At 40.2% G+C, this 123,398-nt stretch overlaps 13 protein-coding genes across 21 annotated transcripts; 6 read left to right on the top strand and 7 right to left on the bottom strand.

Annotated features, from left to right (window-relative positions):
• Positions 1–808: 808 nt before the first annotated feature.
• RB195_000752 (uncharacterized protein) lies at positions 809–1,099 on the top strand (the record flags this gene model as incomplete). The annotated part of the gene is made up of 1 exon (XM_064197253.1): positions 809–1,099. One exon carries the CDS (start codon positions 809–811, stop codon positions 1,097–1,099), a length of 291 nt encoding a protein of 96 aa, XP_064053134.1.
• Positions 1,100–4,041: 2,942 nt separating this feature from the next.
• On the top strand, positions 4,042–4,263 carry RB195_000751 (uncharacterized protein; the record flags this gene model as incomplete). Its single annotated transcript, XM_064197252.1, has 1 exon — positions 4,042–4,263. The coding sequence occupies one exon, from the start codon at positions 4,042–4,044 to the stop codon at positions 4,261–4,263; it is 222 nt and encodes a 73-aa protein (XP_064053133.1).
• A 6,679-nt stretch (positions 4,264–10,942) lies between these two features.
• On the top strand, positions 10,943–17,030 carry RB195_000750 (uncharacterized protein; the record flags this gene model as incomplete). 3 transcript variants are annotated; one of them, XM_064197251.1, is made up of 11 exons in its annotated part: positions 10,943–11,059; positions 11,123–11,219; positions 11,602–11,681; positions 12,376–12,537; positions 14,789–14,916; positions 14,997–15,091; positions 16,226–16,344; positions 16,398–16,495; positions 16,646–16,745; positions 16,846–16,943; positions 17,009–17,030. In XM_064197251.1, the coding sequence occupies 11 exons, from the start codon at positions 10,943–10,945 to the stop codon at positions 17,028–17,030; spliced, it is 1,116 nt and encodes a 371-aa protein (XP_064053131.1). The 3 variants fall into 3 exon arrangements, with proteins under 3 accessions (XP_064053131.1, XP_064053132.1, XP_013296751.2); XM_064197250.1 differs by having other exon boundaries at positions 14,991–15,091; XM_013441297.2 differs by lacking the exon at positions 17,009–17,030 and having other exon boundaries at positions 16,846–16,947.
• Positions 17,031–17,819: 789 nt separating this feature from the next.
• On the top strand, positions 17,820–25,043 carry RB195_000749 (uncharacterized protein; the record flags this gene model as incomplete). Of its 3 annotated transcripts, XM_064197249.1 has the most annotated exons (10): positions 17,820–17,936; positions 20,237–20,401; positions 20,887–21,000; positions 21,067–21,161; positions 21,216–21,339; positions 21,722–21,806; positions 21,904–21,946; positions 23,045–23,192; positions 24,755–24,847; positions 24,906–25,043. In XM_064197249.1, the coding sequence occupies 10 exons, from the start codon at positions 17,820–17,822 to the stop codon at positions 25,041–25,043; spliced, it is 1,122 nt and encodes a 373-aa protein (XP_064053128.1). The 3 variants fall into 3 exon arrangements, with proteins under 3 accessions (XP_064053128.1, XP_064053130.1, XP_064053129.1); XM_064197248.1 differs by lacking the exons at positions 21,904–21,946; positions 23,045–23,192; positions 24,755–24,847; positions 24,906–25,043 and having other exon boundaries at positions 21,722–21,826; XM_064197247.1 differs by lacking the exons at positions 17,820–17,936; positions 20,237–20,401; positions 20,887–21,000; ... (1 more) ...; positions 21,216–21,339; positions 21,722–21,806 and having other exon boundaries at positions 21,858–21,946; positions 24,755–24,955.
• A 108-nt stretch (positions 25,044–25,151) lies between these two features.
• RB195_000748 (uncharacterized protein) lies at positions 25,152–31,409 on the bottom strand (the record flags this gene model as incomplete). The annotated part of the gene is made up of 12 exons (XM_064197246.1): positions 25,152–25,319; positions 25,378–25,475; positions 25,536–25,654; positions 26,500–26,588; positions 26,644–26,769; positions 26,835–26,946; positions 27,586–27,674; positions 27,806–28,045; positions 30,688–30,843; positions 30,903–31,040; positions 31,134–31,274; positions 31,338–31,409. 12 exons carry the CDS (start codon positions 31,407–31,409, stop codon positions 25,152–25,154), a joined length of 1,548 nt encoding a protein of 515 aa, XP_064053127.1.
• Positions 31,410–42,072: 10,663 nt separating this feature from the next.
• On the bottom strand, positions 42,073–47,715 carry RB195_000747 (uncharacterized protein; the record flags this gene model as incomplete). Its single annotated transcript, XM_064197245.1, has 2 exons — positions 42,073–42,297; positions 47,578–47,715. 2 exons carry the CDS (start codon positions 47,713–47,715, stop codon positions 42,073–42,075), a joined length of 363 nt encoding a protein of 120 aa, XP_064053126.1.
• A 1,905-nt stretch (positions 47,716–49,620) lies between these two features.
• Positions 49,621–58,505, bottom strand: RB195_000746 (uncharacterized protein; the record flags this gene model as incomplete). The annotated part of the gene is made up of 13 exons (XM_013441299.2): positions 49,621–49,788; positions 49,844–49,941; positions 50,003–50,121; positions 51,131–51,219; positions 51,277–51,402; positions 51,466–51,577; positions 52,990–53,078; positions 53,164–53,403; positions 57,198–57,353; positions 57,415–57,552; positions 57,652–57,792; positions 57,860–58,003; positions 58,428–58,505. 13 exons carry the CDS (start codon positions 58,503–58,505, stop codon positions 49,621–49,623), a joined length of 1,698 nt encoding a protein of 565 aa, XP_013296753.2.
• A 1,486-nt stretch (positions 58,506–59,991) lies between these two features.
• RB195_000745 (uncharacterized protein) lies at positions 59,992–68,116 on the bottom strand (the record flags this gene model as incomplete). Its single annotated transcript, XM_064197244.1, has 8 exons — positions 59,992–60,223; positions 60,466–60,548; positions 63,853–63,947; positions 65,049–65,125; positions 66,994–67,164; positions 67,225–67,341; positions 67,419–67,525; positions 68,039–68,116. The coding sequence occupies 8 exons, from the start codon at positions 68,114–68,116 to the stop codon at positions 59,992–59,994; spliced, it is 960 nt and encodes a 319-aa protein (XP_064053125.1).
• Positions 68,117–70,543: 2,427 nt separating this feature from the next.
• Positions 70,544–78,617, bottom strand: RB195_000744 (uncharacterized protein; the record flags this gene model as incomplete). 3 transcript variants are annotated; one of them, XM_064197243.1, is made up of 6 exons in its annotated part: positions 70,544–70,667; positions 70,723–70,830; positions 71,315–71,395; positions 77,930–78,113; positions 78,175–78,270; positions 78,584–78,617. In XM_064197243.1, the coding sequence occupies 6 exons, from the start codon at positions 78,615–78,617 to the stop codon at positions 70,544–70,546; spliced, it is 627 nt and encodes a 208-aa protein (XP_064053122.1). The 3 variants fall into 3 exon arrangements, with proteins under 3 accessions (XP_064053122.1, XP_064053123.1, XP_064053124.1); XM_064197242.1 differs by lacking the exon at positions 71,315–71,395; XM_064197241.1 differs by lacking the exon at positions 78,175–78,270.
• Positions 78,618–89,207: 10,590 nt separating this feature from the next.
• Positions 89,208–91,707, bottom strand: RB195_000743 (uncharacterized protein; the record flags this gene model as incomplete). 3 transcript variants are annotated; one of them, XM_064197240.1, is made up of 11 exons in its annotated part: positions 89,208–89,252; positions 89,393–89,575; positions 89,629–89,816; positions 89,932–90,013; positions 90,072–90,146; positions 90,204–90,296; positions 90,370–90,519; positions 90,700–90,783; positions 90,864–91,029; positions 91,386–91,542; positions 91,671–91,707. In XM_064197240.1, 11 exons carry the CDS (start codon positions 91,705–91,707, stop codon positions 89,208–89,210), a joined length of 1,260 nt encoding a protein of 419 aa, XP_064053119.1. The 3 variants fall into 3 exon arrangements, with proteins under 3 accessions (XP_064053119.1, XP_064053120.1, XP_064053121.1); XM_064197239.1 differs by lacking the exon at positions 90,700–90,783; XM_064197238.1 differs by lacking the exon at positions 90,700–90,783 and having other exon boundaries at positions 90,204–90,293.
• A 4,531-nt stretch (positions 91,708–96,238) lies between these two features.
• Positions 96,239–112,320, bottom strand: RB195_000742 (uncharacterized protein; the record flags this gene model as incomplete). The annotated part of the gene is made up of 10 exons (XM_013441302.2): positions 96,239–96,406; positions 96,499–96,575; positions 99,584–99,686; positions 99,835–99,960; positions 100,022–100,154; positions 103,128–103,243; positions 105,129–105,300; positions 105,475–105,554; positions 105,623–105,721; positions 112,267–112,320. The coding sequence occupies 10 exons, from the start codon at positions 112,318–112,320 to the stop codon at positions 96,239–96,241; spliced, it is 1,128 nt and encodes a 375-aa protein (XP_013296756.2).
• A 7,845-nt stretch (positions 112,321–120,165) lies between these two features.
• RB195_000741 (uncharacterized protein) lies at positions 120,166–121,116 on the top strand (the record flags this gene model as incomplete). The annotated part of the gene is made up of 1 exon (XM_064197237.1): positions 120,166–121,116. The coding sequence occupies one exon, from the start codon at positions 120,166–120,168 to the stop codon at positions 121,114–121,116; it is 951 nt and encodes a 316-aa protein (XP_064053118.1).
• A 1,336-nt stretch (positions 121,117–122,452) lies between these two features.
• Positions 122,453–122,803, top strand: RB195_000740 (uncharacterized protein; the record flags this gene model as incomplete). The annotated part of the gene is made up of 1 exon (XM_064197236.1): positions 122,453–122,803. The coding sequence occupies one exon, from the start codon at positions 122,453–122,455 to the stop codon at positions 122,801–122,803; it is 351 nt and encodes a 116-aa protein (XP_064053117.1).
• Between the last annotated feature and the right edge of the window lie 595 nt (positions 122,804–123,398).

Below are 123,398 nucleotides of genomic sequence, written 5' to 3'. Positions count from 1 at the left end.
TTCACGATAATTAGGATTTTGCGATCTGTTACTGCTAGAATCACATCCATATGTGCAAAAAACAGGAGTAAGAGAGCGAAGCTTGTGTCTCACCATTGTTCTTAAAGTCTTAGCTAATGCTTGCCATTAGCGAAAAATGAGTTTTCACCTAATGTTATGTCGGACGAAAACAGCTTAGCCCACCACCGCCAAACGCAGACTTTTTTGGATTTAATATGAACTCCGCTATTGTGGTTCATTCATCCCCTAAACCCATTAGTCGTTCCCCCATTTCCACTAAAACTTAGAGGACTGCGTTTATTTTGGAAAAAAAGTAAAAGCAATTCAGGTCATTCCTTGCTTCCATCGCCAAATTGTTAAGTGTTCTCATGGTGGACCTCTGACTCTGTTGCTGGAATGTATTTTTTGAAGATGTTAGGGGCCGCGTATAGAAGTTAGATTGGTACCTGCTCGTGGTGGCACTGCTTTAACTAAATGTAATCAGGCGTTCAGTGTGCGCATTGGGAAAGTGCCAACCATATAACCTGCACTGTTAATGGATAAAGATTCCCATGGATTACAGGTGTTGTCGTCCAGCGCATCGCCAAAGCCCATACCCTAAAAGGTCGAATACCTGGGGGAAACATGGAATCTTTGGCAACAAACATCCGTCTCGTAACACTGAACACCCGGTCGTTGTCAAGTTAACTCCACCAACCCGACCGCTCGACTTCTCTCACAGCTGCGTGCACCTTTTGCTGCACTGCAGGAAACAGCATGAGAGATCGGCCCGTCATCAGCATCGAAAATTACAACATATGCTGTGGCGATGGCTGATGAGAAGAAAGTAGGTGGCTGCATGTTAGCTGTGAGGAGTTATTACAACAACCTGGTGGAGGAATTTTGCTCAACATCGTCTAGATGCCCCTTTGTACGACTGCGGGATCGCACAGCACGTAAACTCTGGATCGAAATTACCCACGCACCTACGGAAACCGCTGAGTACAACAGTAAAGACGCCTTCTATGAACTCAATGCGTTGATGTCTAAAATACCCAGTCAGCTGGTATCCATTGTCGGAATCGACACAGATGCGAAGATGAACAACAATCCGAAGTGATAGGAAAATTTCCACGTCCCCAGGCGGCGGATAGAAGCTAATCGCGACCAAAAGCGACCTTGTACCTGCCCTGAAACTCCCTCAGGTGGATTCAGGGCATGGACTCCCTGTTTCTGCTCTCCCAGAATCGGCTCATAATACTACTTTATCCCGTACGTCGGTCCGGCCAGAAGCCTGCGATGAAGCGACTGGGAGGTGCAAGGGAGGCGGTTTTGAGTCGTCTCCAACAAATAAGCTCCATCTGTCCATTCCGGAGAACGCAACGTTTTCCCAAAAACTTATGGGACTAGAGGCTTGAAATGCAAAACACAGAAATGGAAAAGAGTCTCCTGATTCCGGAGGAAAGCTTGGTATAGTAGCGCCAGGAAAGATGGGGCTGCAGGAGTCATGTAGGCTATCGAAATGGAAAAAGACTAGAATTATAACGATGATCTGTAATTATAACGTCCATACGCTTGCATAGGCCATTAAAGATCTGATGATCCAATTCAGGAAGTTTAAAGGCATCACCCCACGAATCTGAGGTGGTGCAGATTTCAAGTGGAGTATTCGTATACGGGATGGGAGACTACGGAGAGGGGGGTGATTCCTTCCATTTCTTCCTAATTGCCGTAAAAAACGGCCCCGAAGATGCGGCGCCGCACAAGCCTGGCGCGCTCCAGTCGAACTCCCTGTACAAAATAGTGCGCCAAAACGCCTGAAGCCGTATCTTCCGAGCCGTTTTTTACGGCAATTAGGAAGAAATGGACGGAATCACCATCCTCTCCATAGTCTCCCATACCGTATACGAATACTACACCTGAAATCCCTACCACCTCAGATTCGTAGGCTGATGCCTTTACGTACAACGTCATCGAACGGACCGCGACGAAGCAGCGCCGCCCACTGAACGCAGTGTACAACACTTGAGAAGAACTGTTCTTAGGAACACGTGACAGTAGAGGAGTTGGTGGAGTTGGTGTCCTCGTCAACACGAATATGGCAGTAAACATCGACTCTTTCGAACAACCCAAATTGGACGTTTACGGATGCCTCAACATTAAGCTACGAAGAAGCAGTCGAAGCTTTCTATATGGAACTGAGGAAGTTCTAAAGAGATGATAGTACCTTCTACAAAGTTATAATTGAAGGCTAAAATTGACCCCAGAGGAACGCCTGAAGAACTTCGCATCGAGACCCACGGCCTACGATGGAATTAACAAGGCGAGAGGGTTTTCGAGTTCATCATGACGACTAAGACCATGCATGGAAACTCGCAATCCCAGAAACTATCTCTCTACTCTGGAAGTCGGAGTCTCAGGATGGAGGGTATCATAATGATATGGACCACATAATCGCCAGTAAAAGGTTTTGCCTGACGGATGTTGCCGTTATACCAAAGTTTTATACGAGACCGGACTATCGCCTTCTGCAAGGAAGACTTTCTTTCACACGGAAAGAAGAAATACCCACGAAGTTCACAAAGGGAACTCCTAAGACCATCATCGATTGGGGCCTCTTCGCTTCGTATGTCGGCTTTTGAGAAGATACCGTCATGGACAACATCGACGACGAATATGAACGGCACGACTATACGAAGAAAACGAAGTGTTTCAAAACCACTAAGAGATGCCTGCCTCCGTAAACCCACTAAGAGATGCCTGCCTCCGTAAAGAGTGAATACGTCAGGGTGGAGCTGCACGAGCTGCAGGCAATCAAGAACTCGCGTCCGAGCTCGCAAGGCTTTGCAGAGAGGCGACGAAAGAAGACCTCAAAGAGAGAAGAGCAGAAGTGTTGGCTGAGCCTGCAGAGATGAGACAGAGCATTCGCTACGCCCGCCAGAACTTCGCTAATTTTAAAGCAATAATGACTGCTCTCCAGATCCCAGATGGAACAACTACAGGATCGAGAAGGGGGATGGAAAAGGTCATCCACGACTTCTACTCAGATCTCTTCGACAGCCGCGTCCACGTGTCTCCTCACTATTTGAGGGAAGATGGACATGTCATTCCATAAGTCCCCCTTCGGAAGTCCGACATGCCATCATGTCGGTGAAGAATCGTGCTTCACACAGTCCCAACAGAACCAAGCCTGAACAACTAAAGTACCTACCGCCAGTCCTCTTTAACACACTGGCGAAGCTCTTCACTCGTTATCTTTCGGGATGCAAAGTTCCTAAGCAGTGGAAAACTAGCAAAAATGTGTTGTTATATAAGAAGGACGGCCCAAAAGACCGCCAACTATCGCCCAATCTGCTTACTGTCTGTCATCTACAAGCTCTTCACAAGAGTAGTCGTAAACAGGATAGAAAGATTATTAGGTGAAGGACAGCCATGCGAGTAAACAGGGTTAAGGGTTCAAAACACGATTGAGACGTACACACGGTTTCAAAACTCATAGAAGTATCGAGAGAGTACAAGGTGTCGCTGTGTTTCACTTTCATCATTTGAATAAAGCCTTCGATACAGTTGACACCGAAGCGGTCATGGAGGCCTTAGATGACATGCCCCATACATAAAGATTCTTCATGAGTTGTATAGCAAATTCACGACCAAAATTTCCTCATTCTACAATCATAGACGATGATTCTACAATAATAATAACATGTCATAATCCACATGAAGAGAGGGATTTGTCAGGGTGACACATTTTCGCCTAAAATATTCGGTGACACTCTCGAGAACGCGATGCGAGGATTGAAGTGGGATTGGGACTGAACGTTGACGGGGGACATTTACATCATCTTTGTGTCGCTGATGACACCGTTCTTATAACATCAAGCATTAATCAATAGGAACGGATGCCTGCCGAATTTGATGAAACGTAAAAAGATTAGTCTTCAGCTGAACCTGGACAAGAAAATGTTTACGAGGAACGGATGGGTTACTGATGCCTCATTCACGCTCAACGGAACAAATATATCCGAATGCTCCAGCTATGTAAATCTAGGTTGAGAAATCAACATGAACGACCTGACCTTCGAGCTGGGCAGAAGGAAACAAGCGGCTTGGGAAGCATTCAAGAGCATCGAGGATGTAGTGAAGAGGACCAACTACATCCCGCTCCGTGCTCACCTGATTAACACCACCGTTCTTCCTGCTTTGACCTACGCTTCAGAAGCGTGGGCGTTTTGCAAGCAGGAGGAAAATGCGATCAGCGTCATCAACGCGGAATTGAAAGCGTGATGCTAAGAGCCACCCGCTTTACGCAAGTGAACGAAGGGATTCGAAGTTGATTCCTACGTCACCGATCGAAGATCATAGAAGCTGCCGCATATGCCAAGGAAAACAAAAATTAGGTGGGACTCACACAGGACACGTGATGCTTTTCAACGACAATTGTTGGACCGGAGCCGCCGACTTTATGGTCAGACCTTTTTACGAAGTTCTCCAAAGAAAAATACGATGCTCTTCGAGTACCTCGCGAGAGGGGATGCCACTAGGCAACACTTGGGCGTGACCGAGACAAATGGGAGTACTGCTTTTGCCCGTTCGAGCAAATCGATGAACAAAGGGAGCACAAGTGATACAGGTGATTATCCAGGGGAGCGCACATCGGATAACAATGACCGTCTGGTCGACTTATATGAACAAACGGGCTTTATCATCGCTTCATCGTTTAAGAGGAATCATCGACGCCATCAGCTCACGTAACAGGGGTCAACCTTTTTAGCACCTGAAGAGCAGCAAAAGCGGAAGATGGGACAATTAAACTTCAACTCGACCACGTTCTGACAAGAATCATTCTTCAATCGGATATCCGAGAACCCAGAGCTGTTTAGGACGTTCAACTCTGGTGACACAGACCATTGCCCAGTTTTTCTCAGCCTTAAGATACGGTTCTCTATGAGGAACCGATGAGCTCCTCCCCAGCCAAAAAAAAATCGACAGGTCTGAAAGACGAAAAATGCGAACAAATGGGTTTGTTCATTTTGAATTACGGACTAGGAAGAAACTTTGACGATGAGGATTCCTTCACAAAGTGCATCCACGACGCTGCAAGAGAAACACTTCCAGTTCAAATGCCGCGTAAGAAGTTTGCCTTTGCACCCGTAGAGACAAGATCCACGCACAATTCTGTCTGTCGAACGTATCACTGGCGATTTCAACCAGGAAAAGCGTCTGAGATGGAAGTTGCGTTGTCAACTGCAACAAGACCGCGATAATGAGTGGACGTCAAAAGCGAAGGAGTTTGAACAGTACCCTTTGCTCTATTCTGTTGTACCTGGTATTTCTAGTCTACAAACAGTTAAATGCTTCATTGGCTTAAATCGTGTTTTTCTGCGGATTAGTTCAAAAACCTTATTTGAGACACTGAATGTATGTGGAGGAATCACTGAATCGTTCGCGTCTACAATCAAGCAAAGACGTTTTTCCCAAAATACTAAAAGATGATCATCTACACCTGTCCAGTGACATCGTATTATGATTAATTTTCTAGGAGAGATTTTGCATTCTCTCGCATAGCTTCACGCGAAAGAGGGGCTTTCCTGTGTTGAACATGTATCTTACAGAGTTTCAGACGTTTCAAAAGGAGAAAAGGAGAATCGAAAATCAAACTGGTTTAGCTACCTGACTACGCTTCTTTTTGTTAACTTAGCTTAGGAAAATATGTTCAACAGTAAGACGTTACAAGTTGGTGAAGTTAAAGGCATCACCCCACGAATCTGAGGTGGTGCGGATTTCAGGTGGAGTATTCGTATACGGGATGGGAGACTATGGAGAGGGGGTGATTGCGTCCATTTCTTCCTAATTGCCGTAAAAAAACGGCCCGGAAGATACGGCTTCAGGCGTTCTGGCGCACTATTTCCTACAAGGAGTTCGACTGGAGCGCGCCAGCCTTGTGCGGCGCCGCATCTTCCGTGCCGTTTTTTTACGGCAAATAGGAAGAAATGGATGGAATCCCCCCCTCTCCATAGTCTTCCATCCCGTGTACGAATACTCCACCTGAAATTCGTGGGGCGATGCCTTTAAGGCAGTGTGTCACGAAATTGAAGATGTTGAGATCCATAATGGACAATATAGGGTTCGAAGCGTAAATTTCAATCTTTCATATACAACGCTTACATTGCTTGTTGTTTCTACGTGAGAGAGGATACTTTTTTTCCATAAATTCTCGTGATTTCAGAAGGTAGTTTTGAATCAGCCGAGTTTAGATCACACAGTCTTTTCAAAAGTGAGCGATCTTCGTGACTCGATGACTCACTCGTATGTGACGAGCACTAGTCATAGCACTAGTCACTAGTGACATTCTCGCCACCGCGCTAGAGGCTAAGGACTATCTGCACCGTAAACCTGCAAACGAGTGGAAATGTCGCCGCTTCGGAAGCAACCGCTTATGTAGCATTAACTGTAAGTATATAAGCAATTGCACGGCCAGCGCAATTTCGAAATCGTCAATAAGGCTTATATCGACAAATTGCTACCAGACTTGTTTAGAAGGATAAAAACACTGAATCGATGAATCGGCTGCCCTCCGCAAAGTCTCTGTGCAGCACGCATACGCGTTTGTAGACCTCATACAGTTCTGAATTAAGGTGGAAAGTATTGGAGCATTAACGTCAAACACTTTATCATTCTTTTATCCTTCGAATGAATGACACTTCTGAGAAATCTAGGGAATCTGCATAAATCTGAATGCATCAATAAGTCGAATTTTTTGAGCGCAGATTTGATGTTTTTGGTTTTCTGATACCAATGGAACGATAGAAAGCTGATTTGATCAGTAATGCAGGTCCAGCCCTTACAAATTAAAAAAAAACATAATTGTTCTTTTTTCTCGCAAACAAATGCACTTGTTTTGCAGACAGATTATTGTTCGATGGTGCAATCCTATAAAGTACAAATAAACATACGGGATAAGCGAGGCGAGTACTTTCTGCAGTACGACAATCGTGTTCTCTGGCTCTATACTGTATACATTGCATTCAAGATGTTTTCATATGTTCTTCACATGTCTTCACGGCAGTCCGAAATAAAATCAAGCTTGCGTGCACATTTGAACCATTGCTGACGCAGAGGGAAACACTTTCCGTTGTTTGGGATATTGTTCTTATTATTAATGAGTTACCAACACATTTCTGGAAAATGTAGATGTCAGCTACTGAACCGGCCAGTTAACACTATGTACTCATCCATTCGTTTTAATTCCCAGTGCTGCACCGCTTGAGCGATTTCATAGAAACCGCAGCCTCGCTGGCACATCATCGTAGCGCAGTGCAAATATAGTCGGGTCAAAACGAAAAACTCGGTGCACTTACGTAAGTGGCTGTCTTCGAAGCGGATTGGTGGAGCTAGCGGTTCGGATCTTAATCTCTGCGCTCGACTGCACCGCTTCGAGCTCAGCCGCTCATACAACTGCACTTAGCTTCAGGTCATTTTGACCCGAATATGTAGCGGATTTTTGACTCCTTACTTTTACTTGTCCCATTACTGTCAAAACACTTCGGAGTAGATCATCTCTGTCTCAGAGTTCGAAAAATGGCTGAATGAGTTCGGTCGAAGTGAAAGCACGGCCTACGTCAAATCGTCGACGGCATGATAGAGGGTGGCGCAGGTACAAAAAAGGAGTTTGTTGCGACTATCAAAACTATGCAATAGTCCTAATTAAGCGCGGTGACACAAAAACACAAAAATGTTAGGAAAAAAGCTCCGAGGAGCCTATCGACCCCGTCGTGTAATGTTGACCGCTGAAGCTGTCGGCTAGTGGCCGCCTCCACAGGATGCGACGCTCCTCCACAGCGGCAAACGCACCATACTTACGAAAGGGGCTGCATATGGCGCATGTTACCTCTTCAATCCCAAATAAATCCCATCAATTATCTAATACTCGAGCCAACTCCTGAAGCAAACCTTCCGCTTGTAGATGTTTCTGGCAGAGCCACAGGAAAAGCCAGTGACCAACAAAAAAACACGTTCACTTTCCTCCTCGTTTGGTGGTATTTCGCTACAATGGAAGTCTTAGAGGTGTTGTTCTAGTTACAGTATGTTCCAGCACGATATTTCACACAGGTTTTCTTACTTTTGGAAAAGGCATTTCGTAAAACGAGAACAGAGATACTAATCACAGTTTACGCCAAGTTTCTGTAGTGATAGTTTTTGTCGCAAAGTTCAATTTTACAAGAAATTTGGAGAATTATGCTACCCGTTTTTTACAGTTTTTTCTTGTTTTTCTTTTTTTCTGCGGATTTTTTTACAGATATATACAGAGAGCAGTACAATAATAATAAAAGAGCAACAGAGCAGGTACTGACCTTCTATGACCTAGTGACAGTTCGAAGAAATCAAGATTCTTCGTAGATTTTGATACCTTCGAATTACCAAAATGTCAGAAATCCGCTGTCTTTCTTTTTATAAGTCAGTTAAAGACTATGGTATATATCTCACTTGATCTTGTTGACGGGCAATAATCGCCAGAAAGTGGCTGTTTGCCATGCCACTCAGAACAAGGATCACTGAGTAAAAGCGAAGAAAAGCGAGAGGAATCAGAGTGCAGCTGCACCTCGAGATCATTTGTAGTGAGTTGGTGCACGGTTCCTTCCATGTTTTTGTCTTCTGGAACGAAGTACTTCGTTCCAGAAGACAAAAACATGGAAGGAGCCGTGCACTTACTCTGTGTCAACAAGACATATCAGTTCAAAACGACGTGGGGTTCGGTGCAATTGCGTAAGCGGCTGCGCTCGAAACAATGCAGTGGATCGTAGCGGTTAAGATTGAGGGGACCCTTGCTGGCACCATTCTTCGCTGCAGTTTGAGATGGTCCTCCTTCGATTCTAACTTCTTTCTCCACCGCGCCGTGTCGAGCGCAGCCGCTTACGCAACTAAATTCTGTTACATGTCGTTTTGACCTTACTATACCTTATTTCTGCAGATTTTTCATGTTTCACTATGATGCAAACTAAGGATGTATACATACCATCCTCTTTCTACGAATAATCAAGACGTTTATTTTTCTCAAAAACTTAGCAGATTTAATGGTCGTACTTTCGTGAAGTATTCGAATGTGTTTTTAGTTTGTTTAGCGATCCTTTTAGGGTCGGATCAACGGTTTTCAGGACGTTCTGCAACGTGTTCTTTTTTTTTGGAGCGAGCTCTTCCTCAAAACTTACGTCTTCACTGCCGAGCACCAACTGAGTGTACGCATTTCCTGCGTTTGTTGATGGATAAATGCACATCGAGTGATTATAATCTCTTTTTAATAAAAGTTGGATGCTAAAAAAAACCGTTCCTTCTGCTGCAAATAACCTTCGTCAGGAACATTAACACATTATTCCCGAGTTATTCCCTAGCAAAACTGTCCGCTGTTCATTTTCTTAGGCCAGCGGGATGAGCAATTCAAGTTCCACCTTTTTTCCCCGCAACACGTGTGAATTATGGGCAGAGATTCTTGTCCTAGATACGCGAATGCCTATGTTGACCATCTTTTTCTCAGAGTATGTTCTGAGAAGCACGACGAGTTGAACATATGACGTCCTCATAAGGCGCTGTTCGTCTCGTGACCTACGACTGAGCTGCCAGTTTTTAGCCGTTTGCCTGAGATAGGCTCGTCGGGCTAATCAATTCTAGTGCCGCTCGTATGCACCTCGTTCTGCTACCGTTTACATTGATGCCACAAATATAAGCTCTTGTCTAAAGAATGAAGTTTACCTATTCTTTTCTGGACAAGCAATCCGATTGGATACTTGTCAAGGTCCGGAAATATAGAATACGGTCAAATTTTGGGCAGACCTGCCACTATTATTCGAAGCTAATGAACACTACCACCACTGCAGGTCCATACGTTCGATGGCCATATCGCCTCGGGACCATCAATGATAACCTGATTGAGCCTCAAAACGTAGTAGTTAAGCGCAGAGGACAGGGGACAGTATTTGCTCGTCTCATCATGATCCCATGAATCACATAAGTACAAGAAACGTATCTCATCCATAATGCCGACACCAATGAGTAAACACAAAACTTTTCTCTCACATGAGTGTACATCTCTCAACTCTGTCCCATAGAACGATCATCGGCGGAGGCAACGAACAGGAAAAGCGCCAGCAAGGACTAGCATCGCTGACGCATTTCGAGCGTTGGCACCTGACTTCCTCGCAGCTGTGCCTCTCGCTCGTTCCGCACTTTTCTTGTCCGTCGAAGCACCCGTGCAGTCGATTTCAGGCTCGTGACAGAGCGATGCGCTGTCCAGTTGAGTGTTCCGATCATCTGCTTGGATTGATGTGCTTCATTGGATTCATTCCGCTTTTCCTGTTGGTGGAGGTTCTTATCCGAGATTTTCTAATCTAATTTTTCTAATCTGTTCAGATGGTTTTCTTCTTGAAGTTCGTCAGAGATCGATGTTTTTCTGTGACATGTGCGTAATAGAATAGAATCACCTGAGCAATCATCCGTCACATCCCACTGATCGTCTTCGATCTGACGTCATGTGGTTGTGTACTCGTGATTTTGTTCTGTTCTTTATAACATCTTGAATTCATTTCGAAATTGTTTAAAACTCAAAAATTTCTTTGTCGTGAGATCCAGTCTACTAACCCTTCGACGATGAGCGGCTCAACGGTGAGCCGCGCACTTTTCAAACGGTTATTATTCACGATCTCCTTCTTTTGTACTTAATGGGTTTATTATTTTCAAATGGTATTACACTTAACATGAAGCGCACAGGATACAAACAAGAAGCGCGTTGTCGTCAATGGGTTAAGAATTGTTAGATGAAGTTTTTCTAGAAATAGGGTTGAACCTATTCTCCATCTATCTGTTGTCGTCTTTGTTGAGGGTCTTTTATTGAACTGGTCTGTTTCGTGATCACCCTATTTCTTTTTTATCAACGCATTCACGTCATGTTGCGAATCATGTTTTGATGAACAGAATGTCGGTTACAAGAAACAGACGTATTTCCCTTGGTTCGCCGAAGGACCTGAAGGAAGTCAAGTTTTTCGACGAGGAGCCGATTCCTGATGTCCCTCCAAAGGGTGCTAGAGTAAAGGTAACACATTTTTTAGTAGCAATGTCATAAACTTATTTTGTGTCTTCATTTTTCTTTTTTTAGGTGTGTTATGCTGGGGTGTGTCTCACCGACCGTGAAGTTACCAACACAAAACAAGCACGTGTCACAAACGGAATTAAAGACACCAGTCTCTTCCCAGGTCAGCTGCTTTTTCTCTATTTTCTAATTTCTTGTGGAGTGAAAGTAACGTGTGTCCCAATTCTTTGTTACATTCATAGGTGCGATAGGGAGAAGCCGGAACCTCCTTAGGTGAAGGGGGTTCAGCTTACGGGGTGCAGCTCAAGTGAAGGGGGCTCTTTCGATAGTCGTCCAAAAGTGAAGGGGGTAAGTTCGCCAACCGTTTAAAAGTGAAGGAAGCCCGTTCCCCAACCGTTCAAAGGTGAAGGTGGACTGAGCACCGGATCCGACTATCGCATTTATGGCTACGTTTTATTGTGTTCTGGTGGACCAAGTCATCGCCTTCTTGCAGGACCGCTCAGCTAAGAACTTCATTCATTTTTTCAATGAGTTTTTTTTTTAAGGATATGAAGTTTCTGGAGTTGTTGAATCATTTGGAACTGAATGCACACCGGAAGAGTATGACCTCAAAGTTGGCGATAAGGTTAGTTACATTTGGAACATAGATTGCTCTCAGGTTTGGCCTAATGAAATCCTGAAAAATGGGAAATTCTCGCCAGCAGTTTTCTATGCCTAACTGTAGAAGATCATTTATGAAATATGTTTTTCGGGGTTTACTTACCACTCAGCCATTTTAGTGTTCCACGTTACTATTATTTAACCTTGAGACTAACCATCAAAATAAAAGAAGCACTCTAAAAACTCTTCGGTGTCCACTCTTATTTTATTTGCCAGTACTCCTCAAAGTATATGTAGTGTGCTATCAAATATTGGCATCCATCATTAATTATATACGAGTTAACTTTAGTGGTTCTCATAATAGTCATATCTGAACCGAATTATTGCAACTCATCATCCGGCCCAAATAATCTTCATTCAAACATATTGGATCCGTTCTCATTTTATCGATGTATAGCGAGTATTTTTCACATCCAGTACATGTTGCGATAGTGAAGACAGGTGCTATATCATACATAGACAGATTATATATAGCTCTTGGCCTGTTCATAGTGTAGAGAGGCCACAGTAGGAGACATTATTCATGGTAAATTGCCTGTGTAAATTTCCTTGTGGGAGAGGACAACGACAACTGATTTATTTGTACTCGTTAAATCGACTAGCATTTAGATTCAGCGGTAATGTGTTTGAACTACATACCATGACTTTGTTCATTTTAGGTAATCGTTTGGCCAACAGATGAAATGTGTAGCCACGGATACGCCGACTATGTTGCTGTTCCTACACTTCACTTTCTTGTGAAAATTCCAGACTCACTTTCGATGCACGTAGCCTCTATCCTGCCTGCCGGTGCCACTTGGGCGCTAAGTGCCGTTCTTCAGGTTGTTTTCAATCGTTAATTAATTACATGCAAATTTTAATTTTCTTCATTTGGCTTCTCATGCTTGGCAAGAATAATCTAGGTAATATACCCATAGTGCATAACGTTGGCATATTTCCTTCAAACTATTGAAGATGAGTTTTGTTATAGTGTGCCTGCGAGGTTTTTAGCCTTTAACCTTTATTTGCCTGACGTTTCGACTTTTTCGCCGTCTTCAGAGGCCTAAATAGAGGATGACTGGAACAATGCTACGTTTATCCCGTCAAGTGCCACATTACCCTGGGTCAGTGTTTCGATAATCGTTCAGGGTAGTGAAAACAGAAACCCATTTACAATGAAAATGGTCTTACGTGTTGCTCCATCGGATGTGGCGCGGCTGGTTGCACGCACTTCTCGCTCACTGTACCAGCGAATGAGTATTGCTGCGTGTAGATCACCAGCGACGATATAGATGATTTGATCTACACACAGAATACCAAGCGGTTATAGGTCACAGAGCGGTACAAATGGCAAGAACTCATTCGTTACCGACAAGCATTCATTCGTATTATTCATTGAAGGGTTTCTTTTAAGAATCCAAAACGCCTCCAACGTCTTCCTTACTGATATTTCTGTTTCGTGAGCCAGTATAACGCATTTCACATCGTAATCGTTTCCATTGTGGGCCTCATGTCTGTGCCTTCTTAGTGGTGTTATCAAACCTTTTCGTCGTTTTCCTACCATATGTTCATTAATCCTCACTCCAACATTCCTACCGGTTTTCACTCCAACATTCCTCTGTTTTCACTACCCTGAACGATTATCGAAACACTGACCCAGGGTAATGTGGCATTTGACGGGATAAACGTAGCATTGCTCCAGTCATCCTCTATTTAGGCCTCTGAAGACGGCGAAAAAGGCGAAACGTCAGGCAAATAAAGGTTCCATCTAAAAACCTCGCAGGCACACTATAACAAAACACAGAAAGAATATGCCGAGGTTTCAAAACGAGAGAACATTTGAACTGTTGAAGATGAATCTCTGATTCCGTCTGATTTCGCCTAATGGAGTCTTTATGGTTTTTATCCAAACGCAGCGCAAGAAATCACGTGCAGCGTGCCAATTTGACGCGATTGATTTTTGCGACAACAGATGGAGGTTAGAACCCTATGGTGGGCGAGCTGGAAAAACGACAAGAGATGCTCTTTCACGATAATGAGGGTGCAAATACATATTTCAAGTCATTTGAGCCTAGTATTAACACTTATTGCTACCCTATCACATGGGGTGATGCGCCAGAGCTATGAGAACACCTAGTCCGACTTCTTTCGTGTAGTGGCGCTGGTGTCCTCACGAACCTATCCTAATTCTCTATGCCATTCAGAACTATTCGACAAAGAATCTGACCATCTGATAATCATTTCAAGTACATCTAAACAGCCTGAGGATGATTGCATCTTATTCACAGTAACCTTTAAACTTTTTGAAATCAAGATTGGGTTACGGCGAGAATGTATTTTAGTGTTTCATTCTTCGTAGCCTTTAATATTTGGTTGAAATCAACGTCACCTTTGTTTTCTTCCAAACGTAAACATCTGTACCAGAACTTCCTTCATATCTGTGTCTTTTTTTTTTATTTTGTTTCTCTGCATCAACATATAGTACATAGATATTTGCGCTTCGCGCAAGTTCAGTCATATACTTTAGTGGGTACTTTAGTATACTCAAAAGGATCTTTTGGATTGCCTATTGCACGGTGAAAAAAGTTGTACGACGGTTAGCACATGTTTGGAATGTTAATGCATCGTTGCCTCTTTTGTGTGAGCGATAATGGACGTTTTTTGGGCATCCTTATGCAAATTTCTACTGCATCTGCTAGAAAAAAAAAACAATGAAGAGTACCAACTGCTTCAAAGCATCAATGCCTTTTTCGCAGGACGATTGTCACATCTGTAATCAGCGGGAGCGGAAATCTCAGCAACTCTTGACAGCGCCTAGGGAAAAGTAAGACTGAATCAGTGGAATAAATAAATGCAATTATGTTCATCAATGCAGTCGGGAAAGGGTAGTCTTTGTGGTTCACGTAGCTCGATTTCGTGGAGAATTCTATTCATATCTGTGTGTCCGGTGGTACGTAGCTTCGATGCGGGCCAGTTTGTGTATTTCAATTGATTCTGAGAACAATGGCTACCTTCAACATAAACGATATCAGGGAGAATCTTGGTGAAATATAGATGGTGTGAAATCATTTACATTACTTTTCGTATGCTTAGGCTCGTCCCATTGTTGAAGCCTTCTCACAGTCGAAAGGATTTTGTAACATATTAATAGTTGGAGCTGGTGGTCTAGGACTCTGGTTGCTTAAACTCGCAAAGCACTTCCTTGCAGCACACAACGATAGGTATTACCAGTGATCACTAGTTTCATTTTTCCAACATTCTTACCTGGATTCAATGCCACCTGTTTCACGTGTAGTTCCAGAAAGATTCGTTTGATGGTTGCGGATGCAAAAGAAGAGAGACTCTGTCTTGCCGAGAGAAATGGAGCTGATTTCGTGGTCCACTGGGATGACTCAGGTTGGTTTTAATCCTATCTCTTCCCATGGTACCGTAAGTGTTTACTTGGATATTTTGTTCTGTTTTGGTCATTCTGAGGTTGCGAATTTCTAAATCGTGGGTCCACCATAGGTTACATCCAAAGATTCAAAATTTCGCAGGTCATTTCGGAAGATACAAGCATTGTGACTTCAATCTTTGAACAAAAAAAAAAGGCGTTTGTGCGATTAATTGCGGTGTCTCACAGATTTCTTTCTGTTGAGTGAAGATATACAGAACTCCGAAAATCCGATTCTTGTTGACGAAAAGGGAGTTGGGGGAGAGTACGCGTAAAAAGTGGTCGTAATGGGTACCTAAGCAAGTTCCTTGAGGTCTGAGCCAATAAATAGGGTTGGTTGAACTGTTCAAATTCTTCCGTGGATTTCGATTTAAGTTCCGGCTACATGGTAATCAGAGTGAGATCAGGAAGAGTCAGCAGGTTAACAGTAGCCGTTTTTGTAATTTTTATGGAATTAATGATGGATTCCCGTTGAATCGCCTATATCTGCGGTGATTTTCGAAAATATTCCACAATCAACCTCCAATCATTGGGAAGGTACAACGAATTTTGAACTTTTCTGAGTTGTTAGACTTTCAGACAGAGGTTAGGAAGCAACCCATTACGACGAATTTTGACTACGCTGTGTTGGACGTTGATAAATTGGTGTTTATGACAAGGGGAAGTAAAGTTTGATGCTCAGAAGTAGGCTTCCACTCCTCGTCTGGTGTTTCTGGGCTACTGCACGCTGTAGTGAAAGACACTTTTTCCTTCGTCACCTCCAATAAATCGCCTGTGCTTACGTAATTTTGAGATATTGAATTTCATTTCCCGCCGTCTCATCATTAGGAGCTTACCGGATCAGATGTGGACAGTGATGCACTCTGACCTGGAACAAGTAGTTCCTTTTCATCATTCTTTTTTCTGAAAATTCATTTTTTTGTACTAGGGATGTTTCAAATGGGTTTGATGTTTTATGCATTGAAATTGAAGGGTTTATTTGTTATATTTCTCTTTCTTCACCTAGGTTGGATTTCCGTTTCTTCTAAATAGAATGTAACAGCAAAAATACAACGCTTTCCCTTGATCTTCCTTTGATAAAAGCTTATCCATTCCAGAATTCGAAGAGTATCTTATAATGCGTACAAAGGATGTGGCTCGTACAGGAGTAAATGTTGTCTTCGACTTCGTGACTTCGCCCAGAACAGTAACTCGTTCTCTGAAATGTCTTGCTGAGGTGTGTTGGTTCCTGGTGGATATCTAAATGTTTCTGAAGTTTCTACTTTAAAGGGAGGTGTTCTGTTCGTTGGCGGTCTATCGGGACTGGATGTACAGCTTCCAATTAAACTTGTAGCGAAGAACCGACTTGCTATTATGGGTGTTACTAGGTATATGTCTCGTTTTTTTTTATCTGATTAAGATCATTAAGAATTATGTGATGAATTTTGCCTCATTCTTTCCATTGTCCTTGTAATTTCTTTGCGGTATATTCTAGTCATAAAAGATATTTTATTTCGACCACACTGCTTTTTTTTCAGGGGAAGCATTGAACAACTGAAAAATTTGGTCCACTTGATCGCGGGTGGTCAGATCGAAGCTCCTGATTATCGAGTGTATCCTGTCAATCAAGCCTCCCAGGTACATCGGGGTTTATTTCGTTGAAATATTTTCTACTATGCTGTTTGTGACTTTCCTTTCGATTTCTAGTAGCTGATTTTTGTATTTACTATCTTCGTAGGTGCTGAAGCAATTGTCAATGTCGGAAGTAGAGGGACGAGCAATTTTGGAGGTGTGTGATCCAGAGGCAGCTCTGGATCCTTCAAAAGCGGAAGCTGAGTAAATCTTAAGATTTCCAATCGAAGCGAACAAATGGTATAAATGGATATGAGTTGATAACTTAGGCTTCTCAGATGGCAGTTTTAATGGGTTGCGTATCTTCTCTGAATTAGATTCCCACAGTCGATCGAAATTCTGATGCCAATTTGTTCTCAATGGTTCTTGCTAGATTTTATTTTTGAACGTCTCGGGAAATGTATGCATTTTATTTAAAAGTCATGTAGGTTGAGTCTTGTGTGTTGTATAAATTAAGATGTACAATCTTAGTCAAGTCATATATTTTCTTACGTTATGGCATGCTGTACCTGGTACATTAGTTTGTGTGGAGTTTTGTTCATAAAAGTTTATGTTATTTTGTGTATTTTCACACTTACGGTCCGTTTGCGCGGTCTATGCTGTATGAAGATTAAGCGCAAATGCAGAAATAAGTGCTGGCGACTACTCTTCTGAACATTTAATATGTTTGGGTAGTTTCCGTTTAGAAAGCTTGGTCGTGTTAGTTGTAATGAAAATTAGTTAGTAAAAAGTAGAAGTTAGTAATTAGTAAAAATTAAATTAAAATAAAATGTTAGTTGTTAGTTAAAATTTTTTCTTGTAGTTCTAAGGATAAGTTAGGATTTGAAGCGCGCTGTTGAGGCACGGCAGGTGTCCTTTGTCAATAAGTGTTGGCGGTGGAGCATTCGTCAGCTAAGGAAAGGTTCATATTATTACCACTTTTTAGGCTGTTGTGCTGGGGTGTTATGAAAGGAATGAAGTGAACTGGGTATCCACTGTTAAATCCAATTCCATGCTCTCTTAACTGATCTTTTAACTTCAGGAACCTAAAATCTAGGATTTATTTTTACAATTCTTGTAGGAAGAGTAGAGATTGTCGTTATGAAGTTCGAGGTGCTGCATCAAACAGGTCGAGCTCGACATGGTTTACTGACCTTGCCACACTCAGCAGTCAAAACACCAGTGTTCATGCCTGTTGGAACACAAGGAACGATGAAGGTAATATGGTTTTTTTTTAAAGTAGTGAAGAAACGAAATCACTGGATTGTGTATTTCTTTAGGGAATCAGACCGGGATTAAGGATTTAGGGATTCTTTAGGGAAATTAGACCTTTTATGTTACGTTAATTGAGGAAATAGAGGATTGGACATTTTTAGTGTCATGGTTGAGTTAAGATTACATGAAGTTCGGTGCAGTTGGGAAAGCGACTGCGCTCGAAGCGGTGCGATGGAGTGTTGCAGTTAGGATCAAGGGGATCCTTGTTAGCACCACTCATCGATGCTGCTTACGTCGATCCCACTTAGATCACAGCCGTTAGCTCCACTACACCGCTCCGAGCCTTGCAGTCTATCATAAGAAATTGTTGTAATGTAACAGAAGAATTCATTAGGGTGGGTTGAAGTTATGCACAACTTATGCAGAATCGTAAACCGTTACTCGTATAAGGTGGGGTCGAGAATACTAGGTTGTTTTTTTTGCTACAGTCTTTTTAGCAGCCTACATCACCTGCTAAAATACTCGGCACATTCGATGAGGTGAGCTAAAGAGTTCTTCCTCAAAGTGCAATTCAGTCAGTAGTACTAACACCTGAAGTTATGCTTGTAACTAGGTTGAAAACGACACTTTTTGAGTACCTCTTCACTGATTAAGAAAGGATAAGAACAATGAATACTCTACTCTCAGGATTTTGGCAATGATATTTCTCTAGAGAATCTTATCACAGTTCTTTACTCCAGCGCAACTCTTTCAATGCGGAAGCACACTTATGCATAGTTTCGGCAAATCGTGTTTGAAGTGCTGAATGTTTGGCTCTGCATTCTATTTCGAATAATTTACTATCGAAATTTGTCTTTGCTTCTAATTCTAAAGTTGGTGAATTGAAGCAAGAATAATTGTAATCAAGTTGTTTTATTTAGTAGGACAAAAATGCTCTTATCCCGCGATAGCACAGCGTCAGAAGGCGCAATTGTAATTCTAAAATTTCTTTCCAGAAAAACTAGTAAGGAAATGGAAAATAAGGAAATTATGACTAGAACACTACCTATTGCTAGTAGTAAACCTCATTACGAGTATCTTTTAAAAGGGCAAAAGCGCAAATTATTGCTTCTTCATCTTGTTTTGACATCATTTTTTGAGTGGACGGTCTTAATTCCAAGGAAGTATAGTGTGTGTCGTGATTCCCTTCAAAACCGGTTACTCCTAACTTCTTAATGTGCTACTCAAAGATGTGGTGTATTTGCTTCCGCCTTTATTGCGCATTGCACTTGAAGTGCAGGGAAACATCTTGAGTTTCTTTCTGATCAATAATTTAATCCCCATACTCTGAGCTTCTGGACTTTTGAATGCCGCTGTCATCGATCCTGTTTTTGTGCATATGCATCTTCGACGATGCGATGAACACAGTGGAAAAGGGGAGGGAAATGTTGGGATTGTGAACAATCAGTTTTCAGGAATTTTCATCTTCGGCGTAGTTTAGATCCCCGAGGTTGACGGGTTGAGTTTTAGCTGCTAATAGTGGCCACTCTTCTGCGATTCGCTTAAGCGCGGTATATTTCGTGAAGCACACTATACGAATCACGGTTGAGGTTTGCAAGATGCTACTGGGCGAAACACAGTTTCGTGCTTTTGGTCTAAACCACGCTTTAGTTTCGAAATCCACAACTTTTATCTTAATTAGAAGTGTTGTGAATATGACAAATTTTTCATAAATGGCTTTAATCTTATCGAACTGCAGTACAGACAGTTAATACCGTGTTTTCTTTGTCCATCCTTGTTTGATACTTGTTAGGATCGGTCCTTGCTCAATACTTGTTGGAATACATGAGTTTGAAAAAGCAAAATAATCTAAACTTAGTTTGCAATAAATGCAATAGATATTGTTTTTATTTGGCGTCGTTGCACGTCTCTCACAGTTCTAGCTACATTTTATTTTGATTTTAAGGATTGCTTTCGTTTTGGTAGGCCCACTCGCAGATCTTAGTACAAACTTGAGAGCTAACGATTCACGTCGAGGGTTACTTGCACTACAGAAATGTTGATGTTTTCTTATATGATTGTTATAATTTTTATGCACTCTTTTTAAACGCAACTGCTTTTTTCTTTTGACATACAGATGTCTATGTTATATAGATATTTGTAAGTAGTTGCTGTATTATCGTAATCTTTGCAGTGGCACTGTAACTGTGTTTTAAGTTTACGGACCTGTGATAGGGAAGACTAGGTTCACTCGCTTCAAAAGCTTCTTCCCTACTTTGGAAAGTTATAGTCGATACTAATCGCTTCACTTATAATTTCTGTAGGGTATTCTTCCTGAACAACTGGTTGCCATGGACTGCCGAATATTGTTGTGTAACACCTATCACCTCGGTCATAGACCTGGTCATGAGCGTGTTCGAAAGGCTGGTGGCCTGCATAAGATGATCAATTGGCCACGATCAATCCTTACTGATTCGGGAGGATTTCAGGTAACTATCTAAGCACTAGTCATTCTTTAGGATGTGTATCTGGAAATGTGGGGTAAAGTGTAGTTGAGGTGGTTGTGCGTGGGCGCTCAACCGCGCTCTTATTTCTGGAACTAAATAACTAAATCAGTTGGGACCCTAAGACCCAAAGTTAGTGTTAGATCTACGATATTTAAGCTAAAATTACAAAAAGAAAAAAAAGGAAACCTCCAGAAATAGGAGCGCGACTGAGTGTCCTCCTCAACCGCATTTTCCCGAGATGTGTGTTATCTAGCACTGAATCATCAAAATTTACTTTTTGGTGATTTCAACTTGAAATACATAATATGCGATGCTTCCGTACCCTTTATTGAAAATTAGTGGAAATTTAGTGGATTTAGTGGAAATTTTAAGTAGCGTGATCTCTTTTTTTCATGCTCAACAGTTTAATTTAAATTATTGACTCAGGCTCTTGACCGAACTTTTCAGTATGACTGTTTTGTTCCTAGATGGTCTCACTAAGCAAGCTAATGTCAGTGGATGAACATGGAGTCAATTTCGAAAGTCCGCACACAGCAGAGCAAATGTCGCTTACACCGGAAATGAGTATTGAAATTCAACAGGTATTTGGTGTAGTAATGATACTGTCGTCTGTACTGTATCTGCTATGTTGCAGCTGCGATTTACAGGCTCTTGGTGCTGACGTAATGATGCAGCTGGATCATGTTGTGCACGTTCTCACCACCGGTGACGTCGTTGAAGAGGCCATGCAAAGGAGTATTCGGTGCTGTGCTCTTAAAAAATAATTCACTTTTTAAAACAGCACACTTTTTTGAAGATGGATGGATCGTTGTGAGAAGGCCCATACGCGCTCGGATCAGGCCCTTTTTCCGATCGTGCAAGGCGGGTTAGATCTCAATCTACGAAAGAAGTGCACCGAAGAGATGGCAAAAAGAGCAAAGGTTTTTAAAGTTTCCTTTGAATAATTTTGTGGTCCAGCTATATAAATGAGCACACTTTTTCGAAAGATCACGAGAGTCAGCTGCTCAGAAATTTATTTTTTCTTCGAAATCCAATGTGAAGTCTGATTTTTCGCCCAATCTCCTTCATTTTCTTTCTTCTTATTTAAGAAGTTTGTTTTGGCTTACATTTTCCTTTGCTGAGGCCATGTGGCAACTGCCAAAAAGTGCTGGCCGAATTATCTGGCTTTCGATTTTTTTAATCTTAATATTTCTATTGTAGTAGTACGAACAGTGCTGGATTAAGTTTATGCCGACTAATTTTTAACAGAACTGATTCTGTGATGAAATATTTCGTTTTAAAGCTGACCAAAATTTTGTTGAGGGCGTCTTTTTAATGAAAATGCTTCCATGTGGGCATCGCTATCGGTGGCTTATCTGGCGGAGAAGAGAAGTCGCAATTCTGGAGGGTGGTTGCAGCATGTTGTGAAGCTCTTCCTCCTCATCTACCTCGCTACGTTATGGGCGTCGGTTTTCCCGTGGATCTCGTAATATGCTCACTTCTAGGAGCTGATATGTTTGACTGTGTGTATCCAACGAGAACAGCGAGGTATGTGCTTATTTAATAGAATAAATAGAATATGAATAGAATTAATAAATATGAATAGAATTGAATAGAGGTCTGCCTTTGGTCACATTTTGTCCTCAATCCCTTCCATTGAAGTAGTGGATAAGTTACTGGTCACTATGCCATGGTCGGACATGCTCTTCCTTGAAAGACTGTTCGAGAACAGATGCACCACATACGAGGTCGCTTTTTGAAGGCGCAAAGATAACGTGGAGCAGTAGAAACTTGATTTTTTTTTGCTGACTCACCACTCACTGCTGGCACCAGCTGACTAATTTCAGTAGAAACCGTTTGAGGTTCCAAGGTAGCTGAAACATCTTGAAAACGTGCGTGGTACTACTAAATACTGATAGTATTCCGTTGATCATGAGAATCGAGATATTTAGCAGTAGAATGAGGAGGCTGTTTGTTTTACGACTAGGGCTTGGTTGACACTAGTTAATCGGTTGGGTCGTTGTCATTGTCTGGTGCTAGTTTCACTGAGGTGTCCCACATTCGAATAGTTGTGCAATACCTTTCCAATTTCCAGCAAGGGTTTTCTTAGAGTTATTCTTTTTGTTGGTGTTCAATGTTCGGCGAACAGCGTAGTATTTTCTGAATTGCACCAAACATTCTTGAAGACTGTTTCACATAACTAATGTAGAAGACGAAGCCAATTGTTTCTGTTTTCTAAAGCCATCCCTCAGCCAACCATATTAATTTTTGGATGGAGCAGATAAAACGTTCCGATCTGAGGTCGTTTAGAGGAGGAAATCCGGAGGAAGAAACACTAAAATAGGTTGATGCGTTTTATTTCTTCGCTTTATCCTCTTGGAAAATTGAAATGAGCCGCTCACTGCAGTATATTTGATAGTGTGTTGGCAGCAAATTTTTTAATTGGTCATTGATAGGTCATCTAGCCTCGGAGTTCCTTTCTTTCCTCCTGCTGTTGTAGATGTACCCACCTATGGTTAGTGGATATGCACTCTTGGAAGTGTAATTTTTCGGTTTCAAATTTGTCACCCAAACGTAGAATCATTACGTATGCCTCTTTACCTACGCTAATGGTATATAAGCCCTTATGTGTAAATATTTTTGCAGGTTTGGAACTGCAATGGTTCGTCGTGGTGGGCTGCTGCATCTTAATCAGAAGAAGTTCGCTGAAGACTTTGAACCGATTGAAAAGGATTGCGACTGCAATACTTGTCAGACCTATTCGCGTGCTTTTGTACACGCGGTTATTAATAAGGTGCTTTTGCTTTACTCTTGGAGGATCAGTACAATTTTAGCATTACTGGTCATTTTCATTGAAAAAGACAGATCTTTTTTTTCAAATATAAGGCTTTTCTAGTATGTACTCTGCAAACGGATGTGGATTTAATCTTAATTTTAATGAACGGTTTCTCGGAAGAAAAATTCTAACGACTCTTTACGTAGATTATTCTTAAATATTTTTCATAGTTCATATCAAACAAAGCACTCACATCAGCTGCATGTGATTCAACTTTTGAGAACTGTTGTATCTGGTCATGATGGAGTGCTCAAGCAACAGTTGCCAGTAGGTTGAGTTGTTCTGTTATTCTTTTGAATATGAAGGCGGCTTTGTACCTTTGGCGCACACCAATTTGCTTTCAACTACTGTACTAATCAGCACTTCCTGTAGTACATACGATCACTTGGGCTTTATGTCCATATTTATGCCAACGGTATATCTTTCACGCAGTTTCGACTCATTAACACTGTGGTTCATCTAGTTCTTAGGTTGCATCGTTAAAAGAAGAAATATTTCAAACAGCTACCTTGTTATCACTTCGATTTTGTTGTTTTGTGAAGCTTGAAACGAGCAACTGTTAATCTGTTCATTCTCAAATGGTAAGGAGACATACTATCTAAAAGAATGAGGATTGTTTCCAGTAGAATAATGATTACCTAGCATCGAACGGTCGTTCTGGTCAAAATTTCCGTGTTCGAGTGGAATTTTGCAGTCGGGATATCAAAATTGGAAAATGAGATTCTGGTAACATTGTCACAGAGGCGCAATTTAAAGGCACCTCACGAATCTGACGTGGTATGGATTTTCGATGGACAAACTCTATACGGGGTCGTAGATTGCGGGATTAGGGGTAGTTCTGCTCATCTCTTCCTAATTGTAGTAAAAATGGCGTGAAAGACTGTTTTTCACGACGATTTCAGTTGCAACGCTCCACTCTCGTACAGCATCCAGCTGGGCGGCGGTCGAAAGCCAGTGAGACTCTACTCGATCTCGACTACCTATTCCGCCTATTTAAGTGAGACATATGAATAGGATGCTGAGGAAACCAGAACGTATAGAGCGTTTTAACGTTTCTCGTAGGAACTAAAGGGGTTCCCACATAATTTTTTTAGGAGGATTAGGGAGAGGTGAGCGGAACCACCCCTGATGCAGCAATCTACAACTCCATCTCTAGCTTTTCCCGTGGATTTCTTCACCATGTCAGATTCGTGGTATGTTGTCTTTAATCCATGTGACAACCAAGAATTAATTGTTTCAAGTGGTGTGTGCATTGGTGCGCCTTCCGTCGATTCTTTCTTGCAACATTTTTTTTTTCGAAAGAAAGCGACAAATCATCTACTTCGAAAAGTAGAGGAACAGTTATATCCACTTTGAAAAATTCTTAACTACTGGAAGTTGCCTTTTGTGAGATATTTACTTTACACACATACTTCTACTCTTACTAAATTTTCTAATTTATCTGTGAATTGTTTAGCCCAGCACGGAAAGAACCTATCGAAAAAGAACGCTAATAGACTATAACCGGACTTGTATTTTAGGAGACAATTGGCTGCCATCTTCTGTCTGTTCACAACATAAGGCATCAGCTGCGATTGATGGAAGATGTCCGAGAGGCCATTGATACTGGAAAAGTGGAACAATTTCTCGGGCAATTTCTGCGCACATACTACCAAGAGGAACCTATTCCAGAGTGGGTTCGTGATGCTGTCGCATTCATGGGATACGATATCAATTCATGATAGTATACACTTAGTGTCTGTGACCAAGTCTATGTTATTTCTTCTGTCTGTTGTTGATTTGACTGTTGCAACTGTTAACACCACATGAACTAAGATCTCTTTACAGAGAAACCCAATATCTGATAACAATCTGATGTGGAAAAGAATGTCTAATTATGACTCTTTGGAAAAAAATCTGCGAACAATCACTATCAGTTTATGTGAAAGTGAAACCCAGTGTCCTGTAGGTATTGTAGACTTTTTCGATTGCGTTAGCGTAGGCGGCAGTACGAATGTCCAAACCCAAGTTGTACTTGTGAGCAGTTCGGATGATGGCCTCACCAGCACGTAACATTGTGTATTCGAGACCGGATTGTACGATATCCTGTAGACAACGATTAATAAGGCTAGAGTTCCCGGAATATGCGCTAGCATACACTGACCTTTTCACTAGCTCCAGCGATTTTAGCTGCGAACGCCGCATTCGGTGTCACTGGGACGTTTCTACCAATAGCTTTTTCCAAGGACTCTTGCACAGACTCTGAAATCATAAATCGACTAAGAGTAGCAGTTGACCACAGAAGAAATAACTAACACTTACGAAGAAGCATCCTATTGGACTCTTCTTCATACTTGAAACTTAGTCGACCATACGAGACGTGGTTGAGGTCTTTCAGCCATTCGAAGTAGGAAACAGTCACACCACCCGAGTTCAAGAACCTAAGCGATTGAGTAGATGGATAGGAGAGGAGTGATGTGCTTTTGTGAACTTTGTGAGCTAACGTTGCAAAACAGCGACGGAAACTATTATAATGCTAGGCAAAACGAAAAACAAAACAGGGGTGCCTAAATCATGGGTACTGATAAGGAGGAGCCCCGACCTACCTTATGAAAGTGAAGGGAGTCCTTTCGCTCAACAGGTGCAAATCAACTGATGAGTGTCCTCCCGCCTACCGTATGAAAGTGAAAAGGGTCCCTTCGCCAACAGTCCAAAAGTGAAGGTAGTCGGAGCAACTATCCGACTATCCCATGTATGTACCGAAAGGTTAGTATGTGCTGTTCGCAAATCACGAAACCCCGAAAATAGGGGTCACTGTGGGCAAATATCGAGATGAGGTTATGATTACTAGTGTGATAGTGGGCAAACTCAATTCTCCATAATCGTCCTGAAAAACTGGTGTCCGAACCGCTTTGGTTTCTACGAGGAACATTTGGATGCGCTGTCCTTGTACGCCCTCTTTCCTTGGCTGACAATTCATTGGTTTCACTCGAATAGGCTGTTGAGGAGAACTCATTGATTTTCGGCCGCTCATTGGTGCGTCGCGTGCATAAGGGTGTCGTGTTCTAATGTACCTCGCAAGAACTAAGGCCGTCTTTTAGGACAATTGGGGGGAATTGAGCGTCGCCACGCTCATACTCGTAATCTACACACCGAACTATATATTTGTCCACCGAAACCTCAACATCGTCAGTTTCGTGATACCTGAGATGACACCTTCCTTAGTTTAAAAGTTTAAAATTTCAAAATTTCAAAAACTTCGAATTGTATTCTTATTCGTACGTACATGTCAGGGATGATCAGGCAGTTGCCACGCTTGAGAAGGATCTTGTCAGCAGCAGGTGTGGTAGGTCCATTAGCAGCCTCGGCAACGATCTTAATTTCAGGTAGAAATACCAGACAGTTCAAATGAGCGGGACGTACATTATACCTTGGCTTGGATTTTGTGCGCGTTTTCTTTTGTGATGGTCTTTTCGCAAGCTGCAGGAACGAAGATGTCACACTTCTCGAACATGAGCTCTCTGAATGGTTCGAAGTTCGTTGTTCCAGGGCAGTTCTAAAAAAAATGCAGTTGGTTAGAAGTCCATTCTTGGAGGTGCAATTTCTGCCTAGAAGTCTAACTTTGATGGTTCCATTTTTGTCTCTCCATTCTTCGAGCTGTTTAGGATCAATTCCGTTCGGGTTTTGTATGGCACAGTCCCATTCTTGTACTCCGATTATCTTTGCGCCTCCTCTGAACAGTGTGTAGTTTTCCTAATCAGAAAAACTAACAACAGTAACAGTTTTATAGATACTTTCTAAGATTCATCAACATCGGGTGTTGATTCCTAGAAAATTAACTATTCTCCTATTTAGGAGCTAACCGATGCAGGAACTTTTCTAAAACTCTAGAAGTACTCTCCAACACGTTTACGATTGCAGCATGATTGAAATTTTCTGCTTGGTGAGGACCAGTAACTCTGGCTTGTATTGCATCTTGCTTCTTATTCATTATATTGCGGTTTAAAGGCATCACCCCACAAATCTGAGGTGGTGCAGATTTCAGGTGGAGTATTCTTATAAGAGATAGTAGATTATGGAGAGGAGGGTGATTCTGTCCATTTCTTCCTAATTGCCGTAAAAAACGGCTCGGAAGATGGGGCGCCGCACATTGCTGGCGCGCTCCAGTCGAACTCCTTGTAGAAAATAGTGCGCCAGACCGCCGGAAGCCGTATCTTCCGGGCCGTTTTTTTACGGCACTTAGGAAGAAATGGACGGAATCACCCTCTCTCTCCCCCTCTCCATAATCTACTATCCCGTATACGAATACTCCACCTGAAATCTGTACCACCTCAGATTCGTGGAGTGATGCCTTTAAAATGAAAGAGCATACCTGTGCAAGTATCGCATTGTGTGCAATCCTACATTACCGAAACCTTGGATAATAATTTTCTTTCCTGCTAGTCCAGGTGTAAGTCCAACCTAAAATACAACCTTTTCGCTATTATCTTCTTGCCTGAAACTCAATCGGATCAATGGAGAAGAAGGAATGGAGAGTAAGAATGGAGAGAATGGATCATTGGAGAGTCTTATGGTCGGATATTTATGCTCACCTTGTCCATGTATTCCTTTTCCTTACAGAACACCTCAAGACCCTTCCATACTCCCCGGCCAGTTGCAGATACTCGTCCGTGGATACCACCAGCAACGATTGGTTTTCCGGTAATACAAGCGGCTGCATCTCTATCCATATGGCCAATGGTTTGAGCGTAGGTGTCAGCGATCCAACCCATTTCACGTTCTCCGGTTCCCATGTCAGGTGCTGGCACATCGACGGTGGGACCAAGGAATCCCTAAATGATTAAAATTGGAGGGACGTGGTCGCAAAAGTTCCAGCAATTCGTTATTCTGATTGGTGAAACTTCTTTTGTGAGAGGGTTCCTCCTCCATTTATTGTGCTGATTTTTTTTCCTGTTGAAGTGACGGCGAGCTTTATTCATTCGCTTAAAAACCTATTTCTGCTTCTAAGAGACCATGTAGATCTTTTTGGGCTGCTTATTATAATAATAGACAATATGTCAGCTTGCAGCAGTTGAAGAGGCTTGGGAGACGGGGAAACGGCTTTCTTTTACAGACGGTCTGGTTTTTTTGGAGGTTAGCTAGGGAAAGTTGAGGATTTTTTTTTTTTTTACAAATTTCTCAACTAACATTCGATGAGTGTAAGAAAGGAGGAAAAAGTGAGACCGAATTTTGGTATGAAAATCTTCTGCAACACGTTTTATACCGAATTGGATTTCGTAAACTACGACTTGAGTTATTGGACTTTGTTCGATAACCCTGCTGCCATATTTTTACAGAGCATTAAAGAAAACCTTCAGGTGCAAATTTGGCTCTCTGTAGGTGTCCTGGTCCCTCAAAAGCTAGTTGAGAAAAATCAAGAAATTGGAGGAAAAATCTTGTATTCTTTTCAACTAGGTTTCAGAAAAAAAACCAGGGATGTCAGAAACACAAAGTTTCTCCTCAGTTAACTAAGATAACTCTGTCTCTAGAATTGCAGACGTATTAGATCATGAGAACTATATTTTGCACTCTTTAATATGAGTTCGTTTTACGACAATTGCGCGCTCCTCGTTCCCTCTTTGCTCCCTTCATTTTTTCTCCCTTCCCATCGTTACGAACTCCCTTTTGCTCCCTCTCTCCCGGACTCTTGTGGAGAAAATTCACGGTTCAGAGTACACGTGCGCAGGTTTGCAATGGCTCGGTAGGAGGTTGGGAGGAGAGGCGGCCGATGAATCAAGTCAGTTTGTTCGTCCTTCTAGACAAGTTCTGCGCCAATTTATCAACCCCAGGGAATGAAAGGCTTGGTTGGCACTGGGGCGGATTCGAATCGTCGATCGTGTAGAAGCCGTGGAACTTCTTACTGACTGCGCTATATCCTTCCCCATAGACATATGTTTTCATATACTGGAGTTGATGTGCTTGTACTTCTTGGAGCGCTCATACGGTCCAGTAAAAATCATAATTTATTTTATAGGAACTGTTTTATCTATACGTTCGGCGGCTGTAAAACCCACAAAGTAGAATCAACGCTGAATTTGTTCAACCGCGCATCTGCGCAGGATCTTCGATTGAGCTAAGACGGAGCGTTGAGGGAGCGTGTGTGTTTGAAGGAGAGAAGGAGCGTGCGTTGAGGCAGACACTTCGCGCTCACGGGATTCCACTTACTGCGTGTGAAAAATATGCGTTTCGTACTGATGTTTTCTGATATGTAAACTACATGTGGGACATCCATAATACATACATAACTACATGTTGGTTAGAGGTCCGTTGTAGCCACACGTTGGTTTGAGACTGCCGTGGTGCCAACCAAGCTTTTCACCTATTTGGGGTCGACAAATTGGTGCCAGAATTATCTGCGAGGAAAAAGAAAACACTGATTAGATGCATCAGCTGGCTTCCGCAAGTCGTTGTAGGCCAGACATGCGTTCCAAAAACCTCAAAGATCACGAAATGCAGTAAAACTTTCCAAACCCGTTGGCGCGTTTGGAAAGTTTCCAAAGCAGATTGATAAGGCAATGATTTTACCCTGACTTTTACTTTTAAACTACGTTGTTGAAATATATGATAAATATACAAATTAATTAAAGGCATCACGCCACGAATCTGAGGTGGCATGGATTTCCGGTGGAGTATTCGTATACATGATAGTAGATCATGGAGAGGGGTGTGATTCCGTCCATTTCTTCCTAATTGCCGTAAAAAAGGCTCGGAAGATTCGGCGCCGGACAGGGCTGGCGCGCTCCTATCGAACCCCTTGTAGAAAATACTGCGCCGGAACGCTCGAAGCCGTATCTTCCGGGCCGTTTTCTACGGCAATTAGGAAGAAATGAACGGAATCGCCCTCTTCCCCATAATCTACGACCCCGTATACGAATACTCCGCCGGGAATCCGTACCACTCCAGATTCGTGGGGTGATGCCTTTAATATCACGTATACATCCTCAGACAGTATACATCTGTCTAATGTGACAGTGTAGATTTTTATGCAAATGATAACATTTACGGGCAATGCATTACATTCCACAAATACATCGATTTATTGATGCTGTCTCCCCTTTTATTGCTACATGAAAATGTGTCAAGATTAAGGGCACAGTACTTTGGTCCTGTCATCCTTGAAAACGTCTTCAAAATGCAATACTTTCAAGCAGTTAAGATCTTGTCAACATTTGGAGTATCTGCACATGTTGTCAACCAGCGACCCTAATGGTACAGTGGTTGTATTGCAGAAGCATGCAATATATAGTAGAATGAAAACGAAATGAACCACGGTGCAATTGCGTAAGCGGTTGCGCTTGCGTCCCGCGTCGATTCCAACCGCTATGAGCACCGCGCCGCTTCGAACGCAGCCGCTTACGCAACTGCATCGCGCTTCATGTAGTTTTGATGCGACTATATAGTGCAAATTTATTTTACGATACGTGTATGAACTAACCTTTTTGGCGAACTCAATGGCGATACGACGAGTAATTTTCTCAATCTCGTATTCGGTATATTTCCTAGGATCTATTTTGACTCCTCCCTTTGCTCCTCCAAAAGGTACATCCACAACCGCACATTTGTAGGTCATCAGGGCCGACAGAGCTCTCACCTAAAACGAATATTTAGCAAGTGGAGACGCACATTCGGAGAGAAGAGCTACACGCGAACCTCATCCTCGCACACGTCAAGCGAGTAACGGATACCTCCCTTGGTGGGAGTGCGATGTTCGGAATGTTGTGCTCGCCATGCTTCAATCACTTCAAATTCACCGTTTTCACGTCGAATAGGGAAAGTGATGTACAAAACCTGAAACCAGCACTTTCCGGAAATGGACGATGAAGCGTTTCGGCATTGGAAAGAAATGCTTCACAGACTATTGATTTCCCTTTATTCTGTCACCTTATTAACAGGCTTGATGGACTTAAGGATTCCGTTGACAAGGTTCTTCTTGTCCTTAGTACTCATTGAGTTCGATTTCAGTTCCTCAACTAGTTTCGGTTCAATTACAGCTGCTCCTTTGTCGAAGAAATAGTCAACCATCTGAAATCCACTTTCCAATCATCATTGCCACAAGTGCTCTAGGGATAAGGCTCGCTGAGATACCTTGAAGAAAGATGGATTGCTCTGTTCATCCATAGGTTTCTGCGAATCGAGTAGTTGTTGATGAGCGTCCATATTTGCAGCTGAAGATGTAGAGAACCTGGAGATGTCGGACGGCCCGAAATGTAAGTGCTAGAGTTCTTTACTTCGTCTATAAAAACACTTCTTTGTCCTAGATAAGAACGTGCGACGAATAGCAAGACTGGAGTACCGCCTACAAGTCAACGAAATAGAGACGTAAAGTGTTAAGAGCAAAGAGCAGATAAGAAGCGGAATAGGAAGGGCACATCTAAGAAGTTGAGCATCGTTGTAAAAGTGATCGGATTAGTTCCCCGGCGAACCCACAACACTAATCAACACGAAAAAAGTGTATTTCTTGCAGTGTTAGAAAACTGCTGGTACCCGATGAAATTTTCAGAAACGTAGTGGTTATTGAGATTTGGAAGTGAACGCTAAATAATAAATTTATCGGTGGCTTCCAATTACTGGTAACATAGCGTCAAATCCCATGAGTATTATTTAGGAAGAATATTAATCGATGACACGTGGATTTTTCTTGATTTTTTTTTCGGGACATCTAAACGATTTTGCGGCACACCACTAACGATAAAGTGCAGAGAAATAAATTTTCAAAGCAGGTCAATCTATCAAGACACAGTTTTTAACAGAGAATCGAATCCTAAACCATAACATTAAATTTGTCATCCTAAAATTGTCATAAATACAATATTGTTCTGATATTTAGTGGAATCACGATGAAATCAAAGTTACAAAGAGCGAATAAGCAAAGAATTGCGGCGAAGTTGATTCACATTTCGCATATTTCAGCTGTTCAAAAGGCCGCATTTTCTTATATGCGACACTTTCTTTAGTGAATTCATTCACTCAATTTAACTGATTCACTTCATTCATAATGTATTATTCACTTTATTATTATGTATGAAAATGAGAGCATGCCACCTTTTTATGTAATAGTTAATAATAGCACAAGTTCACACTTTTACGCCATGATTTCCCTAATTTTTCTCTTGACCGAATTTGTTTTACTCTTTCCTCTTCTGGAAAACTGTGCAAATACCATCCGTAATACCCCTTCGTTTTACATGACCATTAAAGTTTTGTTTCAAATAAGAAAATCTAAACAAGTTATTTTGTTTAGATTTTCTTATTTGAAAATAAACTTTGATGGTCATGTAAAACACTACATTTTTCATGATTGGCGCACAAGTTCACACTTTTACGCCATGATTTCCCTAATTTTTCTCTGGACCGAATTTGTTTTTCTCTTTCCTCTTCTGGAAAATTCTACGACTCTAGTCCTCATTAGTTTATCTGCTAAAGCATGAGATTCTACTGACTAACACCTTAACTTGTTTCTATCATTTCCTCGAACTGTTAGCTATCAAACTGAGGATTTTTAAGATAAATCTTGAATAATATCTTCAAAGCTACTAAACCCACGCTTTTTTTGAAGATGCAGGTCCTTGCACCCGTCCATGTTTTCCTTAAAAATTACTTGTAAAGTATGTACGAACTAGGGATAATCAGTGTATGGACTACCCTATCAAGAGTGGAAACATACAGATCTTCTAGAAAATTCCAATGAAAATTCTAACGAATTTTTTTTTTGACTTCCCTTTTTGACCCTCATGCTTCATAGATTAAATATGTGTAAAATATGGTAATACAGGTAAAAAATAATACAATAATAATAATGCAATAATGAAAAACTTTTTTTTCCTAGAGTTGGATAGAAGTGGCTGTAATGTCCCAGAAACTGGGATTCAATGACGTTGAAATTTACGTTTTACAGCATTCACGAAGTTTGTTGTGTGTTGGAATTTTTTTTTCTGCACAGTCTCATATTGAATGAAAGATTGAGAAATCAACTAATTAAATTACTTTGAGATGCTCGAAGTCCGGTATTATGGCAATGTTGGAATTTGATGGCCGGTAGTAGTTTTCACATTCAGATGACCAGATAGAAAATCTCACGCGATGGTCAGACAGCTCATACGAGGTGAGCACTGATACCCGCGGTTCGTGATAAATTGATAGAACGCCGTTGAAACTTGCCGATCGGGAGCACCTGTCGTCTACGATCAGCTGATTACCGATTGAAACATAAATGAGTACTGGGGACTCCTAAGGAGTTCTCTAATGTAGTAAGTCTGATTTGCAAAAAAAAAAACTCTAACCAGATCCCGTCAGGAATCCATCTGTGAACAAGAAAAATGGGTGCTTATCAACTGCGAATGACTTATGTCGTTCGTAACAGTCTATGAATTACAGGATTTTCTTACATGCAGTATCTTCACACAATTCGGACACCAATATTTAAAGGCATCACCCCACGAATCTGGGGTGGCGAGGGTTGCAGGTGTGTTATGCCTATACTTGGTCGTAGATTATGGAGAGGAGGGTGATTCCGTCCATTTCTTCCTAATTGCCGTAAGAAACGGCCCGGAAGATGCAGCTTCGAGCGTTCCGGGGTTCTGAGGCACCATTTCCTACAACGAGTTCGAGCGCGCCAGCCTTGTGCACGCGCCGCATTAGGAAGAAATGGACGGATTCACCCTTTTCTCCATAATCTACGACTCTGTATAGGCATAGCCCACCTGAAACCTGCACTACCCCAGATTCGTGGGGTGATGCCTTTAAGCGTACTGCACAGTGCGTAGTTCTCATTTGTCTTGGGTGGCAATCGGTAAGAACGTAGTGATTCACCAGCCCCGATATATTCAGTCGGTGAGAGTGGTCAGTTTGTTTTTCTTTTGGATTTGTTGCGTAGTGTACTAAAAACGATATAGAGGCTTTGCAAGGAGCGAGGAGTGTTAGATGGGGAATGCATAGTATCAAAAAACCTCGACTCATTTTCATGCCGTTGATAAAGGCAGGGTTGTCGAAACGTTGGATCAACATAAACTTTCACCAAAACCTCGTCCGCACAACAAAAAAAAAACATAAATCTGACCAGATTCCTTTCTCCAATTACAGCAATTATTATAGCTATTTTTTTGTTTTTAATTTTTTTGTGATAATAACTAATTTTTTTGTGAAAAGTCTGATACATGCTAAATCTTATCTCTTTTGTCTTACAAGATTTCTTGCTGATTTTTGAATCTGTTTCTTGGGTCAACTTGCAGGACCTTTCACAAATAAAGATAATATGGAAGTGGGTATGGACAGTCATGATATGGTAATCTACATGACAACCGGTGCCACAACGGTCCTTTATGAACAGAACTACTGTAAGGCGCTACATATGTAGGTAACTATGGTTAAAAGAAAAAAATCAAAAAATCCACAAATATCAACTAATTATTCAAGTACCTACTGCAATTATCTAGATCTCTTCATATTTCCTCGGCAGATATTTGCTCTTGTGCGTGCAAAATCTTCTAATGCCTGTGTTAGTCGAAAAATAATTTTTGATGTTACCATTGATGTTCACAAAATACAGAGCGCAACAATCGATCTTCAATTTTGACGATATTGTCACTAAAAAAATCACCAACTATCCCGGACAAATGTCCTTTGAATGTCCTTTATTAGGGTTGCGAAAACAAAAATTTTGCAAAGGTTGTCTTGACCTATTTAATATGATTATGGTGGGAAATTTGCTCTACATTCCCGAAAAAAAGTACGCTCACTGCTGGTGCATAGCCACATCATTCTTTATCGTTTTTAGATCTTCTTTTACGTTTATAAGAAAAATCTTTCGTTTTGATGATGGAATGGCCGAGGATCTGCCAATTCTGTCAAATACAAATAAGTAGAAATAAATATGAAAATACTATGTAATATACCTAAATAGAAGTACTAAATACGAATGTTTTTTTTTTGTTTCAGAAAAAACGAAGAAGGGGAGAAAACAAGGAACTCTAATGAAAAAAGGGCCTCGTAGAAATAATAAAATGAAATAATAGGGTAAAAAATGCGTCGGTTCAAATGACTTCAAAAGCAATCAGAGAGAGAAGTGCTTCATTATCGCTAAAGTGCGATAACACTTCTACTCAATCTAAACATAATTGAATGGCATGTATCATGAACATGGTATAGGTGTTGATTCAGGTGACCCGCTCGCATAACGTTCTCATGTTTTATTTCGAGTTTGGTCGAGAATGACAGATATAGCATTAAAGACCACCCACCTAAAGATTTGCGTCCAAAAATGGTGCGGTTGCGAGGCACTCGTGCTAGAAAAAGCAAGGTTTTTTGACCTACTATAGCACTCCAGAGGAAATCAGGAAATCACTAGAAAAAAAAAAGTTAATCATTGCGCACTGGTGTGCAAACCGTTGACATTGGCTAAGGGTCGGAATGATTCACAATGATTATGACTAAGGGTCATAATTACTGATTTTGTCCTTCTGTAGCTGTGTTATAAGTCATACATTCTTCCTCCTGACTTTCACTTCGGTAAAAGTGTCATCCGTAGAAGAAAAAAATCAAACCCCAAGCAGGGTTTTCGTCCAAAAAATAGCTCGCCATGGTCTCTTCATCTACATAATGCACATCATATCCTTTGAACTCGCCGAGACCCCCGATTATTCGACCCTGACTACTTTTTAGCGGATACGCTTGATTCTTACATCTTAGGCCGTTTTTCTTTGCCGTTAGATCCTACCGTGGGTTCCCCGCGTACAAATAAAAAAAAAAGAAAAACTAAACCGAATACTAAGCCAGTTACTATCCCCGTACAATTCTTACTGTGTCCATAATGAAAACTGTAATCATGGACACATAGACGATAAGGGGTTCTTGGCTTCTTTTTTCGTACAGTTGAAAAGAAGTCGAAATGGAGATATCGATTTCGTCGTCAAACCGAGCAAGGATTATCGCTGATGCCTTTCAGACGGTCGAAGAGAGGGCAATGAAGAAGAATTCTCAACCAAGACAGAACTCATCATTGTCATATGCACTTGAAGATTCTGGCGAAGTACCATTGTTATCATTCGAATAATGATTCCTCTATAGGTTTCGCGGTTTTATCGGTGAGAAAATAGAGTATTTCTGGTGTCGTCGTTATCGGTAGGTCATAAGAGCAATACTATATGAATGATTGATTATACATATCAAGGAAGGTGCAAGGAAATTCAACGATTCCCTAAATTTGGAGATTGATCCCAGAGAAGATATTCCAGTCATTTGCTGGACAATGGAGGAGAACTATCGATGTCGTAATCTTAGCAGTGCAGTATTTTCATCATCGCTTTCTGTGGTGCGGAGGAGCAAACATAAAAGAAGTTTGTACAAGGGTCAACTATTCTCATTATAACTCCCAGATGATCGCAAAAATCAGACGATAAAGGGCCCGGAAGCTATGATTCCGTAACAAAACTTTAAAGGCAGCACTCCACGAATCTGAGGTGGTACGGATTTCAGGTGGAGTATTCGTATACGGGATAGTAGATTATGGAGAGGAAGTGATTTCGTCCATTTCTTCCTAATTGCCGTAAAAAACGGCCCATAAGATAAGGCTTCGGGCGTTCTGGCGCACTTTTTTCTACAAGGAGTTCGACTGGGGCGCGCCAGCCTTGTGCAGCGCCGCATCTTCCGAGCCGTTTTTACGGCAATTAGGAAGAAATGGACGGAATCACCCTTCTCTCCATAATCTACTATCCCTTACAAGAATACTCCACCTGAAATCTGCACCATCTCAGATTCGTGGGGTGATGCCTTTAAGTGAAAAAATATCTGGTGATTTTACAAATAATTTCCAGAGTAGTTTTCATTTCACCGCAACACCTTTCTGAAAAGTTAATCAAGTTCAAAACTTAAGAAACTTAACTCATAATTCCCCTACATTTATGATGTGGGAAGCATACATCATTCTTCAGATGTTGACTGTTATTCGCTCTCAAACCTGTTTTATTACAGAGAAAATTGTAACAGTTTTCTGTTTGAGAAAAAAGACAGAAAATAATCGATATTTAATTGAGTTGATGAGTGGTTGATGAGCTCCAGAAAAAGAGTGAATCTTAATTTTTTTTAGGAAGGAGTTCTTTTTTTATGGGTTAGAATATTCTCAGCTGAAATAAACTTTACAGAGAAACCTTTAAATACCTGCAGTAATGCACTAAAACTAGATCTTCTATTGGTCAAGTCAGCAAAATGTAAATTTTCCTCGACTGATTAACATTCCAGAGCCCAGGTCAAACATTTCTACGCTTAATTTCTAATTCTGCTCAAGCGCAACTTGTATGAGATTGTAGACGCATCGCATTCCAGTGACAGTTTGATTTCGGAAACAGTTAGTAAAGCTTGAATGACTGATGCATTGATTCAAACACAGATTTAAAACTCGAGGTGTACTCCATCCAAAAAGTCAAACTAAACCAAAATCTCTTAGTAGTGCCCATGTTCAATTAGCTACCTAGTTATTACTATTATTATTTAGCAGTTAATTTTAGCTAATTTAGTAGCTAATTAATTAGTTTGCTCAAGCAAATCAATTAAGGCTACATATTAAACCACAATCACGTCACAATTCAGTTTCATCCATTCGTTCATTCATTCGTTTATCCATTCATTCATTAATAACGAATAAAAAGAAAACAAAGAACAGCGTTCGCTTGTGAGAGTTATACTGAACCTTTTGTATCCTTTCATACGGTCTTATTTACCCTTCTACCAATAGCTCTTCTGGTCGGTACTGAATTCTACCATGTAATTCAGTATCTTAAATCTGGCCGTAAACGTTTCTAACGAAATCGAAGTGTCGGGCGTTATCAAGTGTCCTCATGTGTAATTATGATAAGCACTGATTGCGTCGCCCTTCACACGAGGGCTGTCATTTTTGTTCCTTGGCCTTAAATGCACTCAGGGCATATTTATTCTAAGTTTTGCGAACTTCCCAGTCGAAGACAGAACCAAGATGGTGGATAGCAAATAAAGTGAATTGACTGGTGAACGGGGAAGTTCTAAGAAATTCGTCTGATTTAAAGGCATCACTCCACGAATCTGGAGTGGTACGGATTTCCAATGGAGTATTCATATACGGGGTCGTAGATTATGGGGAGGAGGGTGATATCGTTCATTTCTTCCTAATTACCGTAGAAAACGGCCCGGAATATACGGCTTCGTTCGTTCCGGCGCACTATTTTCTACAAAGAGTTTGATTCGAGCGCGCCAGCCGTGTGTGGTGGCGCATTAAAAAGAAATGGACGGAATCACCCACCTCTCCATAATCTGCGATCCCGTATACGAATATTCCACGTGAAATCCGTACCACCTCAGATTCGTGGGGTGATGCGTTTAAGTTTTAAGAAAGTACAAGGTGCGGCGTGGGAACCAAGTGTTTTTGAATAGTAGTAAATCGTAAGTTTTTGCTTCGAAAATTTGTTGACAAAACTACAAAATAGGTAAGAATAAGGCATTTTAATAATTCATGAACATCAAATAAACGGAAAATTAAATCTGACATGTGATGGCCGTTTTCCGTATTTGTTTGTCTGACCATTGCAACTTCCTGTGCAGTACGTACAGCAGATTAACAGTGAAGCGGTCGTTTTTTCGACTATTGAGCCTCCTGTTCTGGAAGTATAAACCCAATGTGGGATTATTCCATGCGCAGGAACAGTGTCATTTCGATTGATACTGAACGTTCACGGGTGATGTTCACGGTGAACCGCCGTTCTCGCCTCTCGCCACTTCTAGCAAAACAATCGCACTCAATTCTCGTTGCTCTAGTGTCCAAGGCTTCCTGAATGCAAACAGTAGAGCATGGTAACACGCTCCTTCTGCTCAAGTAATAGCAATTTCAAAACCACTTGGTTGTCGCCCTGCACCCTGTATAAGTCTTCCCCGGGATAAGAGGGTCCCAGGCCAACTGTGCTTTAGAAATTGCTCAAGTCAAATAAATCCTTCCAACCTTCCTGGGTTGATGAATTGATAGCAAACTTTTCGAGGACCATAAGGACAAGGATTTGTTATATCGGTTTGTATTACTGGTAATTGATTCGGAAACGTATGCGATCATAAACATCCACATCTCGTTCTGAACTTAGCTCGAACACGTTCTATCCCATCACGTCATCCCAAACGATAATGCTTGATCGATGATGCTAATGACTGATCAGCACCATATTATCCCTCATTTTTATAATTCAAATTTCCCCAATATTCCAACAGCAGATTCCACTAAAAATGAGTATCACTCACAGTACTAAAATGTATGCTGTAACAAGGCCTGTGTCAGTTTCACTTCGTTAGCCGGAAAAAATATGGGATATCTCACTAAAGCTGAGCCTGAAAAAGAGGAGAATTTAATTTCGCTATATAACTTCCCTAATATCTGTAGAACCGATCAATCAACGCCAATTCGTCTACCCGAACTCTTCTAATTGGTGTAGCCGTAGGTGTTGGTGTAATATTAAAACTATGGACTACAATGATTCAAACTGCAAACTTCACCACAAACTTCCTAGACCTTTAGCTACCTTCCTTTAAAGGCATCACCCCACGAATCTGGAGTGCTGCGGTGGGTTATGCCTATACGGGGTCGCAGATTATGGAGAGGAGGGTGACTCTGTCATTTCTTCCTAATTGCCGTAAAAAACGGCCCGGAAGATGCGGCGCGACACAAGGCTGGCGCGCTCCAATCCAACTCGTTGTAGAAAATGGCGCGCTGGAACGCTCGACGCCGCATCTTCCGGGCCGTTTTTTACAACAATTAGGAAAAAGTGTACTGAATCATCTCTCCCCCCCCCTATCCATAATCTACGACTCCGTATAGGCATACTCCACCTGAAACCCGCACCGTACCCCGGATTCGCGGGGTGACGCCTCTGAACTTCTAACCTTCACTTTTTCAAGGAAAATAAGTAAATAAAGGTGACATGACATGACCTAACTGTGCAAATGATAACGGTTGCGAGAAAGTTGCGCGACAGGACCTCTACACATCTCTGGAATTCGATTAGAGCTAACGAGGGTCCCACCCCAACCGTAACCACCGACGCAAATGGGCAAGCTTTCAGATCGTTGCTATCCGACTGGGTCTGCGCTTGCTAGTACTTTAACTATATTTTTATTCTTACTATGCACTTCCATTTGAAAAAAAGTTCGCAACAAAAAAGCAGCGATATTTTATATCTGCAATAGCAGCGATATCATCTGGTTCATTCCTCTCTGAAGCCAGCATTCTGGTGAACGTAACGACTGGAAAGTGATTTAGGTTCTAGTGAAATTTGAAAACGTTTCCCTCCACAGTATTATGCTAGTTGTGTATTTTGTAAATTTGTGTTTACTTCTGTTTTTACTTCCTTGTTACCAATTCTATTTTTGAAAAAAAAACAACAAAAAGCTTTGTTTATCGAGAGACTGTTCTGCTCTTATCGTCAGTGATAAGGATTAGGTGCGGTAAAGCACAGCTGTCCAGTCTCTTCACATAAGCCACAATTCATTCACTCTTCCGGAGATCAAAATGAAATTATTGCATGCATTCGATTACATCTGTTTTCATTGATGGTGTGACAAAATAGAAAAAACTACAGCTAATCAATAATCCACCGAAATACCGTTCTGATATATGAGGGAGCAAAGAGTGATGGTTTGGGCACCGAATAGTCTAAAAGGAGGAGGTCATAATCCAGATTACCGCTGATCCAACTACTTTTTCTTTGTAGTCAAGGCAAACTGAGGTTGCACTTATAGTTAGAGTTAGAAGCCAGAAATAAATAGAGAGGAAAAAGAGAATTTATAGTTAAGAATATAATCTCAAGTAAATTTTTTAGCTGTTTGATGTTTTCTCGGATACAACTCCATTTGACTGCGTCTCCTCTGATACCCACTCATCATCTGGTTCATTCCTCTCTGAAGCCAGCATTTTTCGGTTTCTAGGAGGGAAGTGGATGGCTTGTTTGCATACTATCGTATATAGTTGGGTAAAAACGACATCAAGCATTGTGCAGTTGCGTAAGCGGCTGCGTTAGAAGCGACACGTTGGAGGAAGCGATTGGAATCGAGATGGGGCCATCAGCAATGAATTCTGATAGGAAGGGTCCTCTCTCGATCCTTTCCCGCTACGCTCCATCGCACCGCTTCGAGCGCAACCTCTTACGCGACTGCACCATACTCGATGTCCCTACAAAGTGTCATGTTTATGTTTTGTTTGTATATGTTTTGACTCTATTATATGTTAGGTGTTCTTAGCCACAACACGGTTGCCTCGATTTTTTCCAGCATCCTTTTCCACAATTACATGATAGCATACTGAGATTGATTCGACTAGATATCTACAATTATTAGGTTGGTGCAAAAAAATGCAATTTTTTCTACCTAAAATCTAAGTTAATATAACTCAGATCTAAAAAAATTTATTTAGTCAAAGTAATCTCCATTACAATTAATGCACTTTTGCTAACGAGAAACGAGCTTCTTAATGCCAATATCATAAAAGCGTGGGGTTCTAGAAGCGATGAACTCATCGAAGGCAGTTTCTGCATCGTCTTGGTTTCCGAAGTGTTTCTCCCGCAAGAAGTTATCAAGGTGCTTGAAAAAGTGAAACTGAGTAGGCGAAAGGTCTGGCGAGTATGGTGGATGATCCAGAGTTTCATAGTTCAACTCATGCAGCTTTTGCCGTGCGATCAATGAGACGTGAGGTCTAGCGTTTTCATGAAGTAGGATTGCTCCTTTTCTATTGATCAATGCCGGCCATGAACTTCGCAGTTTCACTGGTGCATTTCGTCGATTTGCTGGCGGTACTTTTCTGCTGTAATTGTTTCACCCGGGTTCAGAAAAGTTCAGAAAAGTTATCAAGGATTAGTGGACGGCTGCCATGCGATTCGTCTTCGAGGCTGGTGTTGCCGGCACGAAACTTTTGGAACCAACGTTGTGCTGTGCATTCGTTGCTACTTCCCTGGCCCCATACTTCGTTGATATTTCGAGCGGTTTGAGCGGCAGTCCGGCCCAGTTTGAACTCGTAGAAGTAAATTTGACGAACATTGCGATTAGACATCTGAAAATAAAAACCAAATTATTTTTTATAATAAGCGACTTGAATTAAATTCCATATACATATTTAGAAAACTCATATAATAAGCTTTCCAACAATGTATAATACCTCGTAAAAAAAAGCCTTAGTTTATCAAAAAAAAAATAGTGTTGAAACTAATAAAACAAAAAAAACCTACATTTCTTTTGCACCAACCTAATACTTACATATTATATATTTATGTCATATGTCAAAAATTGGGTTAACATGACGCTGCTTTAATTTTCCTGTTTGTTTCGAAATTTGAGAGAGGAGAGAAAAAAAAACAGTATTGCTTGTGCATCATCGGATATAACAATATATATAACTTTCTGGTTTTCTATTAACTTTACTTTAGAAGGAACATAATTTCTAAATCTTGTTTGACAGTGTTATAGAGAATATAATTGCAGAACTATGCTTGTTTATATTGGTATTAAAGCTGTGCTCGTTTTTTTTCACTAAGCAAAGGCTATCGCGGAGGTTCTGTCTCAGCTTACTGAGATGGGACGTCTAACAAACTATCACCGAGACATTTTTATCGCCGATAATAGGTCCAATGATTATTAGTTGAGCTTCTTCGTGGCTAGCGATAATAAAAGATTAGATCAACCACACAACTTTGGCACATGCAAACCAGTTTACTGCTGCGGTCTTTTGGTAAGTTGATTGGATTAAAGCACGGTGTTCTTCATGTCGTCACACGCTGTCCTCCCACTTTAGCTATCATTGCGGCCAGCGCTTGTCCATTTCCTCGACCTGACAAACTGTACGAAAGTAGTCAATTACAATTAATGTACTTATATTGGTGAGCAGTAGGAAGGAAATTACTATTTTTACTTTCTTATTAAAAGATTTCCGATCTCCATGATGGGTTTAACTGCCCCGTTGCCGAGGTAAAACACGCGTTCTGGCTTTTTCTCTTGAACACTCTTCCTAGCTGTTGATTTAAGAGGTTTAGCGTGAATGTGGTGCAAGATAGTAGCAAACCGCGCCGTAACCGCTCGTTGTCGCTCTCGATAATAGAGCACTCGGATCCATGAGATTTCTCATTCCCAGATTTATGAGGACTGATATTTGTTTTCGTTACAGTACTTGAGTTCATCGTCTCGAATTCTGCTTAGTAGTGGAAAATAATCAGTATAGAAACTTATGAACGCTGCTTTTGTGGCAGCACGTAGGAAATTCTTTTTCTCAGCATAATCGCAGGGCAAATATATTAGAAAAGTCACTAACGCATGTCAACAAGCTGAATGAAACGGAAGATGATGTAACAAGGAAATCAATAATAGAGGATTGTTTAAAGGCATCACCCCACGAATCTGAGGTAGTACGGATTTCAGGTGGAGTATTCGTGTACGGCATAGTAGATTATGGGGAGGAGATTGATTCCGTCTATTTCTTCCCAATTGCCGTAAAAAAAACGGCCCGGAAGAAACGGCTTCGGGCGTTCTGGCGCACTATTTCCCACAAGGAATTCGACTGGAGCGCGCCAGCCTTGTGCGGCGCCGCATCTTCCGGGCCGTTTTTTTATGGCAATTAGGAAGAAATGGACGGAATCACCCTCCTCTCCTTATAAGAATACTCCACCTGAAACCTGCACCACCTCAGATTCGTGGGGTGATGCCTTTAAGCTGCACGCTTGTATGCTATCTACAGAGAACAGAACAAGTACTTCTCAAAACCTCATCAAGTTCACCAAGCTTTCTAATGCCACAAAAGGAATCATTCATTCAGCTTCCAAAAACGTTAGGCAATAAGAATGACAAGAGAACACTCATATGTGTCGTCCTGGTTTAGATCTGTGGACTGTGGATCTGTGGATTTGTTCTGTGATAATTGGTTGGGTGACAATTTCTTTCTATTCTTTTCAAAATCCCAAACTAATTGCTAGCAAAATCCTGGATAACAAAAAGACGAAGTTCTTAATTAAACCTGCTCCTCCTGTTTAAAAATTTCTATCAGGCAGTCACTATTTGCAGTTAGTTCGCCAAGAAGAACATCTCAGTTGATGATGCTTTTTTCGCAGTAGAAGGGGAATTGTTTTTGTATAATAGAATTTAAGTAAGAGCAGAAACAAGCTGTTTTTTGATGCAACGTAGTGATTCTTTCGTGGGGAATGGATGAAGGAGAAAGTTTTAGAGTTCATCAATCCATTTCGATTGTGTTCTACTCCAATTCAGAATCGTTTGAAGTTTGTGGATGCGTTGCGACCTATGTACTAACTTGAGGGGTTCAGTCTTTTATCCTCTCGGAGGAGTCTGGTACCTATTCATTGACCCTGCAGGATTGATAGGCTCGACGGTACCTAGGACTATTGGGACCATTGCCCCTGTAGTCACAGCAGAACCGTTTATCTCTGTGCTACTTCTGCCTCTCCTTTGTGGCATCATCTTCTTTCAAATTATATGGCCACAAAGGGATTTCATTTTGTGCCCCTTTCCCTTTCTGTACTCATAAATTATATTTTGTACGAGCGACTTCGCTCCATGTACAGGAACCCGTCAAGAACTCGGATAAAACAGCAGAGAAAAGGTTTGTGTCAATCTGATTTCAAAGGATGAGTGCATTGCGATCACAAACGAATTCCCACCATATCATGATCTGCAAGGGTTTTCATCTACGAGGCGAGGGTCCTTATAAACCTCTCTGTGACTCAGAGTTGTGGTACGTGGTTGTCCTTTACGTCACGAGAGTTATTAAATATGTAAGCACTAGGTCATGTGTCAGTTTTTGACTTTGCCAATCGTTTGAATAGTTTCTGTGGGGTGATGAGGCACTTGAGAGGATAAGTCGCGGATGGCCTTGATTTTCCAGGCTCTAACTATGACGCCGTAAAAGTAAAGAATTAATAAGGAAGGATCAAAACCAATCTTGGTTATTGCTCAGGCAAATCAATCAAAAGTGAGAGGGTCGCCTTTAAGAATATTGGACTTGCTAAGAAAACTACTAAGTGTGAACACCTCAAGGTGGGCTTCCGATAACCAAGATTGTTCAGAACTTATGGAAGAGATCTATCTAAGTGACAAAGAAAAATTTTGAGTTCCGATTGTCATTCAAATGTGCTAATAATCAACTTCCAGAAGATTGAATGAAGTCTGGCTTAAATGAAGAGACTAGACAGTTGTGCTTTACGGCACTCAATCCACACTATTAGTGATGAGAGCAGAAGTCTCTCGATAAGTAAAGCAATAAGTAAGCGATAAAGATGCGAATGATGAGGTGATCCCTCGATTCTGTTTTTTTTAAAATAGAATTCGTAGCAGAGAAATAAAGACAGAATGTAGCCCTGGCCACTGAAATCCGAAGCTGCAGAAAAACAAATTTGCTGAAGAGTGCATTAGAGGAAGTGAAAGAGGCATTTAATGGCTCCGTCTCGTAGTGTGGTAGCATCAGCGTTTACGACCACATAGGAGACACACACACACGAATTAATAACAACTGGTAGACGCTCAGGAGGGGGAGTTCAGGTCACTATGAAATGAGTCTCAGGTGCGGTGGAGAGATGTCACTATGGTATTCACCCGGTTGAGGACATGAAGCTAGAAATGGAATAAGAAGAAGTGCGAAAGTTCGACTTTCCTTGAATATTGGCATAAATTGCTAAATTGACTATCGACAACTTGTAAAAAGAAGAATTGTACTGCTGAGGTGATTTCTTTTAATCTAGGAAGGAGATTAAAAAAAACGAAAAACAGAGGAGGAAGAAAAGATATTATTCATTTTTATGCACTTGATTTGCACTATGAAATGATGTATATTTTGGACTTGCAACTTTCACACAAAGGGAAGAATTTTCTTTTCTACAGTTTTTTTATTTGATTGGGCGGATATCATAAAATGAAGAACGAATGTTCTTCTGCACTTTTTTCATTCAGAGAAGAAAAACTAATGAGAATCGAAGCAACATTGACAACGATGGTGGGCTACAGAACTACAGAATAGGAAAGTAATCAGGAATGAAGAATTACAATAGGATCACGGATGAACTAGATAAAAGAAAGTCATTCACAATTTCTTTCCAGAAATCATCTAGTAATGCAAATCACCGCCATCTTTTCGTGACATGTGCGGTGATAGTGATGGAATGGAATATAGTGCAACCAGCTTAGTAAGGTACCGGTTACCTAGTGAGGTACCGGTTGTTTGATGGCGCCCAGTGTGTTCCGCCTCTTTTTCGGTTACAGTACTTTACGTCCGATCATATTATATTGATGTTTTGGATCAGAAATCAATCCCTATGAATCTGCTGCATTAAATTGTATCATGCATCGAGTTTTCTTTTTGTCTGTGTTCTGAAAATCTGTCATTTTATTGCAATGTGTGACTGGTTTAATGGTTGACAGCACTGGTTGATTTAATCTATGTGGTTAGGTCTATTGTTCGTTGCAAAAACTGTCCTGTGCAGCGGATTGATGTGCGACCTGCGGAACGAACAGTTTGAAACTCGAAAATAGAACTTCACGACTTGCAAATATTGGTGGAGAAAAGCTTATGATCCATTACGAATTTGTAGATCATATGAATGGTAACACGGCTTCTTTTCTAATAGTTTCTGGAAGAAATTGCGACAATCGAAATTTCACTCTCACTCCATATTTTTCTCTGACTCGAGTCGAAAGTGGTCTCGAGCCAACCAAGCCAAGTCATCCCTCCAGGGTGTATAAATAGGTACCAGATTTCTCTGAAAGAATGAACACACTGACTTGATAACCCTCGCAAGTCCTTGTATAGGCTAGACACACGTTCGTAAATCTCAAGCGATTCAGAATTGAAGTGAACGCGCTGGTGCATCGCGAGCGGACCTATTAATGCCAGACATTTTATCTTTTATCCTTATACTCTCGCAACACTTTCGACGAGTATTTTAGTTCCAAACTTATTACAAACTTTTACTTTATAAATTTTATTTCACTGATACGCTTTTAATCTGACCCACCGTCCTTCTTAGACGATACGTACTTGATTTTGTAGATGATACATATCTAACCCTTGATGAAATAACAAAAATCAGCTAGATGACTTTTGGAAGTTCGACTTTCAATGAAAGTTGTCATAGTATGATGTCGCATTGATCATTAATGAGCTGTACACGAGGTTATTAAATAATTTTATTGGCTAACTTTTCGGTAAAATCACCTTCTTCAGAGCCTGAAATGAGCGATTCAATTCACATTTTAAACCACAAATCTTTCAATAACTAATCAGACGAACTTTAAGCCTATTTTCTCAACCACCAACTTAGCGACTTCACTGAATGCTCACCTTAGACACCTTGGATCGAAGACGGCTAGTATGGAACGCTGACTGATTGATCACGAGATCACATGATTTGAATGTCTCATTCGGATCAGAAGAGCCATCCGTGATATGATGCGAGCTCCCGCCTTCATAGAGAGACATTCGCAATTGCGGTTCTTTTTAGGGTTTTTGGCTTGGATCCAAAATGCGTCCAGCGATTTTCGAGCTAACATTTTAGATTCGTGCGCTAAGATTTGGACCCTGATTTCAAAATCGACTTCTTACTGTTTTTTTTTTGTCCTGTTGGCGCCTAAAGACATCGTAGCCTTTTCTTCGCGTTCACGTGCTCTCTGATGCAAACATCTGCCGTTTCACCTACGTACTCGCCGTTACAGCTCGTGCAAGAAATCAGGCAGATCACACCGGATTTCAAACAGTCTTCTGGATTATCTGTGGGACAAATAATACTATTTGGTGCTATCAAGATGGTGTCGTACAAGCGATTCCGAACTACCTGACATTTTGAATTTTTCGGTACTATTTCCGCAACCGAAACGGAGCTATCTAACTCTGCTCACCTCAGACACCGCCTAATGGCAGTGCTCATTTCATCGGAGGTGTAAGGAAAGCAAAAGATATTTCATCTGTGGTGAGAGTTTCTAACTGTTCTGCTCGTACACGTCGGTGACTGTCTCTTGTTTCACATGTTCGGATTTCATAACCATTAGAGACAGCAACTTCGCAAGCCAAAAGTAACGATTCTTTTCTCTCCTCATATTGATAATCACCGCTTTCTTCATTTGAAATGGATGAGTAGAGAGAAAGTGAACCAAGATGTTCTTGTAACTGGGCTTACCTGTGTACCTGATTGTTTTTTGATACATAAAACAAATTTATGCTGTGATACTACATCACACGCACCCTGTGGTAACGTGGCCGAATCCCCTTATGACTGAAAATTATTTCGTTTTTATTGCACTGTTATCTTATGCCTGCTCTTTACATCTCGCCTAATGTAATTCTGAGGTGTCATGTCTTGCCTCAAAAATGCAAGGCACCTCGCAAAGCAGAAAGAAAGGGAATATGGACGTATTTTTGAAACTCTCATCGATTATCTGTTTTTAGAGGAAGATATTCGTGTAATAAAAAATCATAGAGTAGCTACGAGTAGCGTCTGTAAAGGCGCAGAAAAATTATTCAAGTAAATTTGTAGTGGAACTAGCACAAAATGAACATTTGCAACACTTTTTTAGATCTCATTGACCTCTTCAGCTCAACGTAGTCCCGTTACCGTTTGCTAGTTTAGTAGGTGACGTAAATGGGGTCGTAAGATTGTTGGGCACATCCAGCAAGGAAGTGCCTGGCGTTAACCAACCCGTTTGGGATTCGCCAACGTGTCCACTTCAACTCAGAATAGGTTGAGGATTATGAACACGTGTCTGAGCTATTCAGTGGGGCTGACCGATGTGTTTTTTTTTTGTTTCAAGTCAGTGTTTTTTTAACCATGCAGACAAGTTTGGCACCAATTTATTGGCTCCGGAGGGAGCAAAGGCTCGGTCGACACAAGAGGGGTTTCGAACATCGATCGGTCGCGCAGACGGCAGAACCTCTTACCAGCTGCGCTAAACCCACAACCCCTCCGGGCCGTTTTTTACGGCAATTAGGAAGAAATGGACGGAATCACCCCCCTCTCCGTAGTCTCCCATCTTGTATACGAATACTCCACCTGAAATCTGCACCACCTCAGATTCGTGAAGTGATGCCTTTAATCGGCGGGCTGATGTCATCGCCTGACGCGATTACCCGCATCTTCGCCGAGGTATCATCCTAATCTAAATAATCATATTCTAGTGTGTGAATGTTGTTGATTTGGTTTTCTACACCAAAAAACAATAATAAATAATCTGTATTATAATGAAACAACCGTGCAAAACTAAGATCTCACTACATTGAAAGGCAATACGTGATAACAATCCCTAACAGAGTGAATTCCAAGAATCATGCATGAAAGGCCACATCCAGGAGGGGATGAATGCTCGCAGGAAGTTACTTACAACGAGTTACACTTTATGAGAAGGTGAAACCCAATGTTCGGTACGTGTTGTAGACTTTCTCAATCGAATTAGCGTAGGCGGCAGTACGAATATCCAAGCCGAGGTTGTATTTGTGAGCGGTACGGATGATGGCCTCACCGGAACGTGTCATTGTGTATTCGAGACCCGAGTGGACAATATCCTGAAAATTGTGATTCCTCTCCAAGTTTCGCGGAGATTCACTGTGTCCTCTTCACCTTCTCGCTAGCTCCAGCAATCTTGGATGCGAACGCGTCGTTTGGTGTTACTGGAGCTTCTTTGCCGATAGCCTTTTCCAAGGATTCTTGTACGGACTCTGAAATCAAATATATGGAGCCAATGGAATGTCCAAAGCGTCGACACGTAAAATCACTAACGAAGAAGCATTCTGTTGGAGTCTTCATCATATTTGAAGCTAAGTCTGCCGTAAGAGACATGGTTGAGGTTCTTTAGCCATTCGAAGTAGGATACAGTCACACCGCCGGAGTTCACATACCTAAAAAAAACATTACAATTTGTTTCTAAGAACAATGGAAAAAATGGTCATGCATGAAGCAAGAAATCATTTCTGAAAGTGCGATGTTCTTGTGAATTTTCCATTATCGAGTAGAAAAGAAGTAGGTTACTGAAGAAACAGCGGAAAATGTTAGGGATCTTTTGTTGAACCGTTGCTGAATGCCTGAGTGCTCAAAATGCATGGTAACATTGGTGATTTTCTCAGTCTTTAACTTACTACTTAAAATTTCCTCCAGCACTTTTGTACTTAAATGGGAAGATGGGGCTAGTACAAGAGATACTTTCACTGATTTAGGTTCTATGAACGAACACTTAACACAATCACGAAGTCCGAAGGGTTTACGTCTTCCAATACGGGATGCGGTAGAAGCATTGAGGCGTGGATTAAAATTCAACGGTAGCATTCGGGAAAATACTCGCGTTCTTTGGACTTTTTCCCCAGGAGATAAAGCATTGAATGTACTTTTCAATAGTGGGAAAACGTTGAAGTACACCACATGAGGAATCTAAAAGCCTCAGTTTACCCGACGAGGCAACTGTTAACATTTGTAGAATTGATGGGATGAAAACTCGTAAAGTGGGATTAGTTTGGAATATGTCCAATGAATCAATGCTCTACATCCATAATGATGGCGATAGGATTCACTTCAACGGCTTTTATTCCACTATTCCTATGGATGTAAAGAGTTTCTTCGTCGGATGAACCGGCGATTCCTGCATTTAGAGGGAGTTTCATATTTTCTGCCACTATTGCAAAACACGTTACCATAGTAATTAATTAATGAGCTAATTATACTAAATAATCAACTAACTATATACCTAACCACTATCCAAAATCAGAAAATCTCATCATCGCAAGTTCTAGCAAACGCTAACTTTAGTATTAAACTTTTTTTCTGCACTTTAGCATCATAACACCATAAAACTAGGAATACACACCTCACTCAATTCTAAAAATAGCTTAGCACACCATTTCTGTCTGAACCTACATGTCAGGGATGATGAGGCAGTTGCCACGCTCGAGAAGAATTTTATCGGCAGCAGGGGTGGTAGGTCCATTGGCAGCTTCGGCGACAATCTAAATTTCGACGAAAATGAGAGGTTATCCGTCTTAATTGTAAATTCCTGGCCGTACCTTAGCTTGGATCCTGTTGGCGTTTTCTTTGTGGATGGCCTTCTCGCAAGCAGCCGGAACAAAGATATCACATTTCTCGTACATGAGGTCAGTGAATGGTTCGAAGTTCTTGGCACCGGGGAAGTTCTAGATAGGATAGCTCGTTAAAAGTGCAGTGTGCGACATACAACCTGTGACTGGCAGGTTTACCTTGATGGTTCCGTTCTGGTCTCTCCAATCCTCAAGTTCTTTAGGATGAATACCTTCAGGGTTTTGAATTGCGCAGTCCCATTCTTGTACTCCAATGATCTTGGCTCCGGCTCTAAACGAAAAATAGAGGTTGTGTTAAAAACAAAAAAAAAACTGTTCTGAAACCGTCTGAGATCTCATGTCAAGGGATTTTTCTGGATAGGTCAGCCTGATCTGAAGAAATCCTGTGGGGACAAACTCCATCTCTCGCAATTTCATCTAATCTATCACCATGAACGTAAACTGGAGATTGGAAAAGCGTGGAGAGAATTAAGCGTTAAGCTGGAAATTAGAGAAGTAGCACAGATAATTTTTCCTAATTCACTCTCAAATCCAGGAAGAGGTGAAACGGTTAACACCGTGATGTTTTACTATTTAGATGCTACTTTTTGCGTATTTTGCTGATAAAGGATAAAAGGGATAAGATGTTTGGTCGTGATTAATCGCATTGGGATGACGTCTCATCGAAGACATGAATTCTTAGTTTTATCTCAAAGAAAGGTGTCGATCATCCCAGAAAGTTGCTGATAAAAGCATACATGAAAACAAACATAGACAAAAATCACAAACGCCGGGTAATTTCCTTCTTTTAAAGGCACCACTCCACGAATCTGAGGTGGTACGGATTTCAGGTGGAGTAGTCTTATAAGGGATAGTAGATTATGGAGAGGAGGGTGATTCCGTCCATTTCTTCCTAATGGCCGTAAAAAAACGGCCCGGAAGATACGGCTTCAGGCGCTCTGGCGCACTATTTTCTACCGGGAGTTCGATTGGAGCGCGCCAGCCTTGTGCGCGCGCCGTATCTTCCGGGCCGTTTTTTAATTAGGAAGAAATGAACGGAATCACCCACCTCTCCATAATCCCGTATACGTATATATCCCTGCAGTCCCGTATACGAATACTCCATCTGAAATCTGCACCACCTCAGATTCGTGGGGTGATGCCTTTAAGCTAAAAGATTCTATGAAATGAACGACTTTCTCCTCAACTTTATCAAGGACAAAAAATAATTCAATATCTGGCACTTTGGCTACAATAGACAAGTTACTAAATGAAAACAAAAAGTTATGATCTTCGAATCCTATCGTAGGATCCGCCGGTGTATAAAAAGCTTCAACTGCATTCGCTTCAGAACTATCCGTCAGGAGATCATCAGCGTTCATCACTTCACACAGAACTCTTTTAGAGTAACTAATATATTTCCAGAAGATTCCGTCTTCGAGACAAGATTACATGATGCCTTAGATTTGTTATCGATCGCAAAGTTATCTTTTACGTAAATCTATGATACTTCCTGTGCGATCATCAAAGGAGTCTTGCCGTCTCCGCTAAAAATACCACCTATGTTACCAGGGCCACCCGTGACAGCGCTATGCGAAATGTGTATCCATATGGACTGGAGCTGTGGATTGAATTGATTTACCAAATCCCCTGCGTAAATGAACGGCGCCTGTGCGATAGTGATGAAAAATATTAGAAAATTACCTGTGCAAGTATCGCATGGTGTGCAATCCTACATTACCGAAACCTTGGATAATAATTTTCTTTCCTGCTAGTCCAGGTGCAAGTCCAACCTAAAATATAACCTTTTCTTCTGGTCTGAAACTCAAGCAGATCAATAGAGAAATAAGAAACCGATGATCGGATATTTATATACACCTTGTCCATATATTCCTTTTCCTTGCAGAACACCTCAAGACCCTTCCATACTCCTCGGCCAGTTGCAGATACTCGTCCGTGGATACCACCAGCAACGATTGGCTTTCCAGTGATGCAGGCGGACGCGTCTCGGTCAAGATGGCCGACGGTCTGCGAATAGGTGTCAGCGATCCAACCCATTTCACGTTCTCCGGTTCCCATGTCAGGTGCTGGTACGTCAACTCCGGGTCCAAGGAAGCCCTAAATATCCACCTTGAAGAATATGATTGCAGAGTTTCAACATGGTTAAAAACGTCGTTTTTTTTTTAAATTTCTCAACAACCTAAGAAAGAAAACCTTTTTCTGTAGGATTCAACTATCGTAACGTTTTCTTTTAACTCGAAATCATCTCTGAATATATCACAATCGTGCAAAAGATTAGAATTATGGTTGGATTAAATCAAATTTAAATTTGGGTAAAGATTAGAAGATTATGATCTGAGCTGCGCCTAATAGGTTAGGAAAATCGCAGCCTTGGTGGATATCTCGTACTGCGAGATAGCTCATCGCTCCTACGCTTGTTCGCCCCCTCATCTCTCCTAAGAATCCATATTCCTTTAATGCTTCTGACAAAGACGCTTAGCTTCTCTAAGTCACTTTAAAGCTTGAAAATCCGAAACGTAAATGATAACTTCCCGAACTTTCTCTCTTTTCTCGAGATTAACATTAAGCCAGAATGATCACAGGTCCGTATATGGACAAACGCCTAAGTTTCGCCAGTTTTCCCGAAAACTACTCGTTGCATAAAAAAATAGATGCGCTAGGTTCGCATGATGTAGAATGAATGCATTCTCCTGCTTCATTCTCAGAATTTTCTCATTTTTTCTTGTTCAGCTACATTCACGGTTGTGGCGAAATCCAGCAAAATAGTAATACTGTAAAATACAGGTATCCAGATCTGATCCGTTCTACAAGGCAACCACGATTCATCTTCTTTTTAGGCAATAAAGAGATAGGATGCAGTATGCGTGTCAAGTAGAGAGAGACTTTGCGTTGCGACAGACGCGTCGTGCTTACGTGGTTGAACACATAAGACAGCGACTCTACAGATCCTCGAATGAGTTCTGCGAGATAAGACGCTGCTTCATGCATTAGACTTTTAGGTTTTCTTTGGATTTTAGCTTTTTTCAAGAAAAACTTTTAAAGTAATTGCTAAGGGGCCTCAATAAGTCTCTGATATTACTTTGGCTCTTGCATAGGATAAAGGATACCCCAGAATGCATCTCTAAAGATTTTCTTCTCAAGAATAATCTAACATGAATCGGAAACTTTGCAAATGAACGACGTAATTTAATTGCATTTTGTTCATTCTATTTATTTTATAGACATTATATAGACATTTTAAATTTGGACGCAGCGGTGGTGATAAGAAAACTGCCAAATATCTTTCAAGTTTTCATTTTTTTTCGAAGTTATTTACGGGGACTATAAAGCAAATCATATCCTTCACTACTAAAAATATTAGCTCCCTCTTCGGCTACGGATTGTTGTTATCAACGTATGATCGTTACTTTTTTTTGGTGTTTCGTGGCAGTTACGGTAATCGCCAACTGTTTTTTTACAGCAGTGGTTGCGAATCGTATAACTAATGTCTGTGCAGTTGTGGTCACCTTTTTAGCACGTTATCAAAAGTTCGAGTATCTGGAACGGAAAGGAAGAAAAATCACCCACGAACACAGAGACATATTGTTGCAATAAAAATTACTAAAAATTAAAGGGTGATTTCCTGAACTTTTTTCCCTACAACTGAAAAGAAATAACGCCCCGATTGCACGATACAACAATACAACAATCTCAGTCAAGAGCTGGAGCGCAGGCTTTTCTGTTGGAGACCAAACTTGTCCTGGTTATGAACATTTCTACATCTTCTGCCATGGATATTATGATGTAGCGAGAAAACTATTTCAACAACAACAAAAAAAATTGTTCGCTAGTAGTGGTTACGGTAGTTAGGTCACCGAATCCGTTGTTTATCTTTTAGTATTTCCCACTAACTCCCCAAATTTATATAAATAAAATTTATATAATTCTTTAGCAATGAAGATATCAGTTTCAGCTGAGAAGTCTCAGCTCATCGTTTAACTCAAGGCGGCTGTGATTGCGCGAAAACAAGAGTAATTGATTTCCGGAAGAATGATCATTTATAATTCATAATCCTTGCGGGAAGTGTTACTTCATTAAGCAGAATCTCATGTTGATTGGGGTAAAGGAGAGAAGTTAGCTATGCCAGATCAGGTGATCATTAAGGATGAAGGATAAAGGATAAAGTTTCGGCTAAAATCCCGGATGCGCCCCGTTCACTTAATTCAGATCGTTGGGTTACGAACGTGTATCGGCCTATAATGAGCGGCAGCCGAGTCAAGAGTGCATCCTCCAGACAAGTCGGTACCAATTTATCGACCCGGAGGGTGAAGGCTGCAGGGCGGATTCGAACCTCCGATCGATCGTGCAGGTAGCGGAACCTGTGCCACGGTGATCATTAGATTCTTTATTTCTGCTCCGAAAACCATACATATTCTATGGATCTGGTGTTTCATCGGTTATTTTGTTCACGCGATGTCTTTATTTGTTTAGAATTCCAGCGATAGTGCTTTTGGTTGCGAAAACGGATGCGCAAGTGAAAGGCAGCGATCAAAATTCGCAGCACATACAAAGTACTCGAAAAAAAAAACTTGATTTTAGAGAGAAATTCTCTGTAAGTAAACAGGAAATGTTTCTTCGTTAGGGCACACGTAGCACTCGAACTTTACGGGCACAAGAAGGAAATGACCTATTGTTATGAGCGAATCATGAGACGAAGTGCATAAATGTTTGGGGAATTCCTATGTTTATAATAGGAATGACTATAAACTCTATAGTTCAATGTTATTGTTTTTTTTTTCGAACGGCATGAAAAATAGTGAGGGAAATTTGATACAATTTTAGTTTGATACTGCCACTTTATTTCTATATCACTGGAAATTTGATGGATTTTATTGTTATTTTCACCTAAGAGGAAATCCAACCACCACCCATTCTCTTCGAAAAGACTAACAACTTGCATAATTATTTCCTATTTGTAAAAATTCATAGGTTATAATAAAAATAATGTAATTCATAACAAAAAAAAATCAACTCATGCTTACTAAAAAAAATTCAACCACCAGATTTCTCCTAACAGAAAGATTCAATTCGTGTTGCTTTCTACAAAATATTTACTTTTTGATTCTTACTTTATTTTTCACTCTACTTTTTGAAACATATTTTATATTTTTTAACTTGTCACTCACTAAATCTACGCCTAGGGAGGGAATGAATTCCATGTCAGTGATCTTAAAACAAAGTCCACAGAAATGGGACCTTCTCCACTAAATTTTATATCAACATTCTTCTACCCTTTACATCTAAAAAGGATTCACACACAGTTTGATTTTCTGATTTCAGCTAATATGGCGATTTCATCCACGCTGCACTCACCCCATGGACGGAGGGATTCACAGTGACGGACACGTGTCGATGTAACAATGATATCGACAGTACCAAAGACGCAACGTGACAAAGTTCATCTGTTCGTGCAAACGATAAAATTCGGTTACATCGCAACGTTTTTCGTACACGTACGTGCAATCAATCCATTACCGTTATTCCCATTTTGACAGTAAGGGTATGAATCGTGGTGATAAACAACAAAAAAAAAACAAGTGTTTCTGCAGCGACGTTTTGTCTTCTGCTAGTTTTTTTTCTTGTTCTTCCAACCACAAACACTATATTAAGTGTTTTTTTCGATCAAGATAAAATATTTTTCCTCGTGAATGGTAAAGCAGAGAATTCTCGCAGCGCACGCGGATATTTAGGTCTATATTTTGCAAAAGCATTTTACTTTCCCTGAATTTCCTTTTTTCGGCGCACTCGTCATCGTCTTCGAATCACCTCACCGTAGCATGACGTCGATTCAAGATCGTAAGAAAACGGAGTTGTTTTAGAAGTTTACTCTACCGCTATCGGAGGTGACTAACCTTCTTGGCGAACTCAATAGCGATACGACGAGTGATCTTCTCAATCTCGTAATCGGTATAGGTTTTCGGATCGATCTTCACACCTCCCTTCGCTCCACCGAATGGCACATCGACAACAGCACATTTGTAGGTCATCAGAGCTGACAACGCTTTCACCTGAGATATGGAAGCTACCTTCAGAAGCTGTGGCCACCGAAAAGAAGTAAAACACACGAACCTCATCCTCGCACACGTCAAGCGAGTAACGGATACCTCCTTTGGTAGGAGTGCGGTGTTCGGAGTGTTGTGCACGCCATGCCTCGATCACTTCGAACTCTCCGTTGTCACGACGAATAGGGAAAGTTATGTACAAGATCTAGAAGGGAAAGTTGGTGGATGGGAACTCTGGTAGTCTCTTCAGAAAAAAAACTGAAAATGAGCTCAAATTCTTTATTTTCTCGTGTCATCCATTCACCTTGTTCACTGGCTTAATTGACTTAAGGATACCGCTGACGAGGTTCTTCTTATCTTTGAGACTCATTGAGTTCGACTTCATCTCTTCTACTAATTTTGGCTCAATTACGGTCGCTCCCTTGTCAAAGTAGTAGTCAACCATCTGGAATTTAATATTCCTTTATTCATGATGACTACAGCCACCTCGGGATTAGGTCCTAGCGACAAACCTTGAAGAACGATGGGTTGCTTTGCTCTTCCATTGGTTTCTGTTCATCGATGACTTGCGCATGAGCATCCATTTGAGCCGCTGACGAGAGGGCACGTCTGGAGATCAGACGGCCCGATGTTCGTGCCAATGTACTTAGCATCCCCTATAAAATACAATATTAAGTAATGAAAGGAAGAACAACTAGACCAGCTAGACGAATGCGGTTGCTGGAGCAGAATCTCAATATGTCACAGCGAATCCTAATCAGGAAGGGAGAAGAACAAGATGATTACAACAGCAATAACAACAGCCAGTAAGGGACCAGAGATCTTCTCAGTATTACTTTAATATCACTCTAATGGCTGATTCGCAGCAAATATGAAACGAAACCTCCAGAACTCAAAGAAATCAATAGGAGTTGGAAAACTGGTAGTGGAGTCGAAAACAACTGAGGTCAAACCTCGAACTACTCCTACTATATCGGAAGAGTAAGCGGTCGAGGTAATTAACGTAGTCCTTAGACATATACTAAAAAGAGAAGTGTGAGTAGTAGTAGGAGTTGTGCGAAGCGCCGGCGGCCGTCTCACCCTACTGGGCATCTCAGTACAGACAGCTTCAGTGCATGATATGGTGACTGGAGAAGAATCGCCTTCAGCACGTGGCATAGGACCGACTGCGTGGGGGAGCGGGTTGACGCCCGAAACCCCGCCTCCAGAGCAGAGGTGAGAGATCGCTTTTCATCCCAAATTTTCGAGAGAAACGAGGATCGCTAACAACTGTGAGATCAAAGACTACAGCATCGATTCGTAAACGGCGACCTTGCCAAGTTGATCGGAACATTGCGATGCGATCGTCAACGAATCCCGTCTCTTATGCTCTTCGTCCACCTCGCTCCACCTCCTCATAGAGGTCGTTACGATGAGGAATTAACTCTTGATTCGGGTTTTCTCATTTATTTATTAAAGAAAAGAATTTACCTGAAGAATAATTTAAGCGACACTGGCATCGCTCGGCGGGAAAGCCGTCGGTCAGTCAAGAGGGTCAGTCAGATCTTCTCCTGTGTATTTTTCTCATTTATTTTTTGACTCCTCAACAAAACGTCCTTAGCGGAACATTCGAATAGATTTTCGATATGGTTTCTCTCGAATAATAAATAGATTTCTGGACGTAGTTTCCGAGAATCGCAGCGAAACTTCCGAGAGTAGTCGGCAATGTTCAATTCCACATAAAAATGAGTAGTGTCCGCGAGGATTACTGTCGACTACGTATCCCAAATGTTGTTTTCGATATTTTCAGCAGAGCAAAGAATGATTATTGGGATTGGCTTTTATTGGGTGGAATTCTGGATGAAAAGAGATTGTACCATTTTGACCAAAAGTTGTGAGCAATTTAGCCTTTCGTAATTTTTCACTTTCTTTCATTAAGAAAAAAAGTGATTTTATTAGCGATGAGTGAAAAAGGCTTTGGCATGATCAAATATAGTTTGGAAGTTTCTTTCTGTTCTGGTGGTAGATCACGAACCTCGTAGAACTGCGCCGTTCCCTTCCCTTCTGGATATGAAAAAATGAGAGAGAGATTTGAGAAAATCATCCATCATATTTTCATTTTATGCAGAAAAACAGCGTATCCACAGCCAAACACAGTAATCGGAATCAAAACCGAAAATATTCGCTGTAACAACAAACAAAGTACATGATGACGAGTTCTCCGTCTATATTGGTTATTGATCGCTGGGGACCCGAATGGATAGCGTGGTTTCGATGCTTGCGCACACTTGATTGATTCCATTGATTCCAGGAACCGTTTCTGTTTCGTTTGTGGCAATTTGGTGATAATCACCGGGCTTATCAGTTCAGTAGGTTTCTGCTGTCGTAAAGATTTTTTTATTGACACAGGATTTATCATGCATGGTGCATTTCTGCTTTATTTTCAATATTTAATAGGTTACATATAAATCGTTATGATATTCTACAATTAGACGCATCAGTAAATTTCAATTTAAAAAATAAGTTTTTTTTTTCTTAGCGAGAGAGAAGAAGCATAAGAACGACTAACTTCAATTCATTTCAACACCAGTAGCTCAATGACAAAATGTTAGTGTAGCTGATTCTAAGAAGAATAAAATTTTTATGGATAGGGAGTAAAAGTACATCATAAGTGGCAACCATGTGAGAATGTGAGCAAACTCCTCTTTTTAACAACGCTGATCTTTAAACGTTCACGAAACATCATATTTGTGTAGTCGACAGCCACTCGGCATTTCATATTATCCCTCCGAAGCCATAGTTCGCATGGATCAAGTTCTCGTCTGGATTTATCCAAGTCGAATTCCAATTTCATCACTGTTCGCTTCTCTTCTGGTAGAGGTTTATGTGAAACACATCTAAAACAAAAAGGTTGCATAGGATATTTCGTAGAGGTTGTAGTATATAGTGGTCAAAACGACATGAAGCTCGGTGGAGGTGGCGGATGGAATCGTGGTGGGACCATTGCGAGTTGCAGCGATGAATGGTGTCCGGATGCCAACCGCAACGTTTCGACCGCAGCCGCTTACGCCACTGCACCAGGGTTCATGTCGTTTTTATCCACCTATATCTAGAACTTTATCTGAAAGTGGAATGTTACCGTCCAATGTTTGTTTGGTAGGCATTTGTTACCGCCGGATGGAAGTTGGATTTTCTCAGTGAAATCTGTTCGACGCTCGAGAACTGGAAAATGTACTATGTCAGGTATGCGCGATGTGAAGATTTCCAAGTAAAAACATCAGTGAAGGATAAAGTATGAGGTGCGCGGCGTTGATCAATTCGTATGGAGATGTATCTACGCGTTCGACTTCAATTCAGAATCGTTTGAGGTTTACGAACGCGTATCTAGCGTATACAATGATTTATGAGGGCAAACCGGAGATTCGAGACAGTGTTTTTGTACTCCTAGACAAATCTGGTATACGGGAAAGATGAAAGTTTGGTTTGCATTGGGGCGGATTTGAACCATCGATCGATCGTGCAGCCATAGTTGAACCACTCACCGACTGCGCTACACATGTTCAGAGAAAACCATCATTAGAATGATTTATTTCGAACATTTGAAATAACCAAGGTTCTGTACAAGTTTGTTTGGTTTGAATTGGACTTGGAATTGACCCATACAAAACGTACAGCATCGGAGAGCAGCTCTCGCAGAGGAACGTCGTCCCTCTATAATGAGAGGAGAACGTTCAGCTTTCTTACCACGAATAACTTACATCAGAACGGTTTTTTTTTTGTTTCAAGAAAATACCATGCATAAATAGTGCTTTCATTCCTGCACTGTGTTTTCTTTTTTGACGATACATGTGCGCAAATGGATGAAAAAGACGAAAAATTAACGTGAAAAAGATTAAAATTAAAAAAATTAAAATAAAAAAAAATAAACTATAAAATAATGTGAAATCAGGCAAGTGCTGAAGTAAGTAATGAAGAATCCTCCTCAGGCGTCGCTAAATGTCTTTGTAGGGATTAAAAAAATCACACAGGAGCATATCCTTATCGTGAAAATGTATTTGACTAGTCACGTTTTTCAGGATGAAGGTGAGTTTAGCGCGAAGGCTTACGGCCACTTGACCTGGATCTGTCGAGTAGCTTTCTTCTGAAAGCTTGGCAATGTTTAAAGAAGTGGGGAGCCTACAACAGTTTTATGTAACTGTATATGTACTGAGAATAAGGAAACGGTGGCGATATTTCAGTTCCCTTCAAAAATTTTTGTTCATTAACATTTACTCATTTCAAAAGAGAGTCTTTGCAGTAGGATAGACAAAAATCACTGGTATTTTCAAAGGAATCTCAGAGGGGAAACCTCAGTATTTTTTCTTAGTTTAATTAAAGCTACGGCAGTTTTCGTTACGAAAATTGGGGCTGTTGCCACACTTATCAGTGTGCTTCGTTTTCTCAGCCCGACGAAAAGTACAAGCCTGTAGTACAAAAATTTAATGAAGCAAAGCTTTCCTGTAGCAGAATCTTTGAACTTTCAAAATTTTCTTGCGCTTCAGAAAACTTTAGACGAACTCCCTTCAAAATATACGACAAGTAATTAGATAAATAACAAACAAAGAATAATAATTGAATAATTAATAAAAATGAGAGATGAATGAAACATTCGGTTTAGGTTTAAGTCGTGGTTTTTTCTTCAGTATCAAGAAATCATACTTAATCAAAACAAGAAACAATAAAATTAAGAAATCAAAACGCAACTGTCATGTGGAGCAGCGAGGTATTTTCTCACAAATAATAATATTGTAATTTCAAAACGACCTGAAACTCGGTGCAATTGCATAAGCGGCTCGAAGCGGTGCGGTGGAGTGCAGCCGGTTAGGATCGAGAGGGGGATGGGAGAGTTGTTAGCACCACTGATTACTGCAATTCTCTGTGGTCTAGTGGTCCTCATTCCAAGCGGTGGTTCCTACGCTCCACCGTGACGGTACCAGCGAAACAGAAACACTGGACCTTTTCTGTTGACCGATTCCAGACGAATACGTTGGAACTTCTGGTGCATTTCTTCGAATTGTTAAACATTCTTCGCTTTGTAATTGTTTCACCCGGATCCAAGAAGCTATGGTGAATTACACCAGTAGCAGACCACCAAACAGCAATCATTTTCCATTTTCAGGATGAGCTCTCCGAGACAGAATTTTTGGCTTTTGTTAACACTCTTCCGGCCCACATTTCATTGATGTTTCGAGTAGTTTGAGCAGCACTACGACCAAGTTTGAAGTCATAAAAATAAATCCGGCGGAACTGCTTTTTAGATGTTTTAATTTCTAGCCTATAAAACCCATTTCAAAAAACATACTTATCTAATCATAATTAGATTAAACCATAGAAAAAAAGCTTTTTTAGTATATAAAAATCAAGCGCTCAATAAAAAACTGGAGAAATTTTTGCATTCACATTCTTGTATGAGTTTCCGAACAATTTAATACATATAAATTCTTTCCAAGAAAAAAATGTATTTGAAAAGAATGTGAGATGATCAAGTTGAGATTAGAATATAAATTTGCTAGGATTTAAATCGTTGTTGGTTCCCTCCATCTTCTCTAGAATACTAGTAAGTTTTGATTGCTATAGTAGGTATAATATGATGTTATACATGTAGTAATATTCTTACTGCAGTAATATAGTAATCTTGCTTATTAGATCAAAAAAGAGATAATTATTCTTCATTTACGTTTCTGTTACACGTTGCATCAAATAGAAAGAATCATAAAATTTAAGATTTGGGGACCTCATGCCATTCGTACCCAGGAATGGAAAGAATTTTACTTTTTTCGCATAGGGACTGTTGGTACGCAACTCGGATGATTCTTTGTTTATCTAAAATACGAGCCCTTTCTGAGCATGTTTTTTTCTGTTTCCCAGGATAATCCTAAATTTTTCAAGCAATCGGATAAGGAGAGGACACCTACAAGTTGAACTTGACAAGAGAAAAAAATCGATTCGTTTACGGAATTCCTCCAAAGTTGATCGTAATGCGTATCAATTATGTACGTAAGGTGCAATTTTGTTCGTTCTATTCACCATGTGCGTTTTCTTATCGTTCAGTCAAATAACGCAGAGAACTGATCAGACAAAGAATAACTATCAATTCGTAGCCTCTTCACTCACGTCTTTTCATCCGCAAAATTACGGGAAACATGTATAATCTCGAATTTGGTATTTCTACTATAGAAAACTTTGCCTATGCGGTGTTATGTGTATGAAATTGATTGATCCATCACATTATCGTTTTGCGACCACAAACACGGTCCAAAAAAAAAAGAGTGTAACCAGAGAAAGTGTATGTGATTAGCGCTCGGCCACACTGAATCGAACGTGGTGGTGTTCACGAATGATCCGCCAAACCGCGTTAGTCGCGCCCCTCGTCATTCCCCTTTACACTAGGGACATGGACGATGACGTCCCGTAGGGATTTCCCCGAAAAAACCTACTCTCAAGGTCGATGAAGTCGATGAACTTTCTATATGATGCGGTGACTTACATTTTTCGCTCCAGGAACCATCGGTTGGCAATCGGTACGCCAACGAAACGCTTTTTTACGAGTATAGCATCGTTCGGCTATTGTGATATCGTCGTCTGCAATAAGTTATCTCTTTGTTCGTTCAGGAATACGTAAGTCTCATCTTGTTACTGCTTATCGCGGACGCTCACCAACCATTCATGATGAGGGTTGAAAGAACTTCCAATGTGCGACCGACATGTCCAAAAAAAAGAAGCTTAAAATTCCAATATACTAATTGGTGGGATTACTGTAATGCTATGAAGCGGCTTAATCGATGAATTAGTCGTAATTGGGTAGCGATAATTGGTCCGTTGATGAAATTTTCATGGAAACAGATATTGATTTCAATGACATTGACATTAGGGTTTTTCAAAGCGAAAATAAAACGAAAACATGCAACTAGCACTACAATAGTACCAAGTGATTTATACACATTCCTGTCCAATTTGAAAATGAACGCAGATTTTACTACTGAAGTTCTGAAAAGTTCGAAAAGGACGAAAAATACAAGAAAAGAGCAGCGAAAGTTCCTCTATTTGAAGCTAAAAACATTTAAAGCACAAAATTTTCGGTTTTCCACTTCTTAACCCACTCCTCTAATTAATTAAATAGGTAATTTTTCGAACAAAATATGTGTAAGTTTCGGATAATTTTACAGATAAAGATTTAGCTGCTGTCATGACATTATATTTGTTTTGCTTTGGATTTTTTACTTAGGTGTTGGGGGAAGGGTTACCTAACTCAGCCCTCTTTCATAATCCGTCAGTCCACAACGGAAGACAGTTAAAAAAGGCTTTTTGCCCTCAAGGTATTCTATTTACAGAGAGGAATACACCTAAATTCACAAATACAGAACAATGACCAGATTATTTTTATTTTGAAACCTTTAAAACCTAAAAAAATCTTCTAAAATTTCCTAAAACTTTCTAAAACGCTTCTAAATTGAATCTACTACTAAATTAAGCTTATTAACTTGAATTTGTGCTTTTATAATTAGTTTTACTTCTTATTTTGAGCCCTAAAGCCAAATAATGTATCACTCGGTATCACTAATGATCCATAGCAATCAGTAATTCCCCTAGGGACCTCACTAGCAATAACACCGCATTAGAAACACAAATAAATAGGATGCACATTTAAATGAAAGCGGGGACATCTTTTTCTTCTGAACTCACATTCACTGCTAACGATTCGATGAGTGAGAAGCTGTGCGATTGTCCATGATGGATAGAGATGTTTGAATATGGAATCACTGAAATATTCTTTGAAAAAAAAAACAGATCAATACTGTACAAAATAAGACATTTGTTATTAGCATAGTGGAGAAAATGACGAAAAATCCCGTGCATCCTCTGGGAGCGAAAACCCGCCGCGGTGACGTCATCGACGAAAGATTGTTTGGCAACGACAGACACGCGTGGAGGACGACGACCTCCGAATGCCCTTTGGTCGTTGCACTCGTAAACTATCAGAAAACATCCATTTTCCTTACACAACTAACGCTCCGGAATGTACATGAGTGATCTGAGAAAATCCCAGAAAAAAATCTATGTTCACCCGATAGAATCTGGAATTCAGCTCCTACTTCCAATAGTTTACTTAGAGATAGTTTAGTCAGATTAAGAATTTATTAATTAATTTCATATGTTTAATTTAATTCTGCATAGTTCAGACTCTGAGAATATCGGCTGAGAAACTCAAATTCTTGAATATATACGTTGTTTCAATGAAAAATAGAAGAAATCAAGTTTTAGACAAAAAATTTTATTACTGTAAAAGGAGGTTTTCTGAGGGGACTCACAAAAAATGCGAATGAACTGTGACATATTTGTTTTTGTGTTCGACCGAATATGCGGCAGTTCATTTCTGATGCTGCTGTTTTTTTTTTGTTCGAATTAGAGCAATTAAGCAAATAAATGGCAAGTTTCTTCATTAATTAATTGTTATTATGTCATTTATTTATATTATTGTTGCATTACCTTTTTACTAATTAATTATTTTATTGACCATCGGAATTAGTTTTCCAGTTCCATAGGTTAGAAAGAATTCGTCCGATTACTTCAACACACTGAGCAAAATTCAAAAGAAAGTTCGGATATTATTCACTCTAGGCTCAAAATATATACTGTGAGCTTTTTTTTTGTTTTCTTCGCAAAAAAAGATTAGTCTAATCATAAAATATTCTAAGAGAACACACTGAAACATCCAGAAAAACACAACTTCTGTCGAGTTCCTGAAAGCATAAGAATTAGGAACTGTTGATCTACTTAAAACCTCCTTCACAGACGCTATGGTTACGATATGCGAAGACTTTGAGCTGCGTACTTCTATTGCGAATCTTTTGTTTACCCAGCAATGTTTGACCACCGCGTGGTTTGATTATCAGTGCCACTGGCGCGTCGAAAGATTGTGGAATTTTTTGAGGAAGTCACGATGTTACTTTTTTCTACGCATTCTAAGGCGTTTTTCAAAGAGCGTGAAACACTGTACGCTAGTTTTCACGTACGTGAGGAGAAAAAAAACAACACTCGTGAAACGTCATCTGAAGGTTTTCTTATCGGTATGTTCCACTATAAGGTACATTTCACAAAGGTTCACCATAAAAACTCGTTATTACAGCGGTAAACGTTTTTAATGGATCGTTTTCAACAAAATGAGTCAAGAATAAAGATAGGAGCTAAAAAAATAGCGTTTTTTTCTGGTAGAGGTGAAGCATAAAGGAAAAGTTCTGATGTCGACCAATCCTTTCCTGATACTCGAGCGCGATCCACTTTTATTCAGAATAGTGTGAGGTTTACGGAAACAAATACGGCCTATGCCATAACTTGCGGTGGCTACCAACAGTTTCAGGTTAATCCTCATCTTTCGAAACAAACCCGGTACGGAAATTTCTCAATTTCGAAGTTATGAAAGTTTTTGTTGTTCTTGGGCGATTTTGAACCAATGACACTGCATGCGTAGTGCGTAGGCCTCTTACCACTACGCTACAGCTGCCCTTTGATAAGACTAGTAAATCAAAAAAGAAAACTATTCATAAAAACAACTTTGCAAAGTCTACAGTGTATATTTGTAGCCGCCCTTGATACCTTGTAAACATAGATTTGTTGACTATATGTTTACCCGGTGGTTTTCTCAATATGAGTGGAACGGAATTGAATAGCAGCAATGTCGCTCATCGTGATTCGCCGCGATATCGGCGCGAATCGCAGCCAACAGTCAGCGAATGCGGCAGCCTGTGTTGCACGATACGATCGTGCACTCAGACGTATGTTGTCTGGCGATGACTTTGACCTGGAAACATAGTCATCAGATCTTCGTAGTCCTGGGAATAATGGATTTCTAAAACGATACTTGCGCGGAAACAACGGCCAGGGAATAATTTCGATCTTCTCCTTGTACGGTGTTGTTTCCTCGAAAACTTCGTCACTGATGCTACTGATGTACACTACCATCATGTCGCTTCGCTGACTGCATCAACAACATAATTACTTAGTGGTACTGTAGTTACTGACACTCCCTGTCCAGCTTTAAATGTCTGCACTCACCTATAGTACTGAAGCAAGGATTGAAAGGTGTATTTGTCCTCATACAACAATGCATATCCAAGACAAACCACATCTTTGTGCGCTTTCGGCAACGTCTGCGGTTCCACCTAAAAATGGTAAAGCCGAAAAATTTTTCGGAAGAGTTAAACTATGTGCTATCCTCCTGCACTCGGTGGTTTGACATTTGAGTTTTGGACACAGATGTCTACGCGATAGCGAAATCGCGTGATGCACTGACAGTTGTTCGCTCGTGTTACTATCGTTATCTATTGGTCTGCAAACGAATTTCAAGGACGCCGGGTCCGTGAGCGCTCGTTGTACGTCGTAAATCGAAACGCGTCATTTCAGACAATGATGAAAGCAAGCAGAAAAAAATCCATGAAATATTTTCGTACATTTTCCCTTTTTGGTTTATCAATTCCTAATTCTCTATTATTTTTTCTATAGATTTATGATTTCTGGTTAACTGGGCTAATTAGGCGGCTGTAGCGCAATTGGTAAGAGATCCGACCGTGACTGCACGATTAATTGTTCAATACCGCGCTAGTGGTAACTAAACCTCTAATCCTTACGGGGTCAATAATGAGGTATAGGACCTATTTGGAAAGGTAAAACCTCACCGATTCCGAAGTGTTACCGAAGGCGGTGGCGTATCCCAAGCGGATTGATACGCCAAAGGCTTTTTTATTTGACAACATCTTTCTAATGGGGTAAGAGCAAAGTCAGGTAAATAGAAAATCAAATAAAAATATTGGAGCATTCGATAATTGGGTCTCCGTTACTATTTTTAAAATAGTCTTTAGTCTGGCCCCAACTGAGTTGAAATGGACTTTAGTTCAGATTAGATTGAATAAAAGAAGGAGTATTGAATAAAAAATAAAGACAAAAGCACATAGAACAATGACATAAATAATGGTGATTATAATATTAATATCAATAATAATAAATCCACCAATTTGTTATGGAAACAACAGCGTCCCGCTGAAAAGATGAAACAAGCAGGATTTAACACGACCATAACGAAACGGATGTAGAAAGAAGGCATTAAAAAACTGAAATGGAACTGGAGTAAACTTAGAAGAAAATTAACCTCACATATGTTACGTTACTGTTATCATGCTCTTCCTTTAGGGAAATGGCAACAATTTGTCGCGTTATGCATTGAATAAAATTTTGTATTATTTAAATTAATGGAAGAGATGTCCAGAATAGTATTTTTATCATGTGTTGTACAGGTTTCAAAGAATTTTTTATTATGAATTATTTATCATGAAATTTACTTGACATTATTTATGAATTAATTATTTATTTCTAGATAAAGTACTTTTGTGTTAGATGTATGTGACGTAGAACGAGTCTCAAGAGGGTAGTATTAACACGAGCTTCAAGCAAGTAGCATATTAAAGAACTCCTAGAAAAAATTATAGAAAAAATCATTCATATACCTTAAGAAAAACCTTTTTTAAATGGAAACAGATGTATTAGTGAAAAAAAAAACTTTTCCTCTTCTTCAATTTTTCTGTAAAAATAAAGTATGTGGTTGGGCCTGAACGACATTAACCAGGTGAACGCGACGCGTCTGCCACACAACGCACGCTTATTCACTGTTTCATGTACACACCCTCTTCCCTACACCGTATCTTAGAGGCATCACCCCAAGAATCTGAACTGGTACGGATTTCAGGTGGAGTATTCTTATAAGGGATAGTAGATTATGGAGAGGAAGGTTTCATTTCTTCCTAATTGCCGTTAAAAACGGCCTGGAAGATGCGGCGCGGTACAAGGCTGGCGCGCTCCAGTCGAACTTCTTGTAGAAAATAATGCGCCAGAACGCCCGAAGCCGTATCTTCCGGGCTATTTTTACGGCAATTAAAAAAAATGGACGGAATCTCCCACTTCTCCAAAATCTACGATCCCGTCCGTATACGAATACTCCACCTGAAATCCATATCACCTCAGATTCGTGGGGTGATGCCTTTAATCTCAAGGCACATCATGGTGAAAGTCGGCTTAACACATTGAAGGCCGTCCATGCTGAAGGACAGGGTCCCCTACACCTGATATGTTGTTTTCGCATTGCAAAGCATTTTTGATGCGTTTGTTTCATCGATATACCAAAACAACCCTAATATCCAAAAAATCTCTGCAGTAGAATTATGTGGACATGAGTTCTCCCATCAAACCTACTTTGCGGCCTTGCTTCCATGATTTCGTAGACTATGATTGAACGGATTGAACGCAGTACGAAGGGGAACACCTATCCTACAATGGCCCGTGATTTTTCGTGACTCCTTAACTTTTTCATGATCCCGAATGGACAGTGGTATCCAGAAATAACAAGTATGAAACTAATCCTGTGTGAAATTTGCGCAGTTGCTTGTGTTCGCATAAGCGCCGATAGTGACATATTTTGCTTCACTCGCAAACCTAAATTTCGAATGGTCGACCTATGTTTTAAACAATATTTCAGGAGAAAGAAAAAAAAGAAGAAAAAAGGAAAAGAGGATGAGAAGGGACGTTGTTTGCTCTACACAATAATTGTAAAGTTATAAGCAACGTGTCATGTGATCCAGGTTTTAGAATGGGTTTTGCGCCTTTCATGAGATGGTAACTTGCCACAAATTACAAATTTTCTTAGATAAAACTTTTATTTAATGAAAACTCGCTGGCACACTATTAGAAATTAGAACTACATAGAATTATTATTAAAATTAGAAGACGTAGAAAAAATATCCCGAGGTTTCAAGACAAGAGAACGTTCGATTCATGGTTTGAAGCTTCATGAAGAATAAAGGATAAAATGCCCGGCGCTAATCAATCCGGTTAGGATGCGCCAACACGTTCACTTTAAAGATTATGGAGAAAAAGGTGATTCCGTCCATTTCTTCCTAATTGCCGTAAAATAACGACCCGGAAGATACGGCTTCGAGCGTTCTAGCGCGCTACTTCCTACAACGAGTTCGATTGGAGCGCGTCAGCTTTGTGCACGCGCAGCATGTTTCTTGCCGTTTTTTACTGCACTTAGGAAGAAATGGTCGGAATCACCTCCTCTCCATAATCTAAGCGAGAAAACGGGAAATGAGGTGCAATGAGAGGCACTTTTTAAGGCTGTTATACTTTTACCTCTAAAATGAATTACCGGAACTTACGGCTACATTAAAGTCATCTAAGCGCACAGAGATCTCAAAAGGTTCAGCGGCAGTTTCACAAATCCCGATGAGAACATTCGACGAGCCGAGCGCTACTGTCCTGAAAATGTTCATTTGTAATTTTTGGGGCTGCATACGATAATGACGAAGATAACCTGAGATTATTTTTATTGTGTGACGACCCATTTCGACTTTCACATAGAGCACCATCAGGGAATACACCATCTTCTGATTGAATCAGCAAATAAAGCGACGAAGCACCTCTGAATGAATATCAATTGAAAAATAGAGATTCACTTTGGAAACCGCTAGCCACCGCTATAATATAAAACAAGCTCTTTTTCCCATAACTGCTTTTACACGAAAGAGGACCAACGATTTTAACAAATGGTCTTCTATATATCCACTGATTGATTTGTTGAAAGTGTAGATATATTTACATTTGGTTTGGAGATAAAGGGATTTTTGTAAATTCTTGTGGAACATAACGGTATGAAAAGGACGACTTTTAATGTTAATTTCTTCTGGCGAACAGAGAGTCCGTCAAAAGGTTCAGCGGGCATCGGTGGGGGATTCAGGGCCAAATGCCCGGATCCGGAGAACCTTCGACGAGCTCGGATGGCGGGCTACTGTCCTCCGAAAACTGTTCGGCTTGTAATTTCTCTCCTTTGGGGTTGCATACGATAATGCCACGCCCCAAGATAATTCCTGGAGATTATAAGGGTTTTACAATTAGGGTGTGACGACCCATTTCGACTTTCACATAGAGCACCATCAGGGAATACACCATCTTCTGATTGAATCAGCAAATAAAGTGACGGAGCACCTCTGAATGAATATCAAATAAAAAATAGAGAATCACTATGGAAACCCCTAGTCACTACTGTAATATGAAACAAGCTCTTTTTGGCGGTGCCATCGAACGAGGCTGAATTTAACACGACGCAAGAGGACACAACGATAATCTAACAAGAGACTGGTCTTCTAGATATCCACTGATTGGCGAACTGTTGAAAAATGTAACCGACTACTAGGTGCCAGCCCTTATATATGGTTGCCGCGTGGAGATAAAGGGTTCCTGTAATACATTGCCTTGTGGCAATCGTTTCCCAAACGGTATGAAAAGAATGACGTTTAATGTTAGTTTCTTCTAGTGAACAGGAGTTACAGAAAACTACATTTGTGCTCATTTGTGACACTTAACTCCTTCCTTACCAAAGGCCTCTGACCGTCGGCGTTAAAACGGCACATGTCATTGCTACGGTAGGGTCAAAACGACTTGGGTCATGCAGTTGCGTAAGCGGTTGCGCTCAAAACGACGCGGTGGAGTTAGCACCTCGCTGCACTTCGCGACGGTCCCACCTCGACTCCGACCGCTGTCTCCACCGCGTCGCTTCGAGCGCAGCCACAACTGCACCGTGTTTCATGTAGTTTTGACCCGATCATAGATATAATTGGCGTTTCTAATCAGATGTGGAGAGAAGAGCTCTGCATCAAGGAGAAAATGTGTTGTGGTAAACGAGTCAGGAACTTTCGAAAACAACAATCGGTAACAATGTTACATTCGAGATTTCCCATGACGTAAACTTCGTTACGACTTAAGTTTCTGGAATAGATTTCTAGATGATGAGAGACTTTACATGACATCTGAGGACCGGAAGACTTATTTTAATAGTGAGACTCTTGGATTCTTTTATGGAGAATATTGAATAATACTAAAATAGTAGTATCGAGTTTGATAAGCTGTACACGAGGTTGTTAAATAAATTTATTGGTTAACGTTTCGGCAATATCACCTTCAAAGCCTGAAATGGGCAATTCATCCTACATTTTAAACGACCAACCTTTCCACAACAACTGATAAACTACTACTAATAATAATAAAATACTTTTAAATTAATAATGGAAAAAATGAGCAGTCCCTTGTTTACATGATTGATTTCAATCTCTTACGGTACCTCAGTAGCTTTCTCATCGTGCAACTCCCGGAACTCGTATTTAATTTGACTCAAGCAGCTCGCTTAAAGGCATCACCCCACGAATCTGAGGTGGTGCAGATTTGAGGTGAAGTATTCGTATACGGGATTGCAGATTATGGAGAGAGGGCTGATTTTGTCCATTTCTTCCTAATTGCCGTAAAAAACGGTCCGGAAGATACGGCTTCATTCGTTTTGGCGCACTATTTTGTACAAGAGGTTCGATTGGAGCGCGCCAGTCTTGTGCGACGCCGCATCTTCCGGGCCGTTTTTTACGGCAATTAGAAAGAAATGGACGGAATCATCTCCCTCTCCGTAGTCTCCCATCCCGTATACGAATACTCCACCTGAAATCTGCACCACTTCAGATTCGTGGGGTGATGCCTTTAAACAGCGGTCCACGGTAAACGCTCGGAAGAGGTGAAGTTATCATTCATCAGTAGCACCGTAGGGCGGTCGTTGAAGAATTCTTCTTCAAAATCCTCTCTGCTGCAGCGCACAGATGTCATTCCTGCGCTATCTCGTCCAAGAGTAACGACAGTGGCACGACTATGTGCCGACTTTTCATGTTGCGATTTTGGTCTTGACAACATTGTGAGACTAGTGGACACATCTAGTTGACTTTTGATACCGCCCTAATCTAAACCTCTGGAGTAACGCATATTTTTCATACTGATCTGATCCCAGAAGTGCGCGTTAGCTCTGGCGGATGCCTCAGTATTTACTTCCATTTTTTTAACTTCATCAACCATTTGGATGTGACGGAGGGTATTTCTCACCCCACGTGTCACAGGGACGTGCAACCGGATTTTTTTCGGTTTGCAACTTACCGATACCATTGTATACCTTATCCACCTATTCCTACCCATTTAGGTGGATAAAGACCTTAGTTAACTTCAACCTTAAATTCAACTTGGGTCCTTTTAGGTGGAACAGCAAACAAGTATTAAAAGAATAGATATGGAGCGATATATGCTTCGCATCGCCAGCTCCTGGACGAGCAGAAAAAAAGTTGCCACAGCCCGCTCATCATCTAGGAAGTCCTTTTATGTCGTTTTGGATTTCATTTCAATAACGTGGAATTGGCCCAGACTTTATTCAACCCTATTAGTGATGTGTGCTAAAAGGTGCACTAAGTGAAGACGTTGAGAAATTGAGTTGAAAAGATCTGTTCGCTATGACACTTGGAAGAGATGAAAAACCTAGAATGGATGTTTAGAATCAAGAATTATAGATGATCACTAAAGAAGAGATCAGAAATGAGGAGGAAATAAGCGAAAAGGAGCGCGAAAAAGGAGATTAAGTTCATCATTCTAATAATTCAGCTTAATAAACGATCTAAAAATTGTTTGGAACGAAACTCCGAACAGTTTTCAGTTCCTTTATTAAGCTGAAGTATCAAAATGATGTTCTCTGGGACTCTAGTTCCTCAACATCTCGGACAGTTTAGCGTTAACGATTTTCGGAGCTATGGAAAACTTTTGGAAAGGGATGGAGGAAAACCATCCGTTAAGCACTTTCGACTCCATAGGCAGGGAAATGCAAAATCATATTGAATTAGTTACTTTTTCGGAAAGGAGTAAAAAGAACACGAGAATAAAAGAAGACATAGTGAAGAAATTGCGCTCACTTCTATTTATTTATTTATTTATTTATTTATTTATTTATTCCAGTAAACGTTACTCACAGCACACTCGAACAGTAATTTGAGAATGCGCAAAAAGTAGTCGAAAGAACAGTGGACCCTAAGACAAAAATACAATTACTAAGGCAAATTTTTCCATTTGTCTTCCCTGAGATACGCCGGCTATGACTTTCCTTGTTCGACTGATAAGGCATTTGTCCCGATCATTTTTGATTCCACCCTTTCAGGTTGTGAAGAAAGCGGATTTGCCGAAAAGACAGCAAAGAAATTAAAACAACCTTGCCTCCATCTCAACACACGGGAACAACTATCATTTCGCCTATGTTTATTGAAAGTCCTCGATTACCCGAAACTTATGCTCAGTATTTTAATTTTCTTCCCACATTTGCGAACCGATCAATAATTCCTTTACTGCACCTTTTAAGAAAAGTTTAAAGGCATCATCCCACGAATCAGAGATGGTACGGATCTCAGGTGGAGTATTCGTAGACGGGATCGTAGATTATGGAGAGAAGGGTGATCCCGTCCATTTCTTCCTAATTGCCGTAAAAAAACGGCCCAGCAGATGCGGCTTCGAGCGCTGCGGGCGCTTCTTCTACAACGAGTTCGATTGGAGCGCGCCAGCCGGGTGCACACGCCGCATCTTCCCGGCCGTTTTTTTACGCCAATTAGCAAGAAATGAACGGAATCACCCAGCTCTTCATAATCTACGATCCCGTATACGAATACTTCACCTGAAATCCGTACCACTCCAGATTCGTGGTATGCTGCCTTTAAGAAAATTAAGATTTAAGATTTAAGAGAATTGTCTTCTGAGAATTCTTTTCTACCTTGAAACCTTTAAAATAGAAAATTTCTTTGAGTTAATTAGTTAGCAAAAGCATGCGACAGAATGTTTAATGCTTAAATTATCCATACATTCCTAATCATCACCCTCTTCGACAATTTTCATTCACTAAAAACGAACAAACGAAAGATTCCCAGCACTTTTAACACATGATCCTTCTATATTTGAAGTCGTTTAATGTTTGTCGGATACCCGTTTACAACTCAACGAAAACGGTAACTTCGAGGGAAGTTCGTAATTTCTCGCAAGCATAACGGTAAAGTAAAAGCTAAAAAGCCAATGCAACAAATACAGAGACGAGAATTTAGAAAATGTGATCCTTAATTTTCTAAACAAATTTTGGAATACTCCACAAATGACCTGACCCTTAGCCGATAGATAGCGCAACATAAAAAATTTTTGCCAACACTACTTCCGGAGGCCTCGGATATCTGGCTGCTTGTCAAAAGAAAACACTGATAATAAGTGATATGGTAGAGATAGAATGGATGTATCTTAATTCCTTTCATTCCCTTAATTTCATAACAAGAATTCAAATGAAAAAAGTGTAAGACATACCCATTCTATCCCATCTAACTCCAATTCTTGGTAGTTTTTTTATTTCTTAAATCTTTACATGCTGCTTGACATACTTCGGCTTGAAGGCATCACCCCACGAATCTGGGGTGGGTTAGCCTAGCCTAGCGTAGATTATGGGGAGAAGGGTGATTCCGTCCAATTCTTCCCAATTACCCTAAAAAAACGGCCCGGAAGGGCGTACGGCACGTACACAAGGCTGGCGCGCTCCAATCGAACTCGTTGTGGAAAATAGTGCCCCAGAACACTCGAAACCGCATCTTCTGGACCGTTTATTACGCCAATTAGGAAGAAATAAACGGAATCACCTTCCTCTCCATAATCTACGACCGCGTACAGGCATAACCCACCTGAAACCCGCACCATCCCAGATTCGTGGGGTGATGCCTTTAAGAGGGGGCACGGACAGGAATTTTCGAATTCTGCGAGTTAAGAAATGGACGATGGAAGAGACAGGGTGGATATGTTTTGAATTAGTCTCATTTGTGTTGCTGTTGTAAAATAGGAAAATGAGGGAATGAGTCAAATTTAAGACATATGCATTCAATTCCTTTCCATTCTATTTCTTAAAAGTCTTTTTTCTTGATATACAGTTTTACAAGTGGTCTTTAGAAGAAGAGTGTGCTGCATTTTTTTGTTGCGTTCTACCTGCTGAAAGCTAGAAATGTTCAGGTTTTGCAGGTACGACAAAGAAAATCCGAAACATCTCCTACAAATGTAAGAAATATTTGGATCTGGATTGGAGTGATGAACTTACTCGAGGAAGCAGCCGTACGCGAAATGGACGGAACAAAACGGCACAAGAAAGATAGGAAGAAATTGAGTAACACCATAAATTCACTTTTTGCAACCTAACAGGTCCACCTTGCACAATTTCACCTCACCGATCTCGTGGAGTAGAAATTGCATCGTAAATTAATCCATCTAGTTTCGATCGTCGTTTGAGGCATACTTTTTCCTGTGATATTTGCAATGTAAGTTCTGTGCAACACAAGCCAGCAAACGGAACCCAACATGAAGATTTCCCTGAAATGTCGCCCTAAAACTGAAGAATGTAATCCTGGTTAAGGTTACATAAATAGTTTGGAGAGCGAAAAACTCCAAGATTTTTAAGTGGTACGGTTACCAGCGCAAGTATCGTGTACTGTGTCTCTAACAGTGACAAAGGAAATACATTTCACTTTCTCCAAGATCAGTGCATTAACCTATGCGAAAATATTACATTCAAGAAATAAAGATTAAAAGTTAAGGAAGGAATTAACTATGAGATTTATAAATAATGTTAGCGTTGTCAACAGAGAAACAAGCATTCGTAGACAACGGAAATCAGCTGTGTTTGTTAATCATTCATTCATCACTGGTTTAATGCTAAAAGGATTGGGATTGGAATTTGCAGTCCAGTAAGTTCGCTATTTCTTCGACCCGAGAAAAAAAACATGCGAACCCGCTCTTTTGTTTTCATAACTCGCATCAATTTGATCTTCATTGTGAGATCTACACATCAATAGATTCGAGAGCGCGAGCTCTACCGATTAAGTGTAAATAGAACTTTCAAAAACTATCAAGGAAGCAGTTTCTGAAAAAAAAATTACCTGCGTGTACACAATAACAAGGCTGAGTCCAAGAAAATAGTGAAAAAAAATTTTTTCAGCCCATAAAATTGAAAACACAAGGATACATGATCTTTGACGTGGACATATTTTTCGAAAAGTCAAATGATAGTTACATATTCATAATCTACATAATATTGCAAACAATTTGATATCTTACACAGCTATAATTCCATGGCTCTGAAGATTTTGTAAATTTGACTAAAGTGACATGAGTGAGTAGTCTTCTGGAGGAATTATTGACAAGATTATAATGCAATACCTAGTGTATCATCCAGAAGTAGACTTTTTGATTTAGAACCTCTTTCACTGCGAAGAAGGAACGATCTTATCATGGTTCATAAAATCCTATATCGTTACACTAGTCTGAAAATCTCTGATTTCTTCTCTTTTAAAGACCCGATAACACGTGGCCCTACATTTAAAGTTGACTTTACTTTCCCTCCTCGGTCTTCAGTGAGACAACACTTTTTCGTTAACAGAACTGGCTCGGACTACTCAATTATATCCAAAAAAATACCTTCACCCGCTAAGCTTTCAGTATTTAAGAAAGCTGTTAACAGATTCCTTAAGCAAGCAAATAATTAGAGGTTTCTTCACTTGTATTCGGTAACCTATTTATGTAATCATTGCTATTATTAAATAAATAAATAAATAAATAAATAAAATCTAGCTGCGATATCGGAAAATTTGGGAGGAGTTACCAACCCTGCGACGCTGGAGTTGTAGTAGATGAGCGATACGATCTCTGCTTCCCGTTCGGACGTCCGCTCCAATTCTTTAATCTCAAGGATGCGTCGAATTTTTGAGAACAACACGTTAAGCGACATACAACACGAGCAGAATATAAACACGACCATCGCGCGATCGTGTGACCTAGTCCATCTCATACCTGCAAAAGTGTATAAGCATTACACCAAAAAATACAACTAATCAAAATATCTGGAAAAAACCTATAAAAGCTTTCAAGAAAGGACTGTATTGGAGGCGGAAATAACATCGTACGTGGGACAGCCGGCGTTGCGAGATGGAGCGAGCGGCGATGCAATCTAAAGCGGAGATCGCACTTTCACGCAATGTACACCTGTTGGACTTGCATCAACAAATGGTACCTCAGAGACGTAGTCGGAAAAAAATCCTACAGACCAGATAATTGCCAAAATGTTGCAAAAGTATTCAGCTGCAGAAGAAAACCTTATTGAGTGGAAGTGTTATGGCTATAGTAAATGAATTAGGACTTCCTGAAACCATCGCAATTAAGACGACTCATAATCAAGTGGGGCGGGTGTAGCGTACTCACTAAGAGGTCCGAATTTGTGACTACACTACCAATCGATAGTTAAAAAATCCCTCAATGCTCACCATTCTTTTCATCCCCTCGATAAATTAGTACCATACTTCTCCAGAAGGATAAAAACACTAACTTGATAAATCGACTGGTCCTTACAGTGTATTGAACGCGCGCTCCAGTACCTCAACGATTGCAAGCTATAGTCAAACGCGTTGATGCATCCCAACTGGATTTATACGCCACAGACTTCCAATGAAAAGTGAAGCCACGCTTAATTTTCGCCGTTTTAGTTCCTCCTGAGCCTTTATTCCATTGTCTGGTTGAGGGCTGCTTGGGCACCTCCGAAACTATCTTACAATTCATCTCTTCATCTTTTCTCAAGACTTTCAAGGTAATCGGTAAGTAGACAACCCATTGAACTCGAGTAGAAGTCGAATTTAAGTTTTAAACGAAGAATTGATGTATGAATGCTGTGAATTGACGTTCTATTAAATACAAGATGATGTAGCTCTCTTTGGTAGGAGCCACAGATAAACAGTTTCTGCAGAAAGCCTGCAAGTCTGCTCCAATGTATAACAGATGCGTAGTTAAGAAGGATGAGTTCTTCTCTTTATCGTCGTTTTCTCTAGTCAAGCTTTCCTTTCACGGTCTGAGGAGGAAAAGCTCATAAATAGACATAAAGGGAAGGGTACTGGGTTTACTGCCCAGCTACTTCCGGTCTAGTATGTGTCATTAATAGTTCGCAAAGGAGTATATATCATACAAAATGGGGTCGGCGATGACGTACGAAAATGTCAACATCATGCCAGCCTTTTGAAGTAGCCATGAAGCATTTACTACGCTTGTTCGACATATTATGAGGGGACCGTCACATAAGGTTCTAGCAAGTTGTCGTAAGGATGATCTCAGAGAAGTGTCAGGAAAAGGGCATCAGAGTGGTGATAGAAAAAGGATATGAGATACTGATATATCGGTGTTGGTACGCACATATTTCCTTGGGCTCACAAAACAATTGCAATACTCTCTTATGTGCTGTGCGTATTATTTTCCATTCGACATTTTAACATTGTAATTTGATTATATGATGTTTTATCTTCAAACATCGAATAAGAGAGCTAGACCCTGCTGTAAATCTCTCGGACGAATTTCGATACGCCCAGAAAAATGAAACAAGAACAATACATTAATAAGAAAGGGTTATCAAAAGCAAACATCTGAAAGTAAAAAAAAAAACAAGAAACCCTTCTGCATCTAGCATCGATCCTTGCATCGTATACACTCCTTGCATCAATCTCCTACCCGAATTCTACGCTTTGGCTGTGAGTTCCGCACCACGTCTTTTAAAGAAACACACTGACAAATTGAAAAGAGCACAGAAAAGACAATGAAGAAAACTTGTCACGATTGTCTTCTACAGATAGTTTGAAATGTTTACCTGAAACTGGCTATGACTCTGTTTTCCTATCATTCAAGGCTTCAATCTCTACGAATCTGCAGTTCAAATTACACGCGTACTATTTCGTTCTCTGGCTGCGCGTTGGATGACTGGAAACTAATCTGCAGGTTTCTACCGGCTACTTAATGCTTGCAGAAAGTATACAGAAAGATTTTTCTTTTGCTTTCGCTTTCTTTCGAAGTTAACTCGCTTTTCTGTAGATTCTGGATCAGGATGGATCACTGCCTAATGAAATAATTGGTAGCAACATATCCTATTCCTCACCCATTGGATATCCTTTTCCTCTCGCCTTTGGAGTAAATGCTTTTCCATCACGTTCGAGCAGACTGCTAACAGTTCTGTTTATAATTCTATCACATAATCTGTGTTTATGGTTTTTCCATTTTCTTATTTTCAGTTGTATATTTTTTGTCCCTTTTCTTCCAGTTTTTTGTTTTAATTTGTTTTTTCTTCGCTCTGTACCTACTACTTTGCCCTCAATAGTCGAGTGTTTTGCGTTCTTCTTCAGGTAAGTGGGAGGTTCTAGTTTTTTATAGCCACAAATTCTCACATTCTAATTGATTTATTACACGAAAAATGTTACAATAACAATAAAAACAAGATAAATAAAATAAAAACATGAAAAATGGGTAAATGTTTGATACCAGCAATTTAGTCGTATATGCATCGGGTTTCTGTTGGTAGCTATGATCATCTGTGGTCTTGCCTTTATACTTCTAGTAATCCTGAGCAGGCGATCACTGGTACCTAAACTTACGCCTTGCTTCGGGAAGCTACGTTCATCGACCAACGCCAAAAGCCCTGCGACATCCAAACTGGGGTAACGTCTCTCTCCGCAGTTTCCGAGTAAAGAAACGTAAAGAAACGAAAAAAACGTGTGAAGAAACTTGCAAACTATGCACTGAATGATATTTCCAGGGCAAAAACCTCGTGGCCGACCACATTTGATTCAGGTAAATCAGATGGGTTCTAGATTTTATGTTTCGTCAACCTCAGCTTCTTTTCGTCACTCCTGCTCTGTTTGCATTTCGTCCCGTAATATAGTTTGCGTTTACACTGTTGTTTGTTTTGTTCCTTCATGTACATTGACCATTGCTGTTCTTTTGTTCTTTCGCGTTACTTGTTTTCTAGTTAGTTTTTACTTGTTTTTACCACTTGTTTCGTTTTTACTCTGCTTCGTTTATTTTGTATAGCTATTGTACGGAGTTGTCTCGTTTCCTCGTTTCACTTCTTTTTTTTTATTCGTTTTGTAGTTGTACTTTTGCCTTTTACAGATTTTTTCTTGCGTTCCATCTCTTCTTCCTTCGCATAAATGATTGTTGTATTTTTTCAATTTGACTTTTCTTTACAGGATTGTTTCGCTTTCGGTATTCCATTTTTTTCACTTTAATGTTATGGTTTTCTTTGCTGTCCTTTCTCCGTTTCTTCACTATTTCATTATTTTTTCGTTAGCTGTCTCTCAACCGCTTCATTATTACTCTTTTTCTCCTCTACTTCATTTTCTTCCAGCTTCTCTACCACACAGCTTTTATCGCTATGTGTATTATTTCATAACTGTCATCATACGTACACCTATTAGGGCAACAACTCTCGGAAATGCAAATATTCCCTCACGTACGCAAATAAAAAACAATAAAAACAGCACATTCATCATATAACCTAGAAAGCTTTTATTTATTTTCAGTATATCTGAACACGTACTGCTCTTTCTTGGAAGCCATGCAAATACTATCTGCTACTTTACTGTCTTGCCACAAATCGCATGCGCCCGTATTCACACTAGGAACTATCGCAACAAACCCAGCTTCCACCAGATTACTCCAATGCTTTGATCCAAATAATTAATGCGGTCAACCTCTCTATCGATCCACCTGAGTCAATTTTCTTATCTTCGTAATCCCTGGATACATTCGCCCTGGCAAAATAGGGTCGCGTAATAGACAGAATCGAGAAAAGTTACGGTGGTAAGGATTTGTCCAGTTGTTTTCTTAATTGTTATAGTCGTTAGCTGAGATTTCGCTCCACGTCGTGACATTAAAGATTGTGGAATAGTTGATGATTGCGGATCATCACCAGCTATATCAGATTCTTCATAGCTCTGATCCAAATACTTATTGCGGTCAACCTCTCTATCGACTCACCTGAATCCATTTTAACAACGAACCTGATTTTTTCGTTGATGACGGTGTAACTGTAAAAAACTGTCACCAAACCAACTAATTCGCGAGATTTCCATGAATGCTCACCTCTCTTTGGTATCCACGTATTGTACAATTCGTGGTTTAACCCTTACACTCCTCAATCAGTTCCAAGTGTGGCAGATTCAAATGTGTTAAAGTGTTAGTGAGTAGTTGAAGTAAGTTGTTAATTTTTTATAATTTAGTGGGTAGTATTGTAACCTTCACATGGAGTGCGCATCACAGGGAAATGGACCGGTTTGTCCTACGTTGACGTTAGGAAGTTTTAGGGTAAGCCTTAGTATAATGTGCCGTTGAGGCACAGACAATGCCTAAAAAAGTTGTGATTCGTCCGAGGGCAATTAAAGAAGTTGAGTTCTTTCTGCGAAGCTATAGTCGTGTTTCAGTAGTGTTGTAGTGTGGAGCCGCAGTAGTGCTTGCAGCCGAGGTGCATAGTGGCGTACGAGAGGTCGCGAGAAGCACTCAGGACATATGTAGCCCCGAGGATAAGATGGAGTTGAGGTGGAGTACAGCGTAGTGGTCCGGACTCAGCGTTGTAGTAAGTATTGAGAACTGGTTCGATAGGCACGAGGTTGCGCTAAGTCATATCCGGGGGAAGTAACAGGTTGTCCGATACTTCTCGATTACTATTTGATTGGTGCATTATTATTGCATTATTACTGGTTCTGTAGTGAGGATTTTTACCAGAAAAAAAGTGAGTTTCGCTTTTCATTTTCTTGGCAAAAACATTTTCCACTGTCTTATTCGTGAACATGCGTGTCGAATATAATATTCACACTCGTCATATTATGTTCTACCACTACGAATGGAAGGCGTCACAGTCATTCCGCCATTTCAATGAGTTTTTCGACGAGGAAACAGTTAAGGACAAGGCCAGCAATACTTCTCTCGCTTCAAACCTAACGACACTAAGTTGGAGGATAAGCCAAGAATAGAATGACCGTCAAATTTCCACTTCTAGAAGCCGCGGTGAAGAGGAGAGCACAACAAACGGGTCAATGCAGTTCGACAATCTACATGGCTCAACTTGATCGCCTTCATGCTGAAATTGAGATAAAAAGACACAAGAAGAACTTAATAATAACATAATAATTTTCTATCAGGATAATGCGTAAGGTATAATGCAAATCCAGATGTTGAACGGCGTGTCATCGAATTCACCAACAGTAAAGCCTCGAAACTGCTTCCTCGTCCGCCATATTCTCCCACAGAGGCGTAAACAGATTGCAACGTCAATCGTCCCTTGAAAAGCTGGTTAGCAAACAAAATTTATGACGATTTTGATGAGTTGTTGGCCAATGTCAAAGCGTGAATTGCCTTCAAGAGACGTGATTCCTTTGCCCATAGAATCGACCTTCTGTTTGTATGTTTTTTCCATAGTAAATATAGCTTTAAAAACCACGGATAATTATGCGGCGCATCAGCTCCTTGATCGCTATTCAGCATTGCTCTCATGAGAAGTCGAGCCAAATTGATTTTACTCTGTAGGAAGAAAAATCGATAGGTAGCGTACGATAAATGCATACAGACATGCCTCCGCAGAATAATAAAGTAAGAGGCAGCCAGCTCAGCCGGAACTTTTATAAGAAGTCCTAGCACACAATCCACCCTACCGTTGGCGTTTCGATGTAGGTACACAGTTTTTGATTTTCTTTGTCAACGTCGCGGAATCATTTTGGTGTTAAATACTGGTCTCTGACGGTGGGAATCGGCTCACCACTGGTCCTTCCTGGAAAATGATAAAAACCCTCAGAGCAAACATTCTATACAGGTAATATAAGATCCACTCAAATAGGTACGACGCAGGTGAAATGATAGAAATGGAAGTCCTCTTCTTGAATACTCAGGTGATTAGGGACCTTCGCTGAGGGGTTTTTGAAGACGTTTCATCTGACATCTTTAAAAGCTCAGGAAAGCTATGTAGTCGGGAAATACTACATTGAATCCATTGAAAAATGATAGTGCTTCACCAGTGACTCTTGGATTGAATTTTGGTATAAGACCCTTTATTTTCCCGAAAAGAAATATAAATTCATCTATGGTGTTGCATAGAATAAACGCTAAATAATGTAGCTAATTGCCCAAACAGAGTATCGAACAATTTGCAAGTAGTCCGTGGTCCTTTTTTCTGCTACCATCAGAGCCGATACCCTGAGGTTCTGTGACACTGAATGCATTATTTAGTAATATTCTGCGAATACTCTCTCAGCCTTTGCTCTTATGTATGTTGACCAATGAATGAGATTTAGTACTTTCGATGAACATTAAAATCCAAAAAATTTCCACAGGGATGCCTTTAGGGTTGTTGCAACTCACTCGTCAAAAAATTCCCTACCACTTCTATGAAAAAAAAACTTAGAAAGCTAAAGTTTAGCACATGCATTGTGTACGCAACGATTTTCTCTTCTGCTTTCTCATTAAGAGAGATAATGTCATCATCATAGCGGCAAACGAGCCGTAATTTAGTACTTTGTGGCAAAATATAATTTCAATAAACTTGGAGTGTTGACCTCACTCATTTTCCTCAAAATATAAGATAGTAAACTTTGAAACAGAACAGCTCAGATTATTTTTTTAACTGCATCTTTCTATGAAATATTATCTTGCAATAGAATTTCCATGTAGTTTTTCTTAAAATATACATCTGTAGTAGTAGTTAAACTCATGCCCTACACGTCCAAAACAATCACTATCATTGACGCTCCCGTAGTCACTGTAGGCGACATTCAAACACGCAGAGCAGCACTTATTTTTCTTCTTAAAATTGCGAATTTTTTCCTCACCTATCACTTAACATTCTCCTAACCTATTGCATCTGAAAGATACGTTCCACTCATTCTCCACGGAAGCATTCATGAAACCACTCAAAAATCACTTTAGCGCAACTCGCCTATCCTTACGGCTACGGCTGTAGAGCGTAGCTTGAAGTTTCTTGTAAATATCATTAGGCAACACCTTAAAGATTTGTTGTCCTTGTGAGAATTTTGATTGGTAATTAAATGGTATGCGATTACCTTAATCTCGTCTTTCTTGTCAAAAGTTTTTCTAAGCAGTGAATAATCTTGGACTTCTTCATCTTTGGCATGGAGTTCAAACAATAAGTGGCTAGACCATGATGATCGGGAAAGTATGAGTCGCTGGACTGGACATTGGATAAAATAAGGACATAAAGAGTGCAACGAAACATAGTAAAACATAGAAAAGTTGCGCATTTTCTCAAAGGAAAGTGGACATTTTTCTCCAGTATATCCTTTGGACAAAGTACTTTCTCCACTGAGTACCATTCAGTACATCGTGAGTCATCTTGCTTCAATGCTGAAAAAACTGAAAAATTGGAAAGAATAGGCATAGCACTCGGAAGCAGAGAAAAATTCTCATTTTTGGAATCCACTCAGCGTTACAAATTTCAATGTTATTCAGTTATTTAGTTAAGTGGATAGTTCCAGTCTTATTGCTAATATTCTTAAGCGAAGACTCTCTAAATACTTTATTCGCACGAAATTAGATGACATCTGCTATAGTTAATGCATTCAAGTGAAAGAGAAATCAAGTTGACTCCGAATTTCGGATCTATACAATGCCTACTGCAGCACGGTAATATCTGATAGTAAGGTGTAACAAAGATATCATTGTTTTGCACGAAATCGTGGAGAATTTGCAGCTAAGGAATAGAAACGTTTGGTGAGCTCCGGCCCTGATACTCGCTATGATAATTTAACATATAGCAAAAAAAGTATAGGACGTCAGAATATTTTTAATATTGCACAAATCAAGATATTAAAACAATGAAGTAATGGCGTGGAAAGTGATGATGTTGAAAGAAATCATGTTGAAAGAAGTAAACAGTAAAGTAGTAAACGTAAACATGTATAACACAACACAGCATAACGTATTGCAAACAATGTTAAATTCCCTTTGGAGTAGTAGTTTTCTTTTCAGACTTTCTATCGTCATATTCTTAAAATTGTGTAGAACAGATTATCTAGACTTCCAAAAATGCCAGTAGCATTATACGTCAATATACAACAAGTCTACTATGAATTTACCGAAAATGAATGTAAACATGTTCATAACTAATACCTCGACATCTCATATAGTACTTTATTCGATTTCTCACTTCGTGATTAGTTGTACCTTTCAATGCAAGCGCTATGTTCACTTTTAATTGTGATGTTTTCACACTGCTCCCAGCGATGCACTGTATTGATTGTGTGCATTGCGTTCGCTCTTGATGGCAAAAAGTTGGGGTATTATGACTGAAATTTCAGGAATACGATGTTTCAAATTTTTAAAAAATAAAAACGTAGGTTTCATCGTTATTTCCAGCATTCTTTTGAATTCGAAGCTTTGATTCTCTCATCTTTTCTGTGCTTACTTCTTATTCTGTCTTTGTTTAATTCTATGTGATAGAACTTGTTAAAATGTTGTTCGTTCTGTTGTATACTGGACTGAGTCTGCAAGTTTCTCCACGTTTGTTCCCCCGAAACAACGGGGAAAAGCTTTCTCCCATAAAGCGAAAGCTCCGGCAGCCGTTTGTAAGCTTACATGCGAGTGAGATCATTCATCCAAGCTCACGCCTGGTGTTCGCACCATGTCAAAGAGACGTCTTCTGACCGCACCTGAATGCCTCTCTTGTTACAATCTGGCGTAGTGATTATCGCCATTGTCATAACCTTTCAGTGTGATCTCGTAATCTATGGTCTTGACTATGAGCTGTAGTAGTGAAGCATTTAGGACTTCATCGGCGTGGTAGCTTTTGAAGTAATAATTCAACCCGGTATTTGGAACTAAAATTAGCCTTTTCTCATGCAGTAATTCACTCTATTGTTTGCAGGATCCTTATGTTAATGGATTTCGATCTGCGGAAAATGTTGACCGTTGCAAGGTGTGGTAGAAGGGCAGAGGAGTGCGACACCGATCAAACATTTCTTCCTTCATAAATTCGATACACCATTCTGTTTCTTTGAACGCTAAAGCACTCGACGCCATTCATGGCGGGCGATGGTTCTTGACAGCTCCTACATTAAACGTCAAAGATTTTGTCATAAACTTTTTGTTTCTTGCTATTTCAAAATACCAGCATTTGCGCTAAGAATTGGTTCGGGTGTGACTCTCGGATGCAACCATCGAACCTAAGTATTTGGTATCTCGGTCTGTTAGAGAGGTGGATATCGTCAACTCGGACGGTACTCATCTCGTTCATGTCAGTCGCTATTCCTTTTTACTTCGGAGCATATCTTGTACTTTGTCATTCTTTCACATCATTTTCGATCCTGCTGACAACGATAAAGAATAAAGTGTTTGGCGTTAATCCGAGACAAGTCTGGTATCAATTTAGCGGGCCTGAGAGATGAAAAGTTTGGTTGGATCTGTGCTGGTCCCAAGCCATCGACCAACCGTGCTGTCGTAGCGGGACCTCTTAACAACTGCACCATAACCCCAACCTTGGTACAGTTCTTTTTTATCTTCACGTAATGCTAACGTAATGTCATCGGCAGAACGTCTATCAATAGCATTGAGGAGGGATGGGTCTTCAAGCAGAACAACGTAGATGTGAACTGTACTGAAATGAGTAGAATATTTGCAAAGATCTGACTAGCTCCTTTGGCATTGCATTTGGTGTAAGCAAAACATGAATAAATCCGTGTCCAAGTCGAAAAAGGTGAGATGCAGCGGCAGAATGTTCCTAAATCAAATTTCATGCGCATTCGATGTGACTTGTGACATAGCTAGTCCTACAGTTGGTGGACAACAAGAGAATCTGTGAAGTATGGATCATGTGGTGCTTTCGAATACCTTCATGCTGTGAAACAGCAGTCAAGTAACCTAGGAGAGATGTAGCGACCTGCAAACGAGAGTGTCTTTCCTTTTTGCTTTTAGACAATCCACAAACTTCTCTAATCCTAAAACAACTCGTTTTAGAAGCGGCGCTAGCCTATTCATAGAATTGCTACTTCACCGATACCGGCGCCAGGTAGATAGGCCTAATTCCCGGTTTATTTTGCTTCGGACAAAGATAAATTTGAGTTGATAAAGAAGAGTTGCGATCATCCTTTCCAATAAATAATGAATTTGAAGATCTTCGTGCTCGTTATTAATTATGAATGTATCTTCACTAGCATCGTAACATGTTAACATTACGTAGAATAGCAGCAAAATTTCGCGATTTCACAGGGTGTCTGCAAAAATACGTAATGAGCCTGTCACTAATGCTGTCATAGTGGACGTCACCGCTGCAGCCACCAATTTCTTTCCATATTTTCCATTTCTCAGTTATTTTCCTAATTTTTACGTCCTATTATCATGAGAGGCCCAGTGGGGTTTTTCTTCATGAAAGCCTTTGTTTCATCCGTCCACCCAAAGTCGTTTCTCCTTCTTTAAAACGTCTGTACTGCAGATATTGAGATATTGCCTTGCAATATATATTTATTTATTTACATTATTATATATATATACATTGCGGAATGCATCTCTATTGGGAAGGACCGTCGCAATTCGCTGTGCAGCATTAAATATGAGAGAGTCCAGGTAAAAAAGAAGAGCTGCTTTTAATTCAGACTGAGTCTGGGTTGGCGCTAAAACGTTATGGAATCTGGTAATTAAATCTTCTTTAAGGTGTTCCTACTCCGGAGGAAAAGTGATTTTTCGTGGAATCAAATGTATCTAGGCACTTCTTACTCATTTCTAACCATTGCAGAATTTGGCAAAAGAAAGTCGGTATATGTGCTGCATACAATTCTGCTTGAATTGTGTGTGAACAAACATTTTGTGGACACTAAACAAACTTGTTATATGTTAAAGGACTTTATTACAACAAAACACACACACACACACGTGACAGCGACAATAACCGGACAATCAGCAGAGAAAGCCCGAAATTAGCGAAATGGCACCGCATCAAGAAGTTTTACGATTTCATATGCTGATTTAATGGCGAACATGGCCTATATTATTATGTCACTTCGAATAGTTAGGGAAACTGAATCCACTTATGTACAGAAAGCTGGCAGTAGCGGATTGGAACAGAGTAGCGGGACGAGTTTAAATGCGAAGAGACTTTCTGCGGAAATAGCAGCACACCATGCACTGAAAATGTGAATATTAAGGAACAGTTGGTGAAAAAATGAAAGAATAACTGCGTATTTTGTAAAGTACAAGAAGAACAGTTCTCTGAATTGCCAAAAGATAGATGGGATATGCATCTGAAGTATGAAATCAAGTATTACCTGCTGTCCTGCGTTCTGTCCAACTTGGCACACGGATTGTCCAGGACACTGGTAGTTCTGGTTACAGGAGCCTATCTGAACACCTCCAACACACGAGCAAGGCGCTTGTGGAGCCTGAGGCATTGGGGCCGCGGTGGCCTGAGGAAGCACGGCAGGGGCTGCTTGCGTGTCCCACACACAGACCTATACAAAACCAGGATAATCGTTTAGAAGCTCAACGAGGAAGAAAAGCGTACCTGAGCCTGCACGTCGAACATCGTTCCAGGAGCGCATGGCATTCGTTGCCATCTGCCACAGAACAAGTTGTTGGGTGCTGGTTGACACTGAAGGTAGTGGGTGCGAGACTGTGGATCAACGGCAAGAGGATCGATCATCCAGGAGCAGATTCCTTGATACTGTGCGTTCTGCACTCCTCCACCTTGCACTGAACAAAACAACAGCTCTCATTAGACTTAGAAAATCCTACTTGTAGCTAGCAGAACTTGGAAAGAAGCGGAAAGGGATTTGGATAATGCACAAGTTGAAGTTGCTCGCCGTACCTAGAGGGCAGGGCTGTGGCTGTACGATAGCTGGCTGCTGCTGAGGACAGTACTGCTGTTGAGTCGTTGTCGTTTGGCAGTTCTGAATGTAATATTCAATTTTAGGTGCAATATCTGAAAAAATGCTCCAAAATGCAAACCAAATCAGGAGGGGTTTGGCATTGGCAGGGAGCCGATTGCGCAGGTTGGGGACAGCAGTTCAGAGACATCAGCATCTAGACATAGATATAGTTTCAGACGACGTATTCAACCTTATGTAGATGAAAATTTACCCTTTCGTTATTGGGGTTAGTGGAGACGCAAGTGCATGCAGGCTGCGCAGGTGGGCAAGGACACGACTGGTACTGCGAGAACTGGAGCGGCTGCTTAACGACAAAGTGAGGCATTACTCGTCAAACATCTACATAACTGGCTAAGAGCCATTGAACGACCAGTTACCGAAACGCTGATGGGCGAACGGCGAGCCTTTTCCGAGTTGATAGGTACGTTGACTGGTTCCAGTATTTCCGGACTTGGGCAGACACAGTTATCCTCGCCGTTCGGGCAAGCGCATTGGCGGGGAGCCTCGCGAATTTCCTCGACGAGGAACTATAATTTTTATACTGTTTTTCCACAAAGAATCCGCATGATTCAAGAAATAGTCTGTTTCTGGGCACGCCAGGCAGGGAAACTCAGTCGAATTATTCCTCCTGTCGATAATATCAAATATTTCGAAAAAAGCTGTCAGAAGTATGTTGAAAGATTGTGAAGATTACGAATACGTCGAACTTTTGTAGTCTTCTGTGAGTTCCATCTTAAGGATTGAAGGAGGAATTGCTCCCCTGAGTGACCACCGACTTTTCTCTTTGTTTGCTCAAAGTTGCCGAGAAAAATGAGCGAAAGTCAGCGTTTCAAATGAAAACCAATCACAATGAGTCTGGAGTAAGACATACCTCTGTGGATGAGTTGCTAGGGCAGAACTGGTACATGGTGGCGTTGTTCGAGTCGCACAGCTCCTGCTGCCGTTTTACAGAACGAATGGTCTTACAACGACGTGCGGACGCCACGAATTCATAGCCGGGTAGACACTCGCGAAGAAGCCAAATTCCGAGATCCTTCCTAAAATGTTTAGCACACTCTTTTTTGTGTTCGGGTCAGTTCCAAAAACGGGAAGCAACCAGAGACACATTCAGCTATGTTTATTCGGCGGTTCTTTGGGGAGTTCGGAAACACGTGCAAACAATAGAAGAAACAAGAGACGCCGGAATTCCCTAGCTTAAAATAACGGGGGAAACCGTTGTGCTACGGTGATCACTTTCCCTCTAAATCACAGCTGTTCCTGCTCATTTGAGCACACTTCAGATACGAGAAGCGAATCGCCATGGGACCACTTGAGACTTGAGAAGTGCGAAAAAGAGGCGCAAATCACGAAGGCAAATGCATAAAGCAAAACAAACATTGGATATGTTACTGACCTGTCAGCCGAGTATGTGCTTTGACGGACGCATTCAACATAGCGATGTGGGTCTCCGGTGGCACGGGGGAAGGATGGCAACTGGCAAATATCGCCGAGAATCGCTCTCCAGTACTTGGGAGTCTCTTCGCCTGATTTCGAGTCCGCTACTGCGAATGCTGAACAATGGAAGTTACGTGTAATCGGACACCAGTGGGATGAGAGTATAACAATCTTAGTCAAGTAACCTTAGCTAACAATGGAAAGCCATTCGAGTGAGACTCGGGTATTAAACCCCTCAATTTACCTGTGAGGCAGGAAATTGCGATGAGAAGACGATGCATGTTCTGTGCAGGATATCGGTGGCCGGCCGGCGTCCGTTATATACCTCACCACGCCCTCGCTTCAACCGGATCATCCCTCCTTTTTGGCTACCGCTTTTCTGATTGGTTGCTCGACACCTGTTCACCGCCTCGATTTGTCCCAACACATTCCCGTGCCTCCGCCCATACGTAAAGAGTTCCAAGCCGCGATTCTCGCCTAGTCATCGTACAGCACAGCATGTATCTCGCGCACTTCAAGCCGAGCCGCTTAGGAAAGAAACGTTGCCGGTATCACACTAGTCGAACAACATTTTGAGCAGCTTTTCTTACAACACCAGTACTTAATTCCGTTTACAAAGCACTACAAAGCTGTCTGGTCGACAGGACATCCACTCTGCGGTTTCCTTTTCATTTTTGTCTTTCATCAGGGCGGACATCATATGATTTAAAGCTGCAGCGCCAAGAGTTGCATCATTTATTCGTCCGGAAAACCCGTCAGTGGTTGTCAACTTCGGAGTACTGCTCCTTCTTCAGTAGTAATTGAATCAGGTAGCAACCTATGAAATTGGTGTAAGATTCTACGTTAATATTAATCGTATAACCAACCTTTCGCCGTTGAAAGGTCATTAATGGTGGTAATAAAAGGATAATTGACTAAATCCACAAAGTTAGAAAAGCTCGCCGATTGATGTAGCAGTTATAAAAATTTGATTCTTTCTTTTTAATAATTAATTTCTTTTGGAAGTAAGTGGAACGATTTTCATCTTTTCAAAGCTTTGAGAAAGTCTCCTAAAGAACTGCAGCCATTCTATGATGCTTTAGTTGGTAGTCAGTGACACAACGCTTAGAAAAGTTAAAGAATAATTCAAAAGCTCCTCCTCTCGTTATTTCTTGGAATTTTATAGACAAGAAATATCCACAAAATTCTCTAGGCTTCATTTCAGTACGGCGCATAACTGAATTTCTTAATTATTTCAATTCGATTTCAAGCCTGATTGATGATTTTTCAATTAATTATATCCCACGAAAGCCTACGTCACAATATACCAAATTTTTAATTTTATTCAAACACCGCCAATTAATGAGTTCAATTAGTGAGTGAAATTTCTCAGTCAGTTCATTTTCTCTGCTTGAAAGTGGTCTTTGAATGTCTAAGAGCTCAGCGAATATCTTCCACTGTCAAGGGGGGATGGCTAGTTGTTCGTTTCGGGAGCAGCAGCAAAGAGCACATTCCAGCAGTTCTTCGTCACTGGAATGTCGCGTCGCTGTCGTTGTGCCCAGTCCAGCTTTTCGGCGTTCCGCAATGACTCAACTTCGCACCACACTACTCAAACAGAACGACGATCTTCATGATGGCAGTACGGATCACGACTCCGGAGAACTATCGACTTCTTTTACAGTACATAGTGGTTGTGTAGGAGATACGGTACATCTCCTACACACCAGCAAATCACACACGTTCTAAAATTTTTCCTTGAAAAAGAGATCCAGGAGACTCCTTCTCATCAAGAGCATAAGGAAAGAAAAGACTCCTTGCTGCGGCCATACGAGACAGAATTCTCCCGAATTTTCGGGAAGAATTGTTTGAAAAAGCGTAAATTCATCAAATTCAACTAATCAAAAATGTGCACTGTCAGCTTGTGAAGCGATGCACTTTAATCTGTTCAGTTGATACTAACTAAAAAGATTGTTGTGTTTCATAACAACAAAACTTCACTGGATTAGCACACAGACACAGTACACGGAAGGTGTTCCTAAACGAGGAGGTCAGTTTCGAGAAATAATTTACTTCCCTAGAACTGTTCCTTTCCGTTTCCCCCTTCGATGACACTTTCCCATTATTCTGTACTGCAACAAATTTTTTAACCACTAAAACACAAAAGTGCTATTCTAAAAACGGTAAGATTTTAAATCCAAGCACCTGCACAATCCTTCACCTGCTTACTAGTGTGCTGAGTGTCCAGAAATTCCCGGAAAATAAATCAGCATTTAAAAGAATCAAAAGCACTGCCTTATACAGAAGGGGATGGTCTTTCAAATGTATTGTAACAAAATACTTAACTCTTTTCCTGTGCGCAAGTTTAAGTGGAAAAAAGAACGTGATTGCTTCAGCATCAACCTGATATCATATTATACGGAGAACTTGACCCCCATTAAGTAAGTGTACGTTTTCTTTTCTCTCAGAAAATTTTGTCCTTCGTCAAGACCTACCAAGAGAAATTTCTTAGATCTTAACTTGAGAACATAGGGTTCAATTTTTCAAAAGAAATTTAAGTGCTTTATTTGTAAATTATATGGTAGCGTTTAGCGAACTGCTGGAACTGCTTATTAAATTCGAAATACTAAAGCTTGTCGAATTAATAGAGGAATGTGGACGTAGAAGTTTGTTTTCGAATCAAACAGTACAATATAAAGTGATACAAATACTGTAGACTAGTATTTAGCTGAGATTTAAGAAAAAATAAGAAATCTCAGCTAAATACTAGTCTACAGTATTTGTATCACTTCATATTGTACTGTTTGATTCGAAAACTAAGGCTTGTGTGATTTTCTCACCTTGACCACTTCATCCATATATGTGTGTATGTTCGGTACGGTACTGTCATTCTCGTTAGTGGATTTTTCTTAAATACTACTTGGTAATAAACCGTAATAAATGTATCTCGTGTAACAGTTCACAGTAAAAACACCGGATTCGAACCACTATCTCAATTTTTACAGCACAGGAATGCATTTTTCCATGAATCTACGCGTATTTGTTTGTACACAGAAGTGACGGTTAAGTGCCTTATCATTGGCATTTCAACTTTTTTTCATCTATTAGCTGCCCCTCTTCAACGGTTCGCATTTCTTTCGTTGAAATGGACTCTCACGTTCACTACTGAACAAACAAGTTGATTTGATGGAGGCTGGTTGTGGAACTCCACGGAAGCAACGAAACAAGAAATATGTATCCGTCCGCTCATAGTCGAACAATCTATCTTATCACAAGGAAAAGGGGAACAATTAAAACACCTTTAATTATTTTATTTATCTATTAAATTCTATTAAAGCACTTTTCTTTTATGCGGGAAATCTCTTATTGTGACTTTCCTCTGGGAAACTATCCATGGAGGATAATGAACGAAGTTTCGGAAGTTTTAGATGAACTTCAAAGGAATGTGCGGAGAAGACGCTCCGAATGCTTTCAGGAGTTGCCAAAGGAAGAAAGGCCATAAACTCATTGATATACGTCTTCTCGAATAGAACTTCCATTTCACAAAAAGTCATAGCCTGAAGATAATGTCCTTGGACACACGTTACCCTATATACCATATGTGTTCTACCTTTTATTGTGGGAAAATCTGGAGACTTATCCAGAAAGTAGCGCTATTACCGTAATAATACGACACCTACATTAACGGTTTGCTACAGTTTCATTTATGTCATTCTTGTTCAAATTCAGAATCCTGAATAATTTAAACAAATTTTGGGTATATAGGGTTCAATTTTTCAACGAAAATTTAAGTGCTTTATTAATAAATTCAATAGTATGTAGGGTTAAGCAGTAAACTGCCTTAAACGAGCAGTCATCTCAGCCCAAGGGAACGGTCGCGCAACGCATGTGTTTATTGTTTATTGTTATTTGCTTAGAATAATAACTAACATGCTTTCTTCTCGAGTTTTAAAATGAGTGACATTGGACATAAATTTTATTTGTTATACGAAGGAAGGAATTGGTATTATATATTGTTCTTTTTCCTGGAATTATTCGACTGGAAGGATCCGATTCCCGTAGTTGTCAAAAATATTTGGAAAAAAACGTTACAGCTGATCCCTACAGTAATCCTCCAATGAACGGAGCTTTAAAAATCCAATATTCCAAAGCTGAACAATAGTGAAATGTTCTGAACTTCTTCCTCTCAGCACTACTTTCAAAAATGAATGGATTTCTCAACATTTTCCCAATAATCGAATACCAAGTGAAAACGTGTGGCCAAACTGTGTAGGCAGTGGCGAAAGCGTGTTTGCCTCGCTACCTATTGACAGAACACTGTTGTACGTGAATGCAATTTCCCATGGATTCCTTGGATAACCAGTGTGTGCTTTTTTGAGTTGTTTGTCGACTAGTAGAAGCTCCAAAAAGTGCAGTCATTTGCTCAGTGTGTGGGAGGAAACACACAAATGAGTGAGCTGTGATTTTTAAAGCACTGGTGAGATAATTCCGACACTCGTTAATCGGCACGTAGCACAATGAGGGGACGCGCATGTTTGCGTTGCTTGCGTATCATAAAAACGATCTTACGGAGAGGATCCGTAGGCTTATCCGTTGTCTATCCTTATCCTCTCCTGACCAACATCCTCATTGATTCAGGGAATTAATTTATCATCATTTCAAAATATGAGATGAAGAACAAAAACGAGAGGAGCCCTGAACGATCGGGCAATTGGACAAGGAAACAAGTCGCCAGTTGCTGGCGCGTTACGCAAACACTGAGAGCCATGCTCATCCCAAGAACAACTGCTAAACACACTGAGAACGCAAAAGTGCGAGAAACGAGCGCGGGGGTGTTCAGTTCGTCTTCGATGCTTTCTCGACTCCAATTCGATACTGGAGTACACCTTTGCTTTTGTAGATCAGATAGTCAAGTACGACGTTACTCCAAAGGTATCTGAAGAAGAAGTCATAGTTCGTCTCCGACTTGTAGCCGTACGGTGTACCATTCAACGGTTCTAGTGCCTAAAAATGCATTAGACATTACTGTTACAATATATTCATAACGTAATCATTTGAATCTCACTTAAATTTGAAATAAAATCTCAATCTCTAACCTTTTTGATCGATTCTGTCGCATCCATAAGGTTGTAGTGAGGTATTTTTGTGAAGAAGAAATGATGAGCCACATGTCCTATAATGTAGGGTTAAGCCTGTTGAAATGTTTATCAAATAAATAAATTAATTAATTCGAAATAATTAATAATAAATAATTTAATAAATAAATTCGCTTGTGATTCAGATTTCACCAGTTCATTTCTCAACAACCAAATTAATATAGAAACAAATTTTTCGCGAAGAAGAAATGATGATCTGATTAACACGGGATTATTAATATTAATATTAATATTAGTATTAATACGTGGACACAGTAAAGAATTGTGCATTTGTGAATTCCGAAATGAAAGCTAACAATTCCCGTTCAGGAAAGAACATCAGAGTGAATTGTTTCTAATAGTATGTTGGACAGTAAAGCACTGATTTCGTTCAAGTCTAAATAAAATATGATTAATAAATATAATTACAAACAATTACATAATTACTAACAACTCATAACAAGTCGCTACGAACATTCATTTTATTACAAATATTTACGTAAATATAATTATAATCAGTAAAATATAAGCGATGTGTTCAAAATCCTCAAAATTACCAAGAATTTTAAACTCTCATATGTTTAAGTGTAGCTTATTGATCCTAGTGACTTCAAGGAAGAACTCCACTGAACAGTGAACAGTTATGTTTCGTACAAATGAAGTATGGTCGACCCTGGATGTGTTCAACCCGCGATGAGCGATGCGACAGATCTGCGGCAAAGCAAGCTGCTTCTCTGCTTGACACATAATCGCTTTTCTTTTTGCTGCGGTGCAACCGAAGATGTTACAGAGTTTCATCAATTGGATGAATACTGTGTGGAGACGAATTTTAGGATTTTGTTTTGTTCCGAATATTTTCGAGAGCTAAAAAAACATCGTGTTCACCCGATTGAACACATTCGTTCCCAACCGTGCGATCATTCTCATTATATGCCCTAAACAATTCGGGTTGGTTGGAATACTAGTATTCAAATGAGGTCTCTCCTATCTTACGTTTAAGCGAAATGCTGAGGAATTTTCATAAGATTATACCAATTTGCGGAAGTTGCAGCCAAAGCGTTACTGTACCCGGTGTCAATAAAAAAACCATGAAAATCAAGGAAAAATGCGACTGCATTCGTTTATCCATTTTCGGGCAGTAGCACCTAAGAAAATGAGCTCAATAACCTCTCGAGAAGGGAAAATTTTGAAAACTGGACCCATTTCTTTCAGAAAACCCTCAAACCCCTTCTCCACATCCATCCGAATGGTCCTCCGGCCAGCTTAAGCTTGCTTCGGCTTAGCTTAGGCTTATTTTGCCTTAGGCGAACTCGCATCTCTACAGATTGCGTTTTTTCCTCTTCATTCCTGCTTCTCACGTGAAGAGCTGTAAACCACTGCCACAAAGAAGGGACGGTAACCGACGAATATTTAAGAAGATTTATCTTCATAACGTAAAGAACTACTAAAATCAAACGCGTGTATTATTTTTTTCCTCTTTTTTTTTTTGTACACAGCCTGATAAATATATCATGAAGAAGAGCTGGGAGCGCTTGTACGGGCAGCGTGTGCAGGTTCTTGTCCCAGGGTAAAACTTCCTGTGAACGCCGTGTTTGAACATTCTTTAAGTACTTGTTTTCTTCTCCAGCAAACATTTGACGCACTATAAAAAACTTCAAAATATTCTCGAAAAATGGACAAAATTTCGATTCCGCATCGAGACAGGGAGCAGTCAATTTTGTCCTCACTGATATCCGTGGTAGGTTGTTAGATCGTGAGCCGTGCACGTGCGACCACTACGGGAACTGAATCGTGGCCGGGTGAGATCCTTCCTCCAAATCTTGAATCATGTTAAGGGAAGACTCTCTACCGAGGTTCGGATGAACAATATAGCTCGAAACTTTCAGCCGAGTACTGTACTCTTTAACCTTCAGCCGAGTACTGTACTCTTTTTTAAGATGAGATTTTAGTAGTTGACGATGTGTATTGTCGTTAAATTCAAAAAGAATCAAATTCTCGAGTACACGGGAGGTAAAGGTACGTAGTTGGAGCCTCCATACACTACCTCCAGTAAATCTCGGCACGATGATGATACAGTACTTATGCTCTAAAGTTGACCCGGGCACGAGATTCTTCATTTTTGGCCAACGTTTCGGCGGATTTCAGTCTTTTTCAAAGCCTTAGGATCGAAGGAATTTCCTGCCGCTGCTGGATGAGGTAACGAGAGGTAACAAGAATCCGCTTAAGAACACATATGGAATCTGGAGCGTTGATTACTTGGTGTTAGATCAAGCTTCCCATGTTTCCCGATAATAACACACATTTTTTCGTAACAAATAGAAATCAGTAAGTAAACAGAGTATTGGTGCACAATAAACAGGGAAAATGTTTCTTTGCATTTCTGGAATTATATTCCAGAACATGACGACATGTCAACATCATAGCACTATTTACCAGACCTTAAGTGAAGTAAACAACCAGACTAGGAAACGGAGCTCTGTAGGACTAGATCTAAGGAATGTTTGTATCCTTCCTGAATGTGGTTTCCTGAATCCACTTGACACCACTCTACAACTTCCATTTTCCATATATTTTTTCCTAAACCCTCAAAATGTGAGAAAAATGTTCCTTCAGCCTATCTGTTTTGCTGCTGTATTACGCGATAAAGTAGGAAAGGAATTCCGACCGGATGCTGGAAGTTCGGCTGGATGTTTACACTTCTACGCAGGAATTGTTGTTTATTATGTTTATTTTTTCAATCACTCTATGGTACTAATATTCGTTAGTTGTAGTTCGTTAGTTGTAGCGTGTAGTTTGTTTATTTTACGTTGAGTTATGTTTTTTCTTTACTTTTTGTTCTGTGCCTAAAGGTCCTAAGGAGAACAACATAGAGCTCCTTTTCTTTATTTTATTTGAGTTTTAGTATAATTCTGGAATTTTTCTTTGGTTGTTGTTGTTTGTTCCTTTCAAATAGAGTTTCTTCAGTCGCGATATGGATTGAATGTGGTACATAAACAAATAAATGGATAAATAAACAAATTTTTGTATTTGTCGAAAGTAAACACACCATCAGTAATGTGATGCATGATCGTGTCGAGACCGAACCCGTATCGTCTATCGATAGTTTGCGTTTGACCACGTACAAATGACCATTCATCATTTTCGTAGACCTGCGAGGAAAAAAAAGAGGACTAAATTTGAGGAGAGCAGGCACAACGAAACAATGCTTTTGTACAAACAAACGCCGCGCTTGAACACATCCACTTCACGTTGGAGTGATATCGAGATCGCCTCGATCCGAGATAGATGGCCACTCACCTCAATCTCCTCGTTCTGATGTTGCAGATAGGTGATGATCACCAGTATTAGTCCTTGGAACGTCAGCGGAATGTAGTAGTACTTGAACCAATTATAGATTGAATAATCGCAAAAATGAAATGCAACCTGGAAATTTCTGGGAATAATTTTCGTATCCGAAAAATAAGCATAAACCGAGCTGACTAACCCCAGCACAAAACAGACAAGCTGCTCCTGAAATAATACATTTAACACGATCAGCAGGTGTGGTGAATAGTCGCGACCATGGCCAAAAATGTGAACCATCCGGAAGTCCAACAACTGTATAGATTGGATTCCATCTGAAAATTATTAAAGAATTCTTTGTATTTTTTTTCCGCGATCATGCGGCGCCGCTTATTCGTCTACGAACGACCAGTCGACAAGTGTTAAGCTCTACCGGCTTCTTAACCACGTCTAATCCCTTAAGCAGCAAATAAACGTTAAGCACTTGGCGCATACTGAGCCGCGCGCGCGCTACATCAGCTGATTGCTACTGGTGCTTAGGGCTGGGGGGACGGCGCGTTTTTTTTTTTCTCCCCCCGTACATCTCACCGGAAAACGAGAGGAAGTGCGGAAGAACTGGATTTCTCGAACGCGCCAGAAAAAAAGAACTCAGGAAAACCACAACAGGGATAGATGTCATCAGGAATGTGCGGTCGAACGGACGAGCAGCACTCTTGTTCTAAACGCGAAGAGAGGGACGTGATTATCCGAGGAGAGGGACGGAATGAGGTATGGTTAGGAAATTGTGCGATATTTGAGCTACACTACGCTTCGTTCTAGTGTTGGCGCTACAAACTACTCTTTGATAAAGGGAAAACATAAAAAAAGCCGCTTAACATTTTCGTGTTATCTGAAGAACTTTGACCTGTGCGTTGTTCATAATTTTTTTCCGGAATGTTTTGCGAAATGATTCCGAAAATGCTTACACGCAAAAATTTACTAGTAGATGTTCCTTCTTTTTTCCCGCAGGAATGCAAAGTGCAAGAGAGGTGAAGATACGGTTAACAGAAAGAAATAGGATAAAAATATATAATAAGATAAAAAAAGGATGATAAAGAGAACACAAAGAGAGCCTAAGGGACTGATGACTATCGGCTGTTACTTACGTGATAAGTTGAGTTATTTGGTTTTCTATGCTTACTGTATGTTTTTCTGGATACGACGATGGCAAAGAAGCACAATTTTCCATATTTATCCAAATCTTTACCTACAAATCTTTCTACCTAAGCATTCCCTGCTCCCAGTACAAATATAATTTTCTGTAAGGATTGCTAGATAGGAACAAGTCTTCAATTATGTTCAACGGTCGAACGTTTCGACGATAACGTCCTTTTTAGAGGCCTAGAACTGTTGGTTTATTTAGAAATATGTATCACCTTCTGATTTTTTTGGGTCCGATGTTTCGGCTACACTGCTGGAATCACTTTTAAACCAGTAAAAATAGTTTTTTTAATAGACCAGGGTTGACAGGATATTTTTTTTAATTACACCGTTCATCATTTGCAAAAAAAATATCCTCTACAACGCTAACTGGAACGTTATAAATTAGGAAGTAACTAGAGAAGAGCACTTGCTTTTCTTCAATTCTTACCTGATAAATTTTGAACTTCTCGAAAAAAAAAACTTTACTTTTTTTTCAGATTAATATGACATTATAATAGCATTCTTGGGCATTTTTTTTTAAAGATACGTGATTTCTTAAACTGGAAGTTCGCCGACTTCCTCTCGCCATTGTCAGATCTAAAAGATCCTGCAATAAAAAAGAAAATTCAAAATTTGAAAGCGCAATTTTTCAACTATTCCTCTGTTTTTTTAAACCATCGTTAGCATCGTTTGAGAAGATGAAAATTCGATTTTATCTCAAATTTTTAGACACACACGGAGAATTTTTGGACGTACGTAACTAAGTTCGTTCAAACAAGTTTGCTAGACTGGACCAGTACTTCACAGTACTCCGATACTTACTTATTCCACTTTTATTGGTTCCACCTTATGTTTATAGTGCAACGGTTGGCGTATCGACGTATCGAATTCGTTTTTAAATGCATATATACACAATTCTTTTCACTATGGTATACTTCACCTACTTAACTATGTTTATAGTGCAACGATTTTTAACGTATCCAGAAAAAAAAAGAACTTTCCAGTCCTCGACGAAATCGGGAGGTCAGGGTCCTGTAGTTAATTTGTGGACGTAGAGATTGTGAGTTGTAGCTATTCCACTATGTCCTTCGAAAACACATAGTCATATCGCTTGATTTTTTAGAGTAGCCTTTGAAGGGTTCGTAAAACAGTGCAGGATGTATGGATTACGAGTATATGCGTTCTTTTTTAGCGGATTATACGTGAAGATGGAACTTTTTGGAGTAGACCTTCACCTTGCCTTCCTTTACAAATAGTAATTCTCAACGAAAACACTTTTTTCAGGCAGAAAAATCCTTAAAAATCAAACATCGTGTCCTATATCTTACTGGACTCGTTAAGCAGGGCAGCGAAATACGATTGAACTCGTTTTCAAATAAGTTTTCTTCTAGTTTCTTCTAGAGCCGAGCCCAGTTTTTCCATGGACCGCGTCGCGTCGGTCGATAGCAAAGCCCTTCGGTGAGCGAGTGCAAATGTTAAGCCTAATGAAACGAGCCCTCGTGAAGACATGCTCAAAAGCATTTTTTGCCGATAAAGCTAGTTTCTATTTATAGACGCCGAAACAAAGCGGCTCTAAAAGTGAGTACCGATAGAAAATAGCCGTGGCATTTCTTCTGGATTACCGTAAATCCTATCAACTTTCAGAGTTTTCAGTTGAACGAAAGTGAACACATATCAGCAAAAAAAAGTGCAGCAAGGAAAGCAAAATACAAAAACAAAAAGCAAGATACTGGTAGAAAACAGTAAATAATGAAATAATAATAAATAAATAGGAACAGATGACGATAAAATGAGCTACAACTCCCCTTATGTTCTCTTCAAATAAAGCGGATATAATCTAGATATAAGTGTATTAGGTGTATGAAAATCATCACTTGTTATTCATTTTTAATTATTCGATGTGATTAAATTATTGATTGATTTATTCCCTATGGTATTTATTGTTCATTGATTGTGATTATAGTTATTTTAAAAGAAATTCAACAATACCACTTCCCACTGCTATTACTGTCCTAATACTATTATTTAGTACGATTTACTACGATACGATCAGTATGTTATTCTTCCTTATTACTATTTATTTTATTTACTGCTATTATTTACTTGATCTGAACGCTACAACGTACCGAATCCAACCAGATAGCGGGAAGCAGGCAAAGTATTTTTCCAGTGTGGTTCTTTCACGATATTCTTTCTCGGTTACCCATGGATGTCCCTTGTCCTTATCCAAATGTGAGGTGTACTGAAATCAGACTTTTATCAGTAACTTTTTTGGCAGAATGTGAAAGACTGTACCGTACGGTATTAAGTGGAGATGTATGTCTGGTAAGCCTAATTATCGTACAGAGATTTGTAAAATTAGCATGAGATGAGATGGTATTTTTTTTTTACCTTGGCTGCTAGCTATCTTTTATTTCAGGTGAAAAACCTGATTAAATTATTGACGTGAAGAAAAGAAAATTTCTGAATTTTAAAGTACAATTTTCCAAAAATTCCTCCCTTTTCTTTTTAATCCTTATCATCGCTTGATAAGACGGAAACTCGATTTTATTTCACGTTTTTGTACATTTGTACTAATATATTTATATTATATACAAATACAGATACCAACAGATGAAAAAACATTAGAGCTACCTATAGATGTGGATAAACAAAAATTCAGCTCAAAATAAAAAGCAGAATGTAATCCTCTGGCAATCATTTGGAGAATTTGCTGTTGCTTTGAAGACAGAAATAGCGTTTCACCTGAGATTTTCCTTCTCAGGTACGGTACATTTTTTAGATGAAAAAAATCATGTGGTGACTTTTTGGGGTCTTGGATAAAGTTTTACCCAAAACGTCAATGAGGCACCACTCCACTTTCCTAAATACTTCCTTGTTTTGGCAGTAGACGGATAATACTTACTAGTTTCCTCAATTTTCTCGACTCCATCAAATTCCAAGCTACAGGATAAGCTGAATCATGGATACTGGATCTTAACGAGAGTGAAATCAGGCTAACTAAACGTTCGATCCGAACTAAGCTGCTCGGAACGGATTATTCAATCTTACCTATAATTTAATCCTTTTTAATTAGCTTAATTCGAAGTGGTCGTCACATGACTTCAATGTTGAATGTGAAAGTTTCTTCCAGGTAAATTTTTCTGGATATTCTCAACTTATGCAAAGAGTGTTCGTGGAGGCAGCTAATATCACAGATACTGTAATCCACCCCATACAATTCAAATTATGCAAATTCAAACTGTAAACGTTGATATGTTCGGATTTTTCGTGTTCAATCCCTTGAAATACGAAAAATCTTTCATTCGCTTCCCGTGTGATAACCTCGAAGTGCTTATCGAAAGGGAATTTTGCGAAAAACTGTCAAAAGCGAGAAAAAAAAACAGCACAAGGAAGAAAACGAGGAGAGAACTTAATGTGGTGCATAAGACAAACCCATCAAATCTTGTGAAAGTTATATTCCGTGGAGGAAAAGAAATTTTTACTGTAGTAACACTGAATGAAGATTATTGGTCTCATTATTAATCTTATTCTTATTATTTTTATTCTACTTTTATTTTAATTCGCATCTTTATTTTTTTCTGAAAAAAAGTTAGTCAATAATTAGCGTATTACCTACTTGACCAAAGCATTTTCCTTAAATAAATCCTCTTTCAGTTAGCTGGTATCAGACAAACAAGTAAAAGTAAATAGAATGAGTTTTTGAGCGAACTCCTCACAAATCGTAATCCGAAACATCGTCCGAAAGTTAAATTTCCACTTTTAGTGAAGTTATTAAAAGAAGTATAGTCCGCACCAGACGCGTTCAACCGGGTGAGCGCAACGCGTCCGCCGCAACACACCCTGTCTCTTCCCCCGGTCGCGGATCAATCGAACGCGTGTGGCACTCCCTAGGCTGAACAAATCTGGCGAGGAAAGAAGTTCCCGGAGAACCTCGTCGTAGAACCGGACCATGGGGTCTACAAAAGATTTTCGAGCACAATGCAATAGCGTATCGTGGAAGTTATTTGTGCCGATGGTCGTGAGCAGAACCGCCGTGGGTAACCGACAGCGGGAGTCTCTTCCCGTTGTCCGTTACCCACGGCGCTGGTTATATTCGAAATGTACGGGAGAAGCGTAGCACCAACCTGGTGATGTTGACGATGACTTTTCTGCCATGGCCAGTACGGCGCAAGAAGTGGCGCATGCGCGATATGTCCACAAATATCGTTCACCCATTCGTAGTCCGAGAATGAGCCATGCCCACAGTCATGGCCGACGACGAACAACGAACATCCGCAGAATCCGAACGCCCAACACCTGAATAATTAAATAAATTGGTGATTAATTTACAGATTAAACAATAACGTCCTTCCTTCGCATCCTTTTTTCTGTCTTTTCACTCTGTATCTACTGTACTTTTTTATATTTCGTCCTTTTTGTCCTTTTTGGCATGTTGTTGAGCGTAATAAACAAATAAATAAATAAACTTACCAAGCCAAATATCCAACCCAACCAAAGTATTGCTCCACATAAGGTAGAATAGCATAAAGACCGACTAAGACTATTAAGTCCTGAAAGAAATGGAGAACAAATGAATGAATCCTGAGTCGGTTATTCCGTACGAGTTGCGGCCGCGTACCTGCACCAAATAGCTGATAGACTTCACAAGTTTCTTCTCGAAACAATGTGGTGGGACCACTTTTCGCACATCATCCACAGTGGGAAGTTTTGGTGGTGGCTGAAAATTGGTGCTTCAATTTCCAGTCTACAGAAAAAGAAAGCGATGATGGAAGGTGTTCAGCGATAATTTCTTATCGTTCACGGTCTTCACAGGCTGATAAAATATTGCCGGCAAATAGTTTTCGGTAGGACAGTCGCTACAAGATATCGGATTGCACTAAGCAAGAACCTGTTTCTGCTCTCTCCAATACTTCGTTCATTGTGTTTCAGGCGAGATAATAGGCACCGCTGGGTGGCCAGTTAGTCAACTTGCTTACTCAGCGCAAACAAGTCGAAATTCTTCTCACACATCAGTTTTCCTAAGTTTTTACGAGGACCGATTTGGGATCATTTGAAAAAAACTGAACGAAGATTGAATAAAATATTAAGAAAAGGTCCTAAGATTTTAATCACCTCAAAGGATAAAGGGTCTAGCGTTAATCAATCCGCTTGGGGTCCGCCACCACGTTCACCGCAATTCAGAATCGTTTGAGGTTTACCTAACACGTGTCTGGCCTATTGTACAGTGACTTCCTGGGGCTAACCCGATACAGTGTCAGTGTTTTCTTTTTCCTCCCAGACAAGCATGGTACCTACTTGTCGACCCGAAGATAGATGAAGGTCTTGGTTGACACCAGGGCGGTTTCGAACCATTGACAGATCGTGCATACACAGCGGAACCTCTTAACGACCACCCGTAAAAATCTTAGTGACCATTTTAAGCTATGAGTAGCTATATAAACTAGGACAATAAGGCTGAGGAAGCACTTTGATGAAACCGCTTATTATTGGCCTCATTGCCTACGGTTCGTTCTCTCGGAGTGGCATAATCTCATGGCAGCTTCTCCTACAAAAATGAAGAAAAAGCAAAGTTAAAGCCAGCTCTTTAAAATGAAAAAAATGAAAAATCTACTAGTTACTATTACGGAGAAGTCCGCAACTTGAATAAAGTTCTCTATGGCTTTTCGAAGGATAAAGCTGCTAGGTGTTGCAAGATTTTAAAAAGTACATAGAGATGTGTTTTCGTGCTAGCAGCGGGGTTTCATACGAGAGATACGTGGTTTCGAAGCGTTCACTTTTTCCGGAAGAGCAGAGCCGTAACTTATTTTTAGGTTCTTAGTTTCATGACTTATAAAATCCTTCATGGAAAAAGTGACTTTGGAAGGAACCAAAATATTGAAATCAACGCGATCATCAGTTCCTGATTACAGTGCTATAACTTCAAATTTTCAAAAAGTTACGTTTTGGCTGAGTATCATTTATTACTAGATATCAAAATTCATAACAACAAAAATAAAACTTAGCGTCACATAGAAATAAAAATGAAATTTACCTGGAGGAAGACATTTCGATTATGAATCATTCAACAGAGAGTAGGAGTTGGGACGAATTTTGTAAAATTAACAGTGGAACACTGAATTGATTGCCTATAAATCCAGAAACTAGAGGTATCAGTTTATGCAGTAAGACTACACTCGTAGCGTTGAAAGGATAAAATCAAGTATATCAAGTAGATCAAACTACCAGTAAAAACGTCATTAAAGGCATCACTCCACAAATCTGAGGTGGTACGGATTTCGGGTGGAGTATTCGTATACGGCATTGTAGATTTTGGAGAGGGGAGTGATTCCGTCCATTTCTTCCTAATTGCAGTAAAAAAAACGGCCCGGAAGATACGGCTTCGAGCGTTCCGGCGCGCTACCTTCTACAAGGAGTTCGATTGGAGCGCGCCAGCCTTATGCACGCGCTGCATCGTCCGGGCAGTTTCTTACGGCAATTAGGAAGAAATGGACGGAATCACCCTCTCTCCATAATCTACTAACCCGTATACGAATACTCCACCTGAAATCCGTACCACCTCAGATTCGTGGGGTGATGCTTTTAAGAAAAAGGATAGAAGCTAAAATTGAAAAGGTGGATCATTTCGCCTCTACCTAGACGATCCTAGTAGTTATTCACTAGTTAAACTACTGCCACCGTAAAAGGCGTAAAGGATTAGTAGATAAACTAAGGCAGTTGACGCTCCTAAAACCTTGTGCTCCTGGATTTATAAGGACTGCTTCTTTTTATGACTGCGTTACATGCAAGCAACATTCCAAAACTTATTTACCTCTTGAGAGAACCCATGATCCAAAATTTTTTCCCGAGTACTGCCTCTTCTAGCTAAATGTGAAAAGAAAATGTGTCAAACGCACAGAAAGAGCATGCGTAGCGGCAGACGTGGCGCGGCAACAGGGCTGCAGATTTTTGTCATCGACTGTAACTGTTTCCTGCTTTTCCACCAAACTTCGGAATTTGGAACAAAGTTGGTAAAGCGATCATTTTGCCAGCTCTCCCAGAGTTCGGTACGAGCACGAAGTCGGTGATATTCGGGATGGTTTTCCTATACAAATATTGTTACTTTGGATGTTTTCGATTTCTTTTATGGAGCGTTACGAAAAACCGCTTCTAATTATCTAGTGTGGATCGTTTTCATAAGAAAACAAACATGGAAAGATAGAGAAAAAGTTCAATAGCTTTTTTTCTTCGGCACGGCAGAATCCGACAGGACAGTTTCCAAACAGAGTACTGGAAAAGGTTGTAAATCTGTCCCATTTCTGAAATTTCCCTAATTTCATTTCTCTCTTATGTTCTCTTGTTATTGGGCGGATGTGGCGCAGACGGTTAAAGGTCCGCTATAGCCACACAGTCGATGGTTCGAAATCGCCCCAGTGCAAACCAAACTTTTCATCCCTCCGCGGTCGATAAATTGGTACCAGAGCCGTCTGCGAGGAAAAAACACTGACTTGATCATCGGGTGGCCCCACAATTCATTGAGAAGGGCCAGCGGCGTTCCGGAATCTCAACGATTTGGGATGGCAGTAAAACGCGTTGGCGCATCCCAAGTGGATTGATACGCCAGTGACTTTATCCTTTTTTCCTTTATCTTATGTTATTCCTTATGAAGATACACTGCCTTATTTGCCTTCGTTTAGAAATCAGTTTCAACTAAGTGGGACTGAAATAGATTTCTAGTGTTCAGTTTATTTTTTTTTGAAAACGCGATTCTACCCTTTCATTCAACCTTTTTAAATGTTTTGGAAAAAAAATGCGTTTTTTCGCTTCCGAATCATAGAGACGACACAGACCACTTCGCATACTGATTTGCTATGACTAATGTTCACAGGAATAATCCTCAAAATGACCTTTGCATGAAGAACGGTTTTGATTTGAAAGTACGGTTGAAGCACGAGAGAGAAATTTGTTCCCGCGACCGATATATTGATCGCTTCCTGGGCACTGACTCCCGTTGCCACGAAATTAAAACCATGATTTTCAACAGCAGCGTAAAATTTTCCGCTTTTTGGTAGATTAGAACTGCAACAGCATAAAAAAATAGTGATCGTGTAATTTTCAGCAATGCGCTTTTTTGAAATGAAAGTTGAGAGCAGCGGTTTTATTCCGAAACTTATTCACTTCCAGTCGGATGAAGATCCTACCAGGGTTAAGAAAAATGCTAATTTTTATTTCCCCCAAATATTTTGTTCCAGCTCTTCCCTTCTATTATTCGATTGACGCAAAATTTCTCAGAAGGAGAAAGCCGGAAAGCTATGAATGTGGGCGATTAATTATTTGAAACCTTAGCGCGACAGGACACTTTTTTTTCTTAACGGAAGTCCACCGTTTCGTTACAAAAGCGGAAAGGTCGCTTATAATAAGAGTAAAAAAGTCAATATAAGTAAGATAAAGTATAAAATTGAAATATGGATAATAAGTATGATTTCGATGGTTCACTTATGTCACACTTGCTGAAAATTTCCATGCATTCTTCCATAAAATGCAATTTGATGGGAAATTACTCATTATTATTACATTTATTATTATTATCGCTTATTATTATTTATTATTATTTACACTTCGATCGATGAGGTATTGGAACGCGTGTTGGCCTTTACAAGTCATCGTATACGCCAACACGCGTTCCAAAACCCCATCGATTACGAATTCCAGTAAAACGCGTTGGCGCATCCCAAGTGGATTGATACGCGAGTGACTTTTTCCTTTATCCTTTTTGTTTACACTTTATCCTTTATTATTATCATTATTATTATTATATTTATTTTATTATTTATTTGCCAACTGGAAAACACTTTAGGAAACAATGTCAGGGAAATAACACATGTATTTTATAGCAACTGTAGTACAGTAATAAACGACAACAATAAAGATCATTTCTTTTCATTGTCACATAGGAGCAATGTTGTTATCAGCTTAAAATCGGGCCGATAATTGTGGTATGACATTCACACCACCATAGAATAAATATCCGCAAGCGTATCCGTAAGCGATGCTCTCTATACCTAGAAGATATTTGTAGCCAAGACACAGATACCTCTATCTGCTCCTTTTTACACTTTAGCCACGAAAGGTCAACGTGAAACTAAAGAATTAGGTAACCAAAATAAAAACTCCAAAAGAATTCTTTTTATTCCATAAAATCTCAGAATTCTCTTTTTTATTAAAAAAAAATCTCAGAATTCTTTTTTTTCTAAAAAATCTCAGAATTCTTTTTTTTTTTCTAAAAAATCTCATTTGTACTGTACTTGAATTGAAAGGAAGAACGGAGGAAGCTAGAAAGAATGTTTTCTTCTTAATTTTTCGAGGAAATGTGGTGACTGAAATTGAAAAACTATGCAGAACGAAGCCGTGTAGGTAGTGGCAACCACCAAATTACTTCCAAAATACGCATAACTAGTTTGTAAAGAAAATAAGAAATATAATTCATGACATTTAGAATGGTGTACCTCTCAGATAGATCTTTAGGAAGGTTTTCAGATACAGGTCGTTGCTTAGGGGAGTTGAGAAGGTTACTCTTTCTCAACTCTTTTTTTTTTAACTTACAACTTCCCACTAAAGGCACAGAAATTCGCCCCGATCCCAGGTATCAACAAGAGAAAAAAACTAGATTAGATCATTTATAAATAGTTCAGGACGAGTTTCCTTAGCTAATTCATCCCGTTGGGAAGTTAATTAGTTATTCATTCTCTGGCAATCAATCGATCGCTCTTAGTGGGGCGCTCAGGAGTCACCCGAGCCATTGTGTGCAGATAATATAAATATAAATACATATTAATATATGAATGCTATAAAAAGAGTGGGTTTCAAAGAAAAATTGAAATTCAGTAGTTATCTCAGCACAATCACTATCAACGAGTACTGTAGTGAAATATCCCAGTTTGTTACGGAGAAGAATATAAAAGATATATTTGTAGTATATGCATATAATATATTTCTTTCCTTTTGTAAAAGTTTGGCTTCAAACTCTCCTCTGGTTACTCGTTTATTGCATTTTGGAGTTCCACTGATCACTGATCAAGTTTTGTGCCATAACTAGTCTGAACTTCCTTTGTTTTGTTGTTTGCAACGAATTTAGCTCGGATTCCTCCTGATGCGCACCCATCGCCCTTATATTAAGTGGTAATGTAGTTCATTTTCTATTTAACCAGATTTACTTCTAGGTTTCGTAGAGTCACTGCGCGGCTTAAAACTGCAACGAAAACAAGCGTCTGAAAGTAGTATCCGAGATTTACGTGCAATGACACACTAACAATTCATTGATTGCAACTGAGGTCAACAGATCATAAATTATTGTAAAAATCTGGAAAAAGAAATAAATCCAAAGTTCCATGTTTCAACACAGCGTTTTTTTTTCAAAGCGAAGTTTTACTCTGTGTTTAACAAAGAAACCATCTTCTTATTATAATATTTCAATGATGATTGATTTCATGGAAATGCGGGTCGTAGTACGAATCGTCCATCACCCACAGTATTGATAGTGAGCGAAAAAGAAAAAAAAATGGAAGAAGATCCTTTGTTTTTGGGTTTCGGGTGAAAAAGTCCAAAAAAGCAGTAATTCTCTGGTACTTCTTAATTAATTCCTTTTCTTATTAATTTCTTAATTAATAATTAATTCTCTGGTTTAATGGGATTCAAAGCTGAAAGAAGTGGATTACTTGGGGAATAAATCCTGCCTATTCAATTAATTCCTTGGGCCTTCGTGGAACGTTTCCAATCCGCCTAATAAAATCAATGCTGAGCAGTAGAGCCGTGGAGAGGAGAAAGTTCAAAGTATGAACGATTGTCGCGGACACTCTGCTCCCTACTGCGCCACCTTATTCTCTGAGTTTTTGGCGACGGCGCTGGATGGACAAAGATCACAGGTACATAGAAGTGTCGAATGTTCAACGAATATTATCTCAAATTTTTTCGAGAGCAAAAAAAAAGAGTGCGAGGAGATTTCCTTATTCAGCTGTAACATACTACATTGCTAGTATGTTTTCTTGCACAAAAGAAATGAAGAAAGGAGACAAGGGAGATATTCTGTAATGTCGAAAAAAATCCATAATAATATAGCTGGATGGTACGTAGAGATTTCAAAGAAAAAACAAACAAACAAACAACTTTAATGGAAAAAAAACCAGAATCCACGAACGGTTCATGGCCAAATGACAGAGCGCCTAACAGAAGGACTACCAGACAAAAGAAAAAATATCGGAGATGAAGTTAAAGATAATGTGAACTCACAACATAGATATTCCTCCTATCCTTCTTCTGTTTCAGTTGAGTGGATACGGTCATCGTGTCAGCGAAGAATGCGCAATCGTTGTCTGCAAGATTACTCTTGCCACGGTGGTCTGACCGTCCCGCCCTTTGCTCTCGCGGTCGCTGTCATCGCTTATCTTTGCAAAACGTACTTTTTTTTCTCGACACTTCACTGCAACTGAAGGTTGACGATGATGTAGCTGTAGCTTCGTGTTTTCTTTCTGGAAGAACCGTTGTTTGTTTCTTTTTGAAATTTAGATGTTTCTTTTTGAAATTTAGATCATTTCATTTGCCACAATTCGTCTAAAAAAACAATACCTTCGAATATAATAGTGATTAAGAAAAACGCTGGGAATAGCAGAAAAGATGAGAAAAACCAAATAATCTTAGCGGATTGGTACCACATTAACGAATCCTGGCAAAAGCGAAGGCGAAGCGAAAACTCTCATCGTAACGTGTCCTGGTTATCCATTAACGTACTTGGAAACAGTATTGAAAGGCACAGTATCAGAGGAATTTTCTACGTTTGGATCAACCGTGAACATTATACAGTTTGGAGGTGAAGATTACGAGTATGACCGTGGCCACACTCAATTTCCTTTAATCGTTCTGAAAAACAGCGTAGGAAACTTCCCTCGCTCCTACGAGGTACGATAGGATTCGATCTCCTTGTACACGCACCGCATACACGAGCAAGCGGTCGAAAATCAATGAGGTCCCATACTAATGGATAGAGTGCTGAGGTAACCGGAGCGTGTACGTCCAAACGTCCCTCCCGTAGGAATAAAGGAGGTTCCCACGTCGTTTTTCAGGACGATTATGGGAAAGTGAGTGTGGCCACTCTCAAGCTCGTAACCCACACCCAACCGAATTCTAAAGCGTCCACGAGAGATCCAAAAATTGAAAAATTCGTCATATTTTGCCGCCTTTAAGCATAGGCTAAAAAAGTTCTCAAGTGAAATTCTGTTGATATCAGTGAACAACTATAATTGATCATGAAATGATGTAGCGGAACCACTACGAATTTCTTTTTGCTCTGGAGCTGTTTTCAACTCCAGTATGATGCTAAAATTAGCTATTCTCACTCTTATTCCTTACGGTGAAAACTTAATACGGTTGAGATATGGATGCGAAAGAAAAGAGAGTCCTTCCAAACCGGACAGACGATCTACAAAGGCGGTGTAGTATTTTTTTGTTTGGATTTGGTAATCAAATTTAATAATATCAAAATGTTCATTTTTTTAATGATTACACTAGATTCGGTAGCTATTTTAAGAGGGTAATTCCTAGTAATTAATGGCAATATTTCTGGACGTGTAAGAACTGCATGACTTGCATAGTTTTAACAAAAGTTATTCAAATATTATAAAAAAAAGATGCTGTCGTAGAGCAAGTCGTAAAAGACTGTATATAGCCGGATAGATTAAATGCCTAAAAGAGGCATGCAATTTTTGACAACAACTTTTATTCTCATCATGCTGAAGTCTTGAACAGGTCAGATCGGATTCAGATGGGATGTCAACTCTGCCGAGTCATTGAACACCGGCGAATTGATGGATTTTGTGCGAACTTTTGCCGTGGATTAAGAAGGCTGGGCACAGCTTTGTTTAAAGCAAATACGCCTTGGCAAAGTGGCAGCATTTGCTCTAGGGAACAATATCAGCACTTCGACTACGTGTAATCTAATTCTACAAGGTTTTTCCTAGTCGAAAAACAGGAAAACTCTCCCAAATTTGAAGTAAACGTGTAAGTAAAATTTACAGCCTTCAAATAAATATTGCATGATAAAACCGAATAAAACGGTTTTGAAATTTAGATCATTTCATTTGGCACAAATCGTCTAGAAAAAAAGTACTTTCGAATATAATGCAGATTAAGAAAAACGCTAGGAAGATGAAAAAAATCAACTAGTCTCAGTTATAAGTGATTTTATTTTGCTTAGAATGACAACAATGAACATATTTTTTTAAAAACCGCTTTTATTCTATCACTAAACCTTAAACATGGCTTGTCAGTGGATAGAAAAAGAATTTTTACAGGGTAATCGTTGAATAACTGCTTATTGTTGTAATTGTTCTTATTTGCTCCTGGTTTCCATCTGATAGCTGACTTTTTTGAGAAACTTTCGCGCGAAGTGACACGATCGGGCCATTTTTGAGTGCCATCATCGGCGGACTAATCCTAAGTCACGATAATTCTACGCTTTGTATGAGTGTGCAGTAAAAGCTGGGTTGCACAGACTGAATTGAACACGACATCTGAAGGGGCACGTTTTTGAAAGGAATTGAAATAATTTAAATTTAGAGACGAGGTCTCGTTTATGAAGATCTTCGAAAATGTCAAGATCAGACCTACATGGGCTAAAACTATCAAAGGATTACAGTCTAGTAAACACGTGCAGCATCCTAATAATAAAGAAACAGAGGCTCCCGTTAATCATTAGCATCTGTTTAAATAATGGAATAAAGCAGAGCTGTAATTTGCATCTCCAAAAGAAAAAAGAAAGCGAACGCCTCTTAAAGAGGTTGAGTTCAAGTTCAGCAGGAACAAGTGGCTGTTTAACGGAAGTTGATATCAAATTTTTATCGGCAGCGAAAGCCAGTTTCTGTTTCGGAGTTTAAACGGTATTTTTTTGACAATTTTTGGGGCATTCGAAGTTTCTCATGGAATTGTGAGTAAGTGGAACCCTCTACTATGCAATATTTTATTGAGATATGTAGTTCATATGGCTAAGCCATACTTTGTGGGTGTTTCTTCCGGTAATTCTTAGGTAGTTTGAAAAAATTTCCGAAAAATCATCGAAAAATTTCCTAAAAACTATCGAGATATCTGTCAATATGTAAAATCAAAGATCTGCTCCCGCAAATCGTCAAATATGAAATGGATAATTACAAGTGGAATCAGTGAAATGGAGCATGAGAAAAAAGTGTAGATCCAGGATTTCCATCCTTTTTTTCTTTCTTCTTTGCAAAAGTTGTAGCATTAAATATGATTCGTAGTGTAGGGCATATAATAGTACATATAAACATATAGTATAATATTCAGATAGGTTTTCATAAATTTCTCAATGAGGAATTTCACTGATATATTCGTAACATTAAAAATTTACAAACAACAATAAAATGCAAAAGATGTTTTTATATTTTCAAACGTTTTTGTGTGTCCTTGCCGTGGGAGAAGCTTTTCAAATAATCAAAACTCACAGAGAATCCGTGAAAATGTGAGGAAGTGTGTATAATAGGCAACATGTTGAGTGTAAGCCTCTGCGTAGGAGGCGCATAAGCACCGGAAGCGGAATTCCTCCAAGAACGCATCGCAGGAGCCAGCAGGAAGATGAATATTGTTAAGAGTGCAAAGATAACCGTCATACAGTAATCACTAGTCATACAGTAATCAGTAATCGTCATACAATGTCCACCAGCCGAGAAAAAGCAATTATTAGAACGAAATCAATAATCAACATCAATATCAGCAATGAAATCCAAGAGAAATGACTATTTTTTCTAATAGACAGCTGTTACGTTATATCCGACTCCTCGAACAAACTACAACACATCCTGATCCTACCATGGCCTCCCGTATTCCAAAAGTTCGGTTTACTCCAAATATCCCCGTGTCTGCTCTTTTTCTGCTTCAATAGCTGATCGGAACAGAGAACAACTCATTCTAACATGAAGTAAACAAATAAAAGAAATTTATAGTTTTTGAAGCATAAAATAATACAGCCTAATAAAAACAAAATAAACAAAAAATACTAAGCATATCTTTTCAGTGGACTAATCAATATGGACCTTCTGAAGAATGTTTATCTGAGATGTGTCAAGTAGTTGTTTAATAAAGAATTATTAAAGAATTGAGAAGAAGAGGGAATGAGAATAAAGAAATAAAAAAATTCAGATTAGAATTTTGTGGGTGAAAATCTAAAAATTCGAGTCTTAGTACAAGTGATCTACGAAAGGCAGTACGTAGCTGTGTAGTGTCTGATCGTTGATTAAGGATTTTAAACTTGGATCAGTTTTTCGAAAATGGTGCTCGAAGCTGTGAAATTTTATACGCCATTGTTGGACGCAAATAAAAATGTAATTTTTTTAACCTAACAATGTATTAGTAGTAAAAGACGGGGATTTTGAGTTCCGAAGTAAAAGAAGTCTCTACCGATTAATTTTAAGATTCAAAAATTTTCTTCAAAAGAAAAAGAACACAAGCCCTATACCTATGATGTTGAGCTCGTCATGAGAACATCAACGTTCAAAATAGCTGGATTAAACCTTCTTCCTCATAGTGATTTCTGACTAATTCCTTATTTCTTAAAAGTGATCCCTAAACTTCTCGAATAGCATATTTTGATATTTGAAGTACAATCAATCATGACGATATGAAAATTCTAAAAGTCAAGTTATTTAACTGATGTTCTGCATTCAGCAATCAGCACTGATACAGACCTCAAATGAGGATTTTGAATTTGTTTGAAACGTTACAGGACTAAGAAGGAAAGAGGGATAATGCCGCAATAATTTGGAATGAATTAATCAGTAAATTGGAATTATGAGACGAACCTCTTATCCCTCTTCATTCTCAATTTTTGATTGCTTTCTAGTCTGGTACAAACACCGTTTTCTGTTTAATTTCGTTCCGATAGCGAAATATCACGTAGAATAAGTATAGAAGACTTAGAAATACGTTTAGAACACTTGCCAATAAACACATTTATCGTTTCGCGATCACAGCGAACTTTGAGGAAAATTCAGTGGATTTCAATTAGGAGAGTGGATAAAATGGTGCAGACTATCTGTTTTTATTTACGTTACGGTAGATACATTATGTGGTAAATTTTTGAGAGAAATTGTACTGATTAAAATGTTTTCCATTACTTCATCCTGATCAAATGAAGATTTAATGAATGATTGACTGTCTGTCTGACCTCTGAGTCGAAGCGGAATTCCTAGGAATAAAATTCCATTGTGAACAGCTCAATCAGCGACCATTTTGATAGATTTTCAAAGAATGGAAAATTTGACATTCGAAATGGCGTTTTCGTCATTGTTAGAAATTCGTAGCGAAAAAAAAAGAGAAACTCCAAGAAAGTTCAACCTAACAACACTGGATAGGATCTGTAGATAAAAAAAATAGAAATAAAAACAAAAAAAGTCACGGGGAAATCCTAGACAAATGGTCTTTCATTTGAAAGTAGAGCATTTGTAGTTTCAAATAGCAATGGCTCGGAATTGCCGTAGGCCAACCAAGCCTTTCATTTCTTTGAGTTGATAATTTGGTCCCAGAATTGCTTGCTACAACTCCCTTACTCACTTACCAACTAATCTTCTCGAAAAACAAAAACATTGAATTGGTACATCGGTTGGGCCTGTAAGTCATTGGGCAGGGGTTCATGTACCTCTACGATTTTGATTTGAAGTTGTCCAGAAGGAATTGATCACTGCCGAACATTTCAGCTTCGACTTTTTATTTCAGACTTAAAATTTCATTGCCTATAGCAAAAAAATGTAAAACAAAATAGTTTCATTTTTTTGCTATAGGCTCTAGGCTCCATTCCTTGGTCGCTTCCTAGAGTGGCTACGATTGAGTTCTATTTAGGCGACTGTAACCCATAACTCAAAAGTAGCTCGACCTGCACTAAACAACTTTTTTTCTCTAATGTACACCTTTGCAAGAAACTGAGTGAGACCATGTGTGGTCGTTGCCATGATGCCGGTAGTAACATTCCAGGAGATAAACACTTCCACAACTCTGAGGATCTAAGCATGTCCAGGCTTAAATATGTTTCGGCATAATCTTCCCACAGTATTCCAATATGGTTTCTAACTAAAAATAAATTCAGTGAACGACTTGAAATTAATCACTACTTTGTGATTCAAATCCATAATCGTCACCGGTACAAACTCCGTTCCCATTTTCTTTGAAGTTTTGTCGGAGGCTGTACTATTAATGCACGTGGTGTGATTTTTGTGGTCGTCACCAGACATTAATGGAAGTTAATTTTGCTGTGAGATTAGAGATTTACAGCTGGAAACTTGGGGATTCACTGTTAATCCTCTGACCATGGGTAGTATCGTAAGCTTCGAAGAATCCCCATGGCAACAGCACGACTTCATCAATCTTAACAATCAAAGCTTTCAAGCATTCTTTGCATGCACAATCTCATATTATTCGAAACTTTGCTCCAATGCAAACTATGCTGCTCTCATCAAATTTTCGTCCTTTATGATTCTTATACAGCTTGTCAAGTTTTTATAACATTATTGAAAGCCGATGTTAATTTAATCACTTGTGAAGGAATTCGTGGAAAGTAGAGAATCTCAGAATGAACATAAGATTAAATCCACTGTCAGAAGTGACACATAAGAACATCTAACGTAGAAAACTATCAGTTCTGTTTTTTTCGAGTTTCACCATGTATCAGCTGTTGTTTGAAGGTTTCTCTCTTTACGCCGGACCTTTAAAGGTATCACCCCACGAATCTGAGGTGGTACGGATTTCAGGTGGAGTATTCGTATACTCCATCGTAGATTATGGAGAGTGGTGTGATTCCGTCCATTTCTTCCCAACTGCCGTAAAGAACGGTCCGAAAGATGCGGCGCGTGCACAAGGTTGGCGCGCTCCAATCGACCTCATTGTAGGAAATACTGCGCCGGAACGCTCGAAGCCGTATCTTCCGGGCCGTTTTCTACGGCAATTAGGAAGAAATGAACAGAATCACCTTTCTCTCAATAATCTACAATTCCGTATACGAAAACTCCACTGGAACTCCGTACCACTCCAGATTCGTGGGGTGATGCCTTTAAACGAGTTTGTAAAAAAAAGTGGCCATCTGGCCGGCAGTCTTCAAGCAGTAAGTTTCCAACTATTTCCGTTGAAATGAAACATGTGTCCAAGTTGCCTTATCTTTCTTTTCTTTTGGGAAGTGCATCGACATTTCCGATCTCCGATCGTTGACGTAGGACAGACCTTCGAATCTCTTCCTTCATTAGCATAAAGTGAGACACTCATAGCATCATTTTTTGATAGAGTGTTCGATGGTGTTGACTGCATTTTCTTCCTGATTGCGATGAGCCCAGGTTTATGAAGCTTAAGCCAAAGTAGGAAAGGCGGTGTTAGTAAAGAGATGAAGCCCAAGCTGAATGTTTTGGTCTTCTTCGCTACATCCTCGGTGCTCTGAGACGCTCGCAAAACTCCTGCTTTCACCTGTGATCAGGTCTTCCCCTTGTCAAGTTGAAGACTGATATTTGTAATTTTCTATCCAGCCAGCGTTCGTTACCGTTGCTGAAACTCGCGATTTTAATACGGTGTCATCAGCAAAACGAAGATGGTGTAACAACCGGACACAAATTTTCACTTCTATGCTATCCTATGTCAGTTTTCTCAATGGATTCTCGAGAATACCGTAAATTACTTTGGAGGACAGTATGCCACTCCTCTTGTTGTGGTCGTGAAGTCTTTATATTATTCTAGAAGTTGCTTTGTGTAGTAACTGTGTTAATTGTGAAACGTTTTAATTGTGCAATACTTCAGTTTCCGCCTCTGTTACGACTGAATCAAAGCTTTTCTTATGTCGATAAAAGTGAGATACAGCTATTGGATCTTTTTTCTCAACGTTTCTTGCTCTGCTGTCTTTGATCTATTACTTTCCTAATTCTGTCTAAAATCACTCTCGCAAAAGACGTGTGAATGATAGACAAACAGATTCAGCGATATCGTGGGAATCCTCTTGCTCATATAACACGACGGTTTGGAGGTCTTTCATCTGTTGAGGGTCATTCCGACAAAAAATTCACGAAGATCAGCGCCAAGGTGTTGAGTAAGACTGGATGTAGGTTCTTAAATTGTAGAACTTCGACACATGATTAAATTGTAGAGGTTCGACACATGATGACATGTCGAACTTTGGAAAAAAGGACATCTGGAATGACATGGCCACTTTCCCATTTCTTGCAGTTGGCGCAGTGGCAAGTGGACGTGGCTCTCAAAGAGATTTGTCTCCTGATTGGCAAATTTTCAACTGGTATCGCGGACCAAAGGCGACGTTGCACCTGCCCTGCGACGCAAGCGTATTCAGGGGATGGACTTCCTGTTTCTGCTGTGCCAGGTTCGGCTCATAATAGTACTGTATCCCACGTCGTTCCGGCCAAAAGTCTGCAATCAAGAGACTGGGAGGTGCAAGGGAGGCGAGAAGGATCGCCTAAAACAACTAAGCTCCCCTTGTCCACTCCAGGAGAACGCAACGTTTTACCAAAAACTCATGGGACTAGGAGCTTGCAACTTGCCTTCGAGTTTTTAATTATTATGCAAAACACAGTAATGGAAAAGAGTTTCCTGATTCCGGAAGAAAGCCTGGCGCCAGGAAAGAAGAGGTTGCAGGAGTTATGCAGGCTACCGAAACGGAAAAGGACTAGCGTGAGGAACTGCACTTGTAACGCCCGTTCGCTTGCATCAGATGCGGCCATTGAAGGTCTGATGATGCTAGTTAGGAAGTTTAAGTACAACGTCATCGGGCTGACCGAGACGAGGCGACACCACTCACTAAACGCCGTGTATGACAGTGGAGAAGAACTGTTCTTAGAAACATGCGACAGTAGAGGAGTTGGTGGAGTTGATGTCCTTGTCAACACGAATATGGCAGTAAACATAGACTCTTTTGAACAAATTACAACCCGAATCGGACGTTTACGGATGAGAAGATGTGTTCCAACGCCAACTTTGACAATCCTCGTCGGTTACGCTCCAACATCAAGCTACGGAGAAGAAGTCGAAGCTTTCTCTGGACCTGGAGAAGTTCTACAAAAAAGATCATACCTTCTACAGAGTAATGATTGTTGATTTCAGCGCAAAAATTGACCCTGAAGAACGCCTCAAGAACTCCACATCGGAAACTATGGCATTCAGCGTAATGAGCAAGGAGAGGCATTCCGAGTTCATCATGGCGACTAAGACCATCCATGGGACTCGCAATTCCAGAAGCCCTCCTCTCTGGACATGGGAGTCTCCCGATGGAGGGTGCCATAGTGAAATTGACGACGTTATCGCCAGTAAAAGGTTCTGCCTGACGGATGTCGCTGTTGTACCAAAGTTTTACGCGAGATCGGACCATTGCCTTCTTCGAAGAAGATTTTCTTTCACACGGAAAGGGGAAGTAACCACGAAGTTCACAAAAGGAACTCCTAGAATCAGAACGACTGGGGACTCTTCGCTTTCGTCGCTTTTTGGGAAGATACTGTCATGGACAACATCGACGACAAATATAAATAGCGCGACTTTACGAACAAAGCGAAGTGTTTTAAAACCACCAAAAGACACTTGTCTACGTAAACGCTAGAGTTGATTCGCCACCATAGAGCTGCACGAGCTGCATGCAACCAAGAACTCGCTTCCGAGCTTCAAGACTTTGCAGAGAGGCGATAAAAGACGACCTCGAAAGAAGATCTCGAGAAAAGAACGGAAGTGTTGGCTGGAGCTGCAGAGGCCGGACAGAGAAAACCCCACGCCCGTCGGAATTTCACCAATCATAGAACAGTAATGATTGCTCTTCGGACCCCACATAGAACAGCCAGAGCATCGAGAAGGGGGATGCGAAAACTCATTCACGACCTTCTCGATGCTATTCAGATCTCTTCGACGGCCACGTCCACTTGACTCCTCCCCATCTGAGGGAAGATGGACATGTCATAGTACGTGAAGAATCGTGCTTTTACCCTGAACATCTGAAGTACTAGCCCTCATCAACACATTGGCGAGGGTCTTCACTCGTTATCTGTCGGAATGCAAGGCTCCTAAGCACTGGAAAGCCAGCAAGACCGTGCTGTTGTAAAAGGAGGGAGACCCACAAGACATCGGCTACTATCGCCCAATCTGCTTATTGTCTATCATCTACAAGTTTTTCAGAAGAGTAATCCTAAACAGGATAGAAAGAACGTTAGTTAAGGACAGCCATGCGAACAAACAGGGCTTCGAAAAGGATTCAGTACGATTGACCACATACACAAAACAAAGGTTTCAAAACTCATAGAAGTATCGCGAGAGTACAAGATGTCGCAGTGTCTCACTTCCATCGATTTGAAGAAGGCTTTTGAAGAGAGAATATTTGAAGAATCACATTTTCACCCAAAATAATCAGTGCCACTATCGAGAACACAATGCGTGGATTGGAAGGGGTTACATGGAAGTGAGAGTTGACGACGAGCATTTACATCAACATAGTTTCGCTGATGACACCGTTTTTGTAACATCAAGCATCAATCAATCGGAACGGGTGCCGGCCGAATTTGATGAAACTTGTGAAAGGATTGATCTTCAGCTGAACCTAGACAAGACGTTGTTTATGAGGAACGGATGTGGTTCTGCCCCATTCACGCTCAGCGAAACGAATATATCCGAGTGCTCCAGTTATGTATATCTAGGTCGGGGAATCAATATAGTGAACGATCTGACCTCCGACCTAGGAAAGCAAGTTGGGGATCAAAACCATCGAGGATATAGCGAAGAGAACCAAAAATATCCGTCTCCGTAGTCACCTATTTAACACACCGTTTTTCCTGCTTTGATCTAAGCTTCAAAAACGTGGGCGTTTCGGAAGCAGGAGGAACATGAGATCATAGTCACTGAATGCGGAATTGAAAGGATGATGCTAAGAATGACCCGCTTTATGCAAGTAAAAGAAGGGATTCGGAGTTCGCTTCTCCGTCACCGATCAGAGATGCTGCCGCAGACGCCAAGGAAAGCAAAATTATGCGAGTCGGATACGTGATGCGTTTCAACAACAATCGTTGGACGAGAGCCGTAGGCGACTAGATACCACGCGACATCAAACGCACGGAAGGAAGACCGCCAACACGATGGTCAGACCTCTTTACGAAATCCTCCAAGGGAAAATACGACGTTTTTTGAGTCCCTCGCGAGAAGAGATGCCATTGGGCAACACTTGCGCGCTCGGGACAAATGAATATATTACTGGGGCCCGCTCGAGCAACGTTAGCACTGGTGATACAAGTGATAGCGAATGCTCTTTTCTACCTCATTAACGTCAGCAAGTACACTGTTGACAAGATGTGAAGATGTCTTACAAATTGATCATATTCGTAGTCGATGTTGTCCATTGCAATATG

Source organism: Necator americanus, chromosome IV (genome assembly GCF_031761385.1).
Source record: "Necator americanus strain Aroian chromosome IV, whole genome shotgun sequence".
Lineage (NCBI taxonomy): Eukaryota > Metazoa > Nematoda > Chromadorea > Rhabditida > Ancylostomatidae > Necator > Necator americanus.
The sequence above is the reverse complement of the archived record's forward strand: the minus strand, read 5'-3'. Positions and strand labels throughout refer to the sequence as shown.